This window comes from Copadichromis virginalis, linkage group LG13 (assembly GCF_057382275.1).
Source record: "Copadichromis virginalis isolate Kocher_CV1m ecotype Utaka linkage group LG13, C_Virginalis_male_GT1.1, whole genome shotgun sequence".
Taxonomy (NCBI): domain Eukaryota; kingdom Metazoa; phylum Chordata; class Actinopteri; order Cichliformes; family Cichlidae; genus Copadichromis; species Copadichromis virginalis.
The window spans coordinates 17599270-17741624 of NC_140630.1; the positions used below are offsets into that span (position 1 = coordinate 17599270).

The 142355-nt window shown below is 40.5% G+C and overlaps 10 protein-coding genes, 1 long non-coding RNA gene, 1 other non-coding gene and 1 pseudogene across 21 annotated transcripts in view; 5 read left to right on the forward strand and 8 right to left on the reverse strand.

The window, feature by feature from the left end:
- The first annotated feature begins 726 nt into the window (after positions 1–726).
- LOC146695475 (uncharacterized) lies at positions 727–2500 on the forward strand. The gene has a single exon (XM_085477670.1). The coding sequence runs from the start codon at positions 917–919 to the stop codon at positions 2225–2227; it is 1311 nt and encodes a 436-aa protein (XP_085333796.1). The 5' UTR covers positions 727–916; the 3' UTR covers positions 2228–2500.
- An 8222-nt stretch (positions 2501–10722) lies between these two features.
- Positions 10723–21957, forward strand: sfxn3 (sideroflexin 3). Its single transcript, XM_085477671.1, has 10 exons — positions 10723–10938; positions 15230–15400; positions 16832–16930; positions 17494–17569; positions 17682–17767; positions 17866–17993; positions 18361–18410; positions 18616–18665; positions 18787–18834; positions 18924–21957. The coding sequence occupies exons 1-10, from the start codon at positions 10775–10777 to the stop codon at positions 19018–19020; spliced, it is 969 nt and encodes a 322-aa protein (XP_085333797.1). The 5' UTR covers positions 10723–10774; the 3' UTR covers positions 19021–21957.
- Positions 21093–30257, reverse strand: LOC146695477 (peroxiredoxin-like 2A). Of its 4 annotated transcripts, none has more exons than XM_085477672.1 (7): positions 30191–30257; positions 27099–27341; positions 26163–26348; positions 25629–25720; positions 25383–25523; positions 23888–24052; positions 21093–23808 (listed from the first exon to the last, which is right to left on the reverse strand). In XM_085477672.1, the coding sequence occupies exons 2-7, from the start codon at positions 27292–27294 to the stop codon at positions 23713–23715; spliced, it is 876 nt and encodes a 291-aa protein (XP_085333798.1). In that variant the 5' UTR covers positions 27295–27341; positions 30191–30257; the 3' UTR covers positions 21093–23712. The 4 variants fall into 4 exon arrangements, with proteins under 4 accessions (XP_085333798.1, XP_085333799.1, XP_085333801.1 ...); XM_085477673.1 differs by lacking the exon at positions 30191–30257 and adding an exon at positions 27816–27882; XM_085477675.1 differs by lacking the exon at positions 27099–27341 and having other exon boundaries at positions 30191–30251.
- A 79-nt stretch (positions 30258–30336) lies between these two features.
- Positions 30337–32031, reverse strand: LOC146695478 (peroxiredoxin-like 2A; annotated as a pseudogene). Its single transcript, XR_014923589.1, has 5 exons — positions 31870–32031; positions 31395–31486; positions 31169–31309; positions 30907–31071; positions 30337–30815 (listed from the first exon to the last, which is right to left on the reverse strand). The product of XR_014923589.1 is annotated as a peroxiredoxin-like 2A (transcript).
- An 8367-nt stretch (positions 32032–40398) lies between these two features.
- On the forward strand, positions 40399–47353 carry mat1a (methionine adenosyltransferase 1A). The gene is made up of 10 exons (XM_085477678.1): positions 40399–40629; positions 42144–42221; positions 42477–42599; positions 42692–42804; positions 43846–43989; positions 44186–44311; positions 44410–44502; positions 44592–44774; positions 44871–45004; positions 46800–47353. The coding sequence occupies exons 1-10, from the start codon at positions 40563–40565 to the stop codon at positions 46900–46902; spliced, it is 1164 nt and encodes a 387-aa protein (XP_085333804.1). The 5' UTR covers positions 40399–40562; the 3' UTR covers positions 46903–47353.
- A 319-nt stretch (positions 47354–47672) lies between these two features.
- On the reverse strand, positions 47673–68778 carry LOC146695480 (transmembrane protein 150A). The gene is made up of 8 exons (XM_085477679.1): positions 68461–68778; positions 67893–68118; positions 63269–63316; positions 62274–62360; positions 61148–61215; positions 56091–56218; positions 51829–52006; positions 47673–51180 (listed from the first exon to the last, which is right to left on the reverse strand). The coding sequence occupies exons 2-8, from the start codon at positions 67955–67957 to the stop codon at positions 50918–50920; spliced, it is 837 nt and encodes a 278-aa protein (XP_085333805.1). The 5' UTR covers positions 67958–68118; positions 68461–68778; the 3' UTR covers positions 47673–50917.
- A 1872-nt stretch (positions 68779–70650) lies between these two features.
- Positions 70651–75059, reverse strand: ftr14l (finTRIM family, member 14-like). The gene is made up of 7 exons (XM_085477677.1): positions 74469–75059; positions 74277–74372; positions 73916–74149; positions 73624–73783; positions 73398–73514; positions 72492–72628; positions 70651–72369 (listed from the first exon to the last, which is right to left on the reverse strand). The coding sequence occupies exons 1-7, from the start codon at positions 74865–74867 to the stop codon at positions 71986–71988; spliced, it is 1527 nt and encodes a 508-aa protein (XP_085333803.1). The 5' UTR covers positions 74868–75059; the 3' UTR covers positions 70651–71985.
- Positions 75060–77448: 2389 nt separating this feature from the next.
- On the forward strand, positions 77449–84150 carry LOC146695482 (uncharacterized). Of its 6 annotated transcripts, none has more exons than XM_085477682.1 (4): positions 77870–78324; positions 80138–80198; positions 80301–80399; positions 80558–84150. In XM_085477682.1, exon 4 carries the CDS (start codon positions 80679–80681, stop codon positions 82332–82334), a length of 1656 nt encoding a protein of 551 aa, XP_085333808.1. In that variant the 5' UTR covers positions 77870–78324; positions 80138–80198; positions 80301–80399; positions 80558–80678; the 3' UTR covers positions 82335–84150. The 6 variants fall into 6 exon arrangements, with proteins under 6 accessions (XP_085333806.1, XP_085333808.1, XP_085333809.1 ...); XM_085477681.1 differs by lacking the exon at positions 77870–78324 and adding an exon at positions 78933–78951; XM_085477680.1 differs by lacking the exons at positions 77870–78324; positions 80138–80198 and adding an exon at positions 77449–77638.
- Positions 84151–85338: 1188 nt separating this feature from the next.
- stox1 (storkhead box 1) lies at positions 85339–107095 on the reverse strand. The gene is made up of 4 exons (XM_085477686.1): positions 106515–107095; positions 90176–90328; positions 86380–89014; positions 85339–85825 (listed from the first exon to the last, which is right to left on the reverse strand). Exons 1-4 carry the CDS (start codon positions 106843–106845, stop codon positions 85672–85674), a joined length of 3273 nt encoding a protein of 1090 aa, XP_085333812.1. The 5' UTR covers positions 106846–107095; the 3' UTR covers positions 85339–85671.
- Positions 107096–121988: 14893 nt separating this feature from the next.
- Positions 121989–139385, reverse strand: ccar1 (cell division cycle and apoptosis regulator 1). Its single transcript, XM_085477687.1, has 26 exons — positions 139324–139385; positions 138029–138189; positions 137760–137935; positions 137522–137647; positions 136970–137002; positions 136312–136508; positions 135930–136056; positions 135266–135385; positions 134491–134683; positions 134187–134331; positions 133918–134070; positions 133569–133794; positions 132822–132935; positions 131707–131873; positions 130611–130821; positions 129302–129385; positions 129027–129215; positions 128733–128924; positions 128378–128608; positions 128169–128298; positions 127964–128052; positions 127733–127873; positions 127478–127598; positions 127178–127360; positions 125867–126072; positions 121989–123005 (listed from the first exon to the last, which is right to left on the reverse strand). The coding sequence occupies exons 2-26, from the start codon at positions 138138–138140 to the stop codon at positions 122928–122930; spliced, it is 3744 nt and encodes a 1247-aa protein (XP_085333813.1). The 5' UTR covers positions 138141–138189; positions 139324–139385; the 3' UTR covers positions 121989–122927.
- LOC146695485 (small nucleolar RNA SNORD98) lies at positions 132725–132789 on the reverse strand. The gene has a single exon (XR_014923762.1). It is a non-coding gene; the product is annotated as a small nucleolar RNA SNORD98 (small nucleolar RNA).
- A 76-nt stretch (positions 139386–139461) lies between the features above and the next one.
- On the forward strand, positions 139462–140142 carry LOC146695486 (uncharacterized). Its single transcript, XR_014923590.1, has 3 exons — positions 139462–139526; positions 139630–139687; positions 139829–140142. It is a non-coding gene; the product is annotated as an uncharacterized LOC146695486 (long non-coding RNA).
- A 94-nt stretch (positions 140143–140236) lies between these two features.
- Positions 140237–142355, reverse strand: part of LOC146695487 (NFU1 iron-sulfur cluster scaffold homolog, mitochondrial) — a 3958-nt gene continuing 1839 nt past the window's right edge. Inside the window, exons 5-8 of the mRNA XM_085477689.1 lie at positions 142225–142336; positions 142077–142140; positions 141679–141853; positions 140237–140830 (exon numbers count right to left, since the gene is read on the reverse strand). Coding sequence (XP_085333815.1) covers positions 140735–140830; positions 141679–141853; positions 142077–142140; positions 142225–142336 — 447 coding nt within the window. The 3' untranslated portion in view covers positions 140237–140734. The remainder of the gene's footprint in view (positions 140831–141678; positions 141854–142076; positions 142141–142224; positions 142337–142355) is intronic.

Below are 142355 nucleotides of genomic sequence, written 5' to 3' on the forward strand. Positions count from 1 at the left end.
ACGTGCCCACGAAATACTATTTCGAGGCCACGAAATGCTAATTTGTGGGCACGAATTGAGTATAACGTGGCAACGAATTACGCATTTGTGGCAATTAGATAACGTGCGCACATCATATTGATACAATTCCTGGACAGCTGCGTAGAGACACAAGCATAAGAGTAGGCTAAACCTATAAACCATGGACAGAGACCGTATGATTGCGTTTTATTTTAGGCTGGGAATGAGCTACAAATCCATTTTGAAAAGCCTGACAATGCAAGGAACCATTACGGAGAGACGTTTAAACAGGATATTGAGAGCCCAGTTGCTTTACAGACGTTAAGTACGACATGGAGCCGGGATAGATTTTATTGCTGCAAGGGCCTGGGAAGGATCACGGTTATCTGTCAAGTGTTTCGTGGCTACAAATTAGCATTTCGTGCGCACGTTATTCCCATTTCGTGGGCACAAGTAGTATTTTGTGGCCACAATTTACTTATTTTTGGACCATGTCATCAGAGGGGCTCCGTACCCTTCTAACTTACACCCGCGATATAAACACTCGGTAAGAAGGATCCTAAATATGTTGAAGAATAAGAAATTAAAACTTTATTGAAAATGGCAAAATACACCCGTGTTTTCTTTAAAATCCTATTTGATGTCACGTGATAGACGTTAGCCGAACGCCATGTCTCAGCGTAATTTGCTTATAGAACGTGTTAATGTTTGTTACAGTGAAGTAACCACAGTAACGGGCAACAAGTAAACACAGTGTTCGGTATTTTTCTTTAGTGTGTTTTCGCCGGTTAGACGTTGACATCGCCACATTTCTGAACATATTTAAACAAGTTTTGAATTCGTCTTTGCAAAGATTTTCCACTCGTCTTCAAAAAACAAGAAGAACATCAGTCTACTTGCGTTGGTTTGTTTTGCAATGTCTCAAAACATCTATCAACCGCGTTACAGAGGACCTCCTCCTCGCTGCGGTGGGCAGTACGGTCCCCCCGGTGAATACAATGGTCTCAGAAAAGCTTTTGAGAACTGCAGGAGGGAAAACCTTCGTCTACGAGAGAGCGAGTACCAACTGCGAAGTCGCCTAAACGGTCTTCTGGTAGAGAGGAGCAATTTATGTCATAAGGATGGGCTTGTAGCTCTTAGAGAAGAAATGGAGTCCAAATACAAGCAACTGGAGAAAAGAAATGAAAAGCTAGAAGAAGAAAACAAAATACTAGAAGGGAAGCAGCTAGACTTGGATGACTTGAAGGAAAAGCTGTCAGACATGTACTCAAGAATTAAAGCAGAAAATGAGTACCAGCAATTTCTAAGGGAGAAACATTCAGAAGTCCAAAATTTGAAGGAGAAATGTCAAGACCTGGAACAGAAGCAGGCACTCTTGGAGGACAAAAATAAAGACATGGAGGAAGAGAAGACAAAACTGGAGAACAAAAATAAAGAATTGGAGGAAGAGAAGACAAAACTGGAGAACAAAAATAAAGACATGGAGGAAGAGAAGACAAAACTGGAGAACAAAAATAAAGAATTGGAGGAAGAGAAGACAAAACTGGAGAACAAAAATAAAGAATTGGAGGAAGAGAAGACAAAACTGGAGAACAAAAATAAAGAAATTGAGCAAGAGAAGAAAAAACTGGAGGACAGAAATAAAGAATTTGAGGAAGAGAAGGAAAAGGTAGAAGACAAATATACAGCGCTTGAGCAGAAGCATAAAGAAGTCCAGGACAGGAGCACAGAAATGCTTCAGGAGAAGATCCAACACCTGCAAAAATATGAAGAGCTTGAGAGGATTCACAAAGAACTGCAAAGCAGAAACAGTGAAATCCAGGAGGATCAGAAAAAGCAGAAACAAGAGGAGCTTGAACAAAAGGGCAAAGAAGAGGATGAAAAATTTGACAAACTGCAGGAAGATTTTGAGAAGATTCAAGCAGACAATGAAAACCTCAAAGAAAATAACACACAGGAGATGAAAAACGATGAGTTGCAGGTGCAAGAAAAGCAAAAGAAAAAAGGATCCAGCTTTTTCAAGAGGAAGTCAAGCAAGAAAGAGGAAAAACCAAAACAAGACCAGGAAAGTGTAGAGAAAGAAGAAAAGGTAGAAAAGATAAACGGCAAAGTAGAAGAAAAAGCGAAAGGAAAGAAGAAGACAGGCTGCTGGAGCTGGTTTTTCAGGAGTAAGAAACGTTCTGGTGAGATGAGAGTGGAAGAGGCTGCTGAGTCTGGACAAGTGTAGGAGGTTCTCCATTTCATTACTATTCACATCTCCACCCGGATCCTCCCTGCACCTCCCTCTACCCTTTGTCTACCCCCTTCTTCCCTCCTTCTCCCTCTTCACATCTCCACCCCACCCATATCCTGCACCTCCTTCTACCCCCTTCTTCCCTCCTTCTCCCCCTACCCCTGCAACCTCCATTTGCCATGTCCATCGACAGGTCTTTCTATGTGAAGATCTGTTTCCTCTGTATCATAATAAAAAATAAAGTTGAACAAAATCAGAACTAAATAAGCATTTCATTTTATGAGAAAGCACAATTATACAACCTGTTTCTCTATAAACTAAAAACCAGTGGATAAACAGACTAATGAATAGGTAATAAAACTTGTTAAATATGACTGACTGTGACTCCCCTTGAAACCTGTTAAAGAAACATAAGTATTTAGCTTTCAGGAGGTAGAAATGCTGCCACCTTTTGGGGAATTATAAGGATGGTGTACGTTGTAGACCTTTCAGCTGTGCATAAAATCACAGAAAAATATACGGTCACACCACACAAAAATGAGAGTCTTTCTTTAGCTGTGTACTTCTATCTATAAATTAGCCTTCTTGTTATTTTAATGATCATAAATTGTTTGGGATGCTGTTTAAATTACACAGACACCAGGGAGCTGATACAGCAAGACTAGTGAAAACTGAGTATAATAAATTAAACTAGAAAACGAAAATTTCAGAAGAAATTTTAAGCGTGCCTATGCTGCTGCCAATGAGTGTAGTTTGTGTTAGTAAAGAGCAACTTGTACTTCGGTCCCATTAAGCAATGGTTTAACAAATTTCACTGCACACTATAAAAGGAATCTGGATTTAAATATAACATAGTACTGTTGGATTAAGTGTAGGAAACACTAGTATAAGGTGTCTATGGAACAAATCTCCTTCAACATTCATAATGACCAAAGTGAGGACAAAGTGAGGATCAGTCAGCTGATTGTGTTTAAGGTAAAAGCATCTATAGACACTGAGATTGCTCCATATTTTAGTGAGATAACTCCAGATGTCTGTGGGTTTTGTCAACTTTGGGTGAACAAAAGCAGAAAAATGGTAAAAGATTCAGACATTGAAAGTCTGGTTTATTTCATGAATACAATGAAACATTTTACAGTCCACAGAGCAAAGTAGCATACATGATAATGGATACTACAACATAACACGGACAGCGAGAAGCAAAACCCATTGTCTTACCAGCTGTTATATTCTTTAAACTTAAAATAAACCTTTGAAATTAGAGTTTAGTCTTTTAAGTCATCTATTTAAAAAAAAATGAATCAACACTTGTTTCTCTCAGCAGCATTACTGAAGTGACACTTTAACGATGCTTCTTATCACAGTCTTTATGATGAAAAAACATGTTCTCTCATTAGCAGATGTAGCAGAATACATTTATTGCAGTGTATGAGCTACACTTCTTGTAAAAAAAAAAAAAGAGAAAAAAAAGCTGATTGGAAATGCATTCCAGCTTTTTGAATTTTCAGTCTTTGATGGATTTAATATGAACAGCCACATAAAATTTATTCCAATTTTTTGCCTTTGCTTCAATTAAGGTGTGTCTTTAAAGCTACGATACCTTTCTTGTTCAAAAAGTTTACTGACACAGTAAAGACGTAGCTAGGGAACTCAGTAAGTATGAGCAGCAATAGCTTAGGGACACTTTCTCAAATAAAGAGGATTTCATCATCTGCAGTTCGTGAAAAAAGTGCCACATTAAAAACAAATCCGCAGATCCGCAAATTATGGATAGCTACAGACTCTTTTCAGCTATTGAGGTATACTTATGCACTTATCAGCATACAGTTTAAAGGCTTGCATTAGAGTGCATTGGTGTCCAGTTGGGCATCTTTTATGGTTATACCACTGTGAATTTTGCTATATAAATATGCTCAAGACTCTATCATATGTTTGACATCCAGCTAAAAATTCGAAAATATATATTTTTAAATCAGTAACTTTGCAAATTTAGAGGAAATGTTTTTTGGACAACAAATTAGTCACATTTTAAAAACAGTTTGAATAATCTGCGCTGACAGACAGACATTTATGAAGCGCCGGCTATAACACACATGCTTACCGTGTGAAAGGACCGCGGATGTCTTGGAGCAGAGAACCGCGTTGTATTGTTGCTTTTCTCTTAAGCAACGCCAGCCAGTCAGAAACGCTCTGTGTGGGTAGAAAATGGTCTGCACCGGCGCTGGTCCTGACGCGAAATGGCGAGGGTCTCACGCTTTGAGTAACGCTTCATATAGGACCGGGGGGCTTCCAAAAACAATAGATGGTGGGCCGATAAGTCTGGGGGCGATACACCTGCAGGGCATCACCTTGCTGTGCAAGTTTAAAACAATGAGGGTGGGGCACGCAGTTGCTGAGCTCCGGTGTAATTTGCCAAGATAGGTCTGGACTTCAGACTTCAGAAAATAGGCGATACCCTGCTCGACTGGTACATCTGCAGGGCTTTTACCTTGTCGAGGGTTAGGGTTAAAGAGCCGATGCCGGCCACCTTAAACAATAGGTCGGTCCCCGCTTTTACACCTGTCGGCTTTTACCTTTTCCTAAGGAATCCCAACAATTAAATGATACCCACGGTGGGCTTTTGCGTTCCTGAACAAATTCAAAAAATTAACCAGCTGCTGAAAGACGGATGGGGCTTGCGAGACTGGTTTTAGAAGTATCACTGCAGCATTTATTTCTAAAGGGGCTGAATGTTATTTGTGACCACCTATTGCATTAAAAACTAGCAGCCTCTGTCTCCCTCTTGGATTAACATTCCGAAATCCAGATTTTTAAATAAAATGATCGCATCAACCGGTGAAAGAAACCCCAGTGGATGCGTAAAAACTAGTTAAATTAAAACTAGCGCTTTGATTAACACTTGTGAACAGTCATGAAGGCTGAAATTACCCGTATAGAAGAAATTCCCGCTTGTGCCGTTTTTAAATAAATAAATAAAATGCTTGCATTGCCGCATGCTGTGACATCAGAATCACAAAATGAGTGTGATTAAAACTAGAGATGGACCGATCCGATATTACGTATCAGTCCGATACTGGCGCAAATTACTGGATTGGATATCGGAGAGAAATAAAAAGTGTAATCGATTCATTAAATATCAAAAAAGCACCTCACAAAACTTGCAACATGGCTCAGCTCATAACCATAGCACGTCAGAGCAGTGTGCTCACATGATAGAGCGCTGTGGCGTGCAAGACCTGTTGTCTGGTTGAGCATTCCTACCAAACCGGCATTTCATCTCAGACAAAGTTATCCCAGAGAGAAGTAAAGCAAGTGTGTAAGTTCATCTCTGAATGTTTGTTAAGCATTCCAGCGTTAAGCTTAACAACCTATATGGAGCGACTGCCTTTCTCTCCCTCCCTCTCCTGCTGCTACTTCAATCCTGAAACTGATCAATGATCAGCTGAAAGAAGAAAATAGGAAAGAAAAGTATTTCTTTGTGCCCCCCTTTCCCTGTTAATGCCCCACCTGGCCCACCTGGCAAAAACTTTGCTAGATCCGCCCCTGCACAGTTACCAGCTGTCAGCTACACAGAAAAAGATTCTGGTGTCACTTGTCTCTCAGAAACAGTTCATAACTTCCCTTCAACTCAATCATGTCAACCTAAAAGGTAAATCTGTTTGTCCATCACCTCTGATGATTCAGTAAGGACATCTCCTGGTTTCATCTTCATGTTTCCCTCTCACCAGATATCCAAACCGATATAATGACCAGCAGCTTTTACAGCTGGGGCTCCAGCAAACATCACCTGATACTAGAAATTTATATCAAATAAATTCTAACAACAGCTGATCAAGCTTAAATGTGCTGCTCGACATCCCCCAGTTTCCCCGCTCTGGCGCAAAGTGGGTGATAAACAAACATTCTAGCTGAAGTACAGGACAAACTGTGTTCTTTTTCAGCTCAATACCAAACGCTAATATTTTCTCTGAATGCCAGACGATTGCGTTTTTACTGGACGGTTGGCAATTCTACTAACTAACCTTATGAATAAAATAAAGTTCACTATGGTATCAGTAACATCAAAGCACCCACCCAGCTGTATAGAAACTCCGTCATGCTAGCTAGCAGTACCAGTTATTGTAACTGATTGTAAGTCAGCACAACGAAAATAAACTACACCTAAACTTGGTTTATATCTGATCCCAGATAGACTGCAGTTCATACCTTCTTACCTGCAATTCAGTTCACCTGATGCTCTGACCGCAGCCGCCTTGGGTCTGCTTCTTCTGCCTTCGGTTTCCCTCATCCACTGGCTGCTCTCTGTTTGAGCTCCGCCACCACCAAACAACTGAGTTATTTTTTCACATCGACCAGCATCTGGATAATCCACCACCTTCCACTGTTTATACCGTTACTAAAATGAATACATAAATCATCAAAAGTCCAAAACACGTAAAAAGTCCAAAACACATAAAAACTCAGAAGCACGTAAAAACTCAGAAGAACGTAAAAACCCCAAAACACAACAGAAGTGCTCAAGAATGCTAGGTGCAGTGCTGAGCTTTTGTTACCCAGTGGCTACACAAGCTAGCAAGTACCAACGACTGGATTTGGTGTGTGGTAGTAACAGGTAAATTTACTTTTTTTAAAAAAATTATTTGAATATATATGTGTGCTTGTGTATAAATACACAAACAATACACATATGCTTTCAATTGTGTAATTTAAGTGATCTAGGTAGCTCTGTTTTGGAAGTTCAGTTAATGCTAGAAATGTGTTTTGGAATTTAGTGTAGTGTAAAGCGCTTTGGGGTCCTATGGACTAGAAAAGCGCTATACAAATGCAGGCCATTTACCATTTTTGGAATTTGTACATGTTTTGTCTTTAGGTGCCACTGCATATATTTATATATAAACATATATAAATAAAACCACTTTTTTTTACATTAGTAATTCCTTTTGTGCATAATTTTATATTATTGTTAATAATAAATAAATTAAAGCAACAAAACAACCTGAAGAGCCGAAAGACCCGGGTCTTTTTAGTGAGTCGAGCTGAAAGAGCCGGTTCTCTAAAAAGAGTCGGAAATCCCATCACTTAATAATAGTGATGGGTCGTTCGCGAACGAAATGGCTCTTAGAGCCGGCTATTTGACGTGAACGACGCGAGCCGGCTCCTTATCGCGAGCCGTCACGTGGGGTTTTTTTTTTTTTTTCTCTCAGCCTCTCTCTCGCACTTTTTTTCCGCTTCACTCTGCACGCGAGCCTTGTGCTTTACGCTGGGCAGAGGGGGGAGGGGCGGTAGTTACACTCAGTAGCACAAGAACAGAGCCAGAGAGAGAGAAAGAGAGGCAGGGACAACAACATTAGAAAGGTATAGTAATCATCCACAACTATTTTCGGTTGCAGATGATAAAGGATTGAGAAAGTTTATTCATGCAGGTCCATATGACAGAGAATATGCATGTTCTTTTAGTTTTCATATTATAATTTATATTTAATTGTGTTGTGGTTTGCAGTGTTTTGTGTTCTTTTCACTATTTGTGAAAGGAAAAAGCTGAAAATTTAAATAGTTAAAACTTGAAATGTGAATAGTTGATTTTTGTATTATATGATTTATTTATTAAATTTTATGTGGAGTGAATAAATAAAAGTATATTTACGGTGGCCCCTAGAGACAAAGCACATACAAACTTCAAATCACGTACGAACTCTGAAGCATGTACAAACTCCAAAACACGTAAAAACACGTACAAACTCCAAAACACGTAAAAACTCCAAAACACGTAAAAACACGTACAAACTCCGAAGCACGTAAAAACTCAGAAGCATATAAAAACTCAGAAGCACATAAAAACTCAAAACACGTACAAAAGACAACAGAAGTGCTCCAGGATGCTGGGCACAGTGTTGAGCCTTTGTTATCTTGTGGCTACACAAGCCAGCAAGTACCAACGACCGGATTTGGTGTGTGGTAATAACAGGTAAATGAACTTTTTTTAAAATTATTTGAATATATATATGAGTGCCTGTGTATAAATACACAAACAATACACACATGCTTTCAATTGTGTGATTTAAGTGATCTAGTAGCTCTGCTTTGGAAGTTCAGTTCATGCTAGAAATGTGTTTTGGAGTTTATACGTGTTTTGTCTCTAGGGGCCACCGCATATATTTATATATAAACATATATAAATAAAACCACTTGTTTTTACGTTAGTAATTCCTTTTGTGCTTAATTTTATATTATTGTTAATAATAAATTAATTAAAGCAACAAAACAACCTGAAGAGCCGGTTCGGAGCCGAAAGAGCCGGCTCTTTTTAGTGAGCCGAACCGAAAGAGCCGGATCTCTAAAAAGAGCCGGAAATCCCATCACTACTTAATAAACTAAGGACTTCTGGGAAGTGGACTCCTCCCCTGTCCCGCCAGCTTTTAGCCAATCCTGCGTGATCTTCCTCCCACGCCCAGGAGTTTTTCACCATAAACACCGCCCCTCCTGTTTCGTCGCACGGCGCTGCCTTAACGGGCAGTTTAGAAACTCGTTTTTGTTTTAACCCTCAGCTTCATGCGAACAGTTTGACTACATTTAAATGATTTATTCTATATTTTACATTTTCTACTGTTGTATTTAATAAAAAACAATAGAATAGAATAGATATTCATCATACTGCAACTGAGCAAACAAATCGAAGAAGTCTTTGACCGTCCACATACCGTCTGGCACGCATTTTAATTCCCATTATTTTATCACTGTAGACATCTGTAATGAATCCTCATATGAGTAACACAGAACATAGACAGAACATTATTGATTGTTACTTGCTCCACGAATTATTTACCGACCCATCCTTTTTTTCAAAATGCTATGTTACTATATTTCAATAAGTACGCGAAGGCAGCATATGTCTTCCCGGTGGTGCTGTGATATTGAGAGGTCATACATTTTCAAAAACCAGGGAGTTAAGAGCAGGTATGTTTCCGTGATTGCTGAATTCACATCACTGATCAATAATGATCATATCTGATTAAATTAGCGCTCGCTCTATTTCCATATTTGTCTTTACAACGCTAACTGAGGTGCTAATGTGCTTGCTAGCTTGTAAACTAGCTGGTTAGGGGACGTTAGTTAGCAGGTATTTTGATGACATTAGAAATCTGTTTGTTCTCCCATCTGTCCGAACATTTGATGGTTTTTTTTTTTTTTTTTTGGGGGGGGGGTGTTTTTTTTACATTTAACTCCGTTTTATTAACAACAGTGGGTATTTCTGTTCTCCAGTTCGTGATTTGCAGTGCTGCTGTCGGCTACCTTGCTAGCGTGTTCGCTAGCCATTTAGCAGCCAGCTTGGTGACAGGAACTGGGGCACCTGTCGTGACAACCCCAAACCCATCTGCCACTGTGTCTGTTGCGGTTTTCTTTAATCGGCTATTTCGGTATGACAAACATCATTCATGTGGTTGTCTCGCTAGTGAGGCGATTGGAGGCTCGTGTACTTTACACATAGTTTGAAGGAGCAAACCAATAGCCAACTCCTCTGTTATCTATTTATCCACGCTATCAGGTGTTATCTCGCTCTTTAAGGTGTTTTTTGTTTTGTTTTTAAATCAATTTGGTAGTTGTGACCTTCATGCCAGAAAGAACAAAAACCAAGGTCTCCACACTGCTGTGCCCCCCAGTTTCTTACTCAATTATGGCCCAAGTGCTGGATGAAGTTATCCAGTTAACACTGTGGTGAAAAGCCATAATGTGAACAGCACAGAGATAAAGAGTTGGATCTGAAAGAGGTCAATAGTTGTATTACAAGTGAGGTATTGTTTTATTTGAAATTGTACAGTCCAACTTGGATCTTTAAGTGACTGTGGGCTTTTTGGTGTGGTGTGGGCATTAAATGGATAAAAACATCATCTTAATTTTACTTTATCCTATACTCACAGACACAGCTCACATTTTAATTTGGACTGCACTGAAAGCGAAGAGCTGCTTATAAGGAACCCACAAATGGACAAAACAACAGTTTATTGTGGTTTTAATGTAATACAGCAAACAGAAAGTGTTATTTAGGCTTCAGAAAGCACTGAGTGATGAAGAATGCAGTAAAACTCGAATGCCCCGAAGGGTTGTTTCCACAAAGATTGTACAGGGTGGTGTCCTGTACAGTAAAGGTGGAGGGTTTCGTTAGCACAATGTATCTCTGGAATGCAGCACAGCTTTTAGTGAAACGCGGATGAGCGCTTATCTCTGCCACCAGCGTTTTTCATTACAATAATTACACTTGTAGGGCTAGGAATCAGGTCGCCATACTTATGTTGTTTCAAACTTTGATCTCTGTTTGTGATATTTGAGCATGCATAAAATTTTAAAATAACATTCAGGGCATGTTTGTTGTTTTTTGGGGTTTATTTTTCTTGCCTATAAAATGTTTTGACAAGTCTTTTCTGTGAGAAATGCATTAGTTAATCCAACTCATACGGTTCTTTTTTTCTTCTGACTTGATGTTTTCTGCAGTGTTTTACGTTTGTGCCTGAGCACTAATCAAAATTTCTGAGTGAAGAAGCCAGGATGTCAGAAGAGGTGTCCCGCAACATAAACATCAAGGAGCCAAGATGGGACCAAGGCACGTTCACGGGCCGCGCCAAGCACTTCTTCATGGTCACGGACCCCAGGAACGTCCTGCTGTCCTCTGAGACTCTGGAGGAGGCCAGAGTGACTGTGGAGAACTACAGGTAGAGAAGGTCAAGATATAAAGAAGGGAATAGGAATGTATAACCCTTATTCCAAAAGACACTGTGTAAAAACCCATATTTTAATTACAATAGGATATAGAAAACATATCAAATGTTTAAACTGAGAAAGTGTACAATTTTAAGAAAATTATTAGCTCATTTTGAATTTACTGGCAGCAAAATGTCTCAAAAACATTGTAAAAGGGCCATGTTTACCATTGTGTTGAGTCCTCTCTTCTGGGAACTGAGGAGACTAGTTATGGATTTTGGGGGAGGAATGCTGTCCTATTCTTGGCTCACGTAGGATTTGAACTGCTCTACATTTTGGGGTCATATTTGTCATATTTTTCATCTCGTGCTGTTTTCAGTTGGTGAAAGGTTAAGTATGTATACGCAGTGTGTGGTTTTGCATTGCCTTGCTGAAATATGCAAGGGTTAGGGTTAAAAGAAGTCATGTGGATGGGAGCATGCGTTGCTCTTAAACCCGTATGTATCTTTATGGTGATTTCCAGGTGTGCTACCTGGCAATTTCAGACATTGAACAAAAATATAAATGCAACACTTTTGTTTTTGCTCCCATTTTCCATGAGCTGAATTCAAAGATCTGAAACATTTTCTAGATACACAAAAGACCCATTCCTCAAATGTTGTTCATAAATCTGTGTTCATGAGCACTTCTTCCTTTGCCGAGATAATCCATCCCACCTAACAGGTGTGGCATATCAAGCTGCTGATTAGACAGCATAAATATTGAGGGAGTGTGCAATTGGCATGCCGACTGCAAGAATGTCTACCAAAGCTGTTTGTGAAATTAATGTTCATTTCTCTGCCATCTTGGAACCTGCTGTGAGGACAATTAAAGTGTGGCCAGAGGGGACAGACGCAGTGCTCCAGGACAGATTTAAAAACACAGACTGGAATATGTTCACCCACACAGACCTGGACCAGTACGCCTCATCTGTACTGGATTACATCTCCAAAACCACAGACAGTGTCACCACCCAGAAACGGATCACCATGTACCCCAACCAGAAGCCTTGGATGAACCGGGATGTTCGTCTCCTCCTGAAGGCCCGCAACACTGCCTTTAGGTCAGGAGATGCACACGCCTACAGTACAGCCAGGGCTAATCTAAAGAAGGGCATCAAAAAAGCCAAACACCATTACAAAAAGAAGGTAGAAGAACACTTCTCCAACTCCAACCCCCGACGCATGTGGCAAGGACTCCAGACCATCACAGACTACAGGACCACCAAACCCTCCCCCGCATCCTCTGATGTCTCCTTCCTCAACGAGCTCAACAACTTTTATGCTCGTTTTGAGCGAGGGAACCCCACAACTAAAGCAGACATGACGCCAGACCACCAACCTATGACTCTCTCCCCCACCGATGTAGGAGCGGTGCTGAGCAGGATCAATGTCCACAAGGCTGCAGGCCCTGATGGCATCCACGGGCGTGTTCTCAGAGCGTGTTCTGGGGAGCTTGCAGGAGTGCTCACAGACATATTCAATCTGTCCTTGGCCCACGCTGTGGTACCGGCCTGCTTCAAATCCACCTCCATCGTCCCGATACCCAAAAACTCCAACCCATCTTGCCTCAATGATTACCGCCCAGTAGCACTCACCCCCATCATCACTAAGTGCTTAGAGCGACTGGTCCTAGCACACTTCAAATCCTGTCTCCCCCCCCACCCTGGACCCCCACCAATTCGCATACCGCCGGAACAGGAGCACAGAGGATGCAGTCTCCATCGCAATGCACTCTGTCCTCTCACACCTGGACAACAACAACACCTACGCCAGAATGCTGTTTATAGACTTCAGTTCAGCATTCAATACAATCCACCCCTCACAACTCATCAGGAAACTGACAGACCTGGGTATCAGTTCCCTCATCTGCAAATGGTTACTGGACTTCCTGACCAACCGCCCCCAACATGTCCGGCTGGATAACCGCTGCTCATCTACCATCACAATGAACACCGGTGTACCACAAGGCTGCGTGATGAGCCCTTTCCTCTACTCCCTCTTCACCCACGACTGCAGACCTGCTGATGGTTCCAACACCATCATTAAGTTTGCAGATGACACCACGGTGATTGGCCTCATCAGTGACAACGATGAGGCCGCCTACAGGGAGGAGGTGGATCGTCTGGCTGAGTGGTGCGACAGAAACAACCTGCTGCTTAACACCGAGAAGACCAAGGAGCTCATCGTGGACTACAGGAGGAATGCTGACCCACATCCACCCATCCACATTAAGGGGACGGCTGTGGAGTGTGTGAGCAGCTTCAAGTTCCTGGGAGTCCACATCTCCGAGGATCTCACCTGGACGACCAACTGCTCCAAGCTGGTCAAGAAGGCTCACCAGCGCCTCTTCTTCTTGAGGACTCTGAGAAAGAACCACCTGTCCTCAGACATCCTGGTGAACTTCTATCGCTGCACCATCGAGAGCATCCTGACCAACTGTATAACAGTCTGGTACGGGAACTGCTCTGCCTCGGACCGGAAGGCGTTGCAGAGGGTCGTGAAAACTGCCCAGCGCATCGCCGGAGCACCACTTCCTGCCATAAAAGACATCTACAGGAAGCGGTGTCTGAAAAGGGCTGGGAAAATCATCAAAGACCCCAGTCACCCATCACATGGACTCTTCACCCTCCTGCCCTCTGGGAGGCGCCACAGGAGCCTCCGGACTAAGACCACCAGGTACCGGAACAGCTTCTTCCCCACAGCTGTCAGACTCCTGAACTCTGCCTCCTGACATCTGACCCACGTTAAACTCATGGACTGAACATACACACACCCACAATGGACAACTGTACCCTCAAACACAATAATAACATGGAGTGAACCACCACTCACAACCACTAGCACTTTATATAGCCTCTGTAGAAACTATCTACACCCTCACTTATCTTAACTGCACTACTGTATAGCTCTGTGTAAATAATCATTCTGTACATTCGATAATCTTTAATCCTACAACTGTTTACAACTTGCATAGTTCCCATTTCTGTATAGCTGTATATCCCAGATTCTGTAAAGTTATTTATTTCATATTCTGTATAGTTTTTCATATTTATATCCTGTTCATATCCTGTACATAGCTTGTACTCACTACAGCCTGTACATACTTATAGTTATAGAATATTCACAACATACTTCATACCGTGTACATTATAACATACCATAATAGACCCATTTCTGTAATATACTCACATATCTATATTATTGCTAATATATATTGTAATATATCTATATCACTAAAGCACTTCTGGATGGATGCAAACTGCATTTCGTTGCCCTGTACCTGTGCATGTGCAATGACAATAAAGTTGAATTCTATTCTATTCTATTCTATAAGCTGTCGCCAAAGAGTTTGGCAGTACATCCAACCCGCCACACAACCGCAGACCATGTGTAACCACACCAGCCCAGGACCTTCACATCCAGCATGTTATCCTCCATGATCGTGTGAGACCAGCCACCCGGACAGCTGCAGCAACAATCGGTTTGCATAACCAAAGAATTTCTGCACAAATTGTCAGAAACTGTCTCAGGGAAGTTCATCCAAATGCTCGTCGTCCTCATCGAGGTCAGACGACGAGATCCTAAGGCCCATTGTTGTGCCATTCATCCAAAACCATCCCCTCATGTTGCAGCATGATGATGCACGCCCCCATATTGCAAGGATCTGTACACAACTCCTGGAAGATAAAAACATCCCAGTTCTTGGATCAACATGATCAACTCTATGCGATGGAGATATATTGCACTGTGTGAGGCAAAGATACAGAGAAACCCCATCACTTTAAGGTGCTCTTTTTATACCCAATCACGTTGCTAAAATGCTACCAATTAACCTAATTTGTTAAAAATAGCAACACCAAACAGCTGGAGAACTAACTCCTCCAGTGTTTTTGTTGCCCCTACTCCAACTTTTACGAGACCCACTACTTCCATCAAATTCAAAATGAGCTAATAGTTTTCTTATAGTTGTATATTTTCTCAGTTTAAATATTTGACATGTCTTTTGTTGATGTTGTTTTTTGTAAATAGAATATCGATTTATGAGATTTGCTAATCATTGCATTCTGTTTTTATTTGCATATTACAACAATGTCCCAACCTTTTGGGAAGCGGGGTAGTATGTCTGATCTGAGTAAGGCATGGATAGGAATGAGCTTTGAACGAGATTATATGCTGACTTGTTTTCTCCGGGTTTTTAAAATTTTTTTTTTACATGTAACAAAAACTGTACTGTAGCGCTGTACTGTTATGACTTTTTCAGAGCTGGGATCGTGAAGCCTGGTCTGACGGAGGATGAGCTCTGGAGAGCCAAATACATCTATGACTCTGCCTTCCACCCCGACACAGGGGAGAAGATGTTTGTGATTGGCCGGATGTCTGCTCAGGTGCCAATGAACATGTCCATCACAGGCTGCATGCTCACCTTCTACAGGTACAGCTCAGGTTTAAACACACAATTCACTATAATCTGCTTCTAAAATGATTCCCTAAAGAGAATCTAGAAATGGAAAAATCTAATATTTAATAAATAAATGAAAGGCTGAATTTGATACAGTTTCTCCATGTTACCAAAAGTCAGCCTTAATACAGCAGCAAAAATAGAAATGTTAATCCCTGTGCAGAGGGAAAATCCTCTTAAAGAATAAAAAATGTTGCTCTTAATTCTACTGATAACTCGCTATGCTGTGACCATTTAATAAGCTGAGATCAATTCATGTTCAGAATCAGAAGACTTTATTTATCCCCAAGGGGCAATTAACAAACAACCGAGCAGCATACGTTGAAGATAAGGACAATAGGAACAGGCAGTAGGAGTGAAATAATAAATACACAGTATATACAGTTTTAAAATTACACAGTTTTAAAATTAAAGTGACCGAAGGTGAATAAATAACTGCAAGTGACTAAAAGTGAATAAAGTGTCAGTAGTGTAGTGTAGAGTGTAGTTTATGTTTATGGGTGTGGAGAAACAGTTTGATCTGCAATAAAAGTATACACAGTATGATTAAAAAGTAAAGCTGAGATGACTTTTAATACTCTTTGTAATTACAGAAATAGATGGTGAAACGAAATAATAGATTATTGGCTATAGTTTTAAAAACTGATTTATTTAAAAATTGTATGTTAATAGTTCACATTTTATTTTAAGTATTTTTTCACGTTTTTGTTAATTTAATATTTAACAATTAAGTCTATCATTTTTGTCATATTATGTTTATGTTTATTACTCAGGTTCAGGTTGGATGTATCGTGCACTACCATCAACCACAATGTTGTTTTTGCATCCTACCACTTGAGGGCACCATATGGTGACATTTTAAAGTCTATATATTATAGCTTTATATAGTAAAATTGGTATAGTAAAGAAGAGAGCGAGTGCTTTGGGGGGTTTCTTAATACCAATATGAATATTTTAGGTGATTTAAGTTAAAGTTGAAATTCAGCATATATTTCTGGAGGCCTGTAAACTGTGCTAAAGGACCATTTGGTTTTTAGATCACATGAATAAAATTGTGACACATACCCTATCAAGATGATCTGTATCTTTTGCATGTGAATTTTATTCAAACTTGACTATGGGCTGATTGATTTTATATGAAGATGTTATCTGCTGGGAACACTAGTGTGAAATGAGGGTCCACACAAAGTTATCTGTATGCAGTTATGACTAAATGCATCTGTAGGTTACTTAGTAGTTTTGCTTGCATCCTCTTTTTTTTTATTATTTTTTAAGTGTTTGTCGCTAGCAGCTACTTTCTCAAGTAGTGTCACTTCTTTGCCACAGCGCAAACGGCACCGAACACGCAGCGTGAAATCTCACTTCCTCAAACACACTGTCGCTGTTCCTTCATGTTTTTTGCAGGACTACTCCAGCAGTGGTGTTTTGGCAGTGGGTTAACCAGTCCTTTAACGCCGTCGTCAACTACACCAACCGCAGTGGAGACGCACCCATCACCGTGAAGTATGGAGGACTTCTCATTTCCCTTCCTCTCTTGATCATTCCTGTCCCACATCTAAACTAGTCTCTGTGAGGAGGCTGTGGGAGCGGCTGTCCTCTCCCTCACAGCGGTATTACGTTCCACTGTTAAGCATGTTCGGCAGTGTCACAGTGATCTCATGCTGACTTAGATTACGTGCTCCTTGTTGACAACAGGTCAGCATATTTGCAATAAATTGCCCCTTCCAGACGCTGCAAAAATGCATTGAATGCATGCATTTATGAAGAACAGCAACATGCGAATGCATATTTATGGATCAAGCATGCAGTCAGTGAAACACATATTGTAATGTTCTGTTTTGCAATTATTTGCGAGGATGTTCTCGTTCATTCTTAAATATTCATACATGACTTCACACATTTCTTGGTCCACTTAAACTTTGCATTGATTCACCTTAGCTTCATTTGTAGACTCTGAGCTGCTGTCTTCATGTGGTGATGCATAATTGGCTCTATTTCACTTATGAAAATGCTGAAAGGGGATGTGGGTTCTCAGTGTGTGACCTGTGATAATTTTGTTCTTGCAGCCAGCTCGGTGCAGCCTACGTCAGTGCAACAACTGGAGCCGTAGTCACTGCACTGGGACTCAAGTCTCTAGCTACGGTAATACGTTTGTTTCAAGTGCAACAAACATGAAGTAAACCGAAGATAAAACAAACACACATGACCTGCTCTGAGATGTGATCCTGATTGCTTAATTTTGTTGTCTTTGCAGCGTCTCCCTCCAATCATCAGCCGGTTTGTCCCTTTTGCTGCTGTTGCTGCTGCTAACTGTATCAACATTCCCTTTATGAGGCAGAGGTGAGGTCACTAAAGTATTAACTATAATAGGCCACTGATTAATATTTTAACATCTGGTATGACAGCTTTACATGATGTTTGTTTTTCCCCACTATCAGGGAGTTAAAGTACGGTATCCCTGTAACTGATGAGAATGGAAACCGGTTAGGAGAGTCTCCAAATGCTGCCAGACAAGCCATCGTGCAGGTGGTGGTGTCGAGGATTGGGATGGCGATGCCTGCAATGGGTAACGTCGACATTTTCTCTGCTTGGTCATTACCTTGCATGCATTAGTGACAATCTGCAAAGAAGTATCAGCTGAAACTGCAGCTCCTCTCTGCTTTATGGAGTTTTCTGGCTGGTTAGGTTCCCCGTTTTTCTGCCTGTTCTGTATAGTGTTCATCATTTAACAGCCTATGACCCAGATATTTATCTCAAGAGCCGCTAGACAGCAAACACAAAGTTAAGAGAATATATGTTGACTTTATGATCGTCACTCACCAAAAATATATTAGAAAATGTATCTTCACCTCACACATTCTGAGCCTTACTAACAGTTTCCTGTTTTGCTATTGAAGCAGAAACCCCCACCTGACTTGTTGTTCTGTTCACAGCCATTCCTCCTGTCATAATGAATGCTCTGGAGAAGAGAGCTTTCATGAAGGTAAGCGAATTGCATCCGTGTTTGCTGTACTGTTTTGTTTCTACTGAGTGGATTTACCAGACATGCTGGTATTTTATGAGGTTAAAGAGTCGCACCGCATTCCACATGTTGCACATACATTGAATGCTTGTGTCTGTGGACGCTCTGTACAGACAAACTCATCTGATATGTATGTGTCCCTGATTTTTATCTGTTTTCTCTGCAGCGGTTCCCAATTCTTAACGCTCCAGTCCAGGTGGGACTAGTCGGTTTGTGGTGAGTAAAGTAGACTTGTTATCAGTGAGAGTATCCTTTTATCAAATGATATTTTTAACTTCACCTAGAAAGTGCCTGCAACAACATCTGAAACATTCCTGTTTTCATCTCATGATTTCAGCCTGGTGTTTGCAACTCCTCTGTGCTGCGCCCTCTTCCCTCAGAAAAGGTACCAGTAGCCACTTTCACTCATTCAGTCTATATCTAGAGTTGTTTAACTTAGCTGCCTTTTAATGATGCTGGACCATCTCTTTGTAGCTCTATGAGTGTTAGCGGGCTGGAAGAAGATCTGCAAGAAAGGATACGAAAGACCAGTCCTCACATCACCACAGTCTACTTCAACAAAGGCCTGTAGGAGCAGCAAGCACATTTCCATGCATATGTTGAGACACACACACACAGTGCTCTGGATTCAGTTGGAAGGGTGAAATAAAATATATTTGCAGGGGTTGTTGTTTTTTTTTTTTTGTTAAGGCTCTTTTTCTTTTCTCTTGAGAGAAGAGCACCATCTATTTACAGTTTATTGTTTTGTGGTGTGCTTTTTGTCTTCCGCTGGTCACAGCTGAACTTTTGGATGGCTATTCATGAAGTTACTGATTTGTCCTCAACCCGCCAATATCTTGCGTTGCATTCAGGTTCATTTCTGATTCAGTTAAAATGAAGACTCATGTGTGTAACTTCTTCTGAATGTAACAGTCTTTTCTGCCTTGTGCTCCCACTTTTTCCAGTGTATATTCCAGTGTCATATATTTCGCACTGACAGTTTTGTTAAAGCTTGAGGCCACCAACTCAGTTGCCCCAAGAAAACTGTATGTTAAGTCGCTCTAAATAGCCCGACTCCTGTTGAAGTTCCTGTTTTGTTGTACCATGCCTGTTGTTACCCAGTGCAGCTTCTTACCCTCGTCTACTCTCCTCTAAGTGTACTTATGCCCTTCATATTCTTAGTCAAAGTAATAAGGTGCTCAGTACCTGTGGCAAAGATCTTTATATAGCAAATTGCTCATCCTATATCAGTCAACACTACAAACTGTGGTTCTCATCAGCATAAGTATGTACTGTGGCAGCCTGGGTTTTTTTTTTTCTTTTTAAAGGTGATGGCGCTTTTAAATAGTGGCATCTGGTGGAAAGAGGATAGTGTGTTGTGTGTCCATGAGGAAGTAGAAATGCTGTTGATATCGTTGATAAGGATCTTAAATTATCTTAAATGTATTGCTGCTGTTATGTGAATACTAACTCACAGTTTGGAGGAGGGTTTTTTTTAGTGTTTGCACCTGACCTGAAGTGGGCTGGGAGACATCAAAACAGCCAGATTGTCAAAAGCGCGAGAGCCACTGATGTCCTGTTGAACCAAAGGACAGTAATAAATGTTGTGTAATAGGTCAAAATAGTAAACTCCTGGTTATAGGTCATGGTAGCTGTGTGTGCACAGTGTTTGTAGCTGCTTTGTTAATGTGGACAGCTCGGCCGAGTTTGAGCATCTTTGATCAACAGTCATTCACATTGTTGACCAAGCTCTCCAAACGCAGTGTCTCCAGTGTGGTTAGATAGTGGTGATGGTGTCTTAGTGGTGTAAAAATAATTATATTTTTCTTGGATATATTTATGTACAAAGCACATATAATGTAGAAGCTACGAAGCACATTTTTGAGGGATTTTAGAGATTTTAATTAAAATGTATGCCTCTGTTAGTGAATGCATCAGATGGCCCCACATATGCACTTGGAAACAATGTCCTCTTCTCTTGGTACATAGTGTAACTTATTGCAAATGACTAGGAGCTTCTCCTGCTTCAAGACCAATCAGTTCTCAGATTAAAGGAGTGTTCCTATAGTTTGATTTATCACTGTTGCAAATTACCAGCTCGGATTCAGTGTTAGTATAAAGTGATGTTTTGTGTATGTTGGTTAAAAATGTGACCACAGTAAGATTGTATAGATCACCAAAATTCATCTCCATTAAGACACTTCGATGTAGTTGTGGACAGATGTTGGGCGTTAAGGGACTGTAGTAACCGCACAGCATTTGCATTTTTGTGAATGGACTTTTTGTACAGATACAAATGCACAGTGATTGTGTTAATGTGCGATTCCAACAGTCAGTAGCTTTATTCACCAAACGTTAGGAGAGTGTTGCTACTTGAAACTTAAATGAAAGTGGACGTAGTGTTTTGGGTTTTTTTTGTTTTGTTTTGTTTTTTAACTATTGGCTCTGTTGTTTTGGAGAGAAATTGGGTTTTCATATGAACACTTCACTCCCTTTCATCTCATCCATGTGAACAGAAGGCTTCTGTTTGAGTCCCCTGCTTGAATTGGACACCAACGTGGGATCACATGCACTGCAGGACAGTGTTTCACACTTACCATCACTACTATAGTCTATATGTAGAAATGTTTGCAGTGCCCACTGAAGACATTTTTGCTACGATGCTGACAGCAGCTACTGTGTGATGTGTTTGCTGTGCTGCTGTAGGAGTTAACTGGATTTGTGTTGCTGTTTTAAAGGAGCTTTTACAAGTGTGCATTGATGATTGTGAGTCTTCATCATGCTGGATAATGCTGATTGAATCGTGGCTTCGCGTCTGCTAATTTTTAATCATTTGTGGTCTGCTAGCTTTCGTTGCTCGTAACCAAGTTGCTTTGTTCCCATCTTTCTCCTTTTCTACTCGCGTTTTGGTGCACAAACGTTTAAGAACAAAACTGAGGGGTTTGAGTCGGCATTCAGACACGTTTGGAAACTTTCATCGTCCCAGCTTGTGACTGTGTTTTACCACCGTATCATGTCACACCTGTAGAGCCAGCCAAAGATGAAACGGGTAAAGGACTGAGGAAGTGTGTAGCTTTTTAAAAGTTTTTGTTTCAGCTTTAGCAAATGGACCTTTTGCCATACTTGTGCAAAAACAGTTTGTTTTTTGTGTATTTTAACACAAGTGGTCCTCTCCACCAAATCCATTGTCTTGAATACAAAGCTACAAGTTTGAAAATGTAAAGAAAGTCCAACACACACTTTATGTTTGGAATTCATTTTTTTGCCATTGATTTTATTGACAGTAACATTTTAGATCACAGAGTTCTTTCAGTGTTTTACAACTTTGCATACTGAAGGCATGCATGGAAAAGTCATGTCATGCTACACTCCATGAATGTTTTGGTTATTTTATATACATACAACTCACATACATGTAGACTTATAAGTATTGTGTTTTCTCCCTCTGTTTGTATTGTTTTGAAATGTATATTTCCTGGACGTGAGATGTATTTTAATCTGAGCAATAGAATAAAATGTGTAACATCAATGCCCAAGCATGCTTGTTTCATGCAGTAATATTTAACACGGGTTATTATCACCATATAAGTGAATATTTCAGCAGAACAGTTCAGATATGAGCGTAAACATTTAACCTAACTTAAAAACCACTGAATTTTGGTGGTTGGAACATTCACAACTTTAATCTGACACCGTCAAACAAAGAAATTTCACACTCTATGACATGGTCACGTCACAGTCAGCAGAGCAGGACGAATTAGGCTGCTGTTAGATGAGTTAACTGATGAATATAAGAGAAAACAAAGTAAATGTGATCACGTCTCTCCCTGTGTCCCTGCTGACTTTGCCACTGCTGTAACTTAAAGTTTGGCAGCCCTCTGGGTCCCACCCCACTGACCTGGGGGCCCAAGCAGTTGCTTGCCTTACCTAGTGGTAAAAAGCTCCTCTGCATTACTACTGCTTCATATAGAGAGCTATAGATACACAAGTGTGTGTAAATTGTCCTTGTGGTAGCTCCTATATGTAAAGGACTTTGCCTCGAATTTATACACACTGGCCACTTTATTAAGTACACCATTCAACTGCTGTTTAATGTAAATCTTTGATCGCTCAGTGCATTTCATCATGTAGACATGGTTAAAATAACCTGCCAAATTACATGGGTTCATCCTGCTATCACTTCAATGGGGTAATATGGTTAGATTTTCATGTACCTGTAGGGATCTTGGATGTTGCATTTTGAAACAGTTGAAGTCATCATACTGATGGAGAGTCCCGCAAATGGACCATTACAATATAACCTGCTTAATAAAGCATGGACCAGTTTCTCGGTGCAAATTTGAGATAAGAATTTTCTAACCTTTGATATACTTGCAAGAGGGAGAGAGCCGTTCTGGTGACCTTACTGATGTAATAATACCAAGGTTCCTGACAAGAGTATTTTTTTGTGTCTAAAGGTGAAATGATAGAACATAATAAAACCAGACTCATGCAGAGGAATTCTTTTGGTTTGTTTTTGTTGTTGTGCTTTCAAGGATAAAGTTTTAAATGTTCAAAACTCAAAAAAATACTAAAGTTCTCTGAAAACTCTCATAAGAGCTGTGTAAGTTGTTTTATTAGACCAAGTTTTAACCAATATACAAATTACATTTAAAGAAAAAGAAAAGCACAGATATTGGATGAGGTCTTCTTTATTCACTGTTCTGCAGCTGGTATGCAAATGTGCAGATGCATAAAATTCTCTCTCATACGCACAGTCATACAAAAGCGAGCAACGCCTGCACCACAAACAGTCCTCAACATGACGACAGCAGCAGTGTGTGTGTGTGTGTTTAGGCATCAAACTTGCTCCCCTCGACCAAGAGTTTAGAGTGAAGTTGTCATTATCACACACAGACCGCACGCTCTTGTTATGTCAAAGGAGTGTTTGAGAGCTTGACCAGTAGAAGCAAATTAAGCTTTTACACAGAGTCAACATTTCATTTTCAAGTGACCTTAAATAAATGGCTGCTGCACCTAAAAGGAAGTGATGCCTTTAATTCCCTAACATTTTCATACCCGTGTCAAGAATCTAGCTTGTAGGTGGCTTGATTTTCATAACCAACAGCAAATTACATGTGCAAAAGTCAGCGGCATCTTATGATATTAAACAACACGGACTTCATAAATACCAGAACGTTACTGAAATAATAATTATATTCGATTTTGACTGAAACTCTGCATGAGGTTAAAAATATTCAATTTGCTATTCAAGTTGTGATCTAATAAAAGCGTGCTACGAAAATTATTTCACTGGTACAATTTTTTTAACGGCCTCTAGAACATCGGCCGTGTCCACCTTATCGCCAAACTCCTTCTCGCGGTGTTCCAGGAGGATGCCCTGCCAAAAAACAAAACATGTGCTTAAAAATAGAGACGAATTTTGTGAAGCATCACTGAGCCAAATCTGTGGAAGCTACCTGTTCTGCTGGTCCGATGACAAACACCCCTCCGAGGACAAACCCCTCTCCATTCATGTTGCCCTGGTACCCAGACCTCCAGGCTCGCCTGAAGTTCTGCCACACTCCCAGGCGAATGAACCCCAGGCCTCCCATCCTTCTCTGCACTGGGCCATAAAAACGTTTCTGCAATGCACATTTTAGTTTCAGTCCGCCTCATTTATACACAGCGTACAGCAATTACAGTAGCATTATTTGACTGCTACTCTAAAACTGATTTATCACTGCGTTCTCATGACCCAACACTCTTACTGTCAACAAGCAATCCCTGCACTGCTGCTTGATTTGAGATTAAAGATCATACAAAAGACAGGGGTACTTGTAACTGTGGTTCTGTCAGGACATTCGGTAAAACGGCCCCTTGCAGTTAAGACAAGATGCTGGTCAGGATTAATTTATTCACAGAGCTCCCATTAGAAAAACCATTAGGAGGAAGGAGGAGGGCATTTAAGAGCTTTTTAAGCAGCAGAGGCAATGTCAGAAAGACAAAGAGGAGATATATGCTTGAAAAGCTTAATAGCAGCGAGCTAATGAAACGCGACAGATTAGATCGTGCGTGGATAATGTGTGTGGTGGATACCATTAGAGACGCACTCGTGCCGAGAATGAAAAAGATATCGCTGAGAAAAAAAACTCCAAAGAGTTCAGCGGCGATGAATTCAGCCTTTCACATGAACGATTACCTTCCTTTCAAACAGGCCTCCCCTGCTGTTGTGGGTGTAAATATTTAAAAGCCAAACAATTTATCAGCATTAATAACTGACAGATAACAGTACTCATGTTACCATCATGGCAAATAAACATAACCAAGTGATCATAACGACTATGAGCATGTTGATTTAGACGTTTGCAGTGAATCTCTGCAGAACCTACAATGTAAGTGAAGTGAGTGGCCAACGTTGTTGCCAGCGTTTAAGCTTTTTCTGGTTCATTGCGTGCCAGTGTGACCGTGTCCTGTTTCATATGCGGTGTCGGCCAATAAAAACAAAAAGATGCGACGACTTTTTCCACTCCTGCGTCTTCACTCTTTGTTGTGGTCAGTTGGTTTTTTGATTTGTTTTTTTTCCTCGGGGGTAAACATATTTGTCCTTCAAGTTTTCCCATTTCTTTGTACATTCCTTCATTTAAATTCCGATCATTTCAGCAATCACCCTGCAGCAATGTGACATTTGTGAGTGTTTATATTGATGCTATGATTACTTTTTTTGGATGATATGGCAGTTATTATTATTCTTTCATATATTAAATTCAAAAAAGTCACCTGAAATGCACAGGAGGACTCGACATGCATTTCAGTACACCATACGGTTTCAGTTACGAGGTAGCTACGATGGTGATTTCCTGCTGAAGCCTAAACCGGAAATCTATGCTAGAGGTTTTTCAGTTCAGCCAGGAACTCTCAGATTATTCTCACAATTTTTCTGAGCATACCCACTTGTTATCTACAGCTGCTAACCTGTTCATCAATATAGATGTCCCCAGCGAAGTGCGGTCTGAAGTCCCGGATCTCTGTGCCGATGTCCTCTTTCACAACAGCAACCAGAGGGACCCCGAGCTCTTCCAGCTGGGGCTTCAGAGAGGACAGCGCAGAGGCCTCCTGCAGCAAGACAAAAATACCAAAAAGAGAAAATCAATCTCATCACATGCACTTATAGTTGAGTGGAAACAGACAATGTTCATTCACAGAGACTTTTGGCGTCACCTCTCTGCACAAAAATCATCCAGGTCTTCTTACAGCCATGACCACAGCCCCATTCGTCTCCCACAGGCTCTTTGCTTTGATGACCTTCTCATCTGCAGACAAACCCACATTGAACTATTTCTTATCAAATCTTTGACCTCACGCGTTAGCGATTAAACGCAAGTCGCAAAGATTACGAATGCCACAGTTAAAAGAATCTAACAGAGTTTGCAAGATAGAGAAAACAACAAAATGTTCACGGTCACATGGTGCATCTCTTTCACGATGTTCATTAAATACTCAGCATAGGAATTTGACCAAAGTTTACAATGATTTAATCTGCCAGAAAATTCTAGAAAGTGGCTTCACTTTACATACTACACAAAACCTCATTCGCTGCATGTGTAATGTGTCGAAACGCGCACGAGGAAAGGAAACCACATGTGGCTGATTCTAGTGCTTATGTAACTTTATATTTCCTTTTAATAGCCTTAACTACATCTGCTGTTAGTCTGGTACATTCCAATATTGTACCGTATCAGAACGCTTTCTTACCACCCGTGGTGGAGTGCAGATCAGCATCTTCAAGGTACTGCAGCGTTGCATTGGCAGCTTTAGTAAGACACAGATCCGTGTTGGCCAGGAAGATCCCAGTTAGCGCAGCTCCGACGGCACCCAGACCCACAGCCCACATCCCCATTCCAAAGAGCTCGCCCTCCAGCCCAGAAGCAGAGGACAAAACTGCAACACAAAAAAGCAAAAGCATGTTGAGAAGAAGAAACATAAGCATAAGGGACATTAACTGTTCTTTATTAGAACAATATTTCACAGTGCTAGTGCAGACATCACATCTCAACTGAGATTGCATCTCAACAAGGCTCAGCATGCCCATTTTATTTGAATCTGGTGCAGACTGTAGTCTGTGAGTGTGCGTTTGTTTTTGCCACTGTACTCTTATCTAAAACTCACCCATGCGATTAAATTCCTCACACACAAAGATCTGCAGGCAAATTTCGACTAGAGCAAATGTGCTTCTCGATAAAGCACAGCTAACCGCAGAGTTTGTTTTTTGTTGACAGTGTCTTTTAGAAAATATCGCAGCATAACATCAGGCTGCAACTACTTATTTTATTGTTTTAATTATTTAAAACATAATCTATCACCATTTCCCAGAACTGAAAATCTTTAAATATGGTTTGTTTTAGGTTTTTTTTGTAATTTTATTTTCTGAGAACTGGTTTATCGATTAACTGCCGAAGGGTTGGTAAACTGTGCGTATGGGACTCCAATCTGACGTTAATTGAATTATTAAATGACTCGTTTAACTTGTTTGTTTTTGTAACATTTCAACCTGGAGTCATTCCAGTGTACGGTAAGTGGGAAGAAAGAAAAAAAAAAAAAAGAGTCGCCATGCACAGGTGAACAAACCTGAAGTCTGGGCTGTGACAGAGATTGGCTAACTGTGTAGGGAGCAGTCAAATGTGTCCTTGCCTGAAAGGATCTTGTTTGGGTCTGGACTGGCTTTGGCTTTACTTTGGTGAAACGGGGCAGCCTGGGTCCTTAGAAACTGAGGCCTGGCTGTGGTGGAGGGCTGGCTGCCTGGGTTAGAGCCCCTCACGGAGAGGGCAGAACAGCGGAGGGCAAGCCTCCAGCTCAAAGCTGTGGAACATCTGGACAGAGCCAGCATGGTGGATAAAGTCTGATGATCTGACTACACACACTCTTAAGATTTCGCTGGAAGACAGAAACACAAGTCGTTTCTAAGCAGGTTAAAGCATAGTGCAGTGCAATGCCATAAACAAACAACAGCATAATCCACCTTTATCAAAAGCTAAAGTCAAGGATCGACTTGACAAGTTTAAAGGAAAAGAATTTCAAACTTTTGCTTTCATTGTGATCCAATTATCAGGTTTTACCACCTGTTAAACAAGTTCGCCAGGCTTCAGTTACGCTCACACTGCAGACGGTGCAATCAAATGTAACAAAAGCATAACGTACAAAATGTTTGATCTTCCTTACAAAGTCTACTGTGTAACTATTTTTCAAGTTCCTACTTTTGCCCCTTAAGTTCTCTTCTGTGTAGCAATAAAGACAGAAATTACACTGAAAACCAAAACACTGTTGCCAGTTTACAGCATGCTACACAGAGGGAGTCAAATCTGGCTTTTCTATATAGTCAACTTTAAAGTAAGATCAGAAAATACTAACTTGTCTCCATTGCCAAAGAATGAGTGAATGCGTCCCCTCCTGTGGTTCAGCCCATCCAGTTTAAAACTCAATCACCCAAAAGCATTTGAGTTCTGACTCCTTATTACTCAGAAAATGAAGAACCAAAAAAATATAACCGCAGCAGCCAATCATCTGTGCAACGCACACAAGAGTCTGACTTTCTACATCTGCAGAGCCAGAAGTGAAAAAAAGAAAAAAAAAGCTGTCAACACTGACTGCTGATCAGAATCTAGTCTTCCACAAAACATGTAAACAATGAGCACGACCAGTAAATTACAAGTTTCCTAAAAAATAAAATGCTTCACTGGTGATAGCGCAACAAACCCTGTGGTATAAATTAGTTGATTTATCTACACTTTATTTGAACGTTTTTTTGCTTTGCTTTTCACTTCTTTCATCTGTCATCTTGCTGTAGAGTGAGTCCTTTAACTCATTTACACCTCAAGTGCATGTCGATGAGAATACCGTGCAACTTTATACTTTTTCTAAAGTAGACGTTTGAATAAAATATTTGACAGCTACAGTAAAAAAGTAACCTGCTACGACATTAAAATAACTTTTTTATTTTATTTTTACTTGTGTTAAAGTATTCATAAGCTTTTCGTGGCTCAATCTGTGACTTTTACCTGGAGAACTAGCGTGTCACTCATTATCACAATTGATAACTCAATGTAATTATGAGCTGATTTGTATAAAGCAGCTATGAGTAGATGTATGGCATTAGTATTGTCTACTCTTTGTTATTGCATAAATATTTTCATATTATACCCCACGACTAAGGGTGTAATTATCCAAGAATTAAATCTAATTTCCATGTTTGTTTGTTTTTAATCTGAAATTACAATGCAGTTATATTTGGCTGAAATACGTAGCGGATGAGACACTAGAATAAGGGGGTAATACCTTTGTTTGTACCGGAAAGAAGAAATAATTATGTGTAATTTTAACCCTGTAAGGCCTGAACCATGAAATAAATGCAACAAAACCAATTCTTTGTTTACTGAACTTAATATATTAATAATTATGATAATTATTATTAAATGTGTTGTCAATTTCTGAATAATTATGATGCATGTATGAGTTTTAATTTGTATAGTTTATGCTAGATCTGGCATTTTTAAACAGTTTATTGCTTAAAAATGTATTGTTCACTTTATTCGGGTTTTCAAGGAAAAGTACGGTGGCCCTGAGAGGCCAAACGGACTTCCGTTTGGACTTCCCGGCGTGTTTTGTGTGCTTTTGCAGCATTTTTCTTATTGCTTCCGATCCAGAAACACTAGAGCATCTATTTTTCACTTGTCAGTATGTTAATGCTTTTTGGTTTGAAATACACTGTTGGGTTTCACTCAGAATTTCCAATGTACCTGCCTTCACATCTAAGGATATTCTTTACTTTATGGACAATCTGGATTCTGAAATCTCAGATGTTGTCAATTTTGTAATAGTGCTCTGTAAGTTTTTATTCATTTATGTAAGTGGAAGAATGCCTCTCCTATGTTTACCGTCTTCTTGAATTACTTTTGTCAATATTTTAAGTCACTTAAGCTTATTTCAAATATGAACAAAAAAACTGCTGTACTATACTGTAAAATCACAAAATACTTGCTATTCTAATTTTCCTGCCTGTGTCAAAAGGTCTATGTTCCTTATTACTTTACCCTAGAAACTTTTATTTTCTCCCTGTAAAGTTATGATGACTTGCTTCACCATCTTTATAATGTAAATTGTTACAATTCTGGTCTGTTTCCTTGACTTGTTTTGTATATGAAAATTTGTTTCAATAAAAAAAATAATAATAATAATTCTTATTGCTGGTGGGTTTTTTTAAGTTGCAGTACGTTTGGCCTCTCAGGGCCACCGTAGAAAAGAAAAATAAAACCATTACACTGATGATGTAGAGGTCTCAAAAACCCATGTGTCAACGCATTAATAGTTCCTCTACCTTTGACATTTAGCATACATGTGAATCAGATGATGAGATGGCAAAAACTAACTAACAGTCGCCCACAGATCACACGATACAAATAATGACCTTGATACTGGTAATTGTGTAAGATGTTTGTTTACGATGACAACTGCCCAGGCAGACCAAACTTCAAAACTGTAAATGAAAAGGTGTGATTATCTGGACGATTGCAACTGCGTGAAAGATACTGTAAAAGTCCAGAGAAGTTACTGTGGTTTATCACAGCGTCGCCGCCTCATAGATAAACCGTCTCCCGTAAATTAGCATCTAAAATGAATACCGAGTCTGCAACCTGAGCCAGCCGTGCCTGCCAATGCATCCGTGCTTGCTCCGAAAATGTCACCGTGACAAAGATAATGAAGTAGTTTTTCGAAAAATACACACTTACCAAAATCAGTTTAGCCACCAGTAACGCCTCTCACTAAACGGCTTGTCTTCGGACTTTTGCGCAGGCGTACTAACCGATTCTAAGCGCAGGGGAAACTAATCGAGCAAGATTTAATATCGTTTGACGTAATTGAGAAAAGTCAAAGCAAGACTGAGAAACAGGTAAATGTACGGGCTCTCTATGAGCATCGCTGATGTATCGTTTTATTGTTAACTACTAGGGATGCAGTTTACATTAAATTTTCATCATATTAGGCCCAGATTAAGGTGTTGGTTTTGTGCGCTTTGGGATCAGAGCTGTTCTGTCTTTATTAGTTTAGAAACAACCCATCATTAAAAACACACAAAACATCATTACACAGTCGAGCTCATATAACCAGACATTGAGTCATTACACATTTAAAGTGTCACATTTTAACCACATCGCATGACATCTCAGCTTGTTCATTCTTATTTGCTAGAGGACATGCTTTTAGGAACATGTTATCTATCACTATCACACAAGCTAATAATAATTCTGGCATCTATCCTTTCATGTCTTCTCGCATTTTGCGGGCTGCTCTGAGCACTGCCAGCATATTCACTTTATCCCCAAATTCCTTCTCCCGGTGCTCCAGTAGAATACCCTGGGAGAAGAAATATAATCAATCATAACCAATGAAAATATCCAGATACACTTGCGATAAGGTATTTTTTCAAACTTCACTTGTGCTCTACCTGATCTCCTGGCCCAATGACAAAGACTCCTCCCAGCACTAGTCCTTCACCTCTTAGGTTTCCCCAGAAGCCCCTCCTGTAGGCCCTCCAGATGTTCCTCCACACACCGATGCGCAGAAACATGGAGAGACACATCCACCTCACTTGTGGGCCATAGAAGTTTTTCTGTGAGAGTGAATATAAAGCTTATTGGCTTTAATTATGAAACCTTCCTTTTTTCTTTGAATATCCCAAAACATTGCATAGAGGAGCAACATAAGACCTTCTGATCCACGTAGACTTTCCCCAAAAAGTATTTCTTGAAGCAGTCCAGCTCTTTGCCGAGGTTTTCTTTCACCACCGCAATGAGGGGAACTTCAAGGTCCTGCAGCTGGGAGTTCAGAGAGGACAGCTCAGCAGCCTCCTAGAGGGACAAGGAAAGAAAGAATCAAAAGCATGAGTGAAAGATAAGCAGTTCTTTTTACACACATGGGTATCTCACTTCATACCTCTCTGCACAGTAATCATCCGGGTCGGCGTACGACCATGACTACAGCTCCAGTCTTCTCCCACAGGGTTTTGGCCTTGTGTCTCTCATGGACTAAAAGAGACAGCAGAGCATTTCTGAATCTAAATGCCACTGAGTTTCCCTTAAAGAAAGAGAACTCACATCCTTAAAATGAACCATATTTATGTGTCTTAAAAATCTTCTCTCCTCTAAATGTTAATGAAAGTTTGAATGGTGTTGGATAATTTTACAAATTTACAATTTTTCACATAATTTAATTACTCTCTCCGTTTATCAGTCTTGCAGACAAGTTCCTGTGTTAATACACACACACACACACACACACACACACACACACACACACACACACATATATATATATATACTTTTTCCCACCACAAATAAAAAATACAATTTGCATTTCAAATGTTCAGATCTCTAAGTTGTTATAATTTTAATACTGTTCTTTGACTTACCCCCTCCAGTTGTCTTCAGCTCTGTGTCCTCCAATATTTTTAGGTCGGCCCAGACTGGTTTGGTCTGGAACCAGTCTGTAATGGAGCTTATGACCTCTGCAACAAACAGACTCACTGCCTTCAGGACAGTGGTAACAGTCACCATGGTCCTAAACTGGCTCTATGAAGACCTGCACAGAAAGCAAGCACAAAGATTAACTTTCAGATATGTTTCCGTCTTTATCGCACGCTCATGCAAGCTGGGAATCAAGATGATCTCAAAGTCTTTTCATGGGACAGTCCCTCTGAATGTCACCAAACTAAACAACATAAAATAGTGTCATTAATAATGTATAAGCACTTAACTGAACTAGAATCTGTAAAGTAACTCTTACCAGGCTGTGCTGCACGGAGAAATGTGGAGAAATCTTATGTTTTCAAGCAGCCTGGTAATCTCTCAACCCTCAGATCAGCCCAATCACAGTCAAATCCTTACTCATATGAAGAAAACATGCAAGGAATTCCTCAAAATCTGCTGTTAAACAGGGATTACGATGAGCTGAATTCTCAGTACCAGGTTCAGCATGGTGCAGCACAGACAGCTTATCAAGCAGCAATGCAGACTCGGTGGTGCAACAGCATTTTTGGATATTTATTTAATGAGTTATGTTGTTCTAATTACAATTAAGCTGCTAACATTAATAAATAAAACTAGACAGGAACTCAGAGGTTGCTTATGGATGTTGCACTTTTCTGTGATTCTTCATTACTTGCCAGCAAAACAAGCTGAAAGTAACTGGACATCTCTTGTGATCGGCTGAGACCAACACTGACACCTGCAGGAGGTTAACGACATTACAAAGTCTGCAGTAGCTGACTTCCATGATACAAATAGCATTGTTTATTATTGTTTTGCTCATTCATCAATCCCACATTTTAATCAGTTTTCCAGTTATAGCCAAGTCAAGAATTGATTAAACATGCCTCTGTGTACCACACATTAGTCTATTAGACATGTTGAGCCATCTGCAGTTGTGATATTCAGGTTTTGCTCAGTTCCACATATAACGAATTTCATTAATTCATTCTGGGTGTTAGAAAAACATTGTTAAAAAGAAATGTTTTAACTTTACTTAAACGTTTTTATTGAAAAACACTGTCTTTGAGAACTGATTTGATGATTTTTTTTTGTTCAGCTTTTTTTTTTTTTTGTACTTTTTAGATTTGTTGTGAAGGACTAATGCAAAGTGTAACTGTCTGCCGTTGAGTGCAATGATCTGCTGAAATTTCTGTTTTATTTTTGTTAAATTGGAAATTTTGTGAAAGCCCAGATTTAACCTCAGATAAACTACAGGTTAAGGAGTTGGTGTCTGGTTTCAGTGTCAGATATATTTGAGTATCATGAGCATAATGGTTGTTGTTTTCCCTAAATCAGATTAATGAAATTACAAATTTTAATCTATTTAAAATGCAAAATCAGTCAAATTCTCACATTTGACCTTGATTTTGACTTATTTTTTTGTAAACTAATTTTTCTTGAAAAGCTAAATGCTGCCCATTAGTTTATTTCTAACCTTGTATCCTTTTCTGCTTGTCCCTATCTGTAGCAATAAAACAACTGATATATGCTTAAAATCAGCATTCCCATTACAATGACATTGCAGTTTACTACTTTATTACCTAATAATGCAGTAAAATAGAGTGGGCCAGTAAATAAATAATCGTTTTAATGTAGTGGTTTTGCAGGTGGATATTTCCTGATATTGAGGGCATTGCTATTAATGTTAGAAAAACTGGTGGTAGTACTCTTTTTCAACAAGCCAAAGGACTGAAGATAGAAGATACTGAGGAAAGATTTAATTACACAGAGGCAAGTCAAACGAATATCATGCCTTGCTCCATGATTTCTATGTGGAAAGTGGATTGCTAGAGTGGTATTGAGGGTAATATTTCACTCATTGGTGTCAGCTTCACAGAGGAATGTGCTGAGAGTCCCAAATGGGCTGGAGTACAGATAGGGCAGGGTGACTCTCCACCAACCCAGCTGCTGCACTCCCTCTGGCTCAGCCATGTGCTGGGTTAATCTGCCCAGAGGCGTCTTTTTGTTGCTGTAAATGATTATAGGTCGTTTACTTGGTAACGTAACAGATGACCTGTTTTTGTTTTCGTTTATATTAGAAAAAACTCATCCATTTGTGATGATTTAATGTGCTTTAACCATTGTGTAAAACTCATCTGTGAGGTTCAAGTGACGTCTTGGCTTTGTTTCCCTGCTGGTGTTCCCGTCACACTAACACACAAATGCAAACATATAAACAAATGTAGAACACTGTTGTGTGGGACCAGTGCTGCTGGGAGTGTGTGGGACAGACAGCCAATCAAAGCTGAAGAACTGCGCCCCACCTCCTGTGTGGTGTTGTTGCTCATTTGCATTGGTTGACATGTTACGTTCTTATTGCACTCATGAAGCCAATCAGCGAGCTAAATCTGTAGTTAAAGAAGGAGAGTGAGAATGATAGCAATTGTAATCTGTGCCTGGTACCTTGATGGTGGAGATAGATTTGCTTTCTTTATTTGTTAAAATTGTGAGCAAATTGTAATAATCATATTTTTGATATGAAAGGATTTTCAAGCCAATAATTCAGATGACTACAAACAACAAGCCAGTAGGTAGTAAAAGTCTGCAAAACCACAAACTTTTGATAAGAAGTCACTATGTATCTGAGCATATAGTAAATTAAATCTGGTGACAAACTGTGTGCATTATCTGCTGTTTACTGACTGCTGCTGCTTATATAACAAGTTGTAGGGCAAAAAGTCCAAGCCAGGAGAGATCCGACTTTTCCTGCCTGCTCTCACTGCCATCCAGATGAAACTGGTTGGTGACTAGATGAGCTCAGGTTGTGGAGAGGTGAGCTGCAGAGGTAAACTGCATGTCTTTGAACCTGAGGAAAGACAAACAGGTGTTAACACCCACTCCCTCTGAGGCCCTCGGGGTTCGCTTAACATATCTTGTTCTGTCAAGTTTGAGTCTGACTGACCCTCAAGCCCCGAGGTGACCCAGAAACCATGACCCGGCTTTAAAAGACACACTTTCAGGTAGCCAATCAAACAGGAGGAGGTTACACTGTCACGTGGCTTGATCTTGTCAAAGTGCTTTCGGATTGGAGGGGCAACATTGGGAAATATTGCAGCTTAAATGACGATTAAAAAGAAATGGAACTTGGTAATTAATGTTCAAAATACGTGAAGGTTTAAATACACTGGAAAGCTCCCTTGTAGAAATACAAAGTTCATAAGTCTACTATCTTTTGTGCTTTTCATTTTCCGACAGGCTCTTAGTAGCTGAAAGTTCAAGAGGATTTGAACTTTAGACCCTATCTAGTGTGTGTGTCTTCGGTAAATTTCAAACACACAATGACTAATTAGAAGATATCAAACAATTCATGGTTACATGGCACATTTTAGTGTATACCCAAATGTTCCTCCACATCAATTAAATAGAAGAAAAATAAATAAGACAGCTCTACATGGAGTTTCTTTATAGAAACAAAATAGTAACGATAATCTTCAATGAATGGAGCTTATACTAATAATTTCTAATTAGCTTGAATTAATATGATAATCAGTTTAAGAACTCAGAGTGGTCCCCACTACAGGGATTGTAGAATTATTAGGCAAGTTGTATTTTTGAGGAATAATTTTATTATTGAACAACAACCATGTTCTCAATGAACCCAAAAAACTCATTAATATCAAAGCTGAATGTTTTTGGAAGTAGTTTTTAGTTTTAGCTATTTTAGGGGGATATCTGTGTGTGCAGGTGACTATTACTGTGCATAATTATTAGGCAACTTAACAAAAACAAATATATACCCATTTCAATTATTTATTTTTACCAGTGAAACCAATATAACATCTCTACATTCACAAATATGCATTTCTGACATTCAAAAACAAAACAAAAACAAATCAGCGACCAATATAGCCACCTTTCTTTGCAAGGACACTCAAAAGCCTGCCATCCATGGATTCTGTCAGTGTTTTGATCTGTCCACCATCAACATTGCGTGCAGCAGCAACCACAGCCTCCCAGACACTGTTCAGAGAGGTGTACTGTTTTCCCTCCTCGTAATTCTCACATTTGATGATGGACCACAGGTTCTCAATGGGGTTCAGATCAGGTGAACAAGGAGGCCATGTCATTAGTTTTTCTTCTTTTATACCCTTTCTTGCCAGCCACGCTGTGGAGTACTTGGACGCGTGTGATGGAGCATTGTCCTGCATGAAAATCATGTTTTTCTTGAAGGATGCAGACTTCTTCCTGTACCACTGCTTGAAGAAGGTGTCTTCCAGAAACTGGCAGTAGGACTGGGAGTTGAGCTTGACTCCATCCTCAACCCGAAAAGGCCCCACAAGCTCATCTTTGATGATACCAGCCCAAACCAGTACTCCACCTCCACCTTGCTGGCGTCTGAGTCGGACTGGAGCTCTCTGCCCTTTACCAATCCAGCCACGGGCCCATCCATCTGGCCCATCAAGACTCACTCTCATTTCATCAGTCCATAAAACCTTAGAAAAACCAGTCTTGAGATATTTCTTGGCCCAGTCTTGACGTTTCAGCTTGTGTGTCTTGTTCAGTGGTGGTCGTCTTTCAGCCTTTCTTACCTTGGCCATGTCTCTGAGTATTGCACACCTTGTGCTTTTGGGCACTCCAGTGATGTTGCAGCTCTGAAATATGGCCAAACTGGTGGCAAGTGGCATCTTGGCAGCTGCACGCTTGACTTTTCTCAGTTCATGGGCAGTTATTTTGCGCCTTGGTTTTTCCACACGCTTCTTGCGACCCTGTTGACTATTTTGAATGAAACGCTTGATTGTTCGATGATCACGCTTCAGAAGCTTTGCAATGTTGAGACTGCTGCATCCCTCTGCAAGATATCTCACTATTTTTGACTTTTCTGAGCCTGTCAAGTCCTTCTTTTGACCCATTTTTCTCAGTCAATCATTAACAAATACTCTCTTTTTGTGAGTTCACATGTACACACAGCAACATGCGCTTGTGTTGAGCATTTTTAGACCAAAACATACAGGGGTGTATGATCCAGAGGTTAATCAGTTATGACACCAGAGTGGTTCTCCACTTTCTTTGGCATCAAACAGGACTTTCACATCTTCTCTGGTTTGATGTAGTTCACGTTTTGTTATGTTAAATCCCCTCTGACCTCTGTCTCCTATTAGATAGCTTATTATTAGATTTTGAAGGTAGCGCAGTGTCCCTGTGGTAGGACACTCAGTACACTCTAAATCTAACCAGGTTCTGACTGGTTTTATTTTTTACAGCAGGAGACATGACTAAATAAGGCGTGTCTACTAACAATCTCCTACTATGTTGTTATTGCCCAACATGTTTGCTAAGTCATGCTTTAAAATCTGAGATAGCAATGTACAAAGGAAATTAGGTATTTTAGATCAATCCATAAAAATAGTTTGATTGCTGTTATTTTGCATTTCATGTATACAGTTCACTCTTTCAACTAGGAATTTAGGTTATCCATTTTTTATTTGTAATGTCAAATTAGGTTTCATTGTTTTTCATGTAATTATTACTAAAACAACACAGGTAGATAAATTATTTCTGGCTAATTTCTACAATTGAAAAATGTTTCAGTTAGCACTAAGCTAATTTATGTTTGAATATTAGGCGATTTTTTAGCTAAATATTAGCTAACTGTGCATTGCTAGTGACATTTTAACTGTTGCTTTCAGCTAAGTATATATAATTAACACGTGCCTACTATTTCAAATTAACTATTTAAGATCAGCTATTGATGCATTTGTCAACTGTTTAAGGTTTTCAGCTTATATGATGAATTAGAGTTGAAAAACAAATGATTTAGCCATAAACAAAGGGTTTTGTTTTTGTTTTGTTTTTTTACTATCTATGATTTTAGCTAAATGTCTAAATTTTTAGCTGTTTCTTAACAGTTACGATATCGTTGTTAACTGTTAGCTGTTTTCTTTGGCTATCAAGTATTTTAATAATTTCAGATTGCCTGATAATGGTTTCATCTAATTATTGTTATCACTACTAATTTTTTTTCCTTTACATTTATATTACAACATTACTTTTAGCTAAATATCTCTAATTAGCCAGGGGTGGGAGTGGGAGGTTGTTTGACTGTTTGTTTTTTATATTTCTTGTTTTTGCTTTTACCTTTGACTTAATATTTAACAGTACATCAGTTAAAAACAGTACTTTTATCGCTTTTAATATCATAGCTAACAATCTTAAGCTATTAACTCTTTGTCCATTATGTTAATCTACTATTTATATTTTTCTCTATGATAACGATACAATAAATGTTTCGTAGATATTTTGTTGACTCTATTTACATATAGGGGATTTTCACATACTTCGCTGAAGACATATGTGCCACCCTGCCAAGACCTCTTGTCCCTCCTTTGCCCCCTTTGTAAAATTTTCTAGCTGCACTATGCTAATTTATATTACCTTTAAATATTTTAACTATAAACTATATAATAGATAGTTCAGATATCTTAGCTAGATAGCTGTGCAGATTTCAGGTTCGGTGAGCATGCTACTTATGTGAGTGGTATTTATTTGTAAGTCAACACAGCTGTTTCTCATTTTCGCCTACCCTCCTGTATTTCCTAAAAATTCCAAATTCCTCTCTTGTGTGCATTCCTGATTATCAGTTGTTTTCACTAATTTCATCAAGCCGATTATTATTGCAAAGCTCTTGTTTTCAGCAATAAGTTCCACAATGCATAATACATACATCAAATCTGCTTTAAAAGTCCCAAAGCTGTCAGGAAGAGTGGTATTTTATTCACTACAGGAAGCTAGTTAAAATTCTCATCTCATTTCTCAAGGCCAACTCAACACTGAGTGAAATTAGAGCCAGATGATGGAAAGACGTAGAGAAAAAGGATTGGCCCACTGCACTCTTGTTGCATTTAATGGGACAAGAAACTGAGTCAGAGCCATTTTTCTGTATGTTAATGTTTCTTCAAGCATGTATTGTGTTTGTATTTATATGATAGTGAGGATCTTTTCCTAAGCATCCCTTTATAGCTCCTAATATTTTGCAAAAACACAGACACGGTGAATCACGAGAAGGTCATTAGGTATCTAAGAGACAGATCTTCATTTATTTGATCTTCTCTCCGGACAGGGTTTGATATTTTCTGCAGTTGTATACAAAGACAAGAGCCCCAGGCTGGGACTTGGATGGAAAAGTGCATTCAGGCAACAGGTGACTGTCTTCTCTAAACCTAATTATTGGCAATGAAATAAACTAATTATATAGATCTGAACCAAAGTACAAATTTCACGTATTTATTCTTTTTAAAATGTCTTTTGCTTTTAGAGTGTTTTTTCTTTAAAGTTGTGACTTTATTGGGACTTGGAGATTTCAATTAGAGAATACAGTCATAAAAAAACAGGTATGTTTGCTCATGTAGTGGAGTGGAGTTTTGAGGCAGTATTTTTTAACCTTAATTTTCCCTTTAATTTGATTTCTATTTGAATTGCACTAATAATTAAAATCAGATGTTATAAATAGGACACTTATGATGAAGGTGACTGTTTTGTGCCCTTTAAATCAAATGTGCCTTTATATGGTACATTTTTGTGGTTGGTATTTGTAGTTATTAAACTACTGGCAAATGTCTACATGATGAAATGAATCGTAAGCTTGAAAATATTTGAGCAGTAACAATGTTTAATAGCACAGAGTATAAAGAAGTATAAAAAAGAAGTATAAAATTCATAAGCAGCTCAAGTGTATTCGAAGAAATGTTGGTCAATTTCCAGCTGCAGTTTAATAAAATGTAAAATCAGGAAAACGTATCAAATTCAAATGAATGAATAGAAAATCATTTTGGTCAGTACACCAAATAATGAACTACACTGTAAAAGGAAACATTAAAATGTAGTACAGTGTTCTGTTTTTAATTTATTTCCATATTTTTGAAACCACAGATTGATTTTTTTCTATTTTATTTGTTGATTTAGTTTTACTGTGTAACTTTTAAAGTTTCTCTTATTCATAAGTCCTTTCTAGTAATTTTTTGTGTCTTTTCACCACAGCAGTGTAAACTGATTTACTTGAATGATGTAAACACAAGTAATTGCATCATTTTCCTGCTAACAGCAGCTACCTTTCTCTCTCTGTCCATAGGCTACCCTAACTTGGCTGTCCCACCTGTGTGTTGTGGGGGGTAGGGGAACTCCTTCTCAAAGATGTTTCTGCTTGGACACGGAAACGTCCCGCCCTGAAGCAGAGCAGTCAGAGCAGGTGGAGACTGAAAACACACTATTGAACATTACAATGTTTACAAAGGGTTAACAAGCAGTTTGAGCTGAAATTCCCTCCCATCATCCACTCCCCCTGGAATGGACTGTCCCATGGATTCGTGTGTGTGTGTGTGTGTGTGTGTGTGTGTGTGTGTGTGTGTGTGTGTGTGTGTGTGTGTGTAAATGAGTTACAGAATGCATGTGTGTCCCCTTAGCCATATATATTGGGCCATGTGGACACAGATGTGAAGTTTGCAGGACAGATTACGCTTTGGCTGCAGGGCTGTTGGCCTCCCTTTCTTTTATCTTTCTGGTAAAGAACGCCAGTAGGAATATAAAGCCACCTTAGGATCTCTCTGCACTGGAAATTGAATAACCTTACCCCACAGAAAAAATGAGTGATCATCTGGAAGAAGGTTCTTTCATGTTCACTTCAGAGTCCGTTGGAGAGGGACATCCAGGTGAGTCTTTTTACAAAGTCTAGCCACCTCTGCTACAGTGACATTAAATTTTAATGCATTCAATTATAAGCTCAACACTTCCATTGAAAATGCAGTGTTATCTTGCAGAAATAGCATGCATATAAATAAACTTGATGCAAGCTGGACACTATGTCCAAAGTAACTCCACAGTGCTGCGTGTTTACCCGCCAGGCATGGATGGTATTCCATTCACAGCAACATGTGTTTAGTGGCCTTCACTCTCACTTGTAGGCAGCTGGAAGCAAATGTGTGTCTGACTGGTGCACAGTTACATGCTTAAAAAATGTCCAAGAAGAGGGCAGACACACACGTTTAATTTAGTGTGCAAAAGAAGAGATCTAAAGACACGCAAAATGCTCTTCAAGAACAATGTCTCAAGTACACAATAAGATAAGAAGTGACAATGTGGTAAAATTAGTTTGACTATGTTATACTTTAATCTAGTTAAATTATATCAAATACTCAGTAAAATGACTCCCAGATGTTCCACACAAACCTTGCTTAACTTGTAGTAGTACAAGTAAAGAACTCTGTCCTCCATGTTGCCTTTAAACCCCACGGTGCCCCGTCAATGTGTTTTGTAATCCTTTCACAAATATGTAACCTTTCAAAGTCCCATGTGCTAAATCGATAATGAGTAAGAGTTGTGCAGCTTCACAGACAGGGGCAGTATCACATAAATGCCGACTGTTAAAAAATTAAATAAATAAAATAATTAAAAAGTAAAACTGCTCTTTTAATCTGGATCTATATTAATGTAGTTCTGAAGTAAAAGTATGCTAATCTGACAAAGTGCTTATGAGAGGATGAAGCATACAAAAGGTAATACCAATGCGCCTGAATTCAAAATCCCTTTCAAACTGTCCTCTGAAACAGCAAGTGATGTAGATCCATGTGTCACACATCATGGTGTCCCTGTATTTATCATTTAAGGAGGTTCTTTTAAAAAAAAAAAATTTCATTTTGGAAGCACGTAGCACTCCTGAAGCCAATTTTAATGATAAACTTCACAGGTTTGAAGTTTTACTTCTACTGTTTGTTCAGTAACAGAGTTGGGTGGCCTTGGCAGAACATTGCAGTACACACTTTTGAATTTGATAACACAACTCAAAGTCTGGGCTGTTCCCACAGATAGTGGCTATTTTAGTGGCTTTTCCTAAGATGCACCTGTTTCACCAGCAGAGTAGTCAGATGCTGATGGGCTTTCTGATGTAACCGGTCTCCTGCATTGCTTCAGCAGGACGACACAGACAGATGAATGGGATGTATAGTGAGGCATTGCCCTGCTGCCATGCTAAAGTAAAACATTCAACTACTGCTATGTGAAATATTAGGATGTAACCTTTCATACTTTCATATAAATTACAAAATTGACATCTTCTATTATTAGTGTTAGGCTAAGCGTGCAATTTAAAATGCAATATGTCATTTTTTTCAATGCATTTGTAAAAAATCTTCGGAATCTGATGTTTTTACCTGTTATGTGTCCACAGACAAGATTTGTGACCAGATCAGTGATGCTGTCCTGGATGCACATCTGAAGCAGGATCCCGATGCCAAAGTGGCCTGTGGTGAGCCAGAATTTGTCTCTTTTTCCGTTAAAAAAAATGGCAAAACCAAGAAGAGGCACAATCTAATGAATCAGTTTGTCTTAGCAAAAAAAGGGACCACATGATGAAGGCAGAGTATAAGCCAACTAACCCACTGGTCTGAATTTCACCTGGATTTTATGTCGTATGCAGTGTTGATACTGTTTATTGTATTTCAGTGTGGACAACTTGCTGGTGATGGCAAAACAGCTTTGTAATTAAAGTTTGCATTGGCAGAGACGGTGTGTAAGACTGGCATGGTGTTGCTCTGCGGAGAGATCACATCTCGGGCCGTCGTGGACTATCAGAGGGTGGTGAGGGACACCATCAAGCACATCGGCTACGACAACTCGGAGAAAGGTGAGAAAGCAAAAAAATAGACATTATTTCTGTTCTCTGTATTTAGCGTTTCCCTCTTAACCATCTCAATCCAATTCACTTCCCTTCTGAAGGTTTCGACTACAAGACATGTAATGTGCTGGTGGCCCTGGAGCAGCAGAGTCCAGACATTGCTCAGGGGGTCCATGTTGACCGGAAAGAAGAAGACATTGGAGCTGGAGACCAGGTAGGGCCACAGCAGTGTCACTGGGTCACTTTGGCTTGACAAGTGAGTGACCCTGACCGAGCACAGTTTGTTTGACTCTTTACTTCAACAGTAGAGAATACAGACGAGATCTGGTGCAATAGTGTTGGTGTGTTCAGGTTTATCAGTTCAGTAGAGGTGGAAAAAGTAGTTTTATCTAGTCCAATATTTAAAATCCTAAATGTTACAAGCTGATTGTAAGGCAGAAAAATGTGCTTCATGACTGATATATCATTATTAGATTCGATAAGTGTTTATGTTACTTTTGCAAATAAATGTATTGTAGTATAGTAAATAGGGTCCCCAGCCAAGTGTTTGTGGCTCTTTAAAGGGTCACAAATTTGAGGATAAAACTTTGATGTGTAGAGGCGAAACTTCCTTTTCATGAAATTGCTCACAGTCTTTAAGTAATCTGAAGCATGATAAAAAAAATATGTCCAGTATGTCGTGGAGTAGAAGTATAATGCAGCAGAGAAAGGAAATTATTAAATTATACAATTGTATATGAGTGCAGTACTTGAGTGAATCAGTGTAGTTTAATCAGTAACACCATCATCATCCTTAATAGTTTGGGCAAAAGATAAAGAAATAACATGTTTAGATTAAATTGATGCTTTCTCTGCATTATACCTCAGTAAGAGACAAACTCACGGCTCAGGATCATTATTTCTATAAGAGACTTCTGGCTGAAAAAAATTATCCCATGCTTAAGACTAACCAATGAAATATGGAGTAATTTGACTATATTATATATAAAGTCCCATAACCATACACGGTATAATCTACCTGATATTTGTTTTTATCATTTCAACATCTACTTCTATTTTGTCTTCTATAAATGCCTGTATGACCATTAGCCATTATTGTTCTTTTCATAGCTTATATTTTATGTATTTTGTGTCATATGATAATAGAAAGTGCTGAAGATATTACTGATAAAAGAGCATGCTGAATATCAGTATTTTGATATTCCTTGTTTACTTCTTTGTTTTGCCTTCACTGATTTTCTGACTCGTTCTGTAGGGTCTGATGTTCGGCTATGCCACAGACGAGACGGAGGAGTGCATGCCGCTCACCATCGTCTTAGCTCACAAACTCAATGAAAAGATGTCTGAACTTAGACGCAATGGCATCGTTCCCTGGCTGCGTGCCGACTCTAAAACACAGGTGAGGTCGTGCAACATGTGCACATTTTTTACTTACCCAAAACACAACACCACAGCAGTTTGGGAACTTTTTCTTTCAAGCTTGGATATATTTCATTAGAAAATCTGATAACCTGTCTGAAGCTGTGTTGTCACAGGCACCATAAAACAGCTAACTACAGCTTCAGTGAGTGTACCAATTCTTGTTAATCCCACAGGTGACCGTGCATTATGACCAGAAGAATGGAGCTGTGATCCCCAAGAGAGTTCACACCATTGTGATCTCTGTCCAGCACGATGACGGCGTCACTCTGGAGGAACAACAGAGAGTCCTAATGGAAATGGTAGATCCTCATGAACACACCTGACTGGGCTCTGTGTAATGTGTCGTGTGGGAAATAAAGTCACATGTTTGGTTTTAATGCTGGCTTGTTTCTGTCAGGTGATCAAATCCGTGGTCCCTGCAAAATATTTGGACAGCAAAACCGTCTACCATCTCCAGCCAAGTGGTCGCTTCGTCATTGGAGGACCACAGGTAATCATCACACACTGGGGGAAAAATAATAAAGCAAACTAGAAAGTCATCACTGGTTTTTGCTCATCTTCTTCCTTTTTTGCAAACAGGGTGATGCTGGTGTAACAGGAAGGAAGATTATTGTAGACACATACGGTGGCTGGGGGGCTCACGGTGGCGGAGCTTTCTCTGGCAAAGATTTCTCAAAGGTTGATCGCTCTGCTGCCTATGCTGCTCGCTGGGTGGCCAAGTCTCTGGTTAAAGCCAAACTGTGCAGGAGAGTTCTGGTTCAGGTGAAGTTACAGCTTAACCCTCCAAAGCTGTGCATAGATGACAGATGACTGGAGTACAGTACAAATATGCAAACCACATCTCTGTGTGTGTTCCAGGTGTCTTATGCGATCGGAGTGGCCCAACCTCTTTCCATCTCCTTGTTCACATACGGGTCCTCTCAGAAGTCAGAGTCAGAATTGCTCAAGATTGTCAACAAGAACTTTGATCTCAGGCCAGGAGTCATTGTCAGGTAAAAACACATAAACATGACGTTTGCATAAGATTAAATATGAATATTTACTCAAACATGAAGATGTTCTGCTTGCTTTCTAAATATGAGTTAAAAAAAATTAGGAACTATTTTTGGCATTTTGAGGATTAAATAACTGATCAAAAATCAGATTCATCATATATCTTGATGAATTTAGAATAGAATAGAATAGAATAATCCTTTAATTGTCCCACAAGGGGAAATTTGGTTGTAACAGCAGCCAGAAAGACACATATACAAACAAACAGTACACAGGACACAGAACAGAAACATACACAATTTTTTTTCTTTACATATTTACATCAAGGACAATGGTTACTATAAACACGAGTACTGTACAGTTATTAAATAAAATAAAATAAACTACAGATAAGAGGAAAACCCAGGTTGTAGTGCGAATCGGTTGATTAAATTATTGCAGTTACAGCGCAGATGTAAACATCTATGATTGTTGGGAGCAGTTTTGATTGTACAGTTCAGCAACATTTACATGAATTTAATATATAAGTAAATATTTAAGTTCAAACTTCAGTTCAACTTTATTTATATAGCTCCAATTCACAACAACAGTTGCCTCAAGGTCCTTTATTCTGTAAGTTAAAGACCATACAATATTAGAAAGACCCCTAACAATGACCAAGCATTTGGCGACAGGGTGAAGGAAGAACTCCCTTTCAACAGGAAGAAACCTCCAGCAGAACCAGGCTCAGGGAGGGGCAGGGGAAGAGGGGAAAGAGAAGCAAACTAAGAGAGAATCACACCAAAAATCAAAGTTGAAATTGTTGAAGTATAGTTAGATACAGAAAATTCTTCCTCTTTTCTTTTCTTTTTTTTCAATACTATCCATTGGAGAGGGAATCGTGGTGGACACATAACCCGCCGGGTGGCTTCAAAGATATGATATCCTTTTTGCTGTCCTTTTACATTTAGATTCTTCCACTTTTAGCTGATCCTTTTAGGATAATTTCCCTCTATTTAAACCTAGCCCTAGATTTCCCTTTTCTATTATAATGTTCTTGTTGAGATGCAGCGTTATAGGTGAGCATTTCATTTTAAAGTGGATCTATTATGCTGTTTGTTTATTTTATCCATCTTCACTCTACTAATGTAGCGTTGCATGATTCACATATAAAAATAATGATTTATTTGATAATAAGCTTTGGTGCAGCCCTTTAGTTCATCCTCTTTCTTTTGATTGGCTGCCCCTCCAACAGGAACACAGCATCCACTCTAACTGATATAGTACAGAGCAAAACAAGAAGAAAGTTGTGTTTTGAGATGTTTTACTAATATGAACATTCATCATTGTAACAGTATATATATATAACAGAAAGTAACTTAAAGCACAGTAACTTTAAGTAACTTAAAGCACTTAAAGTACCCAATTTAAAGTACTCAACAATAACAACTACTTTTAATTGATTTACCAAAATCTTTAATTGTTAAGAGCCGCATAACCAATGACTTCATTTTGGTTCAAGTGTTTAAGAGTTCTGTAATCGATAAATGTTGGAGGTTGGTCCAAAGTGCAGTACAAGCCATTCTGACACACAGACAAACTTTGCCACCCATGTATGCCAAATACAAACAAAAAACTCCAAGCTCACAAGAGGACATGCAAACAGTCAGTGCTTACAGCTCATTGCACAACATGTTTCACCTTTATGGTTTTTTTCTGCTCTGTATAAGAATTTATGGCTTCAAATGGTTTTGATCAAAATCTTCACAGTCCTTTCTCACCAGCGATGTCTCATCCCTTGTGTGTTCTTCTTAGGGATCTGAACCTGAAGAGGCCGATTTACCAGCAGACAGCCTCTTACGGCCACTTTGGCCGACCGGAGTTTTCTTGGGAAGTGCCCAAAAAGCTTGTCTTGTAAATACTCCACCAGCCTGTCCTGATCTCCACCTGGATGCTGAACAAGACTCCTCTTCATGGACTACAACTTCCAGCTCCAATGCAACTGATTGAACACTTTTTTAACAGAAAAACAAAACAAAACAAAACAACTGAAACCACAGTTAGGGAGGGATAAGTCAGCTTTCAAGATGTGAGAAGGTAGTTATACGTGTGAGCAGTTGTAGCCAGCAGACATATGAAGGGACATCCTCCCAGTGAGGAGAGGGACATTGCAGATGGCATCTCAGTAACTAATCTTTTTTCACTGTCCTTTCCGAGGCCAAATAACCTCCAGGTATCGGTGCTTTAAAAATACACATACAATCACTAGTCAAAGTCAGTAAAGTAAAGGGACAGTACAATAGTAAAATATAAATACCTCCACATCACTAGCAGCAGTGTTTTACCTCAAAGCTGTTGGGGGGGGGGGGGGGGGGCAGTATACTTACACAAGTTCAGTGCTTTATTCTTAAAAGGTGCTATTACAAAATGTGTATTCCCTCAGTGGCTGCCATATTATTGTAAGAGGTGTAGCTACTGCTCAACCAAAAACGTGGCTTAAGAAACCGTATTGTCATGACTATAAAAAACTGTTGTAAACGTGCCACAGGAAGCTGTTTGCACTACTACCATTCCCACTGTGTGAGATAACAGGTCAAGTTCGGATCTCTGGAGGCATAAATTATAAGTCAAAATGTAAAATAGCCTTGCGGCTATTTCAGCCTTTCTTTTTTTTTCCTTTAGTACCTGCGGGCTTTCTGCTGTAAATGTGGCTCAACTTAGCAAATAATTAGAAGTCTGAATCTTAGTCTGAATCCGTTAGCATTTAGCGGACCACCGATGTCTTAAATTTGCTGTGTTTTACAACTTTAGAAGCACACGCTAGCATATATCACACTTCTTTAAAAAGTACCTTTAAGAATATTTCATTTTGGCCCAGCTTTTTGGCATTTATTAATGACAGAGTATGTAATTAGATCTTTGAGAAGCACTTCTGATGGGATTAAGAAAGTCTTAAGAGAGAAACAAAAAACAGTCTGTAGAGCTTCAGGACGTTTTGGTGGCGAGTGTACCAAACCTGTAAGTTCACCTACAGCTGACACTGTTTTGTTATAGGAGTTTTCCTCTGTTTAATGTCTTATCTATGAGTGTCACCTTCTGTCAATGAAACTGGATAATGTAAATAATTAAACAATAAAAAAAAAAGATTAGAGAACCGCTGTCTGGTTCTTTGTGCTCATGTTGTGTAATGAAGCCACTGGGATTCAACGTTTGCTGTTTTTTGTTTTTTTGTTTTTTTTTATTTGTTGAATATTAAGGCATAAATGGATACAATCATATGACTCTTCATCAAAATAGAATTTACAACTGTGACCTCTTTGGTTTCCATGATCAAAACAGCACATAAGGCACAGGGAGCTGTGTAACTGAGAGTGGGGTGCTGTGAGGAGTGTTGGGTTCTTGTTAGTCAGAAGGCTCTCACCAATGATCTCGATTGCACGAGTGAGCTCGGTTTTCTCGCACATTTAACAGAGTCTTGATTAGCAAAAATAATCTATTACATCATGGCTAATCACCAGTCTTACAGCTGCACCTATACTACACAAAGAAACAAATGTACACAAGGAATCCCATTGACAAAAATGCAATTTAAACAAAGACGGCAGAAAGCCAAAGGCCTTGAATCAAAGAACACAGCTGGTGTGGTAATGTTTTCCTGAGTGTAGAGATCAGATAGATCCATAAATGAGGAAGAATGAGGTATGAAATGAAGAGAATGATGGCGAATGTGAAGATTTAAAAGAAATGTAATGTTTCTTTTTTTTGTAGTGGTCAGCTAGAAATAGGGAATATTCAAACCATGACGTCGGATTAAGTACTTTAAGTAAATGTGAAATGATTAGCACCATTATTTTAGTGAACGTTTCAAATGTATTGAATGTTTAATGTGGTTTCTCAGAGGAACCTCATACTGTCGCAGGCAGAAGCTCAGGCTGGAGTTGAGCCTCCACCTTTATGAAATAAAAGGATAAAAACATTAGTTGGTCTTAGTATTCTGACTGTGGGCAGAAAAAACTGACAATTTTTCAAGTAGAAAAAAACCCCCTCATGTGAGCTTAACACATGCAATAAGCAGTGTGACCAGCAGAGAGAAGCAAGTGCTCAGTGTTGCAGCTGGTGTCGCTTTCAGCTCCGTCCTCAGAGCAGCGTGCGCAGGCTTCCCCATCACTCTAGTTCAGTTAGTCTGATACATTCAGCCTGATAGTGAATAACTACTTTCAGTAACATACTGTGAATTTGCAGACAAATTACACAAACAACATCTCAGCTCGACATGTGGCCAGATGTGCTGATGGCCAATTAATTAAATTACTACTGTTGTAAAGCCTCTGCCTCCTCAAAGCTTGAGAAAATTATGCACAGATGTTAGCAAGCATGGAGCATTTCTCCACGTGCTGGTGTTGCTAACCTTCTGTCCCTGCTCTCACTCTCAGAGTCACCGATTTACCTCATGTCTCTTCTTATTGCTTTGCCGTAATCACAACTGAAGTAAGGGAAAACAACAAGGTAAGGCCTATTTGTGTATTAGCACCAATGCCATAGGCAGACTTGTATTTGGCACATACTGAAAAATAACACGTTAACACTGAAGCAGGACAGTCCATCTCCACCATGTCTTACATTATACAAATCCTTTTCCCTTTATCCCACCACACCAGCTTGACGTGCTGAAACATCTCCACTTGTGCGAAGTTTCCAGCTTCACAATAAAAGGAAACAGCTAAAGCAATAAGAACATGTTCTCCTCCTCCTGCATGTGGGAATAATAAGATGCAGACCTCTGCCTACAGGACCTGAAGACACGTGTAATGCCCCGTCACTAAACTCAATAAAGCCAGTGCTCTGGATTGAATTAGCTGGTACATATTTGGCCTCTCGACACTGTGTCACCTCTCCCTCATATTCTTTTACAGAGAAGGAGTTCAATCCAGCATTATTTAAGAGCTGAGCATTGATCTAGTCTATGGATCCCAAGAAGAATGGGGAAGGGTGTATTTTTTCAGTCTTAATTAGAAGATTTATGTGACTCAGAGCTCACTGAATTTTTTAACACAGTTTAAATAAAGACATATGAAACGTCACCCGAATAGTCCGGAAACAATAAGTCCATGCGGTCTGATACTTTAACAGCAATATTAGGCTTGCATATATGGCACAAACTTTAATGCTGCAATAAGCATTTTAAACAAAATGACACTCGTATCTAAATGCAAGCTCATGAGATGCACAGCAGAGCTCAGAACTACTCTGATGTCCACCAGATAATATTATTTCTGATTAGCTTTGGTCAACCAGCTCCACAGAAATATTTTAGCTTTACACGTGGCTTTGGAAGGGAGGTAATGTGCAGATGAGTATGCAGAATGAATAACCAAAAAAGTAAAAAACAAAAGAAGATCTATACAGTGTAGGGTGTTAATTACAAAGACGTGACTTAACATCAAAAATATTGCTTAACAGAGGTTTACGTGATGAAAAATGCAAACTGCCGCCCTGTTCTGTTTCCAGGATTGAAACACTGTGACACCTTCCCACTGTAATACTGTCAGCTGGGCTGTCCAGCAGCCTTCACTTCTTACACACTCTGAACGCATCGCGGCAGTCATCTGAATCCGAGGCCATCGGATTCACAAGAACTCCATGATCTGATTCCCAAAACGCTCCTCTGATGGTCACGGAGCACAGCCATGAGCAGGGAGAAAATTTGGTTTTGCACGCCTGTGCAATGTGCAAAATGCAAACAAGTTCTTCGGAGACACAAAGTTTGACGTAAGTATAAACTGCAGCAGAGCTACGCCCGCTCTGAACGGCTGCTGCGCTGGCCTGGTTCATTTCAAACCTTCAGACGAACACGGCTGGAAATGAATAATTCAGACTAGAGTTGGAAAGGAATAAAATGAGGCAACTGTGTGGCATCAACGTGTGCCAGGAGGCTACAGCATGGACATGCTTTCAGGTTGGTGTGGATGTGGTTGTGAGTGCAAACCGGGCCCTCCCAGCGCATCCATCTTGTGTTCTCTCCCAGCAGGTCCCAGGGAGCCTCCTCTCGCCAGCACCACCATTGTATCTCCTGACATGCCGGAAAACTCGAAGGCAAAAGTCCCATAAAAAAGCATGATGATGATGCAGAACACCCATTCGAAGATGGCCGAGGCGTGTTGCAGGACGAAGCTCTCCTGACAGAAAAAAACACCACCTGAAACACACGGTTAAGGAAAACAGCAGCAAAGCAATGCGAGGACCTAAAGCTGAAACGCCCCAACAGGAAGCAGTCGTGGACACGGCCCCACTCACCTGCACGATGCAGATTAAACACTCAGTTTTTGTCCAGGTTAAGTAAACAAGACACAATGAGTTAATTAGCGAGCTTTACAAGTGCTCACATGTTGATTATGTTACCCATGAAGAGACAGGCCCAGGCTACAGCTACTGTATATCTGTACTGTAGGTCAGGCTAATATGTTTTTCCCACATGCACTGTAACTTCTCTAGATGGATATCAGCTGACAGAGATATTGGATCGGACTTAAGTCGGTCTTTAATCTTCCACCTCCTACTATGAAATATGCTGGAGTGCGCCAAGATTTCCTGCTGCGTGCTTCCAAAACTGTCTGAAGCAGACACGAGACTGGCGTTAATGCACTACATTAATATCTGGTAAAAAGGTCACTGTATCGTGCAATTATAGAGTTAAAAACTCTTGCTGCTTTATGTCATTGATGAAGAGGTGCCAGGGACTAACTGCATGAAATAATAAATAAAAATATCTGATGAAAAGAGGTCAAAGGGGATGCTTAGTCCCTTAAGCTTCAGGGCAGCCATCTGTAGAGACTGGAAAGGATACTGAGCACCAAGGCTACGAAGGCCAGCAGGGTCATGCAGAGCCGGAGGTGGGCCAAGTTGTACTCCCCTTGGGTTTTGGCCAGTCGGTACGTCAGCGCTGACTGCAGGCACACAAACAGCATACTGGTGGGAAAGGCAATGCCTGCTCCAACATAGTGGAGAATTTTAGCATTATCCACCTGTGATATAAGGACAGAAAACAGGAAGAGAAGGTAAGGGAGCCATTTAAAGGGTTGACGCAAAGATGTAACACAAAATAAAAACATCTAGTGAATGTGACGTGGGCAAATTCAGGAAGTGGTCCCATCGCCCAGTTTCAGTGGTATTTAAAACTCTGGTCGAAGCTTCTTACGATTCTTTAAGTAAAAAGGGAAAAGAAAAAAAAGAAACACAAAAGGCAAGCGTACAGGAGGCAACAGCAGCAAGAAACACGACAGAATGCCTCCTTTTCCCTGCTGGTCACAAGAACAACAAGAAACAATACACAAAAGAGCCGCTCAGGAGCATGTGACTACAGCTCCCACTGAAGGGTCCACACACACACACACACACACACACACACACACACACACACACACACACACACACACACACACTGAACTGAGTAGATAAGAGATCTTGTGGTACATTAACTTGAGCTAGGGACACATTAAACGACTTGACTGATTTGCTCAGATAAAAAACAATAGTTTCATGGTTAATGCCAGATGTATAAATTCTGCTATTTGTTATCATTTTCCAAGATCATTACAGCAACAGCCTCAAAGTTTGGTATCTAAGCCATTTGTCCATTGGCCTGGTCAGTACATGCTGAACATTCTTGTGTAGTAGGCTGATCCTTGAAGTGGCAATGTAAGACTTGCATAAGAAAAGTTTTGAACAGTTGAGATCTGCTGTAAAGCTCTCACACAGTAAAATAAATCCAATTTCTTCTACTCTAGTGTGGCACCTCCACCTCTGGACACACATCAACAACTTCATTTTCTTCTGACTAATCTATTTTCCACGCTAGAGCTGCAAAAGTTTAATCAGTAAATCAGTATTGATAAAGATTCTGATCCAATGTATTGTGAAGCGAAATAATGGTTTATGTTATTTAATGAGAAAATCACTTTGACTTTGTGACGGCACGTTTTTTATCATTTGGCAGGTCGATCGCCTGGTGTTGGCTGCAGACTCAATTCATACACTGCACAGTGAGCTCTATTGATTGTGTGCATGTGTGTGAGTGAGTGTGTGCAGCCAGGAGTGCCAGATTCAATCACTAATACCTGTTTGTTTACGCTATCAACTGATCACTGCTAATCACAGCCAGGTAATGTATGCCGCTAATATATATAGGTGCAATATTAGCAGATTGTGAGCACACTGAAGTGAGCAAAGTGTGGCAGTGAAAAGCAGTGTAACATCAAACAGGGAAAGCATAAGGAAGGAAATGAGAATAAAGAGAAGACTGGGCGGCACTTAAGAGCAACAGCTCTTATTATAGCTACACATATTTATCTGAAACCACTCTGAGCTCCTGCCTTCATTAGTGAGTTTTCCGCAGCTAAATTCAGCACACTATTGAGCTGCACCTGTGATATTTCACAAAGTAGCAGTCAGGTACTGCTACTTTGTGAGGTAGATAAACGCTGTGACGATGTTTCTGTGGGAACAAGCCTAACTTTGTTTTTTTCTCTATTTTCATTTTCTGGAAACAGAACTAAATGAGATGAACTGAAACATACCGACTTTACCGACTCGCCTCCGTTGTGCGGGACATACACAATGGCTGTGAAAATCTGTAACTGAAAGTGGCACCACCACCGATTACAACGGCCCTTTCGACATCACCTGAAAACCAGAGCTTTTAGAAAAAAACAGAGAAGAATGAAACACCATCGTGTTTTAAGTGAGGAACTGGTGTGCGACTTCAGACAATGTTCCTGATTTGCGTGACATCTTCCAGCCAAATAAGATTGGAAATACCTTCAGACTGTAGGTGGTATCAGTCTTTTTCATCCAGATTAGCAGTCCAACGAACTTTTCTACTCCTTTTTCTTTTCTCTTTGTTTTCCTGACAGCTGCTTTCCATGCAGCTGTGTCACACTCAGGCACCTCTGTGTGGCAGTAATGTGCTTCTCCGTCAACAATTCATGTACTTCTCTTCCCAGATCATCAGATCGCTTGACGGGAAAAGTCCCCGTGGCTCCACCACACCACAGCTGTACTGCCAAAGGCTTATGTAACGCACAACTATGCGCTCAAGCAGTTGATGCGGCTGATTACGCTGCCATGTGTTGTGTTTCTTGCGCTTTCTTTGATCTGTTTCGATTTTGACTGTCAGAGTCCTGCTCTGCTCCCTCTTCTCTGAGTCAAACTTGTTTGTGGCATTTGCCAGTGGATCCTGAGTACACGTGTTTTCGATGCTAAAAATGCGGGTTTGTGTAATGTCCTGAACTTCATGAGAGGGCACTGTGTGAGGCGGGCTGCAGGGATCAGGCTCGTGATTGGTTATAGATGGGGCATCTGTTACACACACCCTGTCTGCCTAGCTCCTCTCCATGCATGGCCAGACTTGATGACTCACTTCCCCCTGGCTCTTCTCGTAAAATTCCTCCCTGTTCGGCAGAGCTCGAGCCTCATAGGAAAAGCGGGAAGAAGGTGAGGTTGCCGTTACTACACCCTCGCATGAACTGCCACATCTGCAAATCTGCTCCAATACGCACATACACAACTCTTGTAAGAGGAGTATGTAAAAAGAGCCGAGACTCTAACATGTCAAACAATCTAATTTAACCAAATAGTCACATCTGTAGAAATATTACACTCTAAGAAACTTCACTTTACTTCAACACAACCCAAATTTTCTTTCAAAACTTTTGCTCCTCTCTTCACTCTGAATATAGCATCAAATGCCTTCTCCGTGGCTGTCTCTCCCTCTTTATTTTCCCATGAACTATCTCGGCCTTTTTAAAGCATGGTAACAAGATTTTGCAGTGATATCCAGCCCAGCGTCAAACACCAAAATAACCTCCCCTCAGAGGACGTTAAATGATCTTACTTTTCTTACCCTAACCGTGACCACTTCCTGAATCTGAAACGTACGCTGACTTTTAACCAAAAACTCAACAGTTGACATTATGCACGCTTTCTTTGAAGCGGTCGTAACAATGTTACTGTCTAAACAGAGTTCTGTCCACGCAGCAAAGGTAGTACTAATACACATACACATACACACACACACACACACACTGTCTAGGCATCCAGCCAGAGCTCTAAATATTTAAACTTCAAGAAATTCTTTCCCAGAGAACAGAAGAAGAAATTCACATTGAGTTTCTTCACTTGAAGTTTTAGGACCAAAGAAAGAGGATTATTGTGAACAGTATTGTGCTGATGAAGGAAGAAGTTAACATTACAAACATTGAGGTGTGTTTAATCTCAAATAAAAGGATTGATGGAAAGAAGCAAAGAGAAAGACTCCTAAAAAGAGCCAGGTTAAACAAAGACATGTTAAAGATTATACAGCAGATTATTTTCTTGGCTGTGTATAAGAATTTACTAGAGATGAAGCCATGCCACACCATTTAGCAAAAAGAAATTACTCATTATATTAATGAAACAGGAACCATTTTATCATTTTATCTGAACATCAAAGCTTTTTTACAACCAGCTGGCATGTAGTTGCTGGAGGTTGTGACCAATTTCACCCAGCAAAGAGTCTGCTGCACCAAAAAAAACCTCCTTGAGATTGCGTCTGCTATTGCCCGCAACCTGCTTGGAAGATGCCGACTTGTCCTCATATATCTGCCAACTACTCTAAGACCGGTAATGAAGCTATGAAAAGTGTGACACTAACCCCACTTTTCACATGAAAAGGTGCAACACATTTTTGACTATAGCTTGACTAATAGCTGGTGAGTGTTTGAGAACAAGTTGGCAACTTTTCTTCGAACTATAAATAATTGCAGCTACATTAGCGACCCAAGTAATTACAAGGACGCTTTTGGTGCAGCAGACTCTTTGTGAGAAACTGTACCCAGCATCCAATCACCAACCAGTCAAGAAATACACATTTTTCCTGAGTGACCAGAGGTTGCAAAAGGGTTGCCAGCCAGTCTCTAGGACTACACAACAGAAGCCTCAGTCTCTGTGTGTTTAATTTCACTATTTCCCATGCTGAATACAATTTCTTTGGGTATCCATAAATCTTTGTCTTCATCAGCATTTACAGCGACCTCTCTGTGTTTTATTGTTAAAAAAACTAGAAGACCGTACCTGGAAGTTGCCCACCATGATGAGTCCAGCACCACAGATCCAGCCCGTGCAAAGACTCGCCGTGTTCAGGACACAGTTTTGATGCTTCTCAATGACGTGGGCGTAGCGAAGCAGCACAATCACCATCACTAAAAGAAGGGAGATGAAAGTCACTGCATGCAAGAAATGGAGAAAAGGCATCATCTGGCTTTTTTTGGACGACTATCATAAAAAAAGTGCCTGGCTTCAATTTAACGCAAACACTCTCACACGTCACTTAGCCAAGAAATACATGAACTCCCTGAAAGCTATATTACAGGAAATCAGAGATGTTAAGCAGCTTCTCTGACTCAAAACTATGAGAAGCAGAAAATGGCGGGAAAGTGAGAAGGATATCTTGGTGGGGGGTCGATCCAAACCTACATACGATTAAAAGGTGAAGGGGAAAGAAGTACAGTATATGGGACAGATGAGTGCCGATGTGCTAACAAGCTCTGACTGGGTGCATTGTTGGAGCACTGAGGAGCTGACCCCCATTTGGGTTCTCTTTGTTGGCTCCTCACGGCTGGTGCCTGATGAAGGCTGACTGGGCTTGGAGAAAGCGGGGCATATGGGGAGAGTGAAAAGTGGAGGGTGGGAGAATTAGTGAGGACAAGGAGCCCCTCATGTCTTGACCTGACGCTTATATATTGTTCCAGGGACTAAAGTGTTATGTTAACTCTGTCACTGTGTCTGTGTAAGAGGCAGCTTTTCAGAAGGTCTGTGTCTGCCAAAAGGGAATACAAATGGAGACTGTGGTCATGGCTAGAAAAGAAAAACATTTCCACGTAGAGTCTTTACATTGATAGATTTTTCCTTCCTCTCTGAAGCTTTGTCTCCAGGGTTTGTCTATGCCGTGACGTGTCTGGCTTTAAGTAGCGTCTCAGTGAGCGGACACATTTTATAGCCCGGCCACAACCTCAGGATGAAGCAGTAGAAATTATTGATTCCAGGCCTGATCTTTTGTTTTAAAGCGACTTTTTCTTCGCAGCTGTTAAAAAATCAGCCATGCATATTTCACATCATTTTCTGATTTTGACAACAACAGCAAAGCTTCCAGATGATAGTTGTTTGGCTCATGCTGAGGATAAATTACTGAGGGGAAGTCACCACACCACAATTGCCGCAACACTAGGGTGAAAAATGAGTCACCAGCAAGCTGCAAAGATAAAAAGATGATATTAAAAGAATGTTTTTCATTAAAAAAAACACACAAAATAATACACTAATGCAACAGCCAAGTCACTCATGATTATAGTTATACTACATTTTATTAATGTTCTGCCCAAACGGGAAAAAAAAGATTTTAAAAAAGGCCTTCAGCTTTTTTTTTTTTGCCGATCTTTTCATAGTTACACATCCACACAGCTTAGGTATGTATATGATTTATAGAGAGAGTTCAGCATCACATGTTGAGAAATTATGTCTTGCATAATTTCCTGTTAGAACAATAGTGCAAAGTTCCCACCGTTATGTTAACCATTCTGTTTTAATGTGATGTTTGGAGGGAGAATTAATTTTAAGTCCATCTGATCTGCAAAGTTTACTATGAGCTCACTGAAATGTTGCTATTAAATCTGATAATAAAAACATTTGTTTAAACCTTAAAGGCAAACATTGGTACAAGCAAGACCAAGACATGGTTATGTAATGCTATTTAAAAAACTAATTAATGATTTATTTATGTTTTTATATTCACTAGCTCTAACTTGTGTGTATCTGTGTTTGTGCGAGCTTTCTTCTGTTTCATCCTTCTGTACCCAAATCAACTCGGCAAAAGTGATTTCAGTTACAATCATGGAAAAACAAACAACTGTGTCTCCGGGCACGGAAACAGTCTGCTCATTGGCTCCTTTTTATAATGGAGAACATGCTGTATTGCTGAAGGGAAAGGAAAGTCGACTGCAGCTTTTTCATTAGATTAAAGCGCCTCGTTCACCCTGCTGCAGACTGGCTGCTGGTGGATTCTTTTCTGTTTCAACTAAATGTGTGTTTCATCATAACAAATGAGCGTGTTTAAACTTGTTGGCATTGTGCAGTCATCCTGGAATGATGAAAGCTACGCCTGAAGGTTAAAGACAAGGACAAGCAGCTTCTCTCTATAGGAAATCAGTGTTTCTTCTTCTATTCTGGGCACATTTGTGTGGGCATTTTTTTTGGTATCCTTGTCAGATGATGCATGTTTAGTAAAGTCATGGCCTCCTCCAGTGTAAGGGCTTCATATCCCATGCATCAGCGCCACCTGGACTCGAAGGTCACAACAAGCTGCAGTGTGACAGCTTATTTTACCCAAGGATGCCATGCAACAGCACCTAACACTGTTCCAATACTTTGTTACCTTCCACAGAGCAGCCCTTTACAAGTTCATGCTATTTGCTCTGAAGTCAGGAAACCCAGTGCAGGAAGTAAAGTGCTCCCACAGACACTGACTCACACACTACTTCTATCTTGCATGTATACTTGCAACAAGGTGGACAATCTCTCATGCATACATAGCCCTGCACGTGCCTTTGCATTCACATACGCAGGGCTGAGTTAACACTAAAACTGATGGGCATTAATAAAGTGCTTATTACCCAGCGGCACTCGCACCTCACAGTAGAAAAAACCTTGCCACCCATACAAGGGGCTATATTTCAACCCAAACACAACATTTCACCGTCTCCCACAGAAGGTATGCAGACAGAGAATGCATGTATTGTCTTTCAAATGTTTTGTGTGTACACTGGCAGAAAAGTGGGAACTGAACTGAAAAGGAGAAAAAACAATTACAGGGCGATATAAAATTCTCCAAGTTCATGTTACTCCTTTTGGAAGTGACACCTGCAGCCAACTATAGCAGACACAGCCTTCCAAGTAAAACATAAATCAATGAGCTACTAGCTAAGCACGCAATATTTAAAATAGTGTTGTATAGCTACATACCACATCAGCTTTACATACTTATGTATAGACAAAAGAGGTAGCTTTATAAACAGTATTAACATACAGACTGATGGGATTGCAAAGGGGGAAAAAATGCAGCCAAAAATTAGAAAATTAAACCTTCCAAACCTCACAGATTCACCCGAGTGGGTGAAAGTGCAAATGAACTCAGTTAAAAGGATGTGATGGATAATTTTTAATCAAATGCAGCAGCGATACATCACTTACAATAACATCAAGGTTGAGGGTCCTTAAATCTCAATTTTTTATGTTGTTTTTAAAAAAAGAATAGAAATGCAGAGGAAATTATGAAGGAATTATGCAGAATTTCAATTCCCAACTGTCATTAGCTCTCCAAAAAACACTTTAATGGATGAAGGTGGAGTGTTTCACTGAAATTACTTATTGAGCGGTCATATTAAATTCTCTTAATTAGAAATATAATCATCTTACGGTCATGGAAAACAAAGAAAACAGCAAATATCAAAATCTGAAACATGTTGACATGCTCATTTTCCCACTTCCTTAAGTGATTCAGCTCAAGTTATGTGTTCTAATGAAAACAAAATATTAGCTGACATTTTATGTAACTGGGAGGAAAATGTGCGTCTCTAATATCTCAAAACACATTTATGACAAAGACAGAGATACAAGCTTTTATCCTTTCACAATGAAAAGGGATTTGTTTCTTTTACTCACTATGTACTTTCTAAGACATCTTTTCTTTTGGTTGCTGTCACTGATGGTTTGGTGGGTGACTAACAATGAGCGCAAGAGAAACTTCATTCACAAGGAAGAGGAACTAAGAAATTTAGATGAAAGCTGTTTAACAGTCACTGTGCGCGGAAGTAGTGCAGGATTACCTCCACCACACACCATTATTTCACACTTATACTGCATACATATTATGAAAGAGTCATTCTAGGTAAGCATGTTTCAAACAAAAGTTACAGAGCTACATCTTAACTAAGCCAGGTAAAATCCATCATCGTGATGAAGCAACAGTGGTTGCAACATTTTCTCACTGCCACATAATTTACCCGTGAAATAAAACACAAAAATCAAAGGCCAGTGTTTAGCCAAGGTGTGTTTCTCTGACACCAATAATATTATGTACCGATTTTAAAGATTCTCACTGGTTTTTTATGCATATAACCTCCCTCTAAAGGAAAATCAGGTTGCAAAAGATTTTCAAAAGTGGGGTCTAATTTACTCAAGCAAACAATATACTTTTCTTTATCAGATAATAGAAATACTTCTTTGACTATGTGTGCAGCAGTTGTACTCAGGTGTGTATTCACCACCTAATGGGTCTGTTAAGAGCCTGGAAAAAGCCTGTAAGTACACAAGGGCAGCTCCTGAAATGCAACCATCTGCCTCCTTTTTCAGCATTGTGTACACATACAGTATACAATGCTGCAAAGTTCCTCCATTCTTGTCACAAGCAAAGACCAGAGCTACAATTTGCATCTCAAAAAGACAGCTTACAATGTCCAGAGTCTCACAGTCAGACAGAAAAATAGCTGCTAGAGGCTTGGATAAAAACAAAGCACAGTAACTTTTTACACACAGCTAGAAAATTAACCACAGCTGGAAAACATTATCAAGATCGGGCCAGTCGAAGCCACCAGTGAACGGAGGGCAGCAGCACATGTAGAGACTCCCAGAAAACATGCAGACCAGCAATTGAGAGCTCATTCTTTCTTTCAGACACAAGAGTTTTCTTTGCATCTGTGTTCGGACTTGTTCTGTATTACAGCTAATTTTTGCTTTCAGCTTCTCTCTTATTCACAGGGGGGGGGTCGCCACATTGGGCAGCTTCACATGTTTAATCTGACTGACTTTTACACCCTTCCTGAAACAAACCCAAAGGGATTTGTGTCATCTCCAGGAATCAAACCGGGGATCTTACCATTGTTAGGCAAACAAGCCCCTTCCTTTTTCTATTTCTACAATGGGAAATACAATGTGTCTACTTCAATAAATATGCTTATGTACATTCATTTGTTGACCTGGCTGCCCTGCAGGTGTGTCTTGAAATTTTAGCTTGCTGGTTTACACAGTTAATATAAGCCAGTCTAATGTGTCCTGAGCCATGCCTTATGATGCCTTACCCATGAATGAGCCCGTGCTGCAGATAAGGCTGAAGAAGCAGCTCTCAGGAGGAAGAGTCCCACATTTACTGCAAGAAACAATTACAAGAAAACCATCAGAGCAATACCGCAAAACAATGCACCACTGCCTACACCTCCAACCATCAACACATCCAGAGGTACTCTATGGCTGTTCCTCACATCCTGAAGTCAAGTGTTTGACTTTTCACCTACTGCTTGCTGCTTTTATTCTACGAATGGGAAATGTTTGTAGGAGGGAAAACTCAGAGACAGTCAACACTGGCTGTCTGTGCCCAGACTCCCATTGAAGCCAAAGTCCTCTCAGCTGACTCAAGTCATACACACATTCTTCACTACATGGATCAAAACGCACCATTCATTAGACTAAAGCTGACATGAATACATTTTAAACAATTGATTCATCTATGGCTTGTTCGAAGGTCCGTTTTATTTTTACCCAACAGCGCGGTATTTAACACAGATTAAGAAAAATGCTTCTTCCACCTTCCCTGCTTCGACTGCTTAGCAACAACAGCGCTGCTATATTAAAGATTAATTTTCTGTGTTAAACTGTAGCTGCACACTTGATTTGTAGAGGTGGTGGTGGTGGTGGTGGGGTCATTATCGTTGCATATTATCTTTTCTGGTTTTCCTTTTTTTTATGCTTTGTTTTTTTGTTAAATGAAAGCCACTGTGGCTATGTGGTACAACATGTCTTTGATGTTGAAAGCTGAGAGGGCCAAAAACCCAAACAAAGAAGCAGGAGTGTCTTGATTTCCTCTGGACTGTAAGCCGACTCCTCCGTGTGCGTATGTGTGTTTACATGGCTGAACGTAGGCCCGTGTTTTGCCTCCAAACTGCCACGGTGGCAGGCAGGATATTTCTGCCACAAGTTATTTTCAGAATGCACACACACACACACACACACACACACACACACACACACACACACACACACACACACAGAAGAAACGTCTCATTCTCCTCACTCGCTTTTTTTCTTTTTAAATCAACAATGTGCCGACAGGGGTCACGCAAAACAATGGGACAGTGTTCCTGTTCTGACTCAGCAGAAGCAAAGGGGCAGAGAAGAGACGGACATGAGGTACGACTCCATCTCACTGACCTGATGAGAGGTACATTGTCTAGTGTGCAGCACAAGGATGGCCCGCTCTGCAAATACAGCTCCTCCTCACATGACTGGTTATACAACCTGAAAGAAAAAACAACCAAACAAACACCAAACATGTGTGGCAGTGCAAAAGCAAATGTTAAAAAAAATTGAGAAAAATTGCGTTTATATTAGGCTGTGGACACACAGTGGAAAATAGCTAACAAAGCAAAGACATATTCCTGATTTTTTTTCACTGGGTCTAGTAAAAATATATGAGAAGCTGTATAATACAGTATGTTGTTAAACCACAGTACAGTAACTGTATATTAAGCACCATTTTGTGCGATCACACCCAGGATTTCTTTTGTTTTTAGGGTTGGTGTGTCAAAGAGGCAGAAAACCACTGTGTCATCAAATGCTAGCTCTGCTCGTGGAGATTAACCTCAGCTTGTCCGAAACGAGCCCAGCATCCAGAGCAGCAAAGCACACGATCTGACAGCAACGACAAATTTTTCAGCATCACAGCTTTAGATTTGTGCTGATTTTCTAGATTAATATTCATCTCTGGCTCTGCTTTACAGTGTGTCTTTCTCCTACCTCCCTCCCCTCAACCACATCCGGTTGCAGCAGGTGCCTGCCCCTCCCTGAGCCTGGTTATGCTGGAGGCTTCTTCTTATTAAAAGGGAGTTTTTTCTTCCCACGGTCATCAAGTGCTTGCTCATGGGGGTTTGTCTGATTGTTGGGGTTTTCTCTGTATTATTGTAGTGGTCTTTACTTTACAATATAAAGTGCCTTGCAGTAACTGTTGTTGTGATTTGTCGCTAAGTAAATAACATTGAACTGAACTGAACTGTGAGTGGATTTTAATGAGTCTCTCAAACGTTTTTCAGCCGACTGAGCAGGAAATTATTCTCACTGGCTCTTGTTGCAAAAGAGGTGCAAGGAAGGTTACAAAGGTCAAGACTGACTGTAGGGATCAGCAAAATACAGAATAGATGTCAACATACCAGTTTTCCACAGGGCAGACATGCTGGTTGTAAAGGGCCATGGCATAGCTAAAAAGGAAAAGGAAATGATTATCCAAAATCAAAGGGAACAGTTATTTTATATTTTTAGCATACATTGTAAATTTAAACTGACTCAATGAGCATTCATACGGCAAAAGCCATTAGAGTGGTAGTGGTAGGAAAAAAAGATACTTCTCACATGCAGCCTCAGAATAGGAAGTTTTTTTAGGTCATTGAATTCAAGTGAAAAGCAGAGGGGAGTTCAATGCAAAAGCCACAGCTAACATAATAACCTGACACTACTGTGACGCTAGACTGTCAGGAGGTGAGCAGGCCATAAAGGCAAGGAAACGTAATATCACAGTGAACATGAATCCTGAACAGATTTATGTAAAACCCACGTAGCCATCAACTGTTAAGCTCACTAAAACCCTTTTGCATATCTGTCATGTCTTTGCAGTAGCATTTCTCATGTGGTCGCTTATTTACAGTGATGATTTTATATGACTGAAAATGACCTACATATGATTTCAGGTCTTTTCATTTATTGAACTTTTAGGGTGACCCAAAATCCTGCACCTGTTTAACTTTCAGGAACAGTTGAGCTGACTTTTCACCATTTCTTACCCTTTATCTGAAACTGCTGTATAAAGCACTTTGGGTGCTTATGTAGAGTAGAAAAGCACTATTAAAGAACCTCCATTTACCTCAGATGGCTCATTTTTGTCAAAGTGGTATGACTATGGTGAGGATACTGACCAGCCGCGGCCATACAGAGGTCAACAATCTAACATAAGTAACATAATATCTGTATATGTCAACTCTAAACACAAACACCAATGTTAAATATATTGATCCATCCATTTTCTTCCGCTTGTCATCAATTCAGGGATGCAGGAGGAGATGTGAAAGGAGAAGCAGGGTAGACCCTGGCCAGACCGCCTGTCTGTTGTGGGGCAACACAGACAGACAATCGTTTGAACTGACATTCACACATGTGGGCAATTTAGAATCACCAATTAACCCAACTCCACTACCTGCATGCCTCTGGACTGTATGAGGAAGTTGGAGGAGGTGTCAGAAGTACCCAAAGAGAATCTGCAAACTCCAAAAAGAAAGCTTGCTTTGAACCCAGGACCTTCTTCATGTGAGGCAACAGTGCTAACCGTTTACTTTATATTATCTTCTAATTAAGATTTTGAAATATTGAGACCAGTGCTGGCCACAAAAATCCCCTTTTGCACAGGCTACAGATAAACTCTATAACTGGAACATCTTCAATCAGGCTGCAATGACCACTTGCATTATTATACCTGACATTGTGACCCTGCCTGGGAAATTTTTCTACATAACAAACCATTTTCAGCTAATGATACAGAGGCCACATTAAAGGGCCAGATGTCCAGCGTGTGGTTTTGAATGGCTGAAGAAAATGCTATTTAACTGTGAGTCCTGTGATTAAGTCCTCAACACGAACATGTGCAGCTCAACTGTGTCTGCTCTGTTGCTCAAGTCCTACACAACTGCATATGCAGATAGGACGAATATGCACATGCAGAAAGAAATCATGGGAAACTCAGGTTTCTGAGGTGTTTACATATCCCACATCATCTTTATTTTTACTTGTTTTAGCCACATTTCTATGTGGGCATTTCAGGAAGGACATGCAACAATCACATATAACCTTGTTATTCACATGCAACAGTAAAAACACTATTTGTAACAGCCAGAAAACCACAGGAAGACCGAGTCATACAGACAGAGTATCTTTCCTCATTTTTGCATGCAGTCCTAGTTCAGCAAGAGGTTAAGCACCAATCAGGAATGTTTCCATGGCTGATAATATCCTACTCACAGGCCAGTCTTTACAGGACAGAGATATTTCCCAAAGACACAAGCAAGAAATCAAAAGCAAGACATATTTCATAACGTTAAAAATAGCGGTATTAAATTATTTCCACTACACAGTATCTGCTACAATTTCATGTGTCGACACAATATCAGATTCAGAAAACACGGGCTGTCCAACCTGAGCAGGTGGACAGTTTTTTCTTATGCAGGGTGTGCACAGCTATATAGAACTTGGACACGGAGTGAAACCCAGTATCATACATGGCAGTTCTGTCACCAATGTCTGTTTACATCTTTGTCTTGGAAATCGCCAGCTAGCACCTCCTATCCAATGATCACACGCAAGATAGGTGTGACTGTCCAAAAGGTCAAGATAACAGGCAAAAATATTAGTCTGAGCATAGCTATCATTACTATTAAAACAATGTGTCTATTAATTTCTACAACATTAAAAAATAATCTGAGGGCACCAGCTGGTGTTAGAAAAGAAACGCCTGGAGAATCTATTTTTAGTTAACTTTCAAGTGTGAAATTAATCCTGCTACCAGCTTTTTAACACTGCATTTGCTTAGTGAAATGCACAGCTGGTTTTGACTGCTGTAAAGGCTGTCAACACTTGGCTGGCTGGTTAGATGGGGGCAATAACCCTCTGGGATTTTTTCCATTGGTTGCATCTTACTGTTCCCATGGATCTCTCACTGTAGATGAAAGTCAGCAAGCTACAACACACAAAAACTATGTAGGTCCGACCGTTTTTTTCAAAATTGCAGGCCGAGATTTCAGCTAACAAACAAATGACTCATTTAGGTGTACTCCAGGTACACAGAACAGGAGAGACCACAAAGGGTTAAAGACACATCAATCACCGTGTAAAGAGCGCTGCTCTAGCACTGAGGAAATCCATCACTGTGAGTGAAAGAAGACTTCCAGCTTTTGATTATGATAAAGGAACAGAAACAAAAGTGCACCATGTCCTCCCTTTTATCTATTGAGTGTGTGATAAGCCTTAAAGGAAAATGTGCCAATGTGTACCTTCAGGCGTAAATGACGGTGATAGACATTTAAGCCTTTCGAGAAACACAGTAACAAACACACACCTTTCATTTTTGTCTGCTTCCTTTCCATATGTGCTGAACACTACAAATGGTACCAACAAGACAAAAACAAAAATCAAAAATCTAGAAAAAAAAATGCAGGAAAAAGAAAGCTTAGGTTGTTACATTTTTCCCTGATTTTGGGGGTGTATTTTATACATCTGGCCAGCTTCTAAAGCTAGAACAGCATCTGCAGCTCTGGGGAGCTTCTAAATAAAGTGAACTTATTTAGATGTAGCTGGAACTAAACCAGCGCTTTATGTGCTCAGCAGAGGCTAAGTAATAATAGGTTTGTTTATATAATTAGACCCCTATCAAAGCTCAGCAATGGCTGTAATTGCATGTGCCTTTAAGCAATGTTTAAGTGGAACAGACCCTGTTTTTTATTTAGGACCAAGTCCTACATAAAGAAAGACTTCGATGGAAAAATCTTTTTTTGTTGGGGATTTGTGTGTTTTTTTAACAATGAAAAGTCCCAAAAGCTCTACAAAAATAACCTCAGAAAAATGTGTGAGCCAATAAACTATAGATAAATTTGGCAAGTACTAGTTAAACTCCCATTGCTTCTACAGCATGGTTGCTGGATAACATAAAAGACACATATGCAAATACACTGACTGACTGATAAAAGTTGAGAAACAGAAGCCAAGACTTCTTGGTGGTCCAACTTGATACAGAAAACACTTGGCATGGGCGCCAGATACTGAGTGAAAATTTTGCTTACGTTCTTTCCCACCCCTTTCCAGTATTTACCTTACTCCTACCCAGTCATCCACACTGGGAAGCAGGAGTTATGCAACATGCCACATTCTGTGACATTCCCCAAGTCTGAAAAAGACCCTTGACTGCTCTTAGAAACAAGGCGCCCTTGTCAAGGTAACAGGAAGGAAATGGGTGTAAAGGGGCTGGCAATCTGCAGCTCTCAGCATCTGAACTCAGATCAGCTTTCTGCTCAGAAAAAAATGCCCAAACTAGACAGATTGGTTTTCACCTTCATGTTCTCAAATCAGCATGGAAACATTAAGCCGCTACACCTGGATACACACTACTGATTGGACTGTTGAGTAGCCACGCACATCACAACATTAATTGCCATATGGTCTCAAGTTTGGTGCTTGATTAGGCTGTTTAGTCTCCATGCAACTTATCAGTGATGCAGCACATAGCCTTGATTCAGAACTACAACAATTTAGAATTGGGCCATCTGTCTCTCTCCCCACTGGGGTTTGCATTCCTTGTCCCAACAAAATAATAGAACAGAGAGAAGAGCTGTCAGCCCAAGTATAACCAGGAGGGTTTCTCTCCAGCACATCTGCTCAGACACTGTACTACAGATAATTAAGATTTACTGCAAACCTGCATGTCTGATTTTTAGGATAATGGTGATAATCCCGGATCATTACTGGAAAGAGTTAATCCACATGCAATTGCCATGACTCCCAGGAATTCAGGGTAAATATGTAGTGCTGCACTCCTGTAGGCAGGAGAGGAGGCTGGAGTATCGAAGAGTATTTTTATTACAACATGATTCCAATTCTTAATTTGTATTTTGTCATTTTTAAAGTTATGGACAGGGTATAGATCCAGATGTCAAACCTTAGAACATTTACATAGATTTTAAACTTTTCTGATGTCAAAAAAAAAAAAGAAAGAAAGGGGAAAAAACAGACAATACTTACACAACCCATATCCCAGTGATGGTCAGGACAGGGAGGCTAACAGGTAGTATCATCCACAGAGACATCTTCCAGCACCTTTCTTCTTTTTCCTCTCCAGCCAGCTGAGCAATGTCTTCTCAAGTAGGATTAACATTTATCTGAGTGTGACTGACATGTGCACCGATTCATTTTCCTGAAGATGGAGGACGGTTGATGGGACAGCGGCAGGACAGATGTCTCTTTTCAGCTAGTGAATGAGAGGATCGATAGGGTTGTTCCGTGAGGTTGATTAGGAGCATTCACCTACTCATCATCATTAAATGATTAAGTTAACTATCAAGAACAAGCTATTAGTGACCACAGCAATTTAATTTACATCGATCAGCAGGGTGCATTACCTTACATAATCCTGCTTTCGTGAAGCTTTAGTTTTCTGCTTTTCTTAAATGTTCAACAACATTTTATAAGTTTGGGGGTGTTCGGGGTGGACACATTAACCGCTTACATTTCAAATGCGACGGTTTTTTGTCCACCTTCCTGTTTCTAGCTAGCAACAACAAGCATCAAAGGTAAATCTGTGACAACTCACCTTCTGCCTCCTTGTAAGCTAGCAAATGCAGATTGTTTTTTTTCTTTTTAGGAAAATGAAAACTTTGAGTACGCCGGCGTGTCCTCCACAACTCTGGCACCCCCAACCCCCCCAAAAACTATCACGACTTAGCTTTAATTTTACTTGGGTATGTAGATTTTTCCAGAGCAGATGGGACCTCGGTTAGCCGTGTTCGCGTTGAAATGAGTGGGGGGAAGGCTGGCTTCACAGCAGCCAGTCCTTCTGTATCTCAGCCGCCACGAGTATCCAGCTGTTTGACTCCGCCCACATTTGGTTACGCACGTGTGGGCGGGATAGCGCGGAGGAAGCTCAAGAAGACAAGTTTGTCCTACCGTATTTGGACAAAGTTTTAAATTATAAAATAGCAATTACATCCACACAATGTTGTAATTTGAATATTACTGTTTTAAATCAGTTCCTTTCACCGTGAGACCCTGAGAGTAGGCCTACTACACTTGGAACCTGTACGTTTCCTTCGCTGTTAACGGTAGGAAGAGGGTACGGCCAGAATAGAGGGCTCTGAGTACAACCTGGAAGCTTTCGCATTTTCTTCTTTTTTGTGTGCATGTGTGTGTTTTTCTCCCGTGCTTTCTTATCTCATTGTAAAGACACGCGTCTTCGTCTTTACGTCAGCACCGTGTAACTCTCTGTTTATATACAACATGTGTGAATGAGCGTGAGACACCGAGCCCCTTAAACAAAACGTGTTTCTGCTGCCCTCTGCAGCTTTAACGAATTAATATTTTCATTTGTCAGCTATACATAATCTGCGCTGGGTCCTTCTGTGAAAAAATCAATTACGAATCAGCATATTTAATAAACTATGCAAAACTTTTCCCCCCATTCTTTTCTCATCAGTTCCTATAACTTCATTAGTACAAAAGACAGACGCGTGGAATTTATCAGGGCCAAAAAGCGCCGTTAAAAACAGCAGACAAATCCTTTTTACACCGTCTCCACGTATCTTTCCATCTAAAACAGCAATCATGTAATATATTCATATAATGTGATATCATAGTTTAGATTGCAAAAAAACTGCACCATTATAATGTCTATGACAAAGAGTAAGAGAACCAGTGCCCTAAATGTTTTATCTGTTTTCTTATAATTCACTGGAGCTTTCCAGACTTATATGACCACGTGGAATAGATGGCTGGTCAAACTTTATCACAGCCAGTGGTTCAATCAGAGGTGTACAACACATGAGCAACATGTGAGAGCATGGATAGGACCACCAGGAATGTAACATTTACTCATATACTTTACTTAGGTTTAATGTATTTGTAATATTTATTTTTGTCTGTATATATTTTTTAGTATTCTCATACTATGTTACTTTTTTATTCAACTATATTTTGAATGCGCTATAGTATTTATTTGACAGCTTTAGCTACTTATTATTGTAGATCAAGCCACAGAACACTATCGATGAAATATGTTCAAAAACATATAGACATAAAAATGTCTGAATATGTTTACTTAAGGTACTTTAATTATATTTTGATTGTTCAACCTTTTCACTGTTAAGTTATTTAAGGTAGGATTATATGTTTTAAGTGAGTTAAAAATCAAAATACTTTCTTCCATTTTGCCAATGTCCAATAGATGACTATATTTAAATTCTTGGGCAGTTCCTAATAATTTCACAAAAAATGTGTAATAGGCCTCAATTTTCATAAACCTGAAATTATGTTTTTGACATCACTTTTCTATTTCTGATTGATTTGTTTTTTTATTAATTGTTTTGGTTTTCCTGCTATATTCTTGATTCCCCTTTGGGCTCCATGTAAAAAATCCTGGAAACGGCTTCAACTGGGGATGAACAACTCAGAACAACGCCTGGTACCTTCAACGAGCAATGAAATCTGATTGGCACATTAATGCATATTGCTGTCAAATGAGTTTCTTTTGATTTTGCTACCTCCAGTGATGCTTTCTCAGTAATAAGAAAATAATGTCGCCCCACAGTCCATTTACTACACCTTTCAGCACATTGTTTTTTTCTCATCCCTTTGATGGCTTCAAGGTGCAAATGTGAGCATATTCAATATCTAGCTCACGTTACAGAAGAGGACCAACCATAAATGGAGTAATTTTTTTTTGCAGGTAATTTCAAAGTTCAACAAACATCATCACACACACAACTCAAGCAGTGCATCACAAAATGTATCTAATAGCTAATGTACAGTTGCTTTATTTCCCAGGGCGAGAAAAAACATCGGTGTGCAACACAGAGGTAGTGAAAAATGTAAGAAAGAGGACAGGAGAGGAAGATGAGAGCGTTTTTTCAAAAGTAGGTAAGTAATGCTTATTTATAAAGCACCTTTCATGTGCTCAAAAAGCATTTTACACAAATTAGAGTAAAATAAATGACAAAATGAAATGCTGTAAAAAATAAATCAAAAAAAGTTAAGATACAGAATAAATTGAAAATAAGAAAAATTTTCCAGTTTTATAAACTGGAAATTTAAATCTTGCATTAATGTCCAAATTTATTTTTAATCAGAGTTCTTCAGTCAGATGTTGGATCAGTACATGATGTGTTAAGTTACATCAAGTAAAACAGAAAACACAGTAGCAACACGGATCAGCTGATCACAGCCTGTACATTAAGAAAAAATCTACTGCAGCTCACAAAAGAAATTCATATGTGACTTGTTTTTAAGTAATTCACATCCCCACATTGCACTGCAACACCTGATTTAACTACAAAACTCCACTTAGCCCCTGGTTTTAGCATATAGAAGGTCACATGTTTACCTACATTTTTATACCAAGCATACCATGAAGGACTTAATTTATACTAAAGTTATTATACATTTAAAAAAAATCAACTGGGTAGAAACTTTATTCCATTTTGGCTGCTTTGAAATGTCTTTGTTATCAGCTGATTAGATGACCCATCAATTCCTGGTTATTGCTGATGAAATTCAAAAGTGTTTAATAAGTGGCCAGTATTAGTTAAAATAGTCAGTATCAGTCAATATGACATGGTATTATGATATTACATTTTTTTAGTCACTTACTTGAACAAGAAAAGAAACTGTTGAATCTAAGTTGTTGAAGGAATAACGTATTAATAGACTGATTAACATCAGCCCTTACAGCAATGTCATTCCCAGTAATGTGAGTCACTTTCTATTTATTGTGTTTTTAATAAGATTACAGAAAATGACAAATTAATCAGTAGCAATATTTTAAAAAAATGTATTTTACAGACATGTGCAACATGTCAGTGATGTAAATATATAATACATTAACATAATAAAGAGAAAGAAAGAAAACGTGAGAAAGCATCCTGATCAATGATTTAATGTTTTTCTACTTACTAATGGCACCCGTTATATCTTAATTTCCCTTAAAAGAGCAACCTGTAACCAAAACACTCATAAAAAGACTTATCAGGAAAAAGTTAAATAAAAGAAGATAAAACCAGCAAAAATGACTCAAACGCCACGTGCTAGATGTCACAGATTTAAGGAGAATGTAAGTCTGAAGAATATCTTACAGTCTTATACTCGTACCAAAGCCCCACACACTGAATGCAGGGTAGAGTGGCTCTTTAAATGTGGTCTGGATCTTGTGCAAAAGACGCATGCCATCAGAGACACTGTAAAATGCCAGTGTTCCTGCTGCATGGTCCAGGTACACGCCAATACGAGAAGACACCGGAGCTGTGATGTCTGTGCTTTTGTTGTTGTGCACAAAAGAGAATTTGGAGTCAGAGCAGTACAGACTCCAGGACTTGTCATTCCAGCCAAAGCTGCATTCATTGGCATTCCCTTTACGACGGATTCCTCTGTAGGTAACAGCCACATCTATCTCTGTTCCCTTCCAGTCCACCTCCCAGTAGCAACGAGTCCCAATCACACTATCCCTGCACAACACCTGGAAGAGAAAGGATGAAATGAAAGCTTAAAAGGCATGATTTCACAAACTATAGAAATTACTTTTTTCCCCTAATAATTTGATCAACTCTCTCTTTCATCCTGTTTAATGTGAAACCTCACCTGCTGCCAGTGGTCAAATCGGTCAGGGTGGTCAGGGTAGTTCTTGGGTTCATTCTTCATCGTGGCAGCTCTGTTACCCTCAGACAAGTGAAGGTTGGGGTGAACAGTGTTGACATCCAGAATCAGCTGACCAGCATCTGAACACAGCAGAAAAACAAGTCCAAAACTCTATTCTGCAAAGAAAAAATACTTGATGAACTGGAACACTCTTCTCTTCTCTGAGCCTGGATAACATCTATGCTAGCTATCTGACAAAGAGGGCCAGCAGTATATTCAAAGTCCTACCACACCCTTGACACTCCCTGTGAATAGTTCAGGACAATACATCATCACAGTAACTGACTGAGGAACAGCTTTTTTCCCTGGACTCCATCTTACTCCTCCTTGCCACGTCAAAGCACAGTTTCAAAGACCTATGAGCGGTGACACACACACACATAGCACTATTCACACCAGTTCATCAGGTATGTAACATATGTTGATATACTGTCCTTTGTCCCTGTTTTTTGTTATATATCAATGAGAGATATGTGCCTGAGTATGGTAACAATTGTGATTATACCTTTAAAAAAGGTTTCTAGCTCCCATGAATCAGCTCATTCAAAGGTTTTTATAGGTGCCATCAAAGCAGGAACACCTGTATTTACTTAAGTAACTTTGCTTCCTTATGTTTCACCAAACCAGTTCTGCCACCAGCATACCTCCCACTGCAAGTTTCGGTCATTTCACACACAGAGCTGCATATCCATGCATGAAACAGTAACTGGAGCTATTTAACATTAGATAAAATACAAAATGTGCTTCCCATGACAGTATGTAAGTAGGATTTTCTGTAAATGCAATGCTGGTGCTGAAGATTTACAGATAGGCTGAAGGAAGGTTACAAAAATGAATCCGGTAACTCACATCTCAAGAAATCTTCTCTTGCTCTTGGTTCTTCTCTTATCTTTGGTTCCTCCCTCAGCACGGATTCTCTTCTTGACTTTCTTTCTTCATTTTCTTCTGTGATGTGGACTTCCTTCACTGTGAAGGCAAATTAAAAATGCACATACACAACAGCAGATTAAGAAACAACAGAAAAAAGCACATATCATCTGCGCTATCTGAGATGAAAAAAGGCAAGTCTGTTCACCTGCTCCTGAGATTTTGCTCATTTCAACTTTGCTGACTTCTTCCACTTGTAATTTCAGTGCAGAGATGGCTCTCTTGGTAGCATCAAAGGAGTAATAGGGTGCGACTCTGATTTTGTTGAGATCTTCATATCCCGAGGGGCCTGACAGGGACTGCCAACTCTGGCGGGAAAAAGAAGAAGAAGAAGAAGAAGACACATGAGACATACTAGACAGTGAATATTTTTACTCTTTTCTCCAAAGACCCCTGACTTTCGCACCATATGTTATCTTGGTTGGGGTCGCCAGCCTCACCTGTAGGAAGTGTATGTGATCATCAGTGTGTGAAAGCAACTCCAGGTCATTGTGCTTCTTCTTCAGCAGAGTAATCTCCTCTTCTAAACGATCCAGCAGTGTTTCGGCCTGGGTCACGGTGGTCCTTTCGTGGGTGCGGATCATTTCCTTGACTTCAATATACTTTCTCTCGATGGAAAGCAGAAGCTCAGTGAATATGCGCTCGTTTTCCTCTAAGACTGTTTGAGCAGAATGCTGGTGAGATACAAAGGAGAGGAAGATTTTTTCACATCATGAGTTAAAAACGGTTACTTTTAAAAAGAATATTTTAATTGTTATAGTTAGATTAGTGTGACTTGCACGAGGCAACTTTCTGACTTACTTTAAGTGATTCGACAGCCTGTCGGAGGTCTTGCCACTTTTTAACCCTCTGATCAATCCTTTGTTGGGATTTGTGCAGCGTAACACTAAGTTGTTTCTATAGCAGCAAAGACAAGAAAGAAGCCATCACTAGTCATTAGTGGATTGTCGATAACTTATTTGCTGTGTTCACAGTGTTGCTTTCGCCACTTACTTGTTTCTCAGTCCTCTCAGTGCCAGCCGGGACGATGTCATGGTGTTTGTGTTCATCCATCATGCACAAAACGCACACAGATGTCTCATCAGTGCGACAGAAAGCCTCCAGCAGCTTGTCATGCTGTGCGCAGAGCTTCTCTCTCATCTGACCCGTAGCTTTGACCAGCTTGTGCTTCATCAGGGTAGGGTAGTTGTAGTGAGACTGGACGTGAGTCTCACAGTAGGATGCCAGGCACACCAAGCAGGACTTCTCAGCTTTCTGCTTCTTTGTTGTGCAGAAGTCGCACAGGACGTCCCCGCTCCTGGCCAGGGTCCTGGCTTGGCTGCGACTGTTGGGTCGACGAGATTTATCCAAGCTGGTGTATCTGTCCAAATCCAGGCTCCCGCTGTGTGACATTTTCTTACCAGGAGATAAAAAATATATTTAGAAAAGAAAACAATCCACAGGTGATTAAAGTTCAGCGGCTGTGTGAAGTTTTTAGGAAATCTGATGAGATGAGCAGCTAAAGAAAAGACTTGACTGAAAGTAAGCAGCGCAAGGAATCTACAAGGAGCTCCTGAAGTTGATCGCTACACTGAAACTGCGTGACAAAAGCTGTGAGTAACAGAATGTCTGCTATGTAATACGCTCTCTTTGTAAAACCAGTATTCCTAGTTGGACTTTAAATAATCAAAGAATGGGTGGTGCCTGAAATAAAGACAAGTGAGACAGAGAAAAGGAAATAAAAAAAGGACTACTTACTGATGAACTTAATAACTAAATATAAAAGTGTCAGAATTACTAGCTAGACTGTTGAAGAATTCATTTGTTATGGTTGTGTTTTATAGACCTCTATATGTAACCATACTTAATGCCACTCTCACTAACAGAACATTCATCAACAATGTGAAGGGGAAAACAGCATCATCTTGTGGGATTCCTTCTTTACTACACCAAATCTACATGTGTGCATTGTGAAAATATAATAGAAGCATCTAGACTGCTGTGCCAGTAGTTGATAATTCCCCCCAAAGCCGATGGATTTCCATTAAAAAAAAAAAAGACTAGTGTCATACAAAAAAACAAAAAGCCATTTTGATTTTTTTAAACCCTTTGTCATCTTTCTGCATTTTTTGAGTGACAGGTATACAGTGTAGTCTCACATCTCCTACAGTTTGCAAGAAGGTGTTCGCTTTGATATTTTCCCTACAGAATTTTGCGCTAATATTCAGGCTAAATTTGCCTAACAACTCCCCCACCCATCATCTTTTCACTGTGACAAACTAATTCAGTATGTTTTAAGCAAATATTTGTAAATGTAGAAGTCAGCAAATTGAACATTCAAATAAGAATTATAATCGTTTAGGAATATGTTGGCAATAACAGTTGTAATCAGTGACAGAATACATACAATCATTTCTATGTAAAAGTCCAAAGGGGGTCATTGGTGACTATTATATACAGATGACTTAAAGAACCTTGCTGACCTGATGATGATGTTTATATTATATTAACCTTTTAAACTTCTCCATTTCATTTTTGTTTGTTTGATTGATTTTATCTTTGATTTTCTAATTAATTATTATTTTCAGACATTTTTATGGGGAAAAGGATTTTGTTCTGACTCATCTCTGTAGATTCGTTTTTTTTCTTTGTCACTTTATGCATCAAATATCTGCCTGAAGTCTTGCTACTTTGTGTCTGTTGCAATGATTGGCTGCAAAAAATTACAATGAAATGTTAATAAAACCCATAAGAAAGTAATAATAATTTACTCATTTAGTTATTAGTAATTTAGTATACAGCTCTACACATCACCTGTATTGAAAATTAGTGCCACCACAGTTCTTCTCCATTCCTCAGACATCCTCTTACTCTCCAATACTGTGCAAAACAGTCTGTTTACAAAGTCCACCACCCTCTCTCATGTACACCTCCGTACCTCCACAGGTAAGTCATCTGGACCAACTGCCTTTAAACTCTTCTTTCTCTTCATAGCTGCCCACTCTTCCCCCTGTATTATGTCCTGATTATGTTTTTGAGTGAATATGATCACCTACAAAGAAGCTATTACAGCCCTAACTGGTAGACCGAGTATTATGAGCAGATATCGTCCAGACACAGATGTATCTGCATTTTCTTGCTTTCAGTCCAACACCTGCCCTCATTTTGGTCGGCTGACTGGCATAGTAGCATTCAATCAGTGCTATATTATCAGTGTAACAGTAGCCTTTTTCTTAGTAGTTTGCAGTGGTTCTTCTGACCTTGTTAGTTATGTGTCCCTTGCTTGTGCCCTGAGGGAATTTAGGATAATTGAGGATCTACTCTGGGGACCTTTACTGGATACATGCCCTGACCAGTATTTGGTCTCCAACCTGTTGTTCCAGAGACTGTAAAGCTGCCACTACACTATCCACATAATATGGTTACAAAGCAGGGACCAGGAACTGAAGGAACAACTGGAGCAGATGTGGATTTTATGGAAGGAGCTGAAAACTGGAAAAGTGGCTGCAGCAGATTCCGGCATCTGTCCAAAGGAGTGCAGTGCTAGGAACAGCTAATATACTTGGCCAATGGTAAAGGCCCTGAGCTTGAGGACCACACAAATACAGCTTTATATATTCAATTATTTATTTAGGCTTAAAAAAACTTTTTTGAATTTAGATTTATTGCACTTTTTTTTTTGCCATGTTAGAGTATTTTTTTTCACATATTTTATTTTATTGATCTGTATTGTCATAGCTTGCCTTTTTTGGGGGGTGGAAGAAACAGGAACATTAGCAGGTGAACTGATATAAACCTCATATTCAACTTTGTTACAATACAGTAAAATAACGTCAGAGCCACTGTTATGGATAAACACTGCAAACTAAAAACCGTAAAGGAAATCTCCAGGCTTGTGTCTGTGGTGCATTGTCGACTCCCAGCCTGTAGGGGGTGATTGTGGTTTCCGTGCTGCGTTGAAAGGACAATGGTTGCTTTCGCTAAAGTGCGTCGGTTGTCCAACGTTGGCGCCAGATGAGCTGTGGCGCCAGCTACACACACAGGCATAGAGAGAGAGAGAGAGAGAGTGCTAGAGAGGGAGGAAGATACTGAGCAGTCTACCCAGGCTTACTACATACAGTTTGCAACGCTTCTCTCTTTTTAAAATTCTCTTTTCAGCAGTCACAAAGTAAGCGGACAGAAAGGTGGGTGCGGGCCTGCAAGAATTTACACGTTTAAACAGCCGTGATCCTTTATTCCTAATGATGTGTTATATCGTTTAAATTCAGCATACTCTGGCATCAATAGCAGCAACGGCAGAGAGGCATAGAGGGTCGTTTGTGTTCAGCTTAATATATCGTAGTTTTTATCGTTATTTTAGTCAGCGGTGTGTCTTGTGCGCCTCGGGTTCTGAACTTTGAGATGGAAAAATACAGGCCCGGGCTGGCACTGCTTGTGACATTATGTGCTGCTAGAACAGCAGGCAAGCACAGCAACACACTGGTATAAAAGACTATTTCAGGTTCGATTCCTATCCAGGCTATTTTTTGATTGCTGTTTGCGATTGCTGCAGACTCAACTCGTCTGTATTTCTTTCTATTTGCTTGCAGTTTGTCTTTGCATGCGAAACCACACTTAAACATGGTCGGATGGGCGGTTTAGTAAAGCTTCCGCTCCAGTGTTTTACTATCTACAGGCTATATAACTAAACTGGAGTGTAGGCTCTAACTGTGTTAGCAGACTGGATTAGCTGGGGGTTAGCTTGGCATCGTGGCTATCTAGCCAGCACGCTAATAATGTCTCGGCTGGATAGCTGCTAACATCAGCAAGGCCGCCATTGGAGTCGTGCGTGCGGTTTGTCGACTGCTGCCGCAGTGAAGGAGTGCTTCGGGTTTGTAGCCAAGACTCATCGTGTCCTTTCAAGTAGCGATTAAACGGCTTTTCTTGGTTGTTTTTGTCCGTATAATTCATTTCAAGCTGCATATGGCGGCGGATTTGTGTTTCGAGACGTTCTTGTCTGCGTAAAAGACGTCCTTTCCCGGGCTTTTCGCACACCGTTTCGGGCTTTCATGGTTAGCCATCTTTGTTTCAGCTAGCCCACTCCTGACTGGAAATCACGGTGTGGCGCTTAGCGTGCTAACCAACTCGTCGTCGGCGTTGGTGTTGTGCGATAACGTTACTAGCGCTCAAACTATGATTTATGGTTGTCTCTGTGGTTTCCTGAGCACTCTTGGTTAATCTTTGTGAGCATAGCGCTGTCGAGATCGCTCTAATTTTAATGTTTAGAATGGCGGAAGCTAGTGCAGCTACCATTAGCAAGCGGCAGCCATCTTAGGCGAGTGTGTAATCTTGGCTAGCCTGGAAGTGCTGGTGTGGCACAACAAGATGGCCTGTTAATACTCGCACAAGGAGAATTTCCGCGTCGGTCGTTGTCATAAATTGCACTTGAGGGCAAAATTCAGTGCTGGTTTGGTGTACGTATTTCGCTGTTTATGGACTTCTCACTACAATTACTCTGGTGAGGTTTTCCTTGAAGCTAGTTAGCTGGCTAAATCGTGAACACATTAGCAGCTAACACAATGCTGTTTTATCGTTAACCAGTCTCCCATCGACCGTAGCCAGCTAACTAGCGGCTATATTGGCTATTTGTAGCTTATTTGGAAGGCTAGCAACCAGCAGTTAAATGTTTAATAACAAAACCCTGCTGTTTAGATGTCCCGTTCTTATTTCGAGATGTATTCAGTTATGACTCACAATGAACTGCGCAGATAAGCGACAAGTGTAGGCCAGCCAAGTTTTTTGCTTGCGGATTAAGATAGAATTGCGAGTCTGATTATGATGTTCAGTTGGGTTTTAACATTTGTTAGCTGAGGAAGTCTACGCTAACTTGGCTAGCAAATTGTCGGTAAACCTTTCTTAGTAGTATTTGAAATTATCAGGTTATGTGAGATGAGGAGTGCAGGCATGAAAACATTATAATACTCCTGCCCCACCACTTTATTCATGCACAGTTTCTGAGCATAATGCTAAAGATTGAGCCGTTTTAAAACCCATTACCTTAGGCCAGTGGTTGTATAGTACAATATACAAATACACTTAAATCCAATTGTGGCCCCTCTTGTCTTGCCGATCATCTGTTAAACAAACGAGTCACCATCGTTTGTTTGTGCTGCTTTTTGTGTTTGTGGAGGTCATGACTGTATATCCTGGACATACAGTGATCTTTACCTGGAGACTAGGTGGCAAAATTATGTTCACCAAGATTTGCTTTTGCTTACCTTGTCTAACTAGATTAAACCTGACTGTTGGTGTGAAAACTGTCTTATTTAACTTATAATTTGGAGAGGCTGTGTATGTTTGATTCAGTATTAAATCTTTTTTTTTTTTTGGTATGGCTTTAAATCCTCCCAATGATGGATCCATCAATTTTCTTCCACTTATCCAATGTAAACTGTGCAACTGTAACAGAAAACACGTTTTTGTAAAAGGGACAGAACTGAACAGTGGTCATACTTTCACACTTCCCATGTGATTGCCATGTGCTTGTATTAAATGGATGAACTATTCACTTTACTCTTGTTTTATTTGTTAAATAATAGATCTGTCTGCTCATAGTGTACACGTCTTGCTCAACAATTAATACTTAGAGTATACTTATTAGTGAGTGCTGATATTCTGTTTATTCAATTATCCTGTTTTTTCAGAAATGACTCGACTATGTTGGCTGAAACTGGGCTGGTGCTGTGTGATTAACTGAATTTTAGTGTCAGTTACTGTTTTGGATTTCAGTTGTTATTATGAAAACGAGGTAATCGAGGTCAAACTTCATGTTTTGATTAATAATATTGCTCTAATTTTGTCTTTCAGTCCAACTTTTGGTGCTCCCTGAAAGCCCAAAAGTTTCCAGAAAACCCACCATTTTAAGGACTCCGTTTTCAAGTTCAGCAAATCTACAATTTTACCAAAGTTAGTAAACTTTGCCATGATCTGTCACCCAGACTTAGACTCCTACTTAAAATTTCATTACATTTATAAGTGACAGTCAAGCAAAAGTTTTTCTTTACCAAATGCCTTTGGCTGTGAACAGTTATCTAAAATAAATTGTTTATTTTCTACTCTCACAGGTCTGCTTGACAACAAGAGCAACAGCGCGGCACAACACAAGACAAAGGTCTATCCCCCCGATTCTTTAGTAGGTCATCATCCGGCAAGAAAACGGAGGTCGTGGGGTTGGAGTGTGTTCTCATGGCCGAGTCAGAGACTGAATGTGACACACCCGGCCTTGACACACTTGGGTCGGAGTGTGTCATAGCCCACAGCCATGTCGACCTTCACTATGGAGCAGAAACTGAGATTATGACAGAAGAAAAACGTGGATTAGAGCTGGAAATCCACGGTTCAGACTTAAAGATCCAGGGACTGGGGACAGAGCTCGGAGCTGTAGCGTGTGTGGATGCAATTGTAGCCGAGACAGACCATGATTACATTAAAGTGGAACATGGTGACATGCACTGTTTCACTGGAGCTGAAATCAAGACGACGGGAAACGAGGCTCTGCTGGGAGAGGTGCTGCTTAAGACGGAAAGTGAACATGTAGTAAAAGTGGAGTCTGACCATGGCGGGGAGCTGACAGTTGAGTCTGAAAACGGTGTAATCATACATGAAGCCCATGGCCTGCAGTGCAACGAGTGCGGGGAAATTTTTGGCAGCATAGCTGATCTTCACCAGCACTTTGAGATCCACAAGGACCTCAACCCTTACATCTGTGTCCACTGTGGTGAGAGCTTTGCTGTAGAGGCCAGTCTCAAGCAGCATATGAAAATTCACATGAAAGAGAAGCCCTATGTCTCTCCAGGAGTTGAGATGATGGGCAAAGATGTTATTGATGCCTTCAGCCTTAAGTCTCATCAGATGATTCATTTGCCAGACAAGCCCCACAGATGCTCAGAGTGTGGTAAGAGCTTTGCAGCTGCAATCACCCTAAGGGAACACATGAAGATGCATTCAGAGGACAAACCCTACAAGTGCACTCAGTGTCGGAAGAGCTTTGTCCGCAGAAGGCATCTGAAAAAACACCAGGAGGTGCACGCACGTGAGAAGCCATATACCTGTGGGCAGTGTGGCAAAGGCTTTGCTACATCTTCAAACCTGAAGCAGCACCAGAAGACCCATGCTGCGGTCGTTCTTGGAGACAAACCCCACCGATGCGCACAGTGCGGGAAGTGTTTTGCTGCAGCCGCCACTCTGAGAGAGCACCAGAGGATCCACTCGGGCGAGAAACCGTACAAATGCAACATGTGCAGGAAGAGTTTTGTCCGCAAACGTCATCTGAAGAAGCACCAGCAAGTCCATGCCGGAGGCAAGCCCTACACCTGCAGACACTGCAACAAGGGCTTTAATCACTCCTCTTCACTCTCCCGCCATCACAAGACACACCTGCAGAATCCAGTGTTTTCTCCACCTCAGCCTGGGAAACCCATGACCTACGGCACTCCCCCAAAGCAGAGAGTGCACCAGCAGGGAGAGAAGCCCTACATGTGTCACCACTGTGATAAGGGCTTCAATCATTCCTCTTCCTTGTCGCGGCACCAAAGAGTCCACTCTGAGGGAAAGAGCTACACCTGTGCTCACTGTGGCAAAAGATTCAATCACTCTTCCTCGCTTGCAAGGCATCAGAGAGTTCACTTGGAGAACAAGCAACAACAGCAGCAGCCGCAACCACCGCAGGCACAACAGCAGCAGTACACCACCATCCCCACAGGGAAGGGATTCCCCAACAATACCTTCCCAAAGCAGCGCATCCTGACGGTTGAAAAGCCATACAGATGCTCCCAATGTGGAAAAGGCTTTAACCATTCTTCTTCCCTCTCCAGACATCATAGGATCCACGTAGACCAGTGAGCACCCTTTTCCCACCCTCACATGTGGTCCCATGCAACGCGGCTCCCCCCGCTCCCAAGAAACCCTCCCTTATCCTATCCTCATTTATGTTCTACCAATGTTCTCTTCATTGATATTACCACATGACAGGAAATGCCAGACCCAGCTTCTATAGACAGGAGAGGTCAGGTAAGCACATGACGCTGAAGTGGAGCAGCTGAGAATGGTTGGACAGTAACACACAAGTCTTCAAAAGGACGCGGCTTGGCCTGAAAGACTGCAACCTATAATTCAGAGCTGAACCCGGGGCTTTGTGCTCAGTTTAAAGAGGGTATAATAATAGATTCTTGAAGAAGTCTCTATTCTTGTTTGTGATTATGCTTCACATGCTCCAGGACCTCTTTTTGAACACTTTTAAAGAAAACAAAATGTGATTTGAAGATCTACATGATAAATTTGTTACCTGGGGGAGCGTTGGGGGGGAAATGTGTTTCGCCCACTGGATGGTTTTTCAGTCATGCACCTTCAGGTGGGCAAATAAGCTTTTCAGCTGCAACTTTATCCAAGGTTACCGACACAATTGGTGAACGAGAACTGTTTCGATTTAAATAGCTCTTTCGTTTTCTCTCACACAACCCATGTGAAGCAAATATCAGAAATCCAATGTAAATAATATTGATTTTCTTTTATATATATATGTATAGGTGACTAGTGTGATGTTTCAAAAGATTACATTTTTGATAGTAAGCTCCACTTTGTCTCCATTTTTTTTTTTTTTTTTTTAAAGTGCTGGAGATCAAATTGTTGCAGGTGTTCAGTTGCAGCTTGTTCTTGACATTGGGCTCCACCAGACTTGAGCCATCCTGTATATTTATAAGGTTGTTATTTTGTATGTCTATGATGAGTTGGCGTTGCTGCATAGACTGTACAGAGAGCAATACTGGCTGGCTGACACACTGTCTATTATGACCTGCGGTTTAGCCATAAAGAAATGCATAATAGAAAATAAAAACCTAATGGGTAGCATATTCCAACATGAGCCGTGTCCTAATTATTTACCGTGCGGTTTCCTCTGTACCCAAGCACCAAATCTACATTAAATGCAACATCACACTTTAATCCTTTGGAGACTAATTCAATTACCTGTGTATAGCATATAGGTAACTCTTACTCATGTTGATCTGCGAACTATCACAATTTGATCTAAATGGAGAGAGAAAAAAGATTGTGTATACTAAAAGACTACATGAGAAAATCTCACTTTTACAAGATTTTCCAATGTCCAACGGATAGCGTTCTATTTACTGTTCTGTGTAAAATATCTTTTACAAACTGATGTATTTTTTTAGATACGGCTTGGGCTATATGAAAGGGAATGAGAGAGATACAGTTTTTATCAGAGTGAACATTTTGGTGAGCAATATTCTTTTTATTTCAATAACAGTTGTGCTTCACTGTAGCATAGGTTTCTTCCTTGTGTTAGATAGGTGCCTTATTGCATGCTATGTAGAAATGTATGCCGAGCTGTTGAGAAAAAAAAGTTAGGGGTTCCAGGAGTCTTTTGTTCTTATTCATACTAACTTTACCCTACATTTTAATTTGATGTCACTGATACCTATTTTTTTGCTTTTTTTGCTTTTGTGTATATTACCATGTGTTTACACTGTTACTACCATATTGTCTATTTTTTTTGCCCCTTCATTTTTGTCAATGGCCTCACTGTAGAGAGAAAACATGTAAAAGATCCATATAGACTTCTCTTAAGGGCAAATCCTGTAACACCTCTTCCCAGTTTCTGAGTGGCACATATATGGATAAATAAAGGTTGTTGACTACCTTGTGGTGTTCAGTCAATGGAGTACAGAGATTTATGACAAAGTCCATTATTTTCTAGATGGATGCCATATTGCTGACACACAACTGGTGGGTTATGTGGGTTAATGTGTTGGCATGTTTACCTCAAGACAAGGTTGCGGTTGCATTTCCACAGTGTCTCCACATGGTGTCACTCTTTCTCCTTGAAACATCTTCAAGAACAGGGAGATTCCGGCTGTGAAGCAGGTCCTGGTCTTCAGTTTAACATCTGTTTAAATAGTAGTTTTATCCTTCCTGCAGCTGAACATTTTTAACTGAAACCTCACCTAAACTTGTTTGGCCTTCAAGGCTAGGAACAGCCCTTTTGAAGCTATACAAAGAAAGCTTTTGGGAATTTCCTGTGACCTCTGTAAAAACATCCACGTAATGTCTCCCACGCTCACCACTACACTGGTTTATATTCATTCTCAACTGCAGGGTGACCTAAGTCTGCTGAGGCAGACGTTCAAGGCTGAGGACTCATTGTCACGTAACCCTCAGAAATACTGAGGTTATGCAGACACATGGATATTTGCACTGGGGTGGCTGTGGTTCAAGAGCAAGAGTAGGTTATCCGCTGTTATGAAGATTGGTGGTTTGATCATCGGCTCCTCCAACCTGCAGGTTGAACCATCCTTAGACAAGATAGTGAACCCCCGAAATTTACTTGCTTCTTAAAACCCAACAACATATTTTTTAATTCATTTATTCACAAAAATAAAATACATTAGAATCTGTCTGTTTTAAGAAATATCTACCAGTTTAATAAAAGCAGAGCTGTTCAGTGCCGTTGCCTGACAGCAAGAAGATCCCAGGGTTTGAATCCCAGGGTATTTCTGTATGAAGTTTACATGCATGCCGTCGGTCTCTCCAGCTTCCTCCCACATTTGAGGGACAAGCATGTTAGGCTAATTAGTTGTTAATTGGCCGTATGTGTGAACGTGTGTGTGAATGCTTGTCTCTCCTTTTGTGTTAGTCCTGCCACAGACTGGCAACCAGCCCAGTTTCACCCAACTCCAGCTGCCCCACGATCCTGAGTTGGAAAGGCAGAAGAAACGAATGGATGAACTGGGGCCAGTTACACTGATAGCATAGCGTAAAATAATTCTTGCAGGCACTCATGTTGTGTTGGTAAAATGTTTCATATGGAGACGTCCATTTCAAGACAATGTGGGTTTATATATACAGTTTTATTTGTAGTAATTTCTACATGATGAGAAAGAAAAAGGGCAACACTAGAGCTGTAGAGAAGGAAAACTGTACATTTAAATGACACAGTGCTGCTAATACACCATGCACCATGGCATATCACAAAGTTATTTACAAAAACACAAAATATATACTGTACACCTGTACACATGCCTCTTTAGCAATGGCTATCATTATGTGAAGATATGCATAAAACTGTGATATCGGATATATTACTAACAGTCGTATATAACTACGAGGTTTGAGGCCTCTTCCAGATGAGGCCTGTGAAGGTCCAACGTGAAGTTCAAGCCTGCTACACGTTCATGACAGGAGTCAGCTGCAGCAGTGAGCTCTGTGCTCGAATGGCACTGCTCTTCGAATGCAGTTTCTCCAGGTTCTGCAAAAAGCCTCTTCTCTTGAGGCCTTCAAGAATGACAGTGTTGCTAGACGCCAAGCTGACCCGGGTCCTGTGGAGGAAAAATACACCACTTCAGTAACGTATGTGACGTGGTCGTGCACTCCCTGCCTCTACCTACACACCAGGGTGCACGGCGAGTTCAATGGCAAAAAAAAAGAAAAAAAGAACTCCTTTCTTCCTCTTTGATTATAACATGAGTGTTTAAGTACCGCACAGCAATTATACATAATTATCATAAATGACTCCCTTCTGTTCAAATACTGGATGCTATAAGTGGCCACAAGGTGTTTGTTCAGCTTTATTGCAATTTACTTTATAAGAAAAAACATCAACTTGAGAGCATGGCCAACCGCAGACACGTAACCCAGAGGTTAACTAACCTCAGTATGGTGTTTATTCTGCCCAAAACCCCTCCAGAAATATGTGGAGGATGCAGTCTGATGTGGGCTCACAATAGGAAAGACATGAGTCAGAGGTGTGAAAAGTAGTCAAAACTCTGACCACAAGAGATCGTGCATCTGGGTTGGGATCAGTGGATTTGTTAAGATTCAGTATCACCTCATTATCTTATTTATAAAAAGCGATTTAAAGAGAGAGACTCACCTTGGAGAATCTATACCGCTGTCTCCTGTGATGCTCTGATTCTCTCCCGTTTCCACAGCTTCCCTAACGTCTGGCCCTCTAGCTCCATCGGGCATGCTCAGAGCAGCCCTGTGGGCCTGAGGTACATGCTTCTCTTCCTCCTCCTTCTTCTCCACCTCAGCTGCCCAGTGAGCAGACTCACCGTCACCTTCATCAGCCGACTTCCTCACAGTCTCTGTGTCCGATTCGATCTCGCTAGTCTGGCAGTAGTCAAAGATGCTACTGTCTCCAACTTCACATGCTTCTGAACAGTCCAAATCAAGGTCATCTTTGTGCTGTCTTTCTCCCTGGATCGCTGCATCCCATTTTGGGCTGGATTTGCTTTCGGTTCTTGGTGATCTGATCTTCTGGTGTTGACGATGGAGTCTCCAGCTGGTGTCTTCAGGTCTGGACGGGCTGAGGGTATCTTCCCTCTGGACTGCCAGAGAAATTTGATCTGCTGACCCCTGCATTAAGGTGATTTCTGGCTGGTGAAAGTTGGATTTAAAATGGCGACTGTGTGGTCCCTGATACTTCAGATTAGAGTCGCGGTTTTGGTAAACCAGCTGGTGACCCTGATAGTCCGCACCACCTGCTGTGTACTTACTTGCATCCTCTGTAACCTCATCGTCATTCAGGCACAATGAGCTGCAGGCATCATCATCCTCCTGATCGGCTGCTCTCTGATAGAGTCTGCAGTCGTCCTCTGTAAAGCCATCAGTGTCTGTTACCAAGGCAGTGCTGTTAGATGTCAGTTCCAGCCTTTCTCCCAGGCTCATGGCTCTTTGCTCTCTGTTATTGACAGTGACAGGTCTGATCTCTTGCAGGTTCTGGGTCTCTGTAGTTTCAGAGAGCTCATTAGGCCTCTGTGTGCTGTCTTTTTGTGGGTTGGAGAGTCTGAGGGAATGTTTCCGCTGTAAAGAGGGCTTGGGCCATGGCAGATTTGGATCATATGCATTGTTTATTATGGCAAGCTCATAGGGATGGGTGGAGAGAGAGGCATTAGCACTGGAATACTGCTGGATGTTAGGAAGACTTCCAACTATATTTTGGCTGCGATCTGGCATACTGTCATATTCTGGGGCATCCTGAAAATGTTTGCTCTCTCTGTCCTCTCTCTGTCTGACCTTGTCATCTATGCGAAGCGTACTGCTCTGTGGGTAGACTGAGCTGTAGTTTAGTGGCAGCTCTCTGCTGGGCTTCGTGTCCGACTGGAAAAGAAGATCAGCACTAAAGTCCCTCTCAGGGTTGCAGTTGTATTGTTCTTCAGATGTAGTGAATTTCCCTTCATTCTCTCCATCTGCTGCCATCAGTCTGGCTCGGTGTGGGTCCCAAGATTTGGAGCGATGACTCGTTCGGTCCTTCCTCCCTGATCCCGAAGTCTTGTGCTCTTTCACCTCTCGTCTTCTGTGCTCTCTGGCAGCGGGAATTCTGTTCTCGGCTTCTTTCAGCGGATGTGCCTGGAAAGGGTTTTCAATGCGTTTCTTATAAAGAGACTTTCCCTCAGCAGTTCCACATTCTTCCACTTGAACTGGTTCATCAACAGCGATTTCCACTCTGAGCCGCGTAGGGATCAAATCCTCCCCCTCTGGATAATTGTCCGCACATATGGAAGCTTTGTTCTTAACCTTGTCCTTCTCCTTTTCCCTGTGCTTCTCTTTGGACGAGTGGCTCCTCCTCTTGCTGCAAGAGGCTTTCTGAGCAGATCTTTTGCCTGCTCCTGCCTTGGATGAGTGATGATGCCTCAGTTTTGAAGATGCCAATACCTCAGTAGACATTCCCTTGTCAACTCCCTTATCATCTTTATCAACACCCTTGTCCAGCACTTTTTCTATCCCTCTCTCCCTTCTCTCCTCCAGCTTCTTCATGAGGACGGTATGGCGTGTCAGATTGTCCACAGTTAGCTCAGGGTTGATGCGTTTGATGATTGCATGCTCCAGATCACGGGGTAAGTTGTTCAGGTCATCCTCGTCTCTTACAGGCCACTCTTCTGGAGGGAACTGGCCTGAAAAAGATGCATACTCCTTCTTCGGTTTCTCCTTTTTTCCTCCATTCCTCCGGAACAAACTGAGCCCAAACCTCCTCCCTGGTTTATCTTTTTCTTTGCGGCTGGTGGCGTTAGTAGTGGCTGTAGTCTTGCTGATCTCACTTGCCTGACAATCTGCTGCAGTGGAGGTGGACTGATGTTGCACGGTGGGTTTGTGATCTAAAGGTCGCGGCCACTTTAAGCTTTTCCCCGTGCATTCGCTTATGGACACGGACACGGAATGCTGATCTGGGACGGTGGAGGGAGGGACAGTTGCTGGAGCAGTCGTGGCATTAGTGGAGATTTGGAGGGGGCTAAAACAGCTGCAGGACTTGCAGTGGGCGACTGGGGGCGTTTGTGTGCTCTCGACGCAGATGTCGTTACTTAGCAGGTAAGTAACGGGAGGAGGTAAAGGAGCGTCATCTGCCGAAGAAGAAGTCCACCAGTTCTTCTCTCTGACCATGTTGTTGGTGATGAAATAAGTCTGTGGAGTGACGATGAAGTAGCCCTCGCCTGTGTGGTAAATCTTGCGTTCCTTGATCAGATTGCCTAAAGCGTTATAGAGGATGTCCTGAGTGGGGATGGTTATCCCTGAGACACAAAAAGGGAATGCGATTAAGGCCAAAAGAGATGAAATGCTTATAATTCCAAATCTCTAATGCATAACTGAAAACTATGAAGCTACAGCCAGCAGCCATTTAGCTTAGCCCAGAACAAATGCTGAAAACAGTTCTATGGCTTTCTTTGCTCTGGCCAAAGTACCTTGATGATCAATAGTGCATACCCGCAGATCTGTGCACTAATTGTGCATGTGAACGTTTCACGCATAAATCAGTGGTTTATTATTATTTTTTAATTCACAAATACAAATACATTTAGTAGTGCCACTGACCATGCGTACAAACAAATGAAGGCCTCGCTGTCCAAAAGCAGCATATGTCATAAAATGCTCGATAAAATGAAAAAATTAACTGCTTGTAAAGAAAAGAAAATACTGCTCCCATATTAGTATATGAGATTTATGAAACATGCGCACTGACCTATTTCGTTCTTGAGAAAAACTAAATAAAGTAATGCTGCAGCTGAAGTAACAGAGGTTCTTAATATAATTTCCCCTTAGACACTCACTGTGGCTCAAGGACTGGCACTTATATAGTGCCTTTCTACTCAGCTGGTAAAAAAATTAAGACTATAAGTGTTGACATCTAGCAATGATATAATCCCTTTAATGAAATACAAGATCATTTAATTATGAGATAAGAAAATACTGAAATATGATTAAAAGTTAAACCCTTGATTTTTCCATTTACTTAATAATTTTTTAATTTTTGTTTTCTTGAAATAGTATTTTTTTAAATTCTATTTTTTATTTAATTGGGATTCTGTGCATTTTGTAACACAGTGTTTTTGGAAAACTGCAACTAATGACCAAAAGGCAACATTATCATTATTATTATTATTGTTGTTATTATTATTGGTAGTAGTAGTATTGCTATTGAGTTTAAAGGTGTGTTTTAACATTTTCTAAGCATTTTCTAAAGTCTTCGTTATTTCTACACACGGTCAGAGGCACTTCTAATTTTTTCATAGAGTACAAACAAACTCCGCTACAAAAATACTGATAAATCGCTCATTTGTGCATGAAATTTTTATACGCACAGATTTGTGTGTGCACTGTTAGACAACGAGGTCCAATGTTCTTGCCTAACTATTCATTTCTCAAGTAAGCTGTGGCAGTATTTCATGGATTACCTGGATGAGCTTTGCTCATGTAGTTGACAAGTGAGTCTTGACTGACGGTGATCTGGGAAGAGTTCATGTCTGAGATGACTGAGCACAACACCTCAGCCAGGGGAATGAACTGGGACTGAGGAACAGGCGACATCTGCACTGGGGACAGGTCACCTGAAAAACACACACACACACACCAGCAGATTACTGGGTGGAACAGGTGGGCCTGCTGCAGGAGATATAAACACACCTGGGACAGAGGGTCTCTCTCTGACTTGCGCTGCCAGTGAAAACAACTCAAAGTACTGAAGTTGACATTCCTGTCCCAACCACCTCCTAAATCATGACCAAGGTGGTCTATTTATGTGAGTTATATGAACCATGCCTGACTGCTTTTGGAATTCCATGGGTACTGGGACTGACCACAGAATTCCATTACTCCCACAGAAATGACCACAGCTCTGCCTGCTGGGCAGATCAGATATCCTGCCCCCATACCATAGAGACCTACACATCTAGGAGCTGCCCCTAGACAAACATGTTACTAAACCTGAGAGACACTATGAAAAGGGGTCTTGGAAACATTTGTCTCTGCAAAAATAGTATGAAATTGATTCTTTAAATGTGCACTTCATATCACAATATCCCAGCAATCTGCACAACTTTACAGACCTTCGTTTATCGTGCAAACAAACTGTGGGAGCCTATTAAAAAGCCACAAAGCTTTCAATCATAAAACCTGAAGCTAACCAGGCATTTTAGGAAACTTTAGACCAACATGAACTTTCACACACGGAGAAGCAGGGATTAGAGGGTTGGGATCATATTGAGGGGACTCTTTAACAGCATATTTATAAGAGTGGACTGAATGAAGGGGAAATGAATGGAGACTGGTTACATGAAAGTTTCTCATTTGGTTAATGTGTTACTGTGTTCAGAGACAAGAGGCAGTTACTAGTACCAGTGTCACGACACGCAATCTTCTTTTTCCTACAAAGTGAGGTAACATCATAGGGACAGACATTTGCAGCTCGATCTGGGTTCCAGGAAGGAAAGCAGCAAAATTTCTAGAAGATTTCTCCAAAGAGGGTGCAAAGGCCAGCCAAAACCAGAAGACATAGCATAATATCAGCAATGTTTACTTTTAGAGGGTGCTGAGTATTAATTACAGAGTAGAGTTCACATATATATATGTTAGGTTAACAGTAGTGGTGGGTGGATTTGATGTGGTAATGAGTACGAGGAGAATGTGGGTTTTGCTGCAGTGGATAACTTATGTCTTGCAAACTAACATAAAAGGGGGGAAAGAAATGCTTGCAATATGATCTACAATGTTGACATGCTAACAACAATGTTATCCCAGCATACAGCTTACAACCAGCCAGCTGACCAAGGGTCTCAAACCCACTGCTGATGAATGATTAGACTTACAAAGTCATGGACAGAACCTTACCCATCGGAGTGGAAAATTGGTTTTAGTTAATCATCTACACCACACCAGAGAAAGGAGTGCAAAAGATGATAAACAGGAAAAAAGAAAATGCAATCCATCAAAACTGCTACTTGAGTCCTAACATGAAAACTTGAGTGTAAAGTTAACACACACAAACACACACACACAACTAATTAAATTCAGCTACGTGACCACTTGGAACTTTTGGAGACTGCTTGTGTTGACAACAGTGTTTTGTGTATAAATGTCACACTTGTATGACTGTGAGTGATTTCCTCATCAGCCCTGGGGCATTCATTCAATAGCACTGCCAAGCTCACCACGTGATGTAAGCTAAACATTTACAACCCTCACACTTGAACCACTTTTGTCTGAGGCAGGGAAAATATACAGCTAATCAAATATCTGCTATAGTAAAGAATGAGAACACGCATACGTATCACACACATGATGACAGATGCAGGCAAGTTTACAAAAAAAACTATTCTTTCAAGAGCAACGTGTCATTAGTCAAAATCACTTATTTTTCATCATCTCAGCGCTTGCATTACGACCACAGAATGTTTTGACAGATTTTATATGGGAAAAAATGACTTAATCAGTGTGTACAATCTACCACACGACCATAAATGTAATCCAGTGTTAAAATATGTGATATGAAATTACATATTGGTACAATTAAAACATTCTGGCTTCTTTGCATGTATAAACATGAAAACTAAGGTTAAGATCGGGTTAAGACTTAAACTTTTTACAAAAAGGGAAAGAAGTTGGAAAAAGACCCTGCATAACAGCTTTTAGCCACACAAATGAATAATAAGTAGCCTAAAAGCACTGTTAACATAATATTTTAATCACTACAAATGGTCCTGCATTTCAGTTAATTAAAAAAAAATGGAAGGAATATGTGAACCTAAAAAAGTAACAAAACAATTATCAGCACATGGGGTTCACTTAATGCTCGTAAGGTTCACAGGCAGAGGTCTTTCTTTGCAAAACTGATCCTATGAGGGATTGCAAAAGAAAATAAAAGCTGCCTTCCCCCAGCTGAGACAAGACATTAAGCTGTCTAAACCTCAGAGCGGATATCTCAACAGCGGTCTCCCTGGCAGTAAATTAGTGCTGCTGACTTAGCTCCTCATTGTCGTTAACTTCCTATAGGAATGTCTGGCAGGCTGTCTGCATAGAAACCACATACAAACACAGTCAACAGTGAAAATGTCAGCAAGGTTAGAGTGGGAGGCAAATAATTAACATCCTAATCAGAGGGAATCAACAAACTAATCTTCTCTTTGCACAGAGGTAATTTCAGTGGATTGATTGTTATCCTCTTCGATCGTGTCCTGGTTTAATGCATGATATCCTGTAGGACCCATGCTATTACGATTTGTTCTTCTAAAGAGGCTAAATGCAAATATATTCATGCAATAGGTTTGTTACATGCAATGAATTCCAACTACATTGAAATGCTGGTGCAAGACATGACAAAAAACACCTGTAGGAGTTCAGATGTGGGAAATATTGCTGTAATGGAAGGATGGGGCCGGCTGAGGATCCGTGTTTATTGAGTCTAACATTAGCAGGCGTGACTGTCGAAAAGGTTCAGCGTTGTAACCGCCTCCTCTCCAGGGGGAGCGGATCTCTGTGTTGCTGTAATCCAAGACCGGGCCACTGACATTAAACCCTTTGTCATACACAGCATGAATACCCGGCTGGGCACCATGGCAACCGAACCCTGTGTCATAAGGGCGAGACAGGGAAAATAGCAGCTTGAGAATCAAAACGGGGACGAGCATTGTGTTAATGCCAGTTAACAGAAGGAGTAGCAGGTCGATATAACCTTGTAAAAGGGTTATCTGCTCTCAGCTTGTATAAAATGTGGAATATTGGTTTGTGCAGCTCTCTGCAACCTTCAAGTTTAAAAACATTTTTTTGGGGGAATGAATTAAATTGAGCTAATCTGAGCTAATTCTTTTTCTGTGAAAATGAAAGTTTTCAAATACCTGCAGAGATGCCTGTGAAAAACACCCTCACTGTTTTCATATACATTAAAAGGGTAAGTAGCAGCCAGGTGCTACTAATCAAATGCACTTGATTTATGGATGGAGCACCTATACGAATGCCCTCAAAGTTTGCTAATCTGCAGCATTCAGGTGTGTGTTTGTGAAGTTTGCCAGCCTCTTCTTTCTAAAAATTAACATGGCAGCATGACTTAGGCTTGTAAAGTTGCATCTGAACAAACCACAAGACTTTAGACAGACATTTAAACAGATTAGACCAAAGTGGAGATGTTTGGCCATAATGAACTAGATCACATCTGGTGAAAATCCAAACACAGCATATCAACACAAACACGTAATACCAGTTGTCATGTGCGGAGGTGGCGGTGTGATTATTTGGGTTTGTTTTGCAGCCACAGGACCTGAGAATCTGATGTAACATAAACTCCTGTGGATATCAAAGTAATGTCTGACAGCTCAAGCTGACCTGGCAGAAACTGGGGAGCAGTTGAGCTGTTGATTGTTTAGTAGGACAATGATCCCAAGCACAGCAGGAAATCAACAACAACAAAGTCCAGTTAAACTCTGGAGCTCAACTTGATTGACACCTTAAGAGAGCTTTGCATAAACAAATGCCTGCAAACATTAATGAATTGAAAGAAGAGTATGCTAAAATTCATCCATAAAAATGTAAGCCTGATAAAGTCGTACAGAAAAAAATATGTATTTATTCGAATGTTTACAGTCCTGAGAAAGCTCTTTTTTCACACGATTGTTCATGCAGATACACAATAAATATGCAGAAAGAAAAACAGTTTAAGCAATGTTATAGTTATCCTTTCCATCTTGTTCCTACAGGAATAGGAGCATGAGTTTCTTTCTCAGGGGTGCAATGCTTAAATCACATGCTGGTTTGTATTAAAATAACTTGAAATGAAAAGATCATTGTGATTTTATATAACGAGCCTGATTTTTGTTTCATGAACAGCATTACCCCAAATATTAAAATAAAGCGACAAAGTCCACACTATGATTTCTGCCCCTTGCAGACCTAAAAAACATTCTTCCAGTGTCATAAGTTTTCCATGTGAGAATAAACTGCTGCCTGGGGAACAAAATGAAAAATATCTAAAGCCGACTGTTCATATTGCAGCAATGACTGACAGAGACCTTCTCTCCTCGATCCCCACTGAGATACTTTTGGCTGCTGACACTAACCAATACCACATGTATTCACATGGCTCACATGGTGTTAGCAGACCTTAGAGCCTCTTGAGTCTCATTTCATATGTGATTGCATTACCTTAAGTCTCTTGGAGTAAAATACTGCACCACACCGTAAAGCACATGCTGCAGACCTGCCATAAATTGCACCACTGTCAAACTATCTCTAAATGATCTTTACTCAATGCAGAGAAGGCAAAAATCTTCTGTTTATGGACTTCTCAATCAGTGGACGTGCCATAAATTAATAGCAATATTCAAAGACTAGAAGCACCTAACTTTATGAAACTCACTAATATGATCAAACATGTTGGTTTCTGCACAATGCAGAAAGAAAACATCACAAGTATGCACAGACAATAGAGCCCATACATTTTCAGAAACACAGAGCAAAAATTAAAACGATTAATTAAAAAAAAAAGTCTCACAACAGCTTGTATATCATTTAACATTTCAACCGTTTAGCTGACATTTTAATATTTAATGATATTTTGCCAAGAAGTGAAACTCTAGCAAAGTCTTCCATTCCTGATCATCACCAGCCCTCGATAACAAAAAACATGTGATGTACTGGCTTTAAGTTATGCCTTGGAACAGTACAAGATTCCTGTAAATATAAACAGACTGCGCATTAATGTGAAATATTGGTTATTATCCTGTATGCCCATTAGTCACACTGTTGTAGTGATGGAAATGTTTATTGGACTACCAATAAATATATGAAATATCTTAAAAATATTTGTATGGATTGCCATGACATTTGAGGCTAAAAGTGCATGAGAATTTTTCTCTAGTGTCATCATTTAGCAAATGTCTGAATAACAACCGGATGGTTTGTTACACAATGTCACAGCAACAATTTTTTAACTAAAACTTTAGCTTGTCCATGTCTTTATTTGCCCAAATACCCGAAAACTAACCGCAGTCCAATCACCCTCAGGTATTTTTATGTTTTCTGCTAATGTGTAGTTGTTAGCATGTAAGTTAAACTAGCTAACAGCTAGCTAACATTAACACGTTAGCTTTGTTTTCTACTGTACTACTTCTACTGATAATATTTAGCTCTGCCTCACAGAGCTGGCTCATAGGGTCTTTGTTTAACCTCAAACACAAAAATAAAATAAGACAACCTGAAATTCACTAAAACTGTAAACCCTTGAATGGCCACTTAAAGCTGTATTCAGAGCCTAGCATGTCAATTATTTTCACTGAAATTAAATGTGTTTACAACCTTGTAAAAGAAATATATTTGACCTTTAATTGAAACAATAAAATTAGTCTGAATTTCATTGCCACTTAAATAGTAAATAAACTGTTATCTGTTTCTGCGCAATGCTATCATATGCCATACAGTTATAGCTTGCTAATTGAATTTTCTGTTTCAATTAGTTGCCACATCTATTTAACAATCACAAACAGCTGGCCAGTACATTGCAATCAATTTGAGTTAGTGCAGATGAGTGCTACTCATCTGCAAAGCATCTCTTCCCATTAGAGGACTGGACTTAACTGTCTGTACTCTGGTTATATTCCTACGTGAAAGCAAGGTTACTGAGCACGTTTGTGGAGGAATTTGTGAATTTCTCCATCAGAGATTCTGGTTGGACTTTGATTGTATGTAATGAATGTGAATTTCTTTGAATGTAGATGGAACAGAAGACAACAGATTTGTGATTTTAGCTATTTATCAAAGTCAATCACTCTGTCATGACACAACAGAGCATGTGTAATTACCAGGTTGACTCAACTGCAAACTGATAACAGACCAACTCAGTCCTATCGCTATCACAAAGTCACTTTGAAGATGGCAACTGAGTACGAGAGGTCACACACCTGATTCCTATCCCCTGTGGATGCAACCATTTCGAAGGCAACAAGACTGTAAATGTGTGCAGTGAACTTGCAATCATTTTGGTTGCACCGCAACTACCGTTTTCCTATAACCAGGCTCGAAAGCATTAGCTCTTAACTTAGCACTCCAACCTCTTAATTAAATATGGTAACTTTTGGCTCAAAAATCAAGATTTCAAAAGCCAAAAATGTCAAATTGACCAATTCACACCAATGAGTTACATAACAGTTACTACATGAATCTTTTATATACAGCCTTTAATGAATGACCCCATAGTTTGGATCATTGAAGGCTGCTCAGTGTGCATGAGTCCCTTGCTTCCTGAATGTTTTCTGTCCTTGAGCCGAGAAGCACTTGATTCAGAGCTGTGTTGTATGCAATCTACTATTGACCTTTCATCTTTGCACTGCTGCAGGTAAAATTTAACTCAAATTTTAGGTATGATTTAGACAGTCCCTCATTCAGTAGCCCTCTAGGAACACAAACTACTCAAAGACGCCCACCGTCTTATCTCATCCTGCTATCGTCTAATCTTGTAGGCTCCAGGAGGCAAACAGGATAATCTTCTCTCTCCCTCATTAAAGACACACAGCATGGCATTCAGCGAGATCTCAAAGCCTGCCCCAACAGACTAAAGTCATTCCTTATCTCTTCCTCACTAAGTCAGTTTAACTATGTGCTACAGTAAATCTGCTAACTGTACATGCAAGATTCAGTCAACCTTGGTGACACAATGTCAAACATTTTGTCAGATTTCTAATTTATGTGCTAAATTCCCACCCGTCCCTTTGTCCTTGGTATTTTGGACAAGCAGGGCTCCGTGACCCCGCCCTTGCCTTCCTTCCTATACATGTGTGTGTGCTGCACTTTTTAAAAGTGCTTTATGAGTTTGTGTCTTTAACTCACATAAGAACACAGACGTGGGCGTTGCAGTTAAATGGCCCAATAAACTGAGTGAAAAGATCCCTTCAGAAAGCAATCACAGAGCAAATATCCCAGCAATGAAACCTCTCCCAGTGTGGCGACACTGCGCTTTCACCCCAAAAGCCTAGCATTAAGCAAAAACGTCAATGAAATAAATATCTATTATAGAATTTGCCGTAAAATTACCATCCATGAGCTTCCTGTGTCTAACACATCAAGCTATAAATGCTGAGCCACTGGGCATTTTACAGCTTTATTGATTGATTCCTCCCAATAAAACCTGCATTTTAGCCCAAACATTTAGCTGCATTAGGTAAATATTTAATCTGACCTATTCATGGTTCAGAATCAGAGAGTGCAGTGCAAGAGAGGACTCAAGGTGGGAGAAAAAAGGTCAAATATGGACTGTGTTTGCTTGTTTTCTTTGGGAGGGGGGGTTGGTACATTAAAATGGCAATTTAGCCCCTTCATTGGCATACAAGCACTGCAACATCTTAAAATAAACAGCTGAATAAAAGCTGATAAAAGTCAAAACATCTCGACTAAAGAAAATTCATGAGCTAAAACCATGAGCAACGAAGAAAAACCCAGGCTGGGTTTGTGTTGTCCCACATCACCATAGAAACCTTTACTGTGGCAGCGACCTGCCACGTCCAATACGAAAACAAAGAAAAAGAAGAAACAGCAGCAAAAGTGTCGTTTCTGTAACAGCCACAGTCTCGAGACAAAGTTTGCCAAAGCGGGCCTTTGATATTTAATGTATGTTGGCAAGTAAGCACAAAGAGCCTGTGACTAAGCTTCTCAAACTGTCATTCACCGAGCTCAAAAGATCTAGTGGTTTATAGTGGGTCACCGCAAATCTTGCTTGCAAATCCCTGCAGCTGTAATGGCATAAAATAATGCTTTTACCGTCTGATTCACAAGAAGAACAATTGGAAAAGCAATCCTGCTCATAAAAGTGACCTGGCACTAAGCTAGTGAGCAGGAACCCCGTCATCACGTCCTGGTGAAATAGGAAACACACCTGACCAGGTGTTTAACAGCAGACCTCAGGTAAACAGGGCTGTATTTTATACCAAAAACATCTTAAGTGTAGCATGATTTCAATTTATGCCAATGCCATCAGACAGAGTTAAAGCACAGCTTTACCGACAATTTATTTTCTCAATCTTTCACTTCATACCTCTTCAGACTAAGTGGACCACACCGCCACGTTTCTGGTTCTCATCTGCTTTGATGAACTTGAACATTACCTCCAAGTCTGCCGGATCCATTTCTGTGCCACAGTACCTTTCCTTTGTTCTTTAATGTATAAAAACTAGTCCTCTGCAGTGTCTCTGGCCAAATTGGTCCCATTACCCTGAGAAACTATTCATCTCGGCTTTGTTCCAGCCCACATCTGAAGTGTTCAAGGCAAAACTATTATATTTCCTCTTTACAGAAAATGCACAGTTAAAGACGCATACCAGAGATTATTGTTGCACTTTCAGGGGGACTTTTTTCCATTTCAAAAGAAGGGTTACAATTATTTATACATAAACTAACATACTCGCTGGTGCAAATGACACCACCAGAGTTGAAGAACTAGAGCAGAGCCATCTTACTTAAAAAGAAAAATACCTATACTGCATCTTGTTGCAAATTTTATTGGGTGAATGCTGAAGGCATTCAACCTATTGAGTTTGTTTCTTTATTCTTTGCTGCTTAACTATGGCCACAGTTTTGGTGCTATTTTCACCACTCAAGTCTTAAACTGCTCTGCTATTTCTGCTTATGCCAGCTATATCCTTTGGTGCTCATAACATTTATACTTTTTAAAATATTATGCTTTTTAACATTTCAACTGGTCATATCTCCTAAACCGTGGACTCCAGACACATGAGTCTTGTGCCAATATATCTTCAGACACTCCTGATGCTCATGGTGAAAGAAATTTTTTTTTAAGTTTACCATTTTCCCATTAATTATGTTTGTTTCAGAAATCTGTCCTTCTCTCAGATTTCAAACCCTGGAATTGAAGCCGTTTTTTCTCTCGTCATGTCTCTCTCTGGGAAGACTGCCCGTTTGCCTCACTGAGATGAGCAAGGTTCGAATCCTACCTATGGCTGTTACTGCATGTCTTCGCAGCTCGTGCTGCCTTTGCTTTCTTGACACTCTTTAGTGTACCCTTCCAAATAAAGCCATCTTCAGCAGACAGTTTTCTTTTTTCAGCAGATAATTACGCTTTTTCAGCTGTTTTCAGCACATATTTCCGCTACATGGCATTCACCCGGCATTTTTGCAGTTAATGCAACTTTTTCTAGTTTTTTATTTATGATCTATTTTTTGGCACGAAAGCCTTAAAGGCTTTAACTTCTTTATATTAAAAGATTAGCATCAAGTACCCAACTGATTCTCTTGGTGCTCCTGGTATTCAGTATGAACCTGTTAAGCCTGATGGTTATTAGGTTACCCATAAGGACTAGCACAAAACAATACTACTGAAAAAAATCATTGGGTCTGAAAAGCTTCTGCTGTTAAAGAAAATGTAAAACACTTGACTGAATACGCCTTTGTGCAAAAAGGAAGAAAAAAATATTGCATCGCTTTGTAATTTAATTCTGAGACTGATAAAAAAGATAAATATATGCATATATTTCAATGAAAGAGCTTATTTCTTCAAGATAAGACAAAAAGTCACGGTTTAGCCAGATGTTTGGCCTCAAAGTAAATGCACTCAGTGAGGAATGCATAAGGATACGTTTAAATAATACCTCGTGTTTAACCCTAAAGTAGTAATGTAACTAAGAGGCAGTTCAATTTCCAAAATTTTATAACATCATTTAACATTTTTTGTTCAGCATTCGAGGGCATGCATCCAGAAAGGAAATCCTATCCTCTTTGTGTATCAGTCTGGCTTCGGATCAAGACAAACATAGCACCAGCTCAGCCATTACCTTATGTTGGACCTCTGCTGGAAAAAATCAAAGACACTGCTGTGATGTTTCCGGATACTTAACTAGCAACTGATTCAGTCACTGATTCACAGATGTTTTCAAGACTTTCAGACTGTGATCCAGCTGTGTGGGGATGGTTTCGCAACTATTTTGAATACAACTATCACTGTGAAAAGAAGTGTCCCACATGAGGTCTTTTGTGTGTTTAACAAACGGTGTACCCCAAGGTTCTTTCTTAGGATTCCTCTATATTCAGCATTTACTCTTAATGGCCCATTTTAAAGACCTGTACAGTATATTGCTTTGCATTTTTCTGACACTTTGCCAAGCTTGGAGCTCAGACAAAGACAGGAGGCCCTAAATCTCCAGCTTGTCTTCCTGAAAGATCTGGGTATTTTCACTCCTACTCCATACATGTGACATTTCCCCACTGACACCCCACCACAAAAACATATACACCCAGCATCGAGGAATATTTTCAGCAGATCCACACATTAATCATGAGTGATAGTAGTCATTGGTTGCAGATGAAACCCATTTCCTCTCCTTTAAACTGAGCTGAAGGTGCAGCAGATTCCAGTGTTTATTATCCCAGCGTTTGGAGCACAGCTCCCATCCGCTATCCACCATGTGATCCATCACTCCACAATGCCCTTAAAATCATCAGCTCTGTCGTAGTTTCTTGGAAGTATCTTCCACTCTTGAAATTCAATAACACAGCACCTTGCTATTACTGAACCAATGTTAGCATACCTTTGCATGTATTACTGCTACATGAAGCAAAGAAAACATCCTGTCAGGAAACTGAACATTAATAGTGATGCAGAGTTTAATGCAATGTAGTCTGACCCATTTGTCTGACCGGAGACTGAATAAAGATAACTCCACCAAGGGAAACCTAAGCTGTTACTGACAGGGTGCATAAGCTCAGGGATGAAGAGGAAACTCCTTAACTGTTATTGTTGGCATTGGTCCACTCAGCCGCTGCGGGTGAGCCCAGTGTTTGGGTCGATGCAGAGGCCGACATGCCTGATTCGCACCGGGGTTAGCTTCCTGCTTAATGGGAAAGGATGTGGCAAACAAATGATGTGGCAGGACTGCATGCACATGCAGAGTCCTTCATACACACACACGGAGGGTCACATCTGAGAATACAGGTCAAGGTTTTTGAATTATTTGCTAAGCTATTTTTGCAGCCACAGGAACTAAAAAAAATGTTGTAGATAAATGTAGAAAAATATCTCGCCAAAAGCAAAATCAGTAAAAGTGATTGTAAAAGGCTGCATCCTAATCATCTTACACTAATAATGCAATTTGAAAAGCAATTTGAAACTTAAATAATATGCACAAAAATCACAGAGACTCCTTTCAAGTTACAATTTAATTAATTTCCCTTTAAACTGGTTATTTATAGATATGAACGAGGCAAGAAGGCACTTCAAACATGCAAATACTACCTAAACCGTTGCCCTATTTTGCAATTTTAGGGAAAAAGATTCAGTTTAACACTAGAATTTAATGGAATTTTCCTTTCTTAACACTCCAATTCAGCACTTGTTACAGATCCTGCAAACTGCATCTACAACATGCCTCATCTCTCATCTTGGCAGTGCAATGAGATGTTTTCTGACCAACAAAGCAACATTTATGGCAGATGTTAAAACATTCACACAGCTGATTGGTATACAAATAGTTTTAAATTCATACCTTTTGACCTCTTTGAAACCACGGCCACTGTCATAAAACTGAGTGTGAAAAACAAAGATAAATGTGATTATTCGTTATAAGCTGATCAAATTTCAATAGGTGGTCAAAAGGAAGTTTGCTTTAGCCAACACTAATGGTTAACTTATGGCAATGATTGACACTGTTGCAGGAAAGGATAAAAAACTAAATAGCTGGATAGAAGTAATAATGATCACCTGACACTGAAATAGCAAGCTTAAAGTAATAGTTTTAATTTAAAAAAAAAAGAATAAACTTAAATAAGAGGTTGAAATTGTTATCTAAAAGTAGACCGTTATAGTATATATATATAGTGAATGAATAGCAATAATGTTACCAGTAATATTGATCAATGCAGGCCTGACATGTCCATTTACAAGTGCACATTTGTAACCCGGTGGGTAAAATACTGAGACGTAAGCAGAAACGCAGTGAGCAAAGAACACCTGGATACTGTTTAAATGTATGTTTCTTTCTATAAAACCCTCTGAAACTAAATAACCCCGAGGTACCTTGTTAGCAAGAAGGCTGTAACCTTTGACCTGTGCTGCTTAGTTAGGACAGGGTGGGCCATTTAGGGGCGGGCAAGGGGGTGTCATGGTTAATAAGCTAACATCTGGAAGAGTTATGACTATTAGCGGAGCGCTTTGAGACTCTGACAAAATACCCCCATGAAAGGAGAAACCCCTGGTGTGAAAATACAACACTTTCAAGTGAAAAGTAAAGGGCAGAAATGAGACTTGCATAGCTGCAAGCTCAGGAAATGATCTCAAGAGTAAATGAAGCATTTCAGGAATGCATCACCACCTCATGGTATGGCAAGTTAAATGAAACATACCATTTAAAAAAAGAAACTTGGCTTAAAAAGAGCAGCTTAGTCATGCCTTACAGTGCTCAAAGAATGACACAGATGTGCTGAAAAGTAGCGATTTCACCGACAAAGGTGAGAAGACTTGTTTACGCCTGCGTTCAAAGGAAAGAAGGTTTGCAGAGACTGACAGTAGAAAGGATACAGAGCACCTCATTACACCGGTGGCTTACTCCATATAAATGTTTAAGCCTGTGTCTCCATGCTCATCCTGCTGCGGGGGACAATAGTGGCACGCTAAATAATGCAGAACCAGCTAAAAGTCATTACCGAGCCTCTGGTTTCAAAGGGACAGCTGGAGTGGTTTACCGCTGAGAATTAAAGAATTAAATTTAAACAAAGCCAACAACGTGCTTTGAGCATTTTAATGAGCAATAAGAAGCTACAATTGGATTAAATTAAGAGTTGTACTTTTTGGGGGAGTAAAAAAAACTTTTTTACCCTCTTACTGAGAATTTCATGACACTGACTTCCTTTTAATTACGGAGAAAGAGTAAGGAGAAGCAAGCCTGCTCATCCTGAAGTTTGAAAAGATTCTTAAAAGTACCCACAAACTGATGTGCTTGTTTGTTTCATCTGGACTGTTTTAGGCTTTGTCTTTATGCAAGTCTAGATAAACCACTCTAGCTCCACAGTCAAGGTATAGAGCTAATTATCGAATGCTTTGCTCAAGCACGTTTAACCCACAACAGGCATTTTCTGTTAAGGCAACTCACTGATTGAAAATAAACCGTCCCTTTAACAAAAAACAAGCTGTTAAGGTGGTGTAAAAAATCTCCAGATCCCACAGTCTTGTTTTTTTCCCTCTTGATTACAACTCCATTTTGATGTAGTTCCAGATCACCCTTTACTGGAATAGTCTTTAAAAACTACAGCTGTGGTGCTTTATCCAGCTCCACATATTAAGCATCATAATACCTGCAGCCATTTCAATAGATGTTATCCACACAAATTGTAGTAAATATAGCACATGTCATAAATGGGTGATAATTGAGGTACTGTAACTGCGCTGCATTTCCAGTAAACTAAATGCTCACACTAGTCATAAGTGAGCTGGTTTTACAGTATAAATAAGTGTGCGTGTTAGTCCCCATAGGGAAATAGTTCCTCTGCATTTAACCCATTCACCCAGTGAAGCAGTGGGCAGCCACCAGTGCAGCGCCCGGGGAGCAGTGTGTAGGGACGGTACCTTGCTCAGGGGTACCTCAGGGTAACCGTTCAGTGGAGTCGAACCCCCGACCTTCCGATCATGGGGCCACCACTCTACCTACTGAGCTATCCCCACCTCTAACCCCACAGTGCTATTATCCTGCAGAAGGACACTGGATGAAGAATGAGAGAATGCCCTGCAGACAAGAGTTAGTTTAATCAGAGATCCTCAGTTCCACTGGGTCCATTGCCCACGTTAATAACACTCCATACCAACTTCTCACACTGATTGTTTACCTCAGTGGGAGTGGGTGAGTGTGTGATGGGACCACAAGCCAATCTCTCTACACTGAGACTATCAGCACAGATAACCAGGCAGGACCATCTATGTCACCTGCGTCTCTCTTTCTTTGTCTCTTTTTAGACAATCTTAACTAACTTTGCCTACATCTGGTTAGCTTCAGCTGAGCATCTCTTAAATTAGGCGTTCCTTACACACAAAAAACTTCCACACTGCAGTAAAGTCTGAACCTTCCTCTGACCTGAGAAAGGAAATAGGGCTATTTGAAATTCACTGTAGCCCATAACTTATAACATTTTGTGTTTTCGAGCTGACATATTTATATCAGGACAATGTCAAGGCCTTAAGTCCATGCCTGATATCAATCTAGGAGTCTGACTTCCACAGTCCCACACTGGCCATGAAACGGAGGGACATTAATCCTGGGTAACAGAAAAGCGGCTGCGGTCGGCAGGCAGTTGCTCAGTGATTCACTGCTGACCAGCTCTCAGCGAGAAGACTGTAAACCAGGCTCTGACAACCTGCCAGAGCTTATTTCCATACAAATTTCTGCGGTGTGAGGAGAAGGATTTGTTAAGGATGAGAAGGAGGTGGTATTTCCACACGCAGACGTGTTTGCATCTGCTGTGGAGAACACATTCGAACACGAGCTCACGCATGAACGTGCACACCTTTTGGACCGTGCATAACAATAGGTGCAACATCACCTTTGGCCCATGTGGTGTTTGTTTGTCAGGGCCAGGAGGGGTTGCTCAGTGGGATGGCATGTCAGCCTCCACCCTCTCCCTCTTTCAGTCAGTCCACGCCCTCCCAGGGTCTCCCTCTGTGTGGTCTCTTCCTCCCCTTCACATTCCTTCATTTGCTTGTCTGTGAACTGCTCAGTCTCGCAGAGCTGACGCAAAGTCAGCAGGTAAGACAGCAGAAGGCACACATCCAGACAAAAGGCACTACTCTGGAGACAGACCGGGAAACGTCAGTACCGCAAGCAGCCGGGAAGCTGTTGGAAGGCAGCTGCAACACTGGGACACTGCCCGAACAGCCAAGATTTGGAAAAACACCTTCTACACCCTTTGGAGATTTTAACTTTCATGTCATAATTGTGTAATTTTAAAAGTGGTCAAGTATTAGTCCCCACACATTTATTTGTAAAAACCTACAGATTAAAGTAAGGAGGGAAAAAAGGACGTATCAGTTAAGAATAAGGTCATTAGCTCTAAAATCCACACAAGGTTGTCGTTTTCTCCAGGGGTCAGTGCTGTCAGACATTTACAGCCTGTGAGATCATGCTATAGGAGGCTGCATAAAGGTTTCTGCCCCATTTCCATTGTTTCTGTGTCACTATATGCTGCTTTAAAGCACAGCCAGAGAAGAGGGGGGCAATTAGGAGCAATTACAGGGAGGTTTGTTAACAAGCTGGGGTAAACATATGACTGTGTCAGTAACAGACGGATTTGGGATGCAGTTCTCCCAAACACACCAGACATTTGAGGGGTTTGATGGGTGGGGTGGGGGTCTAGTTAGAAACATAGTCTTCCAAGCAAACTGAACAGATCAAAGTGATGAAGCAGGCAACACGTTGTCTCTTTAGAAATCCTACCTACAATAATAAACCTAAAATAATGTAAACTCCACTTTTACTGCTACAACTTCTACAACTTGTGGAGTTCCACTGCGCCAGCTCTGTGTCAGTCACACTTTACAGCTTTCACACATCTGTCTCAGGGTGGTAAACGTGTTGTTGGTGGTGTGATTACAATAAAGAGCCCCTTTAAAGAAAAAACACCTTGTGCCATTACATGAATAGAAGCTGTTCACTGCGCTGAATGAGTCCTATCACCTTATTTGCATTGCAAACGGGACAGTGGCGTATACACACGTTCTGCTGCTTCTTCTTTCAAGTGTGTTTTGTGGACATTTCGCTCACATACCGACAGCTTTAATGATAAATCCCTTCGGTGACCTCAAAGCCCTGCGCATCCACGCTTCCCTCAGCACCTCCAAGTTGCTGGCGTTGCCTTGAATGAAAAGCACGAAGTTTTCCATCCATCCCTGAAAGTACACCTCAGCTATAGCCTTGACCAGTCTCTTATTCCAGAAACTTCGCGAGTTTTGCGCTTTAAAGTCATCGAAAATCTCCTGACCGTTCGCACCGGTGCCGCCGAGTTTCCCTCCGCCGGCGCGCACACTCTCCTCGTCCGTGCCGAAAACTACAGCCAGCGAAGCTGCTGAGAGCTGAACAAGTCGCTGCTGGTGAGACATTTTAAAGCCTTTTTATGGGCTCCGGAGACTCTCGAAATCAAAACGCACGCGTTAAAAGGAAGTTCTCTCATCCAAAAGTCCAAATAAACACCGATTTTTGCCTCGCATTCCTCCCGTTGCGCGTCTGAATCCTGCAATGTGTGAACCGGAGGCGCAGAGGACGTCCGACTGGTTTCTCTCGGCTATGGTGACGGTGGCAGAAGGAGGACTCACCAGCCTGCCTCCGCCGCTGCTGGGACCTACAGGTGGACCTCCCACCGATTGTTCGCAGGTGTGTGCGTGTGTTTTGCTTGCCAAACAGAGTTTACCAAAATAATACGTCAGAGTGCTCCCATGATTTATGCAGGAGGAAGATTTACCTGCAGTCCTACAACGAGAAAGAAGCTCAGGGTCTCAGAGGCACCCCGTGGGCTATTTTACATTGTACCTTTGCGTTTTTTTCTATCCTCACCTTTCCATTTGACTTTCTGGTTTTTCATTGTTAAAGTTGGTGATTCCTAAACAACCAAGATTTTTTTTTTTTAAATGTATCTTTAAAACAAGCACAAAGCCTGCCCGGAAAGCCCGAGTCGTCTCCTGCTCACAAACTTGCAAACAATTTGAACGCGTTTTGATAAATCCCGTGTGATTTCTTACTTATTGGTATTACATTACTTTAATTTCATCTTCACTGCAAGTTGGTGACACAGACAGCTCTGACGCTGATCCCAGAGCACACTGGCAGACAATCTGTGGCTCTCACTGAAAGCGGAGTTTCACAACAATGACTCCGATTAAAATGCGTGAGCCTCCGCTGCAGGGTACATTTGCCACTGAAATGAGAACCATCCCCTCCCGTGCTCTAAAAAAAAAGGGACCCCATTAGGCTCAACTTTTACTGAAGCTCTAAGACAGAGAGCCACCTCATATATCACAGTCTCAAAAGGCTTGTAGTTTAGTTTTCAGGAGCATTCAGGCCCCTGAAAGGCCGGGGGCCACTCTGCCTCAGTGTGGTATTAGAGCTCATGCAGGAACAGGATATTACACTTCCTCTGTACATGAAAAGAATACATCGCCTCAGCCAGCACAGGATGAATTATATGCAGTCTGTCAGTGAAACCGAGTTGAGTGAAGTCGGAGGCTAGAAGAGCAAATGAGCAAAGATTATGTGTGGGATTAAAGATTTATGTCGTTCAGTAAGAAACTAATAGAGCAGATGGAAATCAAGCTTAATAATCGTTTGAACATTTGTAGTTTGGATCTGGTTCTGCTGTCATTACATGCAGCAAAGGTGTGCTCAAACACACTGTCGCCTCACAGTTGGAAGGTTCATGGTTTAAATCCCCTGGTCCTGTGTGGAGTTTGCATGTGTTCCCTGTGCTTGCACTGGTTTCCTCCAGCTTCCTCCCACAGTCCAAACGCATGGGTGTATGTGGCTTGTTGTCTAAAGCACTTTGACGAGTTAATAAGACTAGAATGGCACCATGTAAACCAGTCCATTTCCAACTTCTAAATTCTAGTAGAAACCCTTACTATGCAAAATGTGTGAGGCTGATTGTTGTGGAAAAATATGAAAAACATGTACATTTAATGCCATAAAAACGTTAAATCTTTGGTTTAGATATTCCACTCATTAGACTGTATATAAAAGATAGTCACCTCACCCATTTTGAAAGCTTGAATTTCTGATTTTAGCCCTCACCATCTGAGGTTTTCTGAGCCACGTGTAACTGCGTTTAGACAAAAAGATGCAGCGCTAAAGAATTTACTGGCATTAGTTTGGTTTGTAAGATGCATCCCACAGGTACAGATGTCTGCTAAACACAACCACACAAAGACAGCTGAGTATTCAATGACTCAAATTAGCTGAGATGATGCCTAGATGTCAGTTACAGGCCTGAGTTTTAAAGCAGCAGTATAACTTTAAGCCTTAATGCAATTTGGAAGGTTGTCAACATCTTTATTTCAGACAAACATGAAAGTCTGTGAGGATTGAGTGATGTTGAAAACCACAGAGAGAAACGTTAACATTATTTTAAGGCTATGTAAAGAAACTAGACTCCCACCACACATTCAGTCTGGTTAGATTAGAGCATATACTGTGCTTCTGGAAGAGGGAAAAAGTAATTTTGCTGATTGAAGGTGTGATCAGGGATTTTGAAACCTAGTATTCTTTGGTAATGTATTAAAAAAAACTATGATGCTTTATAAAGCAAATTGAACTGAATAAAAAGGTTTAACATGGCAGGAAGCGAGCTTGGCTATTCAGCTTTTTATGTGTTTTTTCAGTCTTTGTGTTGAGCATTCAGCTGGTGGCTAAAGATAGGGCTTATCAAACTTCTCATCTAACTTTTAAGAAGTCTAAACTGAATTTGTAACTCAAGAAATGCTGTTTCCTCCTTTAACTGATCAGTTTTTTCTACAGCTTTTGCACACTTCTTATAAATTGTGCATTTCTTTTACTAAAAATACTGTGACAATCCCTGCCTTACAACACAATGCTTTTGTCATGTCCTGGAAGTCTGCAGAAATGCTATCATTGTTTGATAACATTGACTTCCTGCAGATAAAAACTTTGGCCCATACTTTGTTTAAAATCTGTGCACTGACAATAAGAAGCGACCCGCTGTCCGGACCTACATTCAAAATCTCTTTCTTCTAAATGTTTAGTCTGCTGGCCGGACTGATTATTGTGAAGCAAAGTTGCCATAATGACGTGAAATTCTGCACTCCAGCCTCTTGATTTTTAATTAGCATACATATGTCTCCCTCCTGCTGTGCACTGAAGCAATTTTAAAGTAGTATCAGGTGTCTCTGAGGGGCCAGCGACCTTGACGTGATCACAGTGTATATTTTTGAATATGATAATTTCAGATCCTGAACCCAAAGTTTGTGTGTGTACATACAAACTAAAACATCTGGTCCCGCTAAAGGAGTTTGGCTCTCAAACCATTTTCTGAGTAAAACAGCCCCAGAACGCTTTCTCTGAACCCCTGTGCCAGGAATAAATATGACCCAAAACATCAGCGGAGCTCCTGCACATGTGCCAATACGCGTATACCATCTGCATCGGGAGAGGCTCCGGTTTCATAAGGCGTCCGTGTGTTTTAGAGGGTGTGTCCTCTCTTTGTTAGGTTAGGATGACAGTGAGGCATTTGGTCATTACAGCCAAAACAGAATGGGTCAGTTCTGCATCACGTGCTGGAGGTCAAAGTTCATTCAAGGGTCAGGCGGAGACCATTTGCTTAGTGACCTGTGTGGCACTTTCGAGATCAGATAGACTGTGTTAAATTAAAAGTTGCTGGTAAATCCCAGCCAACCTCCTCAGTGCTCATGCTCAGACATGAGAGCGGCATCAGTCTGCTTATAAAATTCCAGCATGAAAGCAAAACGCATTTTCCAAATTGTCAAACTGCTCTTCAAAGAGCATCGAGGTGAAACTCGGCCGAGGACGTTTGTTAATATTTTCTTGGATCACAAATGTACTTTCTTCATCAGTCCTGCTTGTTGAGATCTTTTATTTTAAAAAGCACCTCTTTTAATCTTTATGCCTGAACGAACATGTCCCGGCATCAGTTGTGGTACTCTGTTATTACAATTTCATTATTTCAGCACTCTGCCATCACAGCGGAGATCAAAGGGGGGCCAGGCTGGTTTGTGTTCAGTCTCTACAGTGTGTATAGACATTTAAGACAGTAATGTAGGCCTGTGCACGCTCGAGAGCTTGGGAGCACAAATCAATGCACATCTTAAGTGAAACCTGCAAGACAGACTTCCTTCGTGGAGTTAGTAGTCAGCCAGACATACATAATAATAGTGGTTTTGCCATAAAACATGATTACTTAAGTCGGGACTATAATTGAGTCATGTTGTTTTAATAAGTCTAGGACAGAGAGCGAATCCAGCAAAGCACTTAGTCTGCAGGGGAGGACTGCTCTCATAGTCCTCTTAGAAGATATTTTGACTTTAAAAGACACATTTAAAGCTACTCTGACTGCTGTGTAAAGTGTTAGAAGGTGGTGAGTGATGACTTACACACATTCACACACACTCACACACACAAAGACCCCGCGGACATGCTGAAGATCACAACCATGTGAGAGACGTCTATAGCTGCACTTTGAGGTTGTGCGAGAGAAAGGGAGGCTCGGGTTGGTTTAGTCTCGTGTTTCTCGCCTGGTTTCTGCAGTGCATCCGTGTACACGCAGGTGCAACGGACTCTCATCAAACAGTGACCTTCGTAAAGCCGTAACAGTCTCCTTGAGTTCCCGTGTGAAAGATTTCTAACAGATTCGAGCGATGCTAAACAGACGATGTAACGATAAAGCAACGAGGTAAACAACGCTTCCACAAGTTTTAAGAATCATTGTTCTGATATTATTGTGGCGTAAACAACAATCCATGCAACAGGAAACCAACAAACCGACAATGCAATTTTATGTAATGAAAGAAATTCCGAAACATCAACTGGTTTTAGCTGCAGGGAGCCAGGATTTGAAATATTTCTGTTTTGGTTTTTGTTGTTTTGCAGTAATAATATTTGTTGCAAGGTTCACTTAAAATTATATAACCTCTTTGCGGTTTTTTGAAAGGTTATGACAATGAATGAGTGTTTCTATACAGAGTTTATCTGTTGAATGTATTAAATGTTCAGTATTAGTACATTTTTATAGGACTTAGTGGAATGTGGTTGTCTAGAAGATTATGGCGACTACCGATGGCTTCACTTTGTGTCCTTAAACCTTTTCTTGATAGTCTAGTTTCAAACTGTAGCAAATAAATACACACCCCAGCCAATTTATTAGGTATGTTCAACTGAATGTTAAGACAAATATGTGACATTGAACGCAACAATGTAAGGCCACGGCTGGTCTGAGTATATAGGATAACTGTTGGTCTCACACAACCTCTGGGTTTACAGAGAGTGGTTGGGAAAAGAGAGAGTATGAGCGGCACTTCTCTGGGCAATAAAGCTTTATTAATAACAGAGGCCAGAGGAGAATGGCCAGACTGCTTCGAACTAATAGGAAGGCAACAAATAACCGTTCCTAATGCCACTGCTGTGGCATTGCTGTCACCTGAGAACAGGAAACCTCGCATGGGCACGCCATGATTGGACAACAGAAGACAGCTCTCACCAGATCCCAGTCCAGTAGAACGCCTTTGGGATGTGGAGGAACGGGAGATTCTCATCATGGACGTGGAGCCAAGAAATCTGCAGAAACCGTGTGATGACATTGTGTCAATATGGACATAAATCTGTGAGAAATGTTTCCAGCACCTTTTTAAATCTGTGCCAGTAATGTACTAATACTGTACGTATCTCATGAAACAGATGTGCATATTTAGTTTCATGAAACAGGAAAGTGAAAACATGTGAAATGTGAAAATGTTTTCTAATTAATAAGAAAAAAATCATAAGCAGACGTGATCACTGGGTGAGAATTAGAGGAGGTTGTTTTTTAAGTAAAGCAGTTTTTCCATTCACACCTCAGAAAGTGGTGAGATTTTGTTACTGTTTCCAGGTCACTGTTTTCATTGATGCAGTTTTCTGATTGCATCCTAAATCAGACCCCATCAGACTCCAACGACATCAATGCTTATTTTGCTCTGTGATGTGTCACCTGTCACCAAATTAACATCCAGGCAGCCACAAACTATATTAAACCGGGACCTAATTGACCGAAGCTTTGAAACGAAGAAGCAGAGCCTGAAAGGCTCCGTGGCAATCACATGACATCAAAGAGCTGTGCGGCACATGAGCTTCATTAGAGGAAGAAAATACCTACTCTCACTTAGCCAGTTAAAGACACATGAAGAAACATGTGCTCTTGTTATAACACAGTACATGCAGGAACACACGAAGGACTCTGCTGTTAGGAAGAGCAGGCGTGCATTGTTCCCAGCGACCCCTGCTTCAAGGTGATGAGAAATATGCAGGAAATGCCTCATGGTAATTTCCTGTCCAGTTTGAGAAAGGAAGGAGAGCTGGAGGATGCACAAGGCCGAGCGGAGGTCCTTTAAAGACAGCTGCTGTCACCTCTTTGCAGCATTAAGCTTCTTGCTTCAATTTATTTCACATCAAATTGCATTTAAATCTCATTTTCACTTCTCTCAACTATTTTCTGACATAAGAAGTCCTTTATTAATTTATTAGATGCAATTATTCAAGTAAAAATTAGTTCCAGTCATAATTATGATTGATTACATTGATTCAACATGCTGCTTGTATGTGAAACATGTAGATCGCACTCTCAGCTGTGATGTTCCCCTCAGTTTAGCATCTTTCAGCTCATTGTTCTTATCTGGTTTGTCCAGCAGCTCCACTGTTCTGGTTCACTCTGAGAAAGGTCAAGTTTATTTGTATAGCACTTTTAAAACAACCAGACTTGACCAAAGTGCTTCACACGCAGCCAATAATAAAACATCTGGCCGCAAATTAAAGGCCAGAGAGTACAAATGAGTATTGAGGAAATACTTTTGGGCAGTTCTAATTCGAAATGGTAAGACATTCAGAGACTCGGGGAAACAAAAAAGCCCAGACATCTCTATTTTTAAGTCTTGGATCTTGGAATAGTGAGGATCATCTAATTAGTGGGCCTCAGTACTCTGGCAGGAGTGTGAACAAGAAAATCTTCAAATTAATCCTAACGTTGACAGGAAGCCAATGGAGCGAAGCTAAAACTGGTGTAATGTGTTCATGTTCACTCATCCCAGTTAAGAGTGGACCAGCAGTGTTTTGTAGCAGCTGAAGTCGATGAAGAGACAACTATAGTAAATCTGTTTAGAGTAAGAACTATAATGATCCAGCCTTGTCATAATACGAGCATTTATGACTATTCAAAGGTCATTATGAGAAAGAGAGGGCTTCACTGTGGCCAACAATCAGCTGCTCAGCACAAACAAACATAACAATCTCTGTTCTGCTTTCTTTAAATTGAAGAAAATTCTTTAGGTTTTAAAGCGGTTTAAAAAAAAAAAGACTTTTATGCCTCACCCATAAAAGGCTGATGTCACCCCGCCGGGTGGGCACGGGCCTGGACACCCAAGTTTTCCAATGCAACAAACTGGAGAATGAGGCAGTATAGGATTTTGATTTAAACACTATTGGAGCGTGTATTTAAAATCCCTGAATGTTCGAATATCAGTGACCTGGAACTCAACGTCAAGGTCAGAGGTCAATTTTTTTGAAAATCTCCTAGGATTTTCAAAATAAAACCACAGATGCATCTAGGTTCCAGGGTAGCACCGGCAGACACAAATATTTTTCTTGTTTACTGTTACAGTGGTGGCCAACGATTCTAATAATGCTCTAAATGCTCTGTTTCAGGCATATATTTTCTACTCTTGGATTTGTATGACGTCACTGAGAGTAGACGTCCTAAATACTTTCTCACTGTGAGCACAGAAGCTCCATCCACCAGCTATTCAAACCTCATGTTTGTGAGAGACAGTCGATCAGAGGAAAGGTGGCTAAAACAGAGTGCACCATCTTCACCACAGCTAACCAGAGGTGGGGGTAAAATCAACGTTGCAGCAAAGCCTCTGGGCATTTGGGGCAAAAAAGTATTTAGTCAGCCACCGATTGTGCAAGTTCCCCCACTTAAAATGATGACAGAGGTCAGTAATTTGCACCAGAGGTACACTTCAACTGTGAGAGACAGAATGTGAAAAAAAAATCCATGAATTCACATGGTAGGATTTGTAAAGAATTTATTCGTAAATCAGGGTGGAAAATAAGTATTTGGTCACCTCAAACAAGGAAAATCTCTGGCTCTCACAGACCTGTAACGTCTTCTGTAAGAAGCTTTTCTGTCCCCCACTCGTTACCTGTATGAATGGCACCTGTTTGAACTCATCATCTGTATAAAAGACACCTGTCCACAGCCTCAAACATTCAGACTCCAAACTCCGCCATGGCCAAGACCAAGACCAAAGAGCTCTCGAAGGACACCAGGAAAAGTATTGTAGACCTGCACCAGACTGGGAAGAGTGAATCTACAATAGGCAAGCAGCTTGGTGTGAAAAAATCAACTGTGGGAGCAATCATCAGAAAATGGAAGACATACAAGACCACTGATAATCTCCCTCGATCTGGGGCTCCACGCAAGATCTCATCCCGTGGGGTCAAAATGATCATGAGAACGGTGAGCAAAGATCCCAGAACCACACGGGGGGGACCTGGTGAATGACCTGCAGAGAGCTGGGGCCAAAGTAACAAAGGTCACCATCAGTAACACACTACAACGGCAGGGAATCAAATCCTGCAGTGCCAGACGTGTTCCGCTGCTGAAGCCAGTGCATGTCCAGGCCCGTCTGAAGTTTGCCAGAGAGCACATGGATGATACAGCAGAGGATTGGGAGAATGTCATGTGGTCAGATGAAACCAAAGTAGAACTTTTTGGTATAAACTCAACTCGTCGTGTTTGGAGGAAGAAGAATACTGAGTTGCATCCCAAGAACACCATACCTACTGTGAAGCATGGGGGTGGAAACATCATGCTATGGGGCTGTTTTTCTGCCAAGGGGACAGGACGACTGATCCGTGTTAAGGACAGAATGAATGGGGCCATGTATCGTGAGATTTTGAGCCAAAACCTCCTTCCATCAGTGAGAACTTTGAAGATGAAACGAGGCTGGGTCTTCCAACATGACAATGATCCACAACACACCGCCCGGGCAACAAAGGAGTGGCTCCGTAAGAAGCATTTGAAAGTCCTGGAGTGGCCTAGCCAGTCTCCAGACCTCAACCCCATAGAAAATCTGTGGCGGGAGTTGAAAGTCCGTGTTGCTCGGCAACAGCCCCAAAACATCACTGCTCTCGAGAAGATCTGCATGGAGGAATGGGCCAAAATACCAGCTACTGTGTGTGCAAACCTGGTAAAGACCTATAGTAAACGTTTGACCTCTGTTATTGCCAACAAAGGTTATGTTACAAAGTATTGAGTTGTATTTTTGTTATTGACCAAATACTTATTTTCCACCCTGATTTACGAATAAATTCTTTACAAATCCTACCATGTGGATTCATGGATTTTTTTTTTCACATTCTGTCTCTCACAGTTGAAGTGTACCTCTGGTGAAAATTACTGACCTCTGTCATCATTTTAAGTGGGGGAACTTGCACAATCGGTGGCTGACTAAATACTTTTTTGCCCCACTGTATTTTCCTTCCTGATAACAAATCCAATGAAAAGACCAAAACTAACAATGTTAGTCCATCTCTCAGTATTTTACATATTCCAGTCGGTCCCTCTGAAGCCAAGTTGTTCCTCTGAAGCCCTTTAAAAAACAAGAGGTCACAGACACATATTTGGAAAAGATCATTTTTAAATTAAAACTCAAGTAGCTGCATGCGTGACAGAGTAATACACTATTCCCTCATGTGGGAACTCATATCACGACCTCACAGGGTAAATGCAAGAAAATCTAGCTTTTGTGATAAAGAGGCATTTATCTGAGATTGCAAACATCACTATATGCACTCATATGTTAGCCATTTGTTCCACATATTCAAATCAGTTTGAGCTCTTGACCTGCTGACCCTGCACACCTGCAGCTTTTTGACTGACTGACTGGTAGTGACTGTACTGGCTGGACTGAATGGGAATGCTTCCTGTATTCATTACACATACAAACACTCTGAAGATGTTTGCATGCACCATGTCGAAGCCAGCTCTGCAAATTCACAATGGAAATATTTGTTTTCCAGATAGCAAGCTGGTGCTGGCAATCCAGGGTTCCCACTGTGTGATTATCTTATTGAGTGACATACTTTCCTTCAGGGCAGCATGCAGTGGCAATTAGAGAATATCTGCTTTTCCCCCCAAAGTGTAGATGCTAAGCCCGGATGAATGCTGGGCTTTGTGTGACTATTGTTGCAGCGATATGTGAAACTTGCTTCAAATTTATGTGACGAGGTGTCCAGTTGCATTAAAGGGCCACCTGATTTTGCAACGCCATCAGTCGAACCAACGCTTTGCACTGTAGCAATGGACTGTGGGCGCTCTGCTGCTCCTGATGGTGTCTTGATGGACGTCCACGCTGCGTAGAGATGTGGCGTTTGTGTGTTCCCACCAGGACATGCCCCAGGGACACGATGTCAAAAACAACTGTGGGACTTTCTCACACTGTAACCCAGTATTCCCAGGGAAAGGCCTTTGAGAGCGGGATCGTTTCCTCAACAACTACACCACTTTGCTGTGCCGCTCCGGAGGAAGCCAGCTTCCTGCAGCTCCAGCTGAACAGGGGCCTCTCTCTCTCCCCGTTCTCCAGCAGGGGCCTGTGCAGGCTGCCGGGGAGACAAGCAAAGCTGCTCAATGGAGCCTCTGAGTATCAATTACCTGAAATATCAAACAGCACATAAGAGGGCGGTTGACTTGTTTGTTTGACTTTGGTGGTCAGAAAGATTTCAAGGGAAGGAAAAAAGTATAAATGTGAAAAGAGTGAGAAAAGGTTTATTTATCCCAGAGGATTTGGGAGAGAAGCTGGATCATTTGTCGCCTGAAAGATTTATCTCAATCATAATTCATCGTCCAGGAAGTCCAATTCTTTGCTCCACAATGCTGCTAAACAATAACCAGCAAGAAAAATGTCTCCAGTTTTCAAGGTGAAAGGGAGTTCAGAGAATTAGGTTCACTTACTTTGAGGTTAAAGAAGACTTTTTGGCACAAAAAGACAAACATAGCTTTGTAAGATATAAGCTTGTTTTGTTACATTTTAGCTGCAACCTTCCTTTTTATTAAGTTTTGTGTTCTGCCAACACAGAAGGCTAACAAACAGGGACTCCGGGCTGGTTTTGAAAAGCCGGCCTTTTGGGATTACGCTGTGTGAGGCAGCTGCTTTTGTCATGATAACTACGACTCTGAACTTTTGACACGCAGACTGGAGGGTGCTGATGGAAACGGGTGATTTCACAAAATGATGATGAGAAAGGGAGGAGAATTGGGAGGAGGTGGTGGGGGAGCGAGGGGGCATAGTGATCAGTTACTAAGCCAACTCTGTGTGCGCCCCATATCTGAAAACTTAGAGCATGCCTCGAAATGGCCTGATTGTCTACCTGTGAGTTCAGCAGCTCTTTAATGGCAGAGGGGGTTAAAGAGTAGGGGTGGGGAAGTGGCCACAAAAGCCTTCTGTTGCAGCCTGGGAGTGGGGTTACCTGGCCCGCTCTCTGCTGACGGGGTCTAATTTCACACATCACATGTGCATGCAGACGCATAAGCATGCACATTAAGTGCAAACACAAACACACACACAGGAGTTTGAGAGGCGAGAAAGTGTGCGCGTGTTTCCTTGGGGGACAAATGAGTTTTGTTTGTCGAGCATTCAGAGCATGACAACAGGACAAAAGCAGCTACATAACCAAAGTACCGGGTGACAGATAGTTATTGTTCTCTTGGAAATGACACAGACATGCTGCTGGAAACACTCTGAGATGTGTCCTGCTAAGTAAACCCTTTCTCTTTTTTTCCCCAGTGTGCACTAGCTCTGTTTCTTGGTGGGAACAAATTTAGCTGTCAGTTCCACAGCTGCAGCGCCTCTGATGCTTTGTGGGACAGCCGAGCAGTGGGATTACATTAAAAATTGGGGTAGAATCTCAATTAATCACACTGGATACTAATGAGGTCTAAATGGAGTATAAAATAACAGATTAGACTCCACATCTGGACAGTGTCTGCAGCTGCCTGCGACAACACAGACAGAAAAGTATGAGAGATAAAATGATTAATCACTAAAAGCACATTAAAGAGGACCTACATCTAGAGGACATGTAGAAGAGTAGCTTTGCATGTTCAAAATAAGCCTTAAAAAAGTCTCTCAAGTTGATCACACAGAGCAGCCTGAGGCCTGTTTATGTCCCTCACAGTGATAACTTGTATGACAAAATACAAGAAAAAGCATAAAAGGCACAAAGAAAGCAACATTCTGCTTTATTAAAGAACATGAATGAATGTGTTTTAGAGTGGTGGGAGGAAAACGTTTAAAGATAAATGCTCCTCAGACAAACTCTACTCTACATGATAAACACTCCGGTCACACCCTTAACATCTTCAGTGATACCACATCTGATAAATGCGTGGCAGCCACTCTTGTGCTCTCCTCTTGAGTCCATTACGTTATCTCGCCTGTCAGTGTATGGACCTCTGCCTGCAGAAAACCTGGGTGTGCTCCACGTCCGCTTCAATGATGTCTAAGTTTTAGTTTTAGTGCACTTTTCTCCACTTAGATCCATCACCTGGTAGCACAGTCCCGGGTTGGAGGGGCAAACAAAAACCTTTTTGTCTGAAGAAACAGGATTATAGGGGGAGGGGGGTTGACCCCTTAGAGAGCAACTGATCAGATAATGGTCTTCATTCAGATAATGGGGCTGCATTTCAGACAGTGGTGTTGGAGATTTTTTTTTAAATTGCTGGAATTATGAACTCAGAAAATTAACATCAGATTTTGATCCACCATGAAATACCATCTAGAAAGCATCCGATTGGCAACAGAGTCATTTTTTTAGCATGGCAAAAATGGCACAAATACAGTGGAACATTATCAGTCATGCACTGGCCTCTTCAGGACCCAGACCTCTACATTATTGAAGCAGTGTGGGATCATCCTGACAGAGAGCAGAACAAAGAACAGCATCCAAAAAAGAACTTTAAATGTCCTGCAAGATGCCTGGAGAACTATTCCTCAACACTACTTAAAGACAATTTAAGAAACCTGCATAAGGATGTTTGGACTGTAAAGGTCCTCCTCATACCTAATATTGACTCTCAAAGTCATTGTTTTTGCCTTGTATATTGTATTTCTAATTACGCTTGCAGATGTTTTAATAAATCGCTTCAGCTATTCACATTTCCTTGCAAATTTCCTTCCTTTTTGTGACACAAACAGATTTTCATCTAAAATGTTGTGATCCAAACGATCACCACTCTTAGACAACCTCAACACCTCTTCACCAGAGTCGAGATGTTGATGTTGGGAGCTTAGCGTTAAAGTCACATGATGTGTGATCTGACACTTCAGCCTGAGGTCAGATTGTAAAGAAGGGGGACCAAATCAGAACTTAAAAAACAGTTTTAAAAGATTTTATGTGGTTTGTGTTGTTTACACTTTAATTAAAAGTGACCTGAGTCACGTGAAAGCAAATAAGTAAATTAGTCAAATAAATGTAAATACGCACAGCTTTGCATTGAAATACAGTAAATTGTATTTCTAATAGAGGCTGATGAGCAGTTGGCTTGTGAGGTTTTCACTGGAACCAACAGACCTCCAGTAAAGGAGAAGTGTAGATCCATGATTCAATAAAAGACAGTTCAGTTTTATTTACAGAGCACCAATCCACAACAGCAGTTGCCTCAAGGTGTTTTATTCTGAGGACCTACAATATTAGAAAGATACCCCAACAATCACACAATTCCCTATGAGTAAGCATTGGCAACAGTGGAAAGGAAAAACTCCCTTTTGACAGGAAGAATCCTCCAACACAACCAGGCTCAGGGAGGGGCAGCCATCCACCGTGATTGGGTGGGAGTGAGGGGAAAACAAGAGAGCAAAGGTAAACTATAGGTGAGAGAGTCAGAGTTTAATAATCGCTAAGGCTTACTAGAGTAGTCGTGTCTCAATACAGAGTGAAAAGGGAGGAGAGAAGAAGAAACACTCAGGGCATTATGGGAACTCACCCAGCACCCAAAGCCTATTGGAGCAGATGGTTCAGGATCTTCTGATCCAACCTTAACTATAACCTTTATCAAAGTTTTAAGACGTTCTTAAAAGTGGAGGGTGTCCACGCCGAGTCCAAAACTGGGAGCTGGTTCCATAGTAGAGAGGACTAATAGCTGAAGGCTCTGCCTCTGAAAACTCAAATCCATCATAGGGTTGTTTCAGGAAGGCCCAAATCAAATATGTGGATCCATCCACAAAAAAAGGCTTTCTATTAGAAATGAGAAAATGATGGCAGAAATAAAACCCCTTAGCTCACTCTGTGCAGAAGCAGTGAGTATAAACACATGTACTTTGTGAAGCTGTGAGAAGAAGATCGATCAGTTTTTGTTGTAATTAGCTGGGAAGGTTTATTAAACAGCCCCATTGCTGTTGGATGCTGATGTTTGTAGCCCTGCGTGCTGCATTATGCAGAGATGTTTTTACACTTGCTGATTTAAAGGATGATGAAACAGAAACACCCGTTGTGGGGGAAAAAATGTAACACTTGGCTTGTCTCATATATATATTTGCAATTACTCTCGAGTTTTTGGATATAACATAAATTTCAATGTAATATTACTGTACTATTACTGTTACTGTTGATGCAAGAGAATTAGTTTGCTGTTATGTGGACAACACTGTAATTAAGTAGTAGTAACTTCCCATTTCAAAACCATTACCCGCTTGTTTTAACCTTATTACACCACCATTACTGCATTATTACTGAGCTTGAACAGAAACTGCTACCAAAAAACAAAATCTTTTAAACTTCATAAAATCATCACACCAGAGTAATTATCAGAGATCTTTGAAATCTGATAAGGGAATTGTATGCATTGTTTTAAGAAAATCAGAAAGTTTAACAACCATTTGACCTGAATGAATCAGAGTGGCAGCATCTACCTACTCGGTTGTGTTTACTCCTCCAGAAAAAGCTCTGTCTAAACAGGAAAAGCTTCCTGGTGCTGAGGATATAAATGGAACTATCACCTTGGCTCCTGCAACTAACATGTTTCTCAGCTTCTTATGGATGATGACATGGATTTCATAAAATAGTTATTTTGTAAATTATGAGTCATTTTTTTCTCTCTATCCTTTGTTGTGAGGGAACTGCGGTCAACGGGTGTATCACAGATTGTTAAAACTGCACTGCTGGCATGGTTGTATTTAATTTTATGTCTTAAAAATGCTTAGAAAGTTGTCTAACATGTATCTAACTAATCTACGAGTTGGACTAAACCTGGTTTAATCCCTCAAATCAATCTAGTTTCCAGGAGCTACAACTCTACTGCCATCTGCTGGTCAGCAGTGTAACACTGCAACCCACACAGCAGCTGCTCTATTAAGTTTTCATCTCTTTCAGTGTGCTCTTATCTTTGCAAATAAACAAATAACATTTTTTTCTATAAAGACAAGTCAAAATACCTGCTGTGACACAAACAGTGGGGAAAAGAAATGCAGACACACGGTAGTGTTAAAATGGACCACTTTACTCTTGCACAAGACATCCATAGAGCGCATTTTCAATATAAAAATAAAATCGCCTGCTTTGGAGCACATTTAAAACGCAACTGTGCCTCTTGTTAAGAACCCAAACCAATGCACACAATTTAGAGATGGATCTCAAGTGTTCATTCCTTCAGCAGAACACACATTCATTAAGCTTAACTTTTGGTTCATGTGTTAGTTTCCTTTAGCAGAAAACACGACAAACGCTGGTCACAGTAAAACATGAAAGTGGCAGCGCAGAAGTTGGTGGATACAATGAGACAGGAAAAAAAAGTCCATGACAGGCAGGAACCATGCATAGCCGTGTGTGTGTGGGGGAAAAAAAAAATCCTGCAGAAACCTGTTAAACCAGCCAAAGAATAGGGCTACAAACCGAGCAGTGCTGTGAGAAATAAAGAGGGGCTGGTTAAGGAAGTGCTTCTGTCTGAAGCACACGGGAACACTCCAACACTTCCTTCCATCCAAAATTAGCTTCTTTTAAATATTTTATGAATACTCTCGCACATAAATAGCATCATTATTGCTTATTAGAGAAAAAAAAAAAAAAACAAGACTCAAGTAACACTCACACACAGGCCTGCATTTAAATCTACAGAGTGGCACGTGAGCGGCCTTAGCAAAGCAAACGCGATGGCAAAAAGATGCTAGCAACTCAACTCACTTTGAAAATAAGCGCTTCAAAGCTTTGTCATTGTTAAAATGACTCTAAGTAAGAAAAGTAACTCCTCAGAAACAGAGGAGGTGGTCAAATTATTACAAGGGAACTAATTCATTAAATTAAACATACTTGGGAGACAACGGGTTCAAATATAACACAGTCAAATTACTCGTGTAGTGAATATTTACAGTTTAAGATGATCAGTACTGATCAGCTTCATTCCTTTGAAATCTGTCACTTATTAATCTGCGCCGTTCGTCTGGGATGTCCGACTGTGATCAGCGGCGACTTCGCTGCCAGGCTCATCTATGTCCTGATCCTGTAAAGGAAAAAGCAGTAAAGTGAATATGAGCTCATTTCCTCCATCGAGGTAAACAAACCCTTGTGTTGTCCTTGGGTCATTTGTCCTCTAAAGAAATGTGTTTTTTATTCATCAAATGGTCTGAAAATAACAGAAGTTATTCATTACTATGCTACGCATGATTGGAATAAATTTTAAGTAATTTGATTTATTTATGGGGTTTTTAATCGGATTTTATAACACCTGTGGTCCTCGTGGACAAAAATGACCTCAAAGTACAAAGTGTTGCAAGGGGCCATATTTTCACACCATACTGCTTTCAAACATCTTGGATCACTGATGTGTGGGGTCAAGCACTGGTCATAACAACCACAACAACGACAGCAGGCAGCACAATTAGGAGACAAGTGCTCTATATTCAATTAAATTGTATTTATACAGCGGAAAATCACAACAACAGTCGCATCAAGGTGCTTCATATTGTAAGGTAGACCCTACAATAATACATACACAAAGTATGCTCACTTTTTTTTTTTAACCATGTTGTGTAAAGCAATGACCAGTAGAACAAAGCATATATTGTCCTCTAGTATAATGAGGAGGAAGAATCAATGTTCATGAAGATCTTAGAAGATAAAGAAAATATTGTCAATATTTAGATCACGTGCCACCCTTTCTCTGAAAAAGCACATCAGCCACCTGCAGAAGTGGAAGAAGGCTATGAAGTGAAGAAAAGTGATGAAGAATCTGAACTATGTTCAAGTAGGTTCTCAGGCATCCAGGACATGGTAGTCTGAGGAGCTTGGAAAGAAAGTGACTGGGCTTCTTGAAGTTTCAGAATGTGAAACTGAAATAGAAGATGTGTCAGAGGACTGCACATCTTCCATTTCAATTATGATGAAGACAAAGAATCAAGCAGGAAAGAGGAATCAGCTGAGACAGAGGAATATTTACAGTAACGTGAGGAAACACTGATCTGGTCTTCTATCCTTCCCAGTGACAGACGATGCCTGACTCTCTCATGTGCCTCAGAGAAAGACAATCTATCACGGTCCAAGCACATATGCCAGGTCCCATACTCCTTCAGTGGCTTTTCTACTCGAGTACTGAAAGCATTATACACAGTGTATTCTGCTTGTATTCTGCTTTTTAACATTCACATGCTGATGGATGCATCAGAGACCAAGTTGGGGTTCAGTAACTTGTCCAAGGACACCTTGGTAAGAACTCCAGACTAGAGCACACAGAGATTGAACCAACAACCATCCAATTAGCAGATGACCTGCTCTACAGCCAACTCAATGACGAACAAGGAGGAACAACGAGAGAGGAAGAAAAATGGACCGAATGCAGCTGTAGGCATATGTGGGTGTGTTGATTCTTACTGCCGTGCATCCAGTAGAGTCGCTACGGCCAGTTTATGACATCCTGAGTCTGGTAGAGAAGTTTTAAAAGTGACACAAGATTAATCCATAGAAGCACAAAAGTGATATCATTTCATGATAAAGACACAATAGATGATCGTCGTTCATGACACAAACGTGCTCCCATTTGAGGTGTATGGAACAAGTGGGTGTTTCTCCTGCTGTGATGTAAGGTCCTGGTACTGATATGACTGTATGAGCACCAAGTCCCCTTCAGAGGACTCTGTCCATTCCAACAGAACACCCAAGTAAACCAGGGAACTATGAGATAAAAAAACATGGGCAGTATGTGATGCAGGTCCAGCTGTACATGGAACATGCTAGTGTGCGATGGCAAACCGTCTGTCCTGCAGTCAGGGCACGCAAGTTGTCCCTAACATTGCAGAAGGTTTCCAAAAGAAAACAATCACCTGTAACAACTTGTTTACTGTATATGACCCTTGGCCTGCAACTGCAGAAAAGAAAGCTGTCCATGATGGGACCAGTGCAGAGGAATAAACCTGAGCTTCCTCCTGCTCTTGTGTCAAATATGGACACGCCTTTGTTCTCATGAAAGTTTGCCTTCACTCAGACCCATGCGCTAGTGTTCCTACCATGCCAAAATATAGAAAACTGTCAGGCAATGAGTTGGAATAAAGTTGAATAAAACCTTGAAACACAGAGATGGAGGATATTTTATACTTGTTGCTTTATAAACAGTCAAAGCAAACGGGGTCATTTTTGAGCCCAGAGGACAACAGATGTGATTATTTGCTGCCAGTAAAAAACTTGTAGTTTAAAAACAGCTTTCTAAATTAACTTTGACATAAACCCGTCTGTGATAATCTGTTAAAACAACCAACTCTGGTTGTGAAACGATAATCACGATAACTGATCATTTGATTAATTTTTTTACCCGAAAACAAAGAAACATTTCGTATAAATGAGGTTTTATCAGACATAAATTTGAAATGGAATAAAGAAATAGTGTCAAAATGTTTGAATTAAGTTTTAAATAAAAGTGGGGGAAAAATCCACTTCATGTTAATTAAGTATCAATCAAACCAGATGGGGCCATTTTTGACCCCTGAGGACCACAGGTGTGACTACGTGCTGCCATTTAAAAATTTTAAGTGGTTCAAAAAAAAAAAACAAACTTTCTTACTAAAGTTCAACATACAGCACTCTGTAGTTAGTCAGATAGTCAAAATTATCTAAACGTTTAAATAGTTTATTGTCTTGTTTTATTTTCGCTCAAAAACAGAGTGTACTTTATCTAACAAGGTCTGGTGGCCCTAAAATGTAGGGTCAATTTTGTGTTAGTGTTGGTCTTAAGTAAAACTAAGATGCAACACTGAAAAGATTGACAATTTATACTTTAAAAAAAAACACTCAAATGAAGTGGGGACATTTTTGACCCCTGAGGACCACAGGTGTATGGAAATCAGGAGGACATTATGATTAAACATGCTGCACCTTCTTCAGCACTTCCAGCACTCCTTTCACAGTGGACATCAGTGAGTTTGCTGATTTGCTCAGGAGCTCGCGGTAGACTTTCTTCTCTTCCTCCACGGTCTTCAGAGTCTGCTCGGTTTGGCTCAGAGTGCTTTTCACCTCCTCCAGCTCCCTCGACAAAGATTTGTTGGCTTGATCCAGCTGAGCTTTAACCTTTGCGTCTTCGTCTGCGATAAAGAATCAACACCAAGTCAGGATCACAGAGACAGCAGGTCAGTGGGCAAACGCTGGTCACAGTAAAACATGAAATCAGAACTGGAAACAGCAGCGTATCCCACTGAAGTCTGTAAAAACTAGCCACTTTATTAGGTACACCTGTCCAACTGCTCATTAACACAAATATCTAATCAGCCAGTTACATGTTAGCAACAAGGTCAAGATGACCTGCAGAAGTATTTCAGAAAGTGCTGATCTACTGGGATTGTCACACACCAAAACAACTCCTTACAGCCAACGAATGTAACCTAACATTAGCAAGGTGTACCTAATAAAACGTCCAATCATCGTAACTATACACTACATTTAACTGCCTCTCAAATTAGTCCACCATCTTGGTGACAAAGGTCTGTGCTGTCAGTTTGTGATTAACAAACGATTGTTATACAATATGTGCACAGCTGGTCAGTAACCTCTCATTAATGTTTTATGAATGCCTGTGTTTTAGTATTTCTTCCATGTCAGTGTAATCATAAGCAACCAATGTGGCGGTATCCTCGCAACAGCAAAGAAACAGCTCAGTCGTGGACATTGTGGACTGGCAGTAAACATCAGCGTCTATAAATGCCAACATTAAACATTCACAAACATGTGGTAAGGGCAAAATATGGGGTAAGGGCAGTAGGAAGACTCCTCTCCTGTAGATTAATAATATGTTACATATGCTCTAACTTGTTTACACTCCTGCACGTATACTGTAGCGAAGCCATGTAAATCTGTCTGTTCTCTGCTAGGAAAATAAGGTTCAGTCCTACACTGCCTGCCTTTTCTTTGAAGACTGTGTTTGTGTTTATGTTACAGTCAAACTTTTAACTAATTTCCAGTTTCCAGTTTGAATTTACAATAAACTCAGTTTTGCAGACTCCTCTTTGCCATCCAACATACAATGTCCCAGTTCACGTTTCACCAGACATCACAGAAGGATGGTCCGGAGAATGAAGTGAGACTGAGCTTCTCTGTAGCAATGCTCAAATTGAGCCAGATCATTGTCCCGAGGGACTACTGACACAGAGTGTAGCTTGCAGTTTAGGACATATAATGCAATCCAAAACGTACCCATTTTAGCATCCTGCAACATAAGCTTCTGCTCTATTTCCTCTCTCGCCTTCTCACTCTTCTCTAGCTTCTGCATCATGCTGCCGATGTCAACCATAGCTCCGTTATACACGATCAGGTTACCAGACTCGCTGGCCTCTGACTGAGCACGAGTTTTAGAAGCAGGAAGCAGTCCTCGGTTACCTTAAGAAAGGAAATGTGATACAAAATAAAGTCATTTGGCATCTGTCGCTCTATCCTGCTTAAAAGAAATTTATGGAAAATTAAAGGACACACTAATAGAAATATCTTCAGGCTTACCTGTGAGATTTTCAATCTGGGCTTCATTGAAAGAAGGAATGGGTTCATCTTTTCCCCTGTCTGTCAGTTTTCGGTAGTAACACGATTCTCTGACAACAGGTTTGTTCAAAAGCTTCTTTATCTGAAAACAGAAATCAACAAGACAGATTTACTGAGCTGTAAGGCTGACGGTACGTGTCTTAAAGCAAAGTGAAAAAGAAGGTCTGACAGGGTAAGAATCACAGAACCAGAAAGACCATGTGCTTGTGTTTTCACCTGAGCACGAGAGAGATGCAGTCCCAGTGTGTACAAGATCTCCTCCAGGTCTCTCTCAAGTAAATAGCCACAGTGGCTCTGATCGAAGTAGACAAACGCCATCAGCAGCTCCCTGTTGTGCGTGATCATCTGTTTCCTTTCCTAGTGTAACGACAACCACGCTCATTAAAAAACAACTTTCTGAACAACATCTACACCTCACCAACGTGTCTATAACAACATAGAGCCAACCTTATCTTTGGAGGACCTCTCTTTCGATGATTTTCGGTCATCTTTGCGGTCTTTTCTGTCTCTGTCAGTGGAGTCGTCATCATCTTTGTCTAATAAACAATCAGAAATATTATTTCTTAAAACCATTTTGTGTCTTTGTGAAAAGAAAATATCCCAAGTAGTACACAGTTCCAAATCATTCATTTAATCAAGAAGAGTATAGTACCATCATCCTCATCATCATCTGCATCTTCAGCCTCCATGGGATCATATTCTTCAGCATTGGCTGTGCTGCCATCATCTTCATTCTCCTCTTCATCTCGAGACTCCTCCTTTTTCACTGTCTTTTCTTCAGACTAATTAAAAAAAAATGACAATGACATAAAAACTCACATTTATCAGACAAACAGTAAAAACCTGAAAAGCTGCAGAAACCTTTTTCTTCTCTTCCTCATCGTCTTTGGTCTTCTTTGCTGTCGGTTCTTCGTTCTCTTCTTCTTTCTCCTTCTTCATTTCACGCTTTTCAGCCTCTTTCTTTTCAGCCTCTTTTTTGGCTTTCTTCTCCTTCTTCTCATCCTTGGTAGGAAGCGCAGCGAGGGCTTTATATATGCGGTAACCAAAATCTCTCTGCAGCATCTCATTAAAAAGCTCAGCAAACAGAGAAACCTGTACAGAAAGAAGACAGTATATTAAAAAAACCTGTAAAGAAAGCAAACACACACACACACACACACATCACATGTGTGTGTTTGCAGGTCTTTGTAACAAACCCCAGAGCATTAATTCTCACTTCAAATGAGTGCTCCTTGTTGTCTTCTAGTCTGTAGTCCAGTAACACACTCAGGGACATGACACTGCAGTCAAATTTGCCGTTCTTGGCTGCCCAGTTTGGGTGTACAAGGATGGTAGGCTCATCAGGAAGGATGTAGCGCCTTTCTCTCCGCTGGCGCTCAAGCTCCTCCTGCCTCTTCTTTTCCTCCTCCTGACAGACAAAAGTATCCATCAGGTGGAATTTAAAATTAACCTTAATTACTGAAAAGATTTTGTTATATATAAAAGGCTTAAAAAAAAAATGTATCTGTACCTCTCTGTCATCCTCAGTGCGTGCTGGTTCCTCTTCCTCCACATCCTTGGTCTCTACTTTCTCAGGCTCCTTGGACTCCTCTACCTGCTCCTCCACCTTTAGCTGTTTGGTGAGGCGAGCAATCAGCTGTGACTTTAACCCCTTAGAGCTTAGAGAGCGACAATCGAGCTCCCTGCGCAGGTCATTTACCTACAAGTGGAGAAAACAGACATGAAAAAGCAAGTTGAACATTTCTCGTCCTGGTCCCTACTCATACCTGCACCAGCTTTACGCACCTTCATTGATTTCGGGTCAAGTTTAGCCCAGTGAGTGGGAGTACTAACGTCCTTCGAATCATCGTCATCCTTCTCCTCTTCCTCCTTGACAGAAAATCATTAAGATAGAGACAGGCAGAGGGAGAGAAAGAGGTGGGATAACAAACAGTCAGCATAGCACTCATGGTCCTAGTGAGCTTTAAAGTTGATCCGTGCAAGAAGCAAGGCCTCATTTGTCTTTCATTCTCTTGTCCTAGTGAGCTCTCGACTGTGTTTAAGTCCACTGCTACTGAAGCGTACACAGGGAAGCTCTCTAGCTCTTATAAAAAAATAAATAAAATTAAATAAATAATAATAAAAAAACAACAGAAATGCTCCCCCCCAGCTGCCAATCAATCAATCTGTGGAACACAAAAAAGGTAAAAATCAATGAGAGGTGTGTCCAAAAGGTGTGTAGGTACATCAGGTGAATGAAGCTGGCCTCCAAACGGAGTGAGGATAGGCTGGCCCTACCATGCTCTATGACTGGGGTATTGCCATTTATGGGTTTTATACACCTACGTCAGATAGGAGCCATGTGTCCTTCTGTCCAACCAACTGCCCTGGAAAAACCAAATTCTACATATAGTCCAAATGAAAGTGTAGAATCCAACAACAAGAACAGACAAGAAGCAGGACTTAGGGGAGGTTCTCTTTTCGAAGTCAGACGATATCAAATTGATGTGAAAAATCATATAGAAATACACATTTCTCTACAACAAACACATTATGTGAGCGCAACTGACTCCACAGATTCCAGTACGTTTGTAAATGATGGGTCCCAGTGTTAACAATTGATCACTGGTTCAAATTTAAACTCATTCTCAATCAATCTGCAAGCAGATGCCTTTTTATAATAATGCAAAACAAATGCCAACATTAACATAAAATACTGAACAAGATTAGCACCCAATTTTGTGGTGTTTAAGCAACTGGAAGCTGTTTTACCATTTGCGACCGGGGCCTACACAACACAACCTAGTCTCACTGCTTCCACTGTGTGTGTCTGCTGGATGTGAGGGAAGGTGGGAGTGCTGATGGAGGAATGGAGGAGTTGGAGCAGAGGAAAAGGGGACAGGTGGAGGAATAAACAGAAGAAACCTAGGTGAGGTTTGGTGGAGCCGTAATATGCCTGGGTTCGTATCTGTGTGCGTGCAAGGTGAGGTGTGCTTTGTATTTTGTGTGTGTGTGTGTGTGTCTGGGGTTTTTTGTTTTTTGTTTGTTTTTTTGTAAGTCCTGTGCCTTCCTGTGAGAAGCGGAAATGAGAAGAGAGGGATTAGCGGTTCAGTGCCTGTTCTCCATCTGCCTCCTTTCGCTCGGCCGACAGCTTCTCAGCCAGCTGCTCCCGGAGTCGCCGTGACAGCACCTCCCACTCTGAGCGGGTAGGAAGACAATGCCAAACATCCGGAAGAAACAAAACCACTGTCTCCACATGAGCAGGGACTGTCCGCCCCTTGTGTGTCTCCTCTGGCCGATGATAGCGAATCTCTGCAAAACGATACCTGTCGCAAAGGAAGAAGGTGCATTGGAAAGAAACATTCTGGTCAGGGCACAGTATAAAAGGCAAGCCTTGCTATTGGGCGAGCCTTCTACAGCTACTCCCTCCCATCAGGTCACTCAATGATCGTACAGGTCATTACAGTGACCCTTCTCCCACACAACACACAGCATAGACAAATGGACCCAGTCTGCAGCTCTCCGACTGTTGGCACAGGTTATGGCAGCCATTTTGAAAAAGTTGACAGACAATCACAGGAAAATAAAAAATTTAAAAAAAATTAATAATCACACCCCCAAAATTCATCCCCATTATAGCTTCAGCCAATTATGGATGAGTACTCTGCATTTGCCCTAGGATGCACTTGACGTACTACATTAGGGTTGTGTGAAGAGAGACAGAATCAACAGGACAGTGAAAGCCAGTTAAATATGTAAGATATTTAACAGAGAGAATAGAAAAAGAAAAGAAAAGAAAAACAAAACAAAAAGTAATGGCAGTGTCTTCTGGTCCAGGCTACTGCTTCCAGCCACCAAGTCCATGCGTTTGGTTTTTCATCACAATGAAATGTGTGTATATGAATAAGAGTGTGTGACAGAAAGAGAGAGCCAAGACTACAACACACAAAAGGCCAAAAAAAACGACATTACACAACACAAAAAATTAAATAGTAAATAATAGATTGCAAATTAACAGCACAATAATCATTAATATAACAAAAATGAAAACAAAACAGAACACCACACTCTACATGTCCAGGAAAGATTTAGTATCGAGGTAGCATAAAGATGCAGTACATTACAGATAATTTAGGATTTTAGTTACAACGTTAAGAATTATAACACAACCAGTGAGAACAATAAATACTGATGAGAGTAGCGGAGCTTACCACTGAGTGCACAGACTAAGGTCTATGCCTGTGAGGGCCTTGCAACAGCGTATCGCTGTCTTAATAAGGACTGATGGATCCTTTTCTGGGTCCGCTCCATCCAGAGATGGAGACCAGTGACCACCAATGGCCATGGCCTCATCTTTACCTCTCATGCCCACCAAAAACTGAAGGAGAAAAAGACAGGTGCAAGGAGAGCCACAGAGTACAGGTTAGATGGAAATGGGGAATGGGAATATGGGAAACAAAGGTGCGGAGAGTGGAAAGAGCAAAGAGAATAGAGACAAAAACAGAAAAGCGTCAGCAGTATGTCCAAATAATCACACGTCTAATAAATTTGTGCAATATTCTCATTTTCTGACCTTTCCTCTTGCAGACACAGAGGATGCTTCAAACATAACACAGAAATGTAAATGCCAGAATGAATTCCCCCTGCAGGTCGCCCCCTTTCTCTCTCTCTCTCTCTCTCTCTCACTCACACACACACACACACACACACACACACACACCTCTGCAAATCTCCAGACATAAGATGCAACCCCCGTTTTACAGCATCATGGCCTGAAGTTGTCATTCATACAGTGAGCGATATTCAGGTTAGCACTGGTCTATTAATCTTTCAATATTACTGGCCCACAATAGCAACTATGTTATCAGATGCAAACCCAACAAGCTGTCAGTGTAACTGTTCTCCAGAGATGGCGGCTAATGTGCGTGACTGTAGTTCCACAAGCTTTGTAGGAATTCTGATGCTGATGATCCGCCCTCCAAAAAATGTAGCTAATTTTCCCACTGAAGCAGCCTGTTGGTTCTTGGTGGCACACTGAAAAGCCATCAAGGCAGACTTGGAGCAAGAAAAGAAACTTACTGTCAACTCTATTTGTCACTGTAAAGTGAGCTCTGACAATAAAAATCTATCTCTGATCTCACTGTTGTTTGTACTATACAGCATTAGAAATAGCTTTCAGGGAAAGGTGAAACAAATAATACACCACAGGTAAATTAACACAAGGGAGCTGACATCAGTTTATAGCTTTCCACACTGAGTATTCAGCAATGGAATAGGATTACTACATCATCGTCAGCTCCTGTGCATTCTAAAGGGTTTGACATACCTTAATCAGTCTAGCAGGATGCTGGAAGGAGTCTCTGACTTCCTGTGGGTCCTCTGCCAGAGCACAGGACTTATGATAGAGCTCCTCTATACTGGGGTTAGCCAGCAGCATCACCTGAAAAATGGAAGAGGCCACATTAAAGTTATAATCCTTTCTATACTATTTAAGTCAAATGCCATGTTTTACACAATTTATGGTCTGCATTCCCTTTGTATAAAATGTCAGAGTTCAGTCAGTAATTATGCCTCTTCATCACTGCTTTGTCTCACTAATGCGTTCCTATGAAAATACACGTCTTCATTCGGAGGCTCTTATGATGGCAGCTGTTACTATTCACACTCTTTACACTGTGTCAGAGGTGTACAAAGATACTACAAATACCAACATAACATTTCCTACTATAGAGGGTTAACAGTCACAGTCAAGGATTAGTTGAAAAGCTGTGGGTGATGGCTTGCACACCTCTAGCTGCCATTTAGCATTACCAGCTTTAACAGAATGAATGGTATATGAAGCCTTTTTGGCTGTAGGGTATGTACCTCTGTAAGCACCTAAAGATGACATATGCACAGCTCAAACATGACAACTATATACAAGCCTATCATTTTCTGATTTACTTTCACTTTAATGCTGCAGTGCTATGATATACACACTGCAGTTAAAGCTGATTACTGTTAAGTTTATTATTTGAAAAGTTTTTTTACATTACTTATATTGTTGCAACTTATTTAGCACTGGCAGTCGTACCTTAGCACTGTAGGTATGGTTGGCGTCAGGAGGGTCCAGCACAGCCGTGTTCTTGACTAGAGGATCCACCTCTTTGTGCAAAATGTGGAAGTTACAAGCGTTACTAAACTGGAAGGGTCGCGTAAAAGGGAAGGCATCCACCCAGGTGAAGACAGCATCAAAGAAGTCACTGGGAATGTAGAGGCTCTGGTAGCGCCTCCTCAGCTCCATCATGTCACAGCTGGAGCTGCAGAACACAAGAAGGCTTTCAGATTTCAAACTGGGGCGCCACATCCTGCTGTACAGTATTATGCTAACATGTGGCATATCTAGGATGATGTGTTTTTAACAAAGGAAACAATATACATACCCATCTAAGCTGAACTTGGAAAACTGGACAGTGTAGCGAGGTACAACTCTGCGAGGCCGTCTTGGGGAGCGGTCACGTCGCGGTGAACGGTCTCTGGAACGTTTGCGTGTGGGTGACCGTTCTCTTGATCGCCTGCGCTCACGGTCTCTGTCTCTGTTAAAGAATCAATTTTTTAAAAACTTAATGACTTATTACTTCTAATGAACAGGAGGATGAAATGGATGTGGAATAGGTGTATGATGTAGTAATTATATGGTCTGCCATCTCACCTGCGTTCTTCTTTAGTCCTGAGGATGAGCTCAGGGCCTCGATCGCTGCGAGTGGGGAAACGAGGCGGAGGCTCAATTCTTCGGACAGGCTGCGGCTGTGCCATCATTCTCACTGGGGGCTGGAGGAGACCCCCGGGAAACACTTCTGGCAATGACAAGAATGCAAACCACTTCCTTACTACACATACTATTCTGTGTTCAAAGGTGGTACCAAAACAGCAGCACAAATAACACTCATCATTACTAGTTGTTCAGACTGCTTTACAAGGAAACGCTAGATAAATGCCACTGACAAGTACTGTACCTTTGGGCGGAGGCTGTGGCAGCAGAGGCTGAGGAGGGTTTTGGAGAAGAGGGGCAAGAGAAGCAGCAGACAGCTGTGCCTGCAGAAGAGACGGAGGGGGAGCCTGGGCTGGAACACTGAATGTGGTCGGGGGAGGTAGTGACTGCAGCATGGTGGGGGCTGCCTTCATCATGCTCGAAGCTTGAGGCTGGTTCTACATAAAAAGTAACAAAGAAAAAGGAGGTTAAAAAAAATCTTTAAATGCAGACATGAAACGATCAATAACATGCCAGCTGTGCAACAAATAAAATCTTGGTCAGCACCTGCTTAGAAGAAGGTCTGAATATGTTTAAATCAAAGACTTGTAGAAATCTCAACAGGGGTTTCCTTAAAGGTTGTCCTAATCAAAGGAAAGCTGACGTGCAGCTTTGATCTCAAAGTTATTTCAGTTAACCTGCTAAAAGTAATACAGCAGGTTCTGACTTGTTTAAAGGAAAAACCTTTTGATAAGAAATATATGAGGCCCTGTTTACTGTCAGTTTAAGAGACATCTCTGATGTACAGCTTTATACTGTCAGAAAATCATGATGCTTTCTCACGTTAAAAGACAATGATTAGTATAATAATATTTGTCATCAAGAAGCGTATTTGTAAAGACATTTAATATACTTAGTGAGCAGCCAGGTTTGGCATTTTGCTCACCACTTTCAAAGTAAAAAAACAAAAAAAACAAAAATGAAAAAACAAGCCAAGAGAAAGAACACAAAAAGTCTGTGATTCACATCTAAGGGGTTACATTTTGTCTGTTGTCCGCAGTGGTGTGCATGTCCGAGTAGCGCAGCTGCATCCCTGGCTCATTGTAAAGGCTGCCGAGCTGTGGGGAAGCTTGAGGTAAAGGCTGAGGCTGCTGCTGATGCTAGGAGGGATGGAAAACACAACAGTTAAAAAAAAGAAAGAAAGCAGGACTAAGATTTTTTTTTTGAAAAGGAAAAATAAAATAAATAAACACTCATAGCAAGACTAGAAAGTCTGAGCACATTTGTTGTAATTGGAAGTAACCCCACCAGTTTCAGATGATGAGAACGTGTTTGCTGTGCATTAAGCGCTAAATTGCATTTAAACACTTTGCAACAGTGGGAGTTTATTCAAACATGAAAAACTGATATGATTTTTATTACAGTAAATAAGGACTTAAACACTAAAACCAGTAAAAGGTTTGTGTGCTTAACTTTATAATGAACTCCATGAAAACACTGGTGCTGATATAATTGTGATTATAATATGAAAAAAAGTAAAGTTCCTAATTCTCAGAATAAGGGACTGTATAAATACCTCTACATTTGAAATACAATGCGTTTGTGAAACTCCTTAAATTAAAGCTGAAAGTATGCATTTCAATACAATACAAAGCCACAAACTGTAATGCTGTGCTCCAAAATGCAACGTTTGAACATTCTCACCGACTGATTTGCTAGTTGAGGTAAAGTCTGGATGCGCTGGGCGTTCCACTTGAACGGCATATTCGGGTTGTACACAGCTTCCACTAGGACCCTGTCACCCACCTGGGGAGTCTTCCCCTTCACAGCACTATGAAATACAAATATATACAAAAACACATAAGAAAATCTGTTTGTAATGCTGTATCATTTTCAGATTCACAGAAGCAAACTTGTAGCTCTTTAAGTTATGGATGATAAATAAGGTCCTATGCAGGCTAACAATGGTGCAAGAAAAGGGATTGTATGTGCAATTTATACACTAAAAAACCTCTAGTGAAAGTGTTAATTTTATTAAACCACCAAGTAACAGAATCTGAGCGATGTTAGGACCACCCTTTTTCACCTTAACTGAAAGAAGACATCTTCATCTACAAAGCCAAACGTGTCATGCAGCTTATTGACGACACCAGTGAAGACTCGCTGCTTCTGAGGCTGCGTCTGCTGTTGGTGGCTTGAACGTGGTGTGGGATAAGACACAGTAATTTGGGCTGTCTGCTGTGGGTTAGACAGGCTCAGGCTCGTGGGCAGGGCGACAGGGGGCTGAGGGTCAGGAAAAGAAAGAAGAATCAAAACACTAAAATTACATTTTAGTGGTACATCTAAAATATACCAAGGGAGATCGCTTGATAGCTAACTTTTCTATTTCTATATGCATTAAACACAAAGCTTCAAGAAAAAGAACCTTAAAAATAATAATAAATAATAAGGAAATATGCTTTGATATGGTCATCTGGAAAAAAATTCAACCTAAATGATAGTTTGATTATTCAAATGCTCTGTGCAAACGTCCACAAAAAAACTGTAGTACTTGAAAAAGTGTGACAGTATGAGAGCAGACAGGGTGTAGCTGCTGCACCTCGTCTGGAGCAGCTGCCCTTGTCTGTGTCCACAACCGAGCATAATTGCCAGCTAACATGTAAACAGATAGGGCAGATAGACAACGAGATCTGTCCTATGTAGCAGCTTGAGTTTGTTTGAATATGTTTTTGTAAACACATTACCTGAGAAATGAGTGCCTGCTGAGGCTGTGGAAGCTGAATTAAGAAGAGAAAAAAAAAGTGAACTTTTTGTTGAAATGAAACAACAGATTTACACCCAAAGCAAAGACACATCTTGTGCTGTCATAATGCTCCCAACAGCTGTTTGCTCACTAACAGATTCTTACAACATAAATAATACGATCCATCTAGCGAAAGATGTAAACATGCTGTGCAGTCGTATCAAATTACAATTACCTTATTTACATATTTACATTACATTGTCTTGGGGAAAAAAATCGAAAAGTGGCTAAAAAAAATAGCAGAAATGGATTTTATGTTAATTTTAAAGATTTCAAAGTGATCTTACAAAACTTTAAGATTTAGCAAACTTATGGTCAGTTTCCAAACGACCGTTCAGTCTACTGTAACACATCATACGGTGATGCTATATAAAACAATCAGAGAAATCTAAATTTAAAGCACAATGTCAATAAGATTCTAAACTGAAAAGGATATTTTCCAATGTAAGGAAATAAGGTGTGACACAAATAAAAGTAAAGGCCGGCAAGATACCTGATGAGGTACATTGTACAGCTGCTGCTGGGGGGGTTGTTGGGGAGGTTGCTGCTGTTGTTGCTGCTGTTGTTGCTGCTGCTGTTGTTGTTGTTGATACTGCTGAAGCGCTGTATTGATTTGAGACTATGGACATTTAAAAAAAACAAAAGGGGGGCAGTAGCAAAGAGCGTCAAATGTGACCAGGGAAAAGACACACACGTCTTACTGTGCTTAGCATTACTCTTTTGTGACTGACCTGCTGTAATGCTGCTGCAGCGGCTGCTGCAGCTTGCTGTTGCAAAGCAGCAGTTTGCTGAGAAAGCTGATAGTTTGCAGCAGACTGGTTGCTGAGAGAGGCTGCAGCCAAGGCTGACTGCTGAGAGTAAACAGCAGGAGATGCTCCCAGAAGAGACGGCTGCTGCACTCCAAGAGCTGTGGGGGTGTGGGGTATAATGTGAAACGTGAGTGTAATTGCACCGCCGGGTAAAGTGCTAATGACATTTGATCTGATTTTGCTATACTCACAGTGCAGGCTGTTGAGGTCCAGAGACTGTCCTGTGTGGCCTGACTGGGACACTGCTGTGGCAGCAAACTGAGTCGCCCACGGCGGATTTTTCTGTCCCCCGAACTGGGCCATGACTCATTCAGATTAAGGGCAGCCTTTCTTCTCCAGGCCAATGCTATCACTATAAACATAAACCAAAAATCAGGAGTATTAGTAGCAATTTGATCACACGGTCATGACTCTAGAGGCAGAACTTGAACTTGCTTGAATGCCAGCAGCTACTCTTTAAGTGCCTATTGGAGTACCAGCTTGTGTTTTTGTGTGACACACTGCATGTGCAAGAGTAGATGTTACTTGTGGTGGATGTATAACAGTCAAAAGCCAGTCTGGCCTGGCTTTAACTTATGTCACCATTTACTTTGCAAAGCATGTTACACATAACAAGGGCAAGGCAAGGGTGCACAGAACAACAAATGAAGACTAAAACCACGTCCGGTGAAGCATTTTAACTCTGATAGGCCAATTTTTCCCTTCTATAAAAAAAAACAACTGACTTCTGTCTACAGAAAAGACATTTATCAGAACCTTACTCACAGCTCATGGTGATGATGTTGACGCTGAGTGCACTTGCCAAAATAATCTTCACATATGTAGTATACTATTTCTATGATAGTAAGGCAACACGAGGGAATCCAAAAAGAAAACTATACTAATTATTTAATGAGGTGGGAAAGAGTGTTCTCATAGTTATCTCCAGGACTCTTCAGATTAGCATATGCTGACACAGCAACCAAAACGGGCTCAAAGGCTGCCCAGCTAACGTTAGCTACTCACTGAGAGTATGCTAACGTGAGCAGCTAGGCTACTTAACGTTTCCGTTTGTCTAGTGAGCTAATGTTGTTATTGTTGAAGGTAACAACAAGCTGACTCGAGCTTTTGTAGCTACGTTAATTTTGCTTAGGCAGCACCTTTCAAAAGTCCCCAGTTTAACTGCAAATATATTAAAATGCAGCATGGCTACTGTACGACAGATACGATAGCAACACATATAGAGCTAACACGTAGCATTTTCGCATCGTTAGCTTTGTTGCCAGATTAGCCTCGTGCTAGATTTGTTGTCGAAAGCGAGGCCCGAATTAAGCTCGCAGGCTCTTGCAGTGAATAACCAGTCTTTTAAAAGCATAATAATACACAGCATAATGACGGCAGGCTCTCTCTTGCATGCAATTTAAGAGTGCACGTTACATTTACATTAAATATTTATAATTATTTAGGTAATAAAGATTTTCATTAAAACACTGTCAACAGTGCTTACCGTTGTCTCCCTGCACCGGTCTATTACGGATAGAGAACGCGCATGCGCAGAATGGAAACCCCATCCGCGCTCCACAGCCAGCAGACGGTAGACATAGTAGTTCAAATATTTACTTGTAATCGTGTGCATATGGTGGTGAGCACTTCCTTACTTCATGTAGGAATATAAAGAAGAACAATAGTCTGTTACCACTGATCGTAAAGGTTTGGACATGCTTAGGTCAAAATTAAAATGTAACATCTGAGCTAATTAAGATAATCCAGCTATTAGGCTACATAATTGTTTTTGTTTTGTTTTGTTTTACAGCCGGTAAAAATGTAGACGTTGTTAAACACAGCAAAAAATATAACGAACTGCTTAACAGGTATCATTATATATTATATTTCACACCATCACACCAACCCTTGCTCTTTTCCTCTAGCCACCCAGCTCCATTTTCACTATTCCTCCTCTGTGAATGTCCAAATCATGTCAGCCTTACTTCTCTACGTTTTTCTCCAAACAGCTGTCTCTGAAACTCTACTCATGTGGTCAATTCCAATGAAAATCTCGGCATCTTCAGGTCTAGCACCTCTAGCTCCATCTCCTACCGCTCTGCTACCATTTTCAAACAAGCTGCATGTCTGACTTAAACAGTATGAAGCTACTTTCATACTGTCTCAAATGTAATGGTGATTTCAAGCATCCATCATTCTGTGTCAAGTTGAGCTACACTCCAGAGGGTCCCTATTCAGTCATAATTCAAGATATTTACCCTGGAAAATGTGAAGGACTTAATCTGTTTTCCTCCCCCATGTTGCATTAAAAATTTTTCTTTGATGCATGTGTGGACAATGTTATACAAAAGCTTCCTTTCCTGAGTAGCTTTTTTTTCTAGGACATAACACCAGCGAATTAAAGGTCACAATAAACATCAGATTTCAAATAGTGAACTTTAATGTAATGAAGTTATTACATTAGACCACATAAATTCAGGATACATATAAACTGTTATCCTACCTCAGTTCAATTAATAATTGTAGCCTCAGTATCTTGCATTTCATTTACAGATTACCGTACTGGTAGATTCTTTGTCATTCGGTATGTGGTGGTGGATCATTTTCTCAAAAGGTCCCTCTAAACAGTCTTAACCGATGCCACGCACGTTCAAATATCTCCAACTTTCAAAATATACAGTATTTATAATAAATAAAAACACACCACTTACAGTGTTCTGCTTATACAGAAAAACATGACTGAACCTTCTGTAAACAGACATGCAGTTAATGACCTCTACCTGGCAACTGGGTGAATACAGTATGTACAGAACTCTTAACAGTATACAGTATAGTAGGTAATTTTCTGTTCCTCAGTATTGTGATTTAGAACAGTAATATGTGGAAATACTACAGTGCTGTGTATATAACAAAGTCTATGAGTGGGTCGGCCGGGGAACTTTCTCATCTTGCAATTTGCGCTCCACTTCTGAGAAAACCTTTGCACTGATTTTATCCACTTCATCTTCCACCTGGAAAAAAGGGAGAATGTACAAATTACTTTTATATAAAAGTGATATTTTTATTTTCTTCTTTTAAAACCAAGCTAACCGAGCTTGCAACTGAGCTTTGGAAAACCCATCAGCTGTAAAATGAATGCTTCCTGCTTCTTGCCACCTTGTATGGCAAGAATAGCTCTGAAGGTGTAGTGCAAATGTGTGTATGTAAAAGTAACATCCACATGGACCCAGGGTTTCCCTAAAATATTTCCTAATCACAATTCCTCCACTAGCTTGCCTTCTTCATATTGATATAGTGCATCCTGGTGGTATCAAGCCTGACTTAAAGGAAAACATAATTCATCAAACCACGCCATGATCCTCTCTTGGTTCCATGATTGATTTCTGATCTTCACGTGTCCTCTGTAGGCAAATGCAAGTCTGTGGATACTGTACACAGCCCACATGCAACAAGCTGCATTACCCCCTTCTTTAATACCCAGCATTAACATTTCAGTATTTATGCGCCAGTAGCTTTCAATGGGGAACAAAAAAATTAACGTTTAAAATAATGAAACCAGCAAAGGCTAAAATATTTTTCTACTTTTGAAAGAAAAATTGGATAGGAGTAATAAACAAAACAGCTCATTTGTAAAGGGACGCACTAACAATCATTTTGAACAAATGAATAATACAAAACCACTCTAGAAGAGTCCAAGACTAAAAATATGAAGCAGAAATGATCTTAATAAGTCCACTTTAAAGTGACTGCAGAATTTTCTGTATGTGATGACTTATTTATCCAAACAAGAGTTTCTCAAACTTGATATCAGAAGAGTTTACACAAAAACTTATCCCAGAACGGCTCTATAGATTATCACCTGTTCCACTTTGTCCACTTCAGGGATGTAAAACTGCATCATGTTCTGGATCCCATTTTTCAGTGTGACAGTAGAACTGGGACAACCTGTGCAGGAACCAACCAGCTTCAGCTTGACTACTCCGTTCTCAAAACCCTTAAAGATGACATCACCTCCATCCTCCTGCACTGTAGGTCTTGTGATTAAGAGCGACCGTATCAATTGGTACAGAACAGGACAGAGAAACAGTGAGATTAAGACCGTTATCTCAGCACAACTATCTCTTAGAACACTAACAACATCTTTTTTTGTGAACGTGAGTGAAGCAATAAGGTATTATGTTACCGTGCCATAAATACTTTCTGAAGCGCAACTGTGGTTTACTTAAGCAGCTCTCAACAGTACTGAGAAATCGCTACCTGATTCTGGTGTCCAGAAGCTCCTTTATCATACAAACAATATCATCATCATCTTCAGAATGACCTACAGTAAAGAGAAATGTAAAACATGAAAATATTTACACAATTTCAAGTCAAAAAGTTGCATGTTTTCACACTGTACACTCACTGCTTTCATGGTGCACTGCTCCCGTTGTTATCGGCTCACCACTCTCAAAGAACTTAGCAATGGCCTCCAGAGCATGACGCTTAATGTCCGTCCACTCAACATCCTCGTCCGTCTGATAGGAAAACAAACAT

What these genes read in the sequence shown, in the direction of transcription:
- LOC146695475 (XM_085477670.1), top strand. Translation starts at nt 917, where the DNA reads ATGTCTCAAAACATCTATCAACCGCGTTACAGAGGACCTCCTCCTCGC.
- sfxn3 (XM_085477671.1), top strand. Translation starts at nt 10,775, where the DNA reads ATGTCAGAAGAGGTGTCCCGCAACATAAACATCAAGGAGCCAAGATGG. An exon ending in GACGCACCCATCACCGTGAA is followed by an intron (nt 16,931 to 17,493) that starts GTATGGAGGACT and finishes TTGTTCTTGCAG; the next exon opens with CCAGCTCGGTGCAGCCTACG. An exon ending in ATTCCCTTTATGAGGCAGAG is followed by an intron (nt 17,768 to 17,865) that starts GTGAGGTCACTA and finishes CCCCACTATCAG; the next exon opens with GGAGTTAAAGTACGGTATCC.
- mat1a (XM_085477678.1), top strand. Translation starts at nt 40,563, where the DNA reads ATGAGTGATCATCTGGAAGAAGGTTCTTTCATGTTCACTTCAGAGTCC. An exon ending in GTGCCGACTCTAAAACACAG is followed by an intron (nt 43,990 to 44,185) that starts GTGAGGTCGTGC and finishes TTAATCCCACAG; the next exon opens with GTGACCGTGCATTATGACCA. An exon ending in AGGCCAGGAGTCATTGTCAG is followed by an intron (nt 45,005 to 46,799) that starts GTAAAAACACAT and finishes TGTTCTTCTTAG; the next exon opens with GGATCTGAACCTGAAGAGGC.
- LOC146695480 (XM_085477679.1), bottom strand. Translation starts at nt 67,957, where the DNA reads ATGTCTCTGTGGATGATACTACCTGTTAGCCTCCCTGTCCTGACCATC. An exon ending in ATCACTGGGATATGGGTTGT is followed by an intron (nt 63,317 to 67,892) that starts GTAAGTATTGTC and finishes TTTCCTTTTTAG; the next exon opens with CTATGCCATGGCCCTTTACA. An exon ending in TCATGGTGGGCAACTTCCAG is followed by an intron (nt 52,007 to 56,090) that starts GTACGGTCTTCT and finishes CTTATATCACAG; the next exon opens with GTGGATAATGCTAAAATTCT.
- ftr14l (XM_085477677.1), bottom strand. Translation starts at nt 74,867, where the DNA reads ATGTCACACAGCGGGAGCCTGGATTTGGACAGATACACCAGCTTGGAT. An exon ending in GAGCAAAATCTCAGGAGCAG is followed by an intron (nt 73,515 to 73,623) that starts GTGAACAGACTT and finishes TTGCCTTCACAG; the next exon opens with TGAAGGAAGTCCACATCACA. An exon ending in GATTTGACCACTGGCAGCAG is followed by an intron (nt 72,370 to 72,491) that starts GTGAGGTTTCAC and finishes TTTCTCTTCCAG; the next exon opens with GTGTTGTGCAGGGATAGTGT.
- LOC146695482 (XM_085477680.1), top strand. Translation starts at nt 80,679, where the DNA reads ATGGCCGAGTCAGAGACTGAATGTGACACACCCGGCCTTGACACACTT.
- stox1 (XM_085477686.1), bottom strand. Translation starts at nt 106,845, where the DNA reads ATGTCTCACCAGCAGCGACTTGTTCAGCTCTCAGCAGCTTCGCTGGCT. An exon ending in ATTTATCATTAAAGCTGTCG is followed by an intron (nt 90,329 to 106,514) that starts GTATGTGAGCGA and finishes TGTGTTTTTCAG; the next exon opens with GTGACCTGTCCCCAGTGCAG. An exon ending in CATGAGCAAAGCTCATCCAG is followed by an intron (nt 89,015 to 90,175) that starts GTAATCCATGAA and finishes TTTGTGTCTCAG; the next exon opens with GGATAACCATCCCCACTCAG.
- ccar1 (XM_085477687.1), bottom strand. Translation starts at nt 138,140, where the DNA reads ATGGCCCAGTTCGGGGGACAGAAAAATCCGCCGTGGGCGACTCAGTTT. An exon ending in ATCCTGCTAGACTGATTAAG is followed by an intron (nt 131,874 to 132,821) that starts GTATGTCAAACC and finishes TTTCTCCTTCAG; the next exon opens with TTTTTGGTGGGCATGAGAGG. An exon ending in CCAGATTGAAAATCTCACAG is followed by an intron (nt 127,361 to 127,477) that starts GTAAGCCTGAAG and finishes TCCTTTCTTAAG; the next exon opens with GTAACCGAGGACTGCTTCCT.